The sequence below is a fragment of the Passer domesticus genome, chromosome 3, assembly GCF_036417665.1.
Source record: "Passer domesticus isolate bPasDom1 chromosome 3, bPasDom1.hap1, whole genome shotgun sequence".
Lineage (NCBI taxonomy): Eukaryota > Metazoa > Chordata > Aves > Passeriformes > Passeridae > Passer > Passer domesticus.
Genome location: NC_087476.1, coordinates 72765862 through 72910040, shown reverse-complemented (window position 1 = coordinate 72910040; position 144179 = coordinate 72765862). Strand labels below are relative to the sequence as shown.

General features: G+C 41.9%; 2 protein-coding genes and 1 long non-coding RNA gene across 13 annotated transcripts; 2 read left to right on the top strand and 1 right to left on the bottom strand.

Moving 5' to 3' along the window:
- The first annotated feature begins 59141 nt into the window (after positions 1 to 59141).
- LOC135296945 (uncharacterized) lies at positions 59142 to 72272 on the top strand. 5 transcript variants are annotated; one of them, XR_010358954.1, is made up of 6 exons: positions 59142 to 59540; positions 59975 to 60329; positions 63328 to 63428; positions 66073 to 66129; positions 66358 to 70146; positions 72153 to 72272. It is a non-coding gene; the product is annotated as an uncharacterized LOC135296945 (long non-coding RNA). The 5 variants fall into 5 exon arrangements; XR_010358956.1 differs by lacking the exon at positions 72153 to 72272 and having other exon boundaries at positions 59142 to 59443; positions 66358 to 70493; XR_010358957.1 differs by lacking the exon at positions 72153 to 72272 and having other exon boundaries at positions 60012 to 60329; positions 66358 to 70493.
- Positions 72273 to 77389: 5117 nt separating this feature from the next.
- DLL1 (delta like canonical Notch ligand 1) lies at positions 77390 to 92539 on the bottom strand. 4 transcript variants are annotated; one of them, XM_064413912.1, is made up of 12 exons: positions 90740 to 92539; positions 85469 to 88916; positions 84909 to 85220; positions 84642 to 84702; positions 84147 to 84404; positions 81643 to 81703; positions 81022 to 81152; positions 80707 to 80876; positions 80362 to 80578; positions 78608 to 79400; positions 78378 to 78492; positions 77390 to 78061 (listed from the first exon to the last, which is right to left on the bottom strand). In XM_064413912.1, the coding sequence occupies exons 2-12, from the start codon at positions 85526 to 85528 to the stop codon at positions 78056 to 78058; spliced, it is 2184 nt and encodes a 727-aa protein (XP_064269982.1). In that variant the 5' UTR covers positions 85529 to 88916; positions 90740 to 92539; the 3' UTR covers positions 77390 to 78055. The 4 variants fall into 4 exon arrangements, with proteins under 4 accessions (XP_064269982.1, XP_064269984.1, XP_064269985.1 ...); XM_064413914.1 differs by lacking the exon at positions 90740 to 92539 and adding an exon at positions 89898 to 89989; XM_064413915.1 differs by lacking the exon at positions 90740 to 92539 and adding an exon at positions 89880 to 89965.
- FAM120B (family with sequence similarity 120 member B) lies at positions 92238 to 141353 on the top strand. 4 transcript variants are annotated; one of them, XM_064413918.1, is made up of 10 exons: positions 92238 to 92259; positions 93800 to 94845; positions 99219 to 99399; positions 105638 to 105733; positions 111818 to 111990; positions 115769 to 115861; positions 131029 to 131235; positions 134962 to 135070; positions 136308 to 136448; positions 139809 to 141353. In XM_064413918.1, the coding sequence occupies exons 2-10, from the start codon at positions 93826 to 93828 to the stop codon at positions 139859 to 139861; spliced, it is 2073 nt and encodes a 690-aa protein (XP_064269988.1). In that variant the 5' UTR covers positions 92238 to 92259; positions 93800 to 93825; the 3' UTR covers positions 139862 to 141353. The 4 variants fall into 4 exon arrangements, with proteins under 4 accessions (XP_064269988.1, XP_064269989.1, XP_064269987.1 ...); XM_064413919.1 differs by lacking the exon at positions 92238 to 92259 and adding an exon at positions 92897 to 92984 and having other exon boundaries at positions 136335 to 136448; XM_064413917.1 differs by lacking the exon at positions 92238 to 92259 and adding an exon at positions 92897 to 92984.
- The last annotated feature ends 2826 nt before the right edge of the window (positions 141354 to 144179 follow it).

Sequence of the window (144179 nt, the reverse complement as noted above, 5' to 3'; positions counted from 1 at the left end):
CTGCGTTAATTCTTGATGATGGCTGCTGCTCTACAAGAAACAAAAGGCTGCTCTGCCTCCTTGCAGCACTTTGTGGTGTTTAGCTTTAAACCAGCATCTTAGCAAGGTTTTTTGGTGCAATAGGAAGCTTAGAAGCCAGAGGAATTCATAAGGCCTTGATTCATCCTGTATCCTAAAAATAAAGACCGATTCCTGCAGTGGTTATTTTAGTACCAGACAGCAAACTGCTTCCTTGAGATGAAAAGGCTCAAATACTGGCAGCCTCCTCATAAACAGGATCTTGAGGTATAGGGAGAGGAGTAGGACAATTTAGACTGCACAAGGCTTGCACAAATGCAGACACAAAAAGACACAAACATGCCAGCAAGGCAAGCTAATCTACACAGCTCTTCAGAGAAATTCCTGCCTGCCATTCCTTTTGAGACAAAATAAGTAAATAATAATAGTAATAATTTACCCAAAAAAAAAATCAATTAAGCTCTCCCTTTTGTTTCTGCTAGGCTCTTCCTGCACTCGAGAGTTACCAGTCTAAACATGCTCTCCCAGCCGTTCTACACCTGAAGGAATATGAGCTCATAAAAAGACTGTAAAGATCATGTAGTACTTTAATACAGCACCCAGTGTTCTCCTTGCCTCTCAACCTGGAGGTTGGCCCCAGTTTATATAAGAAGAGATTGAAGTGGGGGGGGGGGGGGGGGGGAGAAAACTAGAGAAAACTGTTTTCACAACACAGCATATTTTCTGTAGGATAGACCAAAGACACTCCAAGTGTGCGTGTTTGAATTGTAAAGAGTTGACGCTTTGCAGACAACCCTGTTGGTGGAGCTTCAGCAAGAAGGGACACATCTTTTGGGAGTTCTGAAGAGATTTTGTGTACAACCCTTTGTCATTGCTCTTGCTGATGTCTCGAATACACTCCCTTTCTTAAATGAAGTGTCTCCAGAAATATCTGCAAGTATTCCATGACAGGAAATTTCACTCTCCTTAGCAAATAAATAGCCAGATTCCAAAAGTAAAGTTTTCTGAAGTAAACTGCTCTCAAAGATTTGACTCTCTACTTATTTCCACCACTGGGATTTTAAGGGCAGCCTTCATGTGTAAGGATTAGCCCTGTGTGTCTGCAACCTGATGAATCACTATTCAAAAGAAAGTTTCAAGAGTCCAGCTACTATTTTGAGGTCTGACGGTAATATAGCTGTAATGCATATTTCATTAATGTAGCAGAGGGTAGTGAGAGTTTCCAGCTGAAAAAGTCCTTTCTCATCACTTTCAATATCCTTTTGCTTGTGCTTCACTGAAAAAGAGATGCAAATGAGTAAGTGAACTAGGAGGTATTGAACTTGAAACAATTTTCACAGAGAAGTGAGAAAAGACAGTAAGAACAGGGGTATGATCACCACTGTAACACCACTGGAGTCACTAGAGGTGCTCCAAAGAGGAACTCTAGTAGAATTCTCTATGACAAGGATGCTATTTCAGGTGGGGATAGCTATGGTTTTGATGTTGGGCAGAATGATGCTCTTCATAGAGCATAGCCCCTTTACCTCTGGAGTGCAGAAAGAGCAGTACAGTTTGCACAAGCACACATGACTTGGGGACTCTCATACCTCTCAGTCTCCAATGTTGAGTCAGAAATCTCACAGGCCAGTTTTCATTTATTTATTCACCTACATTCACCTTTCCTTCTGAGATACACTGTCATGACAAGAGAAATTACCTTTCTTCACAACTTAGAAAGGGTTCATCGCAAGTTTGTTTTGCTGTCATGTTTGGGTAGGGCAGATGCAAGGGTGTTGATTTTATCCCAGCTGGTTTATTCCTGCTTTTGCTTTTGTGTGCCTGTTGTCTTCAGGAGAGCATTCCCTGCAGGAATAAGGTGGCATCTCCCCAGACTACCTCCAAGCTATCACTGACATTCATGCTGCAACCCGTCCACCGTCAGAAGGTGAGCAATCAATTACACATAGTCAACAGCTCCTCAGAGCAGATTTTCTAATAGCCAGTGAAAAATAAGAAAAACACTAATAACTCTATCCCATGCTTCTTAGAAGAAAGATAAAGAGCCTAGTGCCTCAGCAGATAGCTTCTCTCACACAGCAGCCAATAGCCACTTTCCATGTGCCCCCACTGCTGGGAGACAGCTCCAGATAGGGGGCAGGAGAGTGAGGGAGACTGTCTTGGTTGTTTTCAAGAATGGATGGTGAAATGAAGCTTTTCCTGTTAAATCCTTTGCTGATATTAGGGACAGGTGCAAACACTCTCGTGCTGATATGCCACCAGAGTCAGAAGTTGCTTCTTACCACTCTCCTGCTCCCCACACCCCACACCTCTGGCAAGGAGACCAGTGTCCCTCTTCCTAAAATTCAGTGGTGGGAGCAAGGGGCCACCCAGACTTGTCAGTGGTAGCAGGTCAATGAGCAAGCCTACATATGAGCATCACATTCATGAACACCATTCATGATACATACACAACAGGGGCTGAATTTTATTGGTACAGACTCCCTCTGCTTTGGCTCTTCTTGGCATGTGAGTACTTTTCCTTTGCAATCTGCACACTGCTCAATCTGCGTAATTTTCAGCACAAGCACACGGCATTTTCTGTGCCTGCTGCTTCTCAGAACACTTTGAACAGGCTCAATGAAAACACATTTATGCCAATACTGGCTTCTTTTGTCAGAGCAGAAATAGTCCAGCTCCATCCCACAGACCTCCTACTGCCCTGCATGTGTTAGAGCCAGTTCAAGTGCCCCTCCTCCTGCCCTGCCAACAAGCAGACTCTGCCCTTTCACCCTCCTGCTTTCCTTACCACCCCCTTCCATCTTAGAAAATAATTAGCAAAGAAGAATTAATAAAGCAGTATGGAATGCACTCCTGAGACTTCCGACAGCTGTTGGCAGCTGCTCTCGTACTCCTGGTGCTGCTCCACTTCCCTAGAGAACCACGTAAGCCTTCCCTTTCAGGTGTCCCCAGCCTCTGCACACCTGGGCTGAGGTCAGAGGAAGTGTGACACCAGCCTCTTGCAACACATGGAAATTCCAGGATGGGGACTGTGCATTTCCCTGGGGGCAGAAAAAGCAAGCCTTTGCAGAGTCGCAGTGTCCCATTGCATCCCACCCTGCCATAATGGATAGGTAGGCTGTAGGTACAAGCTATTAATAGGCCCTACAAAGTGCTACTAAAGCAGCATACACATCTGTGGTGTTGCTTGCCTCAGCCGAAATTGTCACAAATTATGAGCACAACAGCAGAAAAGGATATCACAGCCTGATGAGCACTTGTGAGTGATTCTGCGCTCTAAGAGATAATGGAGCAACAAGTCTGCAGGCTGCAGAGCTCCCCAGCACCAGGACAGGCACCAAGGGGATATCCCTTCACTTCCTGCTTCTCAGGAGAGATGGCCAAAGGGGAAGACACAGCTTATTTGCTATCTCCTCTCAGGCCTCAGCTGCTCTACCAAGAGCCACTACAAAGGTGTCAGTAAATAGCAATGATGAAATTTCCTCCATAATTGTCCAAGTAAGTGTCAAGTACCCCACCACAGAAGTACGGCCAGGGAGCAAAGTGATACATTATTCTTGCACAAGGCCAGACATAAACAAGCACTCCTAATGGGGCTGGGGCAAGGGCTTTGCTGTCCATTAGCTACCTGCGGAGCATAATTGTCTTTGGCTGCATGGATGTACTGACATGGGCATGTTCATATGCTCTTCCTCTAAATAATGAGAATAGACAAAAATATGGACTGTAGTAAAAGCCATGAGAGAGACCTGTAGCTGCAGTCCTGCAAGAAAGAGGATTTCTGCTTCTGGGCAGCTTAGAAGCAGTGGGAATAGCTGTTCACTATAATTTCGTCTAATATCTGATCCCGCCTATGGATGTCTGCACCAGGGAGATCAGGATTTTCTGACATTCCAGGAATCTCTGTGCCACCTTGTGTAGCCTGAAACCTTCCTTCCATCTTGCCATATACATATGTTCACTGGTTTTCACTGATGTCATATGATTGCAATATCCTTATCTGATTAGCAAGTTCAGGCATGCTTGGCTCATGTTTTATCTCAATTAACTTTACCAACAAACATTGATGTACTAAATCCTGAAACAATGCCTACATAATTCCTCAGGGCATTGTTTTGATTCCACCCTGGAACAAGGTCATTCTCCTCTTGATGGATGGTTTTTCGTTCTTTATCTTTTCCTAACAGTTGTTTCTTAAACAAGATTTTCGCTGGCAATAAACAGAGTAATCTTCACAAACTGTTTCAAAATTTAATGTCTCCTGCCAGCTGTTGTTCAGAAGTTTATAGTACATATTTTAATTTTACTGCTTGTTGAATCCAATAGCCAAATACAGATTTGATGTCAAGGCTTTCCTCTAAAAACCTGAGTACTCTGCAAAACAGAGATGCAGAGGTAGCAAGCACACGGTCTCCAAAGTAAGCCTGATTGCACTTGCAGAATGTCAAATGTACTGACCTGAAATTTTCTGACTGCTGTCTGTGCCCAGGCTGCACCTCTCCAGAGCACTGCATTGCTCACCCTACACACCTCTGTGGCCAGATGGCCACACCAGGTACTGGCAGGCACCTCTCACCATGGACAGCTGGGAGAATCTCTTGAGGAAGATGTCCTTTTACTGTTGCTTAACCTACTTTCTCATACCTCCCACCTGGATGGGAGGACCACAGATCCTTTCCGGAATGCTTTTTTTACTTTCTGCCTTATCAGCTCTGCTGAAAAGAGTTCTGAACTATTCCAGGATCCTGGCATACTGCCTCACCCATCCTGCCTGCTGCTCACAGCACCACCCATCCCACCAATATATTATCCTCCAGTGACTATTACAAGCCATTTGTCTGGAGACCATGATTCTCCAGGCACTTGCACTTTTTAAAGCTTTTCTCAGCATCCAGAGCACCTGAGTATTTCCCCCACATGCTGGGTGGGTGTTGGGAGACTGTGAGCCTCTGCCAAGGGGTTCAGCTCCAGACTTCACTTCCAGCAAATGACCTGCAAGCGAAATGTAGGAAAAGTAGTATCCAGATCATCATCTGGTATAAATCAACAAAGCCCCACTAAAGACATTAAAGCTCTACTGGTTTACACCATCTGGGAATTTGGCCACAGGGGAGGACTTAATGTTTTTAGCCTTTATCACAGATATACATGGGAGGAAGGCTAGTGCCCTATCTGCTTTCAGCTAGCATTACCAACCCCTACAGAGATCAATAGGAGCTCCCTGCTCACATCAAGAGCAGAATGATGCCCTAAAATTAGCATGTGTTTGAATCAGTGCATTGTATCTTGTTTGCAGATTAGTAGCATTGAGCAGATATTGAGAGCATCACAAAGCTAGCCAGTTTAAAGAAAATAAGAATTGACCTAAATTTCTGCTAAGCTGAAACTGATCTTTTTGGAAGAGAGCGAGAGAAAAAGGCATCCGGAAATACTCATGTTTTGGTTCATTTCATTAATTCATGCACCTATCTTCAGCAGACAAGAAACAGTAAAATTTCACAACTTGAACTTGAACCAGGAAATGCTGGGCTCCTGTCCTCAGAATGGAAGACTTCAATTCTAATTTATAGACCAAACAGATAATGACAAATAGGCTTTGGGAGGTAGGCACCAAAGCTGTGCCCATCAACTAGCTATAAGCTTGGGCAACAACTTGGTTAGTCCAGATTGTCTTGCAAAGACAATTCATATTTGCTGTGTAGTGTATCACATATTTCTGCACGCTGTCTCACAATCATATTCTAAATAGCAAAATTGGAGGAAATCTGGAGTGAAATGAAAGTAACATGTTTATTCTTTATATTACGGTAGCAATAAATTTCCTTAAGGTGTTGTCTTTTCCATTTAATGCAGTGAGTACCAAATATGGGCTGGGTAATGGATATTTTATGAATACAGCCTTGCCTTGAGCAATTAATTGCTTAATTAAAAAGATTAAAGATTGAAGCAGGCAAAAATAAGAAAGAAAAAAAAACCTACCATGAACAGGCTATGATTATATATTGATTTCAGCAAGCTAGCAGGCAAATTACAGTTATAATAGAAGATTTAATATTATTAAATATTCAATAAACAGCCTCTTCCTTTAAGAACACTTTTGTAATATTTTACAACTTCTGTACTTTACTGAAAGAAACAAGTCCCACACTCTGATTTGTACTTTATATTTCTTTAAACTGGACAAGATTTTTTTTCCTTTTTTTTTTTTTGTCATTGCGTATTTCTTTTTCTGGGGATAATATTTTTCCTGATGGAAGAATGTAGAGGGTGTATGCAGAGAACTGTTTCCTCTAGGTCCTAGTGCACTTCCTCTCTCTGCATCTAAGCCAGAAGCCTAAAAAGACCTGAGTGAGTTGCTATTTCACAATGCAGAAGTGCAAGCACTTGTTTTCTTTCTGTTGCTTTTTTTTTTTCATCTAGCTGTGTCTTTTTCTTGTTTGTTGTGGAGATATATCTCTTTTTTTTCATCTAATATAGCCCATGGGCAAATGATTAGAGATTCAGTGAAAAGTAAAATTACTGAGATGGTCTGGTTACTGATGTGAGGTGGTTTTGCTAGTGTATTTATCCACTGATTCCACTGTTATGAATAATACACATATTCATCACACCACTGCTTCCAGGGACAATGTTCTCATCCAGGCCCTCTGTGCATTTTAAGTAGCTGGGGCATCCCCTGAGGTCTGGGACTAAAGGACTAAACTTATCTTTGGTGTAAACTCTACAGAGATCAGTGAAACCACTGAGACCTAGGATGAATCTGACCCAGGGAGAGAGACTCTCAAGGGCTCCATTTAATCTCTGTCACAGCATGATTTTCCCCAGGAATCACCATAGCCATCCATCTCTCTAACACCCATAATAAATAATTTACTCACAGATATAAGGAAGCACTTTGCCTCAATCTACTAAAGCTTTTAGCTCTGAAAAGGGCTCTGCCATGCTTAAACCCTCTTTACATTGCCTGAGAGATTCAAAGAGCCATTATAGTAAAATGAGATAACAAGAAATGAATAGGAGACAGTACAGTACAGTAGTTATCAGCATTTCCACTGCAGTTTTCAAATGGATCTTCAGCTATTTAAATATCCAAGTGACATTCATCTGAAGTCACCTTAGCTGTCCAGTCAACAGAGACCAACACTTCTGGAGGGATCTTTTTGTATTACAGATGGAGCCTACGTGATGCGTAAAGGTTTTGACAGCTAAAGCCAAGTGAGATGAATCTCATTCCTAAATATTTGTTTGAACTCAGTCTCTTCGCATCAAGCTTGGTGTTCCCCCTGACATGTGCCTTGCATACTCTCTTAAGCCACAGCGAAGGGACAATGGGGATTTGGCTTCAGCCATTTGCAAACACCACAGCTGGAAGCAGGATAGAGTTGCAAATGTCAGGATAGCCCTCTTCTCCAGAGGCCAGCTTCCAGTCTTGCTTATATCCTGGCCTGAGACCTGCTAAGTGCGGCAAGTGTAGCAGCAATCCTCAGAGGTGATGTCTTTGTAGCAGAGAAATGTACTTGCTGCAATCCTTTCCTCACTTGCACAGGGTCTGTCCTCTATTTGACTGACCCCCATGTTATGTATATTTGAGGACCCTCCTCTCTAGGTAAAAATTACCTGGATGTGGCTTTTCCTATCAACTGCTGTTCCAGTCTAGAAGCTTCCAATATAAGTCTTTCATGATAGCTTTAATATCTCTGGTTAATTTCCTCCTTGATCTGCCTTTTTTTTATTGCCCTAAGTAATTCATTTCCATCCCTGGCACTGTACCTTTTAAGAATTGATTTAAAATTAATACATTAATAAAACATTATAAATAATGTATGGTTGCTGTATTTAATATTAATAGCCATTAAGTGAGGAGAAAAAATTGCATACCAGATGATTTACAAAAGGATTGTGGGGCCATAATATTATATTTCAAAGAGAGACATTGAGGCTGCCCAATGCTTCCCATCAAAAAAGATTTTTATTTCAGCTGCCTACAAATTTGCTAGACTTCTCTCCTGCAGAGATTCTTTTGAAAACAGACTTTTGCCTTATTCACTGCTATTCACATTGTGGAAAATATCTCCCAAATAGCTCAGACATTTCTGTAAATGGAACAAGGCAGAAAAGTGTGTTGTCTGCTGACATAAGACAAGCTCAGTGTACAGAGCTAGTAGCACCATGCTGTGGAGCAGGAACCAGGCAGAGACATAGCCAGTCTGTCTTGCAATGTCCTCGTGAAAATTCATCTCCTCCCTCAAATCTGACCTTGTGGAATTGTTTGAAACTACCAAGCACTGACTTGCTGGAACACCTCTGTACACATTTGCTTGCAGAGGGCATGAACCAGCCTGATACCAAGGAGTTTGTCCTCTTTTCTGTGCATCACAGCAAGCCTGAGCTCCTAGAGCAGTGGTTCTGACCTTGATCTGAACTCAATGGGCGAAAGAATCACATCAAGGAGAACCAGGATGGGGGATGCCATGGAGACATGGCATAAAATAAGACTGCAGGCTGGTAGGCAAGGACCAGAAAGGTAAACTAGCAATTAGAGCAGAGTCCTAATGTGGTGAGGAGACCAGGACTTAGTGAAACTGGGAATTAAGGAGTGTAAGATAAAGAAGAAAACACTGGGAGGGGCAGTGCCATTCACAGAGATGCTGAATTTCCTATCCCTGGGCACTTAAATGTGCCTTTGTAGCCGTCTCCTATAGCTAGTGCACACTACAGTGTACCCAGAACCTCTACAGAGCCATGAACGCCCCCACTGCCCTGCCACGAGCCCAGCAAGCAGAAACCTGTTTGGCTTTCAAACATACCTCTCTCTTTCATATGCTGTTTTATTCTGGGAGGAGAAGAACAGGAAGGCTCAGGCATTTAGGAAACAGCTCCCCTCCAGAAGAACTGCCCTCCCTCATCCTGACCATACATGGGGATCACACGTCACTGGCCTTGCTCACTGTGTGGCTCTGCCATCACACAGGTCACATGAGCTGAGCTTGGTTACTAAGGGGAGGGAAAAGGCTCCCAAGGAGACCAACATCTACAGGATATGTTTGGTATCCAGTAAGCAAGGGGTTAATGCTAGTTGTAGTCCTCACACAGGTGTCAGGGGCAGAACTGATGGCTGTCAAGGAGGGAATACAGGAAACTTTCACTCTTTAGGAAGGAAGACAGAAAGGATTGTTTTCACTCTTGATGAACACAGGGGTTTGTCCTTCAGTGCAGGGATTTCACCTCATTTTTTAATGACTCAGTCAAAGGCTCGTTTTTCTCCACACACTTTTCCATGGTGCAGACACAGCCCTGAAAGCTTTTCCTTACCTGCTTGTGCAGTTGTCATCCCACCATGACCTCATGACTCCCTTGTAAGGTTCCATGGGGAGAGAAGGATCTTTGTGTTGTTTTCACATCACAGAGACCCTGATCAAACTTCAGCTGCAACAGCTGGGATGCTAGAAGCAAAAAGAAGGTTGTTACAAAGATGTTTTATATGCCTGTTTTCAGGTTCTGTGAATTTGTTATTAATTTTTCTATTTGCGTGTGTGATTATTTGTGAGGCTTAGACAGGAAGGAGCAAGTAGTGAGATGAGGGTTGTAGAGCTCAGAGGAGCTCCTTCCACGATGAACCCCTGCAGTGCCTCATCCGTGGGTGATAAGGCCTCCTGCATTTTGCCTTGTCTGGAGCCCTTTTCTGCTCTGGTCCCAGCTGTTTCCATAGTCTCCGTAAGAGGAGAGGTTGCTTATTTATTCTTGGGTAACCTTCTCAGAAATAGGCAATGAGGATTTCCAAACCATCCTAGTGATGACAGTACATTTCCAAACTCCCTGGATGTGTTTTGTATACTGTTCACTTGTGATAGCAGCCTGACTTTAGAGGAATACAACTTCTGTCATTGAACAGCAATACTTCATCAAGACATATTTTAGCTACAGGGGTGTCCCATGCCACAACTCAATTCCATCACTCAGCTAAAGAGGGAAAACTCAGCATCTCCAGGTGAAGTAACGCTCTAGCACCAGGAAATGAATGACCATAGACTACAAAATATGCCTGATTTATTTAAAATATTAAAATGTTTAAAATATTTATATAATATTAAATAATAACTGTGCTCAGAGATAATTTCATAGGGCAGAGAAAGGTAGTTGAGTAGACCCTTCTCAGCCCATGCCTACACTGTATCTGATATCCAAGTCCAAACCCCCAGCAGCCAGGTGGGAACAGGCTTGTCTGGAGCAGCCCAACGAGGATGAAGTGATCATGCCCTGCAGAACAGCAGTTCAAATTCAGCAAAGGTCTGATTTTTGCTACCAGAGGAAAACACAGAGTGTTTCTGCACAGAGTGACCATCACCAGTTCCACTACACATCTGCCTGCCTGGGGCATGAGGAAAGGAGATGATCCACAAGGGCTGCGTGCCCAGAGGCCACTGTGGAGCCATGGCTTGTCCTGTGTGTCCAGAGAGTAGCAAACTGTGCAGTCAGACAGAAGGGCTGAGAGCCTTCACCCACCCCTGCCACAGCACAGCCCTCCCCATGCAGCTGAGGCTTCAGGGCTGGGGCCATATGTGGGGCAGGGAGCAAACATGGAGAGCGTGACTGTTTAAATGCCTGAAGCCTGAATCGCCACCACTTTCTTGGAAGTTACGTGCTGCACTTCCCGGGTGAGTGGCACACTAACAAACAGTGTGCTTGTCAGTTCTGAGAAACAAAAAAGAATGAAACCGTAAGTTGTCGAGTTGCTCAACCTTTGCTGTGGTTTGGCAACAAAACCATGTGTAGGAATTTCTTACTACTTACTGCAAAATGATGGACAAGTCAACTTGGGAGTGAGGTATATTGGGAACGCCTTAACATGTGAAGGAAAAGGGGAGCACGGGAGCCAGGTTTTAGCCAGAGGTGAGAAATATTGCACATCCAAAAGGTCAAGACAATTTGCAGGGATGGGGACTGCAAGGTCTCAGCTTCCTGACAGCCTCTAAAAGTCACCCTCCTGGTCCTCTTCTGCTCCCACAGTTTGCCTGACTTCATCTGCCCCTCAGTGATGGATCCCTGGTCCTTTCCAACGACCTCCCAGTCTCCTTCAAATCGCTGAAATGTTGTGGAAGCTGCAAGAGTTAGATCTTCCCCCGCTCAGTGAAATGTAAGAAGTTTGTGATGAAGGACCACAAGGCAGAGTTACAGCAGCCAGTGGAGATTGAGCAGATGTGTGGCTGAGAGCAGTCATGTCTGCCAGCATTGAGGGAAGCATGGAAGTATGAGGCACCCTCTAGTCCTTCCAAACAAGTGAACTTGAAGTGCTCCATAGAGGAAACAACTGACCACATTATCAATGACAGCTGAAGTCAGAGAAATGATTGCTGAAGTGGACTCCATGCTGGAGTGCTACCAAAGGAATTGTATGTTCCAGAGTTGTCCATGGCATTTTTTGCCTGAGATCTCTCTCAGAGTCATCTCTACATTCACCAAATTATCTGGATCAGTTGAAAATCTGTCATGCCATAGCTGGAAACTATATTCAGACCCCAAAATGTGAGACTCTCGGAGTCATGCCCTACTCCAAGTATGAATGTCAAAGCACACACACAGCTGTGGAGACCTTCCTGCCTCAGGGAGGTTTTCTTCCTCTTGTTGTCACAGAAGAAAAGAGGCTCCTTTCCCCAAACAGCTGTCAGTGTCTCACATTTTAGCCAGCTACTTTACAATAAAAAACACCTTTCCAAGCCTACCCTCATGTGTGCAGTGCCAGCTGTCAGAGCAAAACAAGTAGGTTTTTTCCTGTGCCCTGTGGGCTATGCATGCTGAGTCTGGTCCTTCCAGCCTTTTCTAACTCCAGAAGACACAAGCCTTGGCACTGAGGCCGAGAAGCTGTCTTGTTCTAGAGCCACGGGAGCCTCTGCCTCAACATGCAGAGCTAACAAGTGTGTCCTGTTGAGTCCCTTCCCCAGCAGCCTTGAGGCTATGTTCTTGACTTTGACATGACCTAGTCATGCCTCTTGCCTGACTCCTGCATTGTTTCAAAGGCAGAATCCAAGCATTTGCTGCCACTTCAAAACATTCATCATCCTCTACCGCTCAGTCATTCTGCCACAGGGCTCGGGAGCAGCTTGAGCATGATGCAGCAGTTCATCTGCTACAGGGCAGCAGATGCAATCTTTCCTCGGCACATTCAGGTCTTGTTTGCGGTCAAACCTTTGCTCGTGCTGCATGCAGATGGTGGCATGCACCCACAGGAATCTGCCTAACAAACACACACCTTGCCAGCTGAGAAGGAAAGGGATTTTGGGGTGGAAAGGTGCTGAGCAGAAGCCATCAAGCTTCTTACTTCCTGTTCAACAAGCTGTGCAGCTCTACAGCCAATCTCAAAGGCTGCGGGCAGAGCCAGGCAGACACTGCCTGCAGAAAACAAATCCCACTTCTCCAAACATGGCTGTTGGTGCTCAGCAGAGATGCTGAAATTCACCTGGACCCCAGGTGGCTGCAGACAGCAGGGCTGCAAATGCGCAGATGCAACCTTGCCGGTACTGCCTCCATGCTGGGGTTGGGCTGGCAGAGCTGCCAAGGCCAGCTCTCCGTCCTCGCCATGAAGCAGCCTCACACCCAGTGGCCTATCCCTTCCTCCCTGAAGGCCGCTCTGGCTGTTTCTGAACTGCTGCCCGAGCAGCATGAGGCAGAACCGTGGCAGAGAAGGAGGCACAACAGCCCAGTGTTACTGACTCCAGCCAGCGAGCGGGCAGTGTAATCTGTCTGCTTTTGTTCCGTTCGCTTGGTGGTGTGCTCTCATTAGCCCCCCACCAACAGTCAACCTGTCAGCAGGTCTGCACTCCAACTGCCTGACCTCTGACTTCCACTCATTCTTCCACAAATTAATTTTCCAAATTGACAAATTAAAGTGCACAGTATGCCCAAGGTCACTAAATCACACTGGGTTCTGGTAAATGTCAACTAGCGTCGAGGGGAGAAAAGACAAAAAAAGGAAAAAATAGGGGGAGGGAAGGGATGGAGGGTAAAAAAGGATAAAGGAAAAAAATACCATATTTGTTTGCAAGAAATGGACAAAAACTCTGAAATGTAGCTTCCAATTTGCAGAGGATGATGTTGTGTGAGACCAATAAAAATGGAAGCAGACAGCTCACCCGGCACACAAGAAGGGCTGAAACATGGCTGGATAGATCACTGTGCTCGATCAGGTCACCCTGACAGCTTCCCAAAATGACCTTGGCTGGCCCACAAAAATGGTGAAACTGTGAAGCCCAGGCTGAGTCTCATCTCCCTTGCAGTGCCACCACACTGACACATTGCGGTTGAATTTTTCCTGATTCTTGTCAGTCAAATGAGAAAGCCAGCCAGAGTTTGGGCACAGATGTTAGGAATGCCAGTGCACACAGATACCCAGGGAGAGGGCAGAAGGGCAGGCTGAGATTGGGAAGCTCCAGGGAGTGAAGAGCATTTACTATTGCACCAAGCCCCATTGAGCCTCAGGTACCAGCCAGCAAGACACGGCCGCAAGGAACCTGCAGGGACATAGCCCCATGACCCTGCTGCCACTGTCACCATGTTCACAATCTCCCCCAAAGACCAAATTAATGCCTTTCTGCCAAACCCTGCCCATGAGTGACCATAAACCCTGCAATCCTCAATGTATCCATGAGTTTGTTTATTTGCCAGCTTTGTCTCTGAACTCAGGCTTTCCTCTCTACTGCATTTACCCACTGCTTATTTAGAGAAAGCCGCTGTGTCACCTCGCAGCTGCCACTCACTGGGTGATGGAGACCAGAGCTGATATGATCCTCTGATGCTCCTAATAGCCTGTCTCTGCACCTGCGCTGCCAGAGCTTCATCTTTCTTTACCACAGGAGACAGCAGTGCTCCAGGGGAGATCTCACCCCTCTCCAGTGGCATTAATACTTCCCTGCCTCTTGGGAATGCTGTGACTCATATACCCTACACTCACATTTGTCTTTTTTGTGGTGGCATGATATCTCTGCTTCTTAGTTATCCCATCAACTAATACACCCAGGTCTTTCTCTTCTACTCTTGTTTTGAGCTGATAAGCTTTCAGCTTATAGTGGAAATTCATGTTATTACTTCCTAAGTGCATGACCTTGCACTCTGTAATATTGAATTTCATCCCATTTCTATTAGTCCAGCCCTCAAGGTCAGTCAGTGCTTCCTGTATCATACCCCGATCTCGCATAATAATTATGATTCCAAACTTGCTGTCATCTATGCATTTTATCCACACACTCCTACATTCCATCATGAGACCATACTGAAAATATTAAAGTAGAATCAGCCCCAAAATTATTCCTTGAGCAACTGCACAAGCAGTCCCCTCCTCCAACTCGATCATTCCCATACCATTATCACTTGTATTCATCCCTTCCTTAGCCAGCCCTCCACATACTCTTCTTCTGCTTCACGCCATCATCCCCTATTGAATTAAGAATTTCCCATGTGACATCATATCAAATGCTTTGCTGATAGTCAGATCAGCTATGTTTCCTTTACAAGGAAAATCAATTAACTTTCTTTGGTAAGATATCAGATTCTTCTGGCACCTATGACAAAACCAGGCACCGTACAATCTCGCTTTTTATTTGCATCCTTTTTTCTGTTCTGTACAGACCCCAAAGATGTTTGTCTTGCACAGAGTGCTGATGAAAGCACACTTGCTGTGCAGACACAAGCAGTGATTGATGTTACACTAATGGTGGTTTCATCTAGGAGAACACAAGAAAGAAAGTGCCGTGGTTGCAGTGATCCTTCCTCTGTCCTGCTTTCTGTAGCCCTTCCACTTCTCCAGTGGGGACATAGCAGCATTTGGTGTAACCCCTGCCCAAATCAAAGTATTGTACATAGTGAAGAATTTGCCTACACAACCAAAAATTGGTGTTCATTAAAAACACTAAAGAGCAGACTAAGACTAGATACTCCTGTTCCATTCTCCCTGCACATGGCACTTTGTGGTCCTGTTGAAATCCCTAGGACTGTTCATGGAGTAAACTCTATTACTCTATAAACTGGGTTCAGTGGATACCATCTGGAAAAATTTTATGGCTTGCCTGAGTTGTTTCTATGATCACTACGGACAGAAGTCAGTAAATATGAGCACTCAGCCTACATTTGTTATCTTCATTGTTTTTGTTGCTTATCAGAGCACACTCCCAAGGAGTTATGGTTTTTATAGGCTCCACTGTAGGGCTGTCCCTTAACAGACATATAGTCAATGCCATCCTACCATTCAGGAAGTCATTGAGAAGTGGAGCACTGAGGTTTTACTCTTGATGCATCAAGACAAAACTACCAGTCAGGAATTACTTGAAACAATTTTGTGATTCTGTAGGGCTAAGTTCTGCACAGCCCTGTAGTTCCTGTATTGGGAAAGAAGCACAAGACAAGGCTTAGGGCACTGACTCCGTAGGCAGGATATGAAATGTTGTAACCCTGGTGAGCACAGGTTATTCCCTGGTTGCATCGTGGTTGTGTGAAAGGGATCCCTGCATCTTTCACTCTATAAGCAAAGGACAAGGAGAAATGACAGCTCTCATCCCTTCCCATATTCTCATTCTCAGGCATCAGTCCTGACAGCACAAGAGAAATGTTTGGTCTTTCCCCTCCAAAGTGAAGCAATGCTTCTTGAAGGAATGCATGGCAATACATTCTCTTAAGTCTTAGAGGGCAGCACTATGGTTTTGAACAGAAATTCTGGGTTCCCCCTGCCCACCAAGTCTCTCCTCTAACTTGCAAGGAGGGTAGGCATCTACTGCTTCTCTCTGTCACGGGCAGTTGGAGCTACGTAGTGGGGGACAAAGACTCCACCTGTCAATGCTCAACATTTGCTGAAGCAAAAAAACGAATCAGTCAAATAGTCCTGTATATTTTTATGTGTTCGGATAAAAGATGGAATCTTCCTCTGAGGGTAATTCTTATGCACCTTGACTCCCTTGCACTGGCACATAATCTGGGTTAAAGATCAGCAGAATAAACTCCTAGTCCTAAATCCCCTGAGCATGGTCAGACAGTTACGAATCTGTGCATTCCTCATGGAAACACCTTTCTTCTTCCCCACTCCCACATGGTAAAACACAGAGTAAAGGCAAAACAGCATCTGAAGAATTTTGTTGGTCTTGGGAGGGGAATTTTATAATGGTTTAGCTGCTTCCCTGTAGTAATGACAATGCACCTCTCCAGCTAGCAGTTCAGCTCATAAAATATGCTCATCTCAGTAAAAAATTAGTGACATACAGAAGTTTAAGCATTACATTTAAGACCACTAATTGAATCTACTGATCTGATATCCTCTTGCAAGGAATTCCAGAGCCTAGAAACAGGCAAATACTCTGGCACCAGCTGTCTTAAGCCTAAATCTACTCTCCACCAAAAGTCTGACATTAGATGTCTTCTCATTTTACATGTTTGCATTTTTAAAACAACATTCCACAGTTTTGAGGCTACTGTAGGCTGGCTGAAGAATCAATTTGGTGGCCTACAATCTGAGTCTTACCAGGACTCAGGTGGAGATGAAAAGCAATGACCACAATAGCAAAGAAAGCTGTAAGTTATTCTTTGCATCAGCTCTGGATAGCGTGCACCTCCCAGGGCATGGATATAAACTAGTGTGACCATGTCATTTATTCTTCTGGGTCCAGAGACCTGTCCAATAGAAGTAAAGAGGTGTGGTTTGTTTCCATATTGGTTGAAACACACGAAAATTCTACCATCTCCTTTTAATACTGCATGCTGCTGCATTTATCCTGCTGCTGCTGATGACAACAATGTCCTCCTGCATGCTGCCTTTCCACAAACCACACTGTGCAATCAGGAAAAGCAGATACAAGTGGACAAGTCTTTTACAGCAGCTACTTAGCTAACACAGCTTGAAGTCCCATGGCACTAACCAGAATCACCTCTCCCATCTTGTAACATGTAGTGATTTTAATTTAAAAGAGATCAAACCTCGCTCCTTAGTCCTCGTGTCCCTTTTCACAAAACACGGGAAGTGAAAACCACAAACCACAGAGCATGTAACAAACTTCAACCAGGCTACCAGTTTAAACCTCTAGCTTGGAGCTGGCAGGCACACTCTAGATTTACCCTGCTGCATATGAAATCTCCATTTCAACCTGTTTCTTTCACAGCTAGCTGTGATTAGAGTCTGCACCTGGGATTTGCTGCTTTCAGTGAGTTAAAATAAAGCACAAAAACTGCAAACACATAAGTGAAACACAGGCACAGGAAAGAAAGGCAAGAGCATTTATTACAACCAAAACTTTGCACTTCACCAAGTGGACTTGTCAATCTCACATGCATAGCCAAGGAAATCAACCCTAGACCCCAGAAATTACGCTACATATCATATAACCTGCTGGCATATTAATACCCTTTCCTTTTAAAATCTTTGCTCTCCCTTTGGAGCCTGCCCTCTCGCTAGGGATCAGACTGACACATTATAGGCTCAGTTTTCTTTCTGAGCTGACACCTCGTCCTGGAAGAGCTGGCTAGGATGTCAGTCTTTGGAGGGTACATAGAAAATTCCAATGTGCAATTTGCATATCATCACTTTACTGGAAGGTATCGTAAGAAGAAACAAATACTTTTCTCTTTTAGGGCAATACCTTCAGCTTTTAGCCAGCATATCACACTTTAATTAAAAAAAAAAAAAATTGCATTGAGTTTCACTAGATGACCGTCCTCTCAATAATTTTGAGCTGAGAAAAAGCCAGTGAAGAAACAACCACTTAGTGCATCTCCCTTTTTCCTTCTCCCCATATCTATTTATGGAAATATGTGGAAATTGAAATATAGTCCTTATTTTAGGTGACTCCAGTTGTTACCTTTTGAAACCTTCCTGAAAAGTTGCCTATAAAAAAAGAACTCTGTATAAAATGAAGTCTAGAATGATAAAATAGGAAAGAGAAAACTTGAGAAATGGATTAGTTGCTTACATCATCTTCCCAACACATAGACTTTGGTCACAGGAAAAACACTACTGAAAATGATAAATTGTGGGTTTTTCAAGCAGATGATTACACAATTATGGCAATATAACATCACCTCACATACTAGAGTGACCATCTTGTAAGTATTTTTGCCATGCAACAGAGGCTTCATGTCTCCCATCATATTGTGAGTATACACTTGTATGGACATGGAATTAAATAAATTCAGAGTAAAAGCTACACCTGGACACCAGAAGCCACGCACTCATAGCAGTGACCTTTCAAGGAAGACCTCTTGTAGGAGCTCAGACTGACTGGAGTCTGGAAAACATGGTGGGTCCTCTTAACCCAGAAATGTTAGAGCAATGTAAAGCTCCACATACAAGTCAGCTACTACTGGTGTCTAATTTACAAAGCAGCCTTTGGATGATGTCTGTGGTCAAGAGAGGGATGAGCCTCAGCTTGCTCCCAGGACCTGAGCAGATCTAGCAGGCAGCCCAGTAGCACGTGGAGGTAGGAAAAACACAACCAGCAGCCATGAAGGGAACATGCTCTGACACAGAAATTTTGACATCTTCCACAATTCCCTATCTCATATCCCTCTAGAAAGATAGAATTCTCTTGCCTGCTGAAGAAGAGATGTGAAAAATTGAGTTATTTGGACCTTCTCAAACATCAACTTGTTCCCCCATAAAGCCTATCAGAATACAGCCCTCAGAGACAGAGGAATTTACAAAGGGGGCAGCACATAAAAATTTTTAAAAGTGAAGAATTTGAGAAACTAACTACATTCTGTTTATTCTATGATCTGTTTGTACATGTTTTGGATCTTCTTGCACAGGAAAGGTATTATCCCACAGAGACTTGACACAGGAAAGCAAGCATTAAAATTAACTCAAACTTGTACTATCAGGACAGATGAAGGATCAGAAATGTATGAGCTCTTTTCTTCCAACTTTTGTTGAGCAAATTCATTTCTCCTTAGAGTTACTTGCAGAAGTGGTACTGGGTGACTGTTTCCAGGGGTCTTTCTATTTTTGCCCATATGACCACAGGGTGCTTAAAAAAACAGCATGACTTACACCAAGGAGGCATAGTTGTGTGCCCAAGAAGAGTTTATTGCATTTTGCATCTTAAAAATTGTGTCTGTTCCAAGTTAAATCCTTTTGTCTGCATTCTTCTCTCCACAAAGCAGAAAGGAACAAGGCTGTGGCTCCCAAAAGTAGCTTTACATATATAGAGAGTCCTCCACGTCTGAGACCAGGACTTTCAGCCCTGCAGCTCTGAATACACCTCTCTCAATGGCTTGGTCCCTACTGATTTTGAGATGTTTTGCTGCAGTCCTTTCGTTCTTTTCCTACTGGCCAGGCCTTTAATGTCTGACTTGTGTCAGACAGAAGCATTTTAAAACCTCATTCCATATCTCTGCAGCTAACACTGTACATGGTTAGCACAGTTAGGTGAACAAGGACACAGCTGCAAGCTGATGGTAGAACCTCTCCTCTCACTCACTGAATACCAGGAAAGTCCATGTGTCTTCAGCTAGTTAACTTCTTCTGTAAGAAGACTTTTTTCCTCAACAATTAAATAAAAATGACCCCTAAGTCAATTTACTGACTGGTAATGACTGTACCTTCCTTCCAGTTTCTCTCCTGTAATTATTTGTGGCCAGGAGTGGCCAAGCAGATTTAATTAGTGGAAATAAAATGTTTTGGGAAGTTCTGTATCCATGACATTGCTGTTGTCCTCCAAGGATTGCTTTCAGAGGTTCTCCAAATGTTACGAAATTGCATCCTTCAGATTTAGGGGCTGGAATATCAGGAGCACAACTTTTTTCTGAAGTACTTCCTTCCTCTGCCTTAAACTGATCTTGAGGTTGACTAAAGTTCATACAGGGACCGAGATGCCAAGGGAACATCAGTCCATATTGTGCTGTTTAAATGAACTCCAACAGCAGGATAAGTTGAATTCTCTCAGCACAGTACCAACTGAAGAGAGAGCTCAGAGAAGCTCTGAGGAGCAAGCCATCTATCTTGCTTTTCTTTTTACCAGGGAGCATGAGAAATGCCTGCCCTTTCCTAGGTGCTTTTCACTCTCTCTTTGGGGGTTACTCTATCTCACCACACGTTGCTGATCTGGGGAATTCCAGAACAGCCTGGTGTGCCCAACGTCAGAAAGGCAGTGCATGAGCTGCTGATCTGCAGGTGAGAGCCCCCAGGTGTGTGTGCTGGTCAGTCCTACTGCCCAGCAAACTCAATGAGAGTGGGACCACATTCCTGCTGCACAAGTTCAGTGAGGAACCACCTCAAACTGAAGGCTATCAGATTGCCACTAGCATACAGTGCTCCATCTCCAACACTGTGTAGCCAGCCTGCATTTTGTGGGTTTATTTTTTCCTGGGGGCATAATCTGGTCCATGGTGTTTTCCCTGTACAATAAACTCACACCATCCTTGAGGAAGAGCTGGGATTTCAGTCAGGAAATCTCTGAACAGTATCTAAGTACTTTTCAGCATCAGCTATGGTTGGCTGTGTAGTTTCATCTGCAGATGAATCATCCACAAGAATAAACACCCTGGGTGGGGCATGGATGGGTCTCCCTCCTTACTCCACCCCCAGTGCTTTGAATACTGCAGTGTTTTGATTTTTAAAACATATGTCTAACAAATGTATCAGTGATAATGAGGAACATGTCTATCTGCCATGTTTCCTGTTCAAATTTCCCTTTTCATTTCTAAAGTTCAAGTACATCTTGATGCTGAAAAGATAAACATGAAACAAGCAAGTACAACAGAAGTGTGAAGAGGTGAGAGCCCAGAGCTGCAATGAAACCCAGAACCACTGCAAAACATAGCCAGGTTCTGCTGGGGGTTAAGATTGGCCCAGCAGCCCCACACCACCCTGGTGAACCAGTTAGGTTTTAAGACCTGATCCCCAGTTTTGGCAGGGCCTGTGCACTGCTCCAGTGAGCCTTGTTGTGTTCAGTGCCTAATAGATTTGCTTTCTGCTACCAAAGAGACAGTGAAAGTTTCTGTGGTCAAAATCTCCACTTCCCTCTCACACCCCAATTGCATCTAAAAATTTTTAAACTTACCCGAGCACCAAGGGCCACATAAGCTGACATTTTAAGTGCCTGAAGTGCCATGTGCTGTGTCCTTGTTGCCCAGAGTCCTGCCTGTCTCAGTGGCTGATGCTGAGACTTCACAATCGGCAAAGGGCACTACCACACATAACACAAGCACAGGCGCCATCCTTCCATGCAGGTGGGGTGATGTTTCAGGAAAGAGATGGCAGAGAGACAGTTTACTCTCTTTCAAATACAATATGCATGCAGAAACTCCTCTATCACCAGACACACAGCTAAAATTTTGCCAACATGAAAATACTATCCACATCTCTTAGAATACTCTTCAGCTTTTTTAGTAAAAAGAGAACACTTTGAGTCATCCTTTCAACCACAGGCCAATTCTGAGAGTTTGTGAGCCAATTAGATCAGTCCATCCTGACACACTTCTCTATGGTTTTGATTCTGAGAACATCTTCACTAAGCTTAAGATTAGAGATTATAAGAAATGGAAAAATCTTGGGGGGAAGGGAAAGGAGAGAAGATGACTATCTAGGTTTATGAGAGGTATATTCAGAGATTTCAGAAGAAATGGCAAACAGCTATAGAAAAGTTGACTGATCTTGCCAAAAGCCCTAATGAAAAAATATGGTCTAGATATCATGGAAGTAAAGGCAAGGAGATAACATATGAAATTGCTATCAAGAGATTACTTCTGAGATTATATCTGCTTGCCACAATCATGAGGAGTTAAATTAAGTAACCAAATTCTGTCTATCACCAATGGGTTGGAATAGATAAGGGCAGTCCACTTAAGCTATTGTTCATCTGTTCATGGCAACCTTTGAGACCAACCAACCTTCTGAGAAGCAGCATTATCTATCACCACAAGTTCCTCCTTGTCCTTCTCCCAGTCATGCATTTCAGGAGGAGAAGGAAGTGCCACAGTGCCAGCCAGCACCTGGAGTTGTCTCTTTCTCCAAAGGAAACTCAGCCATACTCCTGTTTTGACTACCCTCCCATGTGCATGCAATTAGAGAAGGTTTCCACTGTCCTCAACTGTTCTTATGCAGTCTAATATGGCCAAATAACCAGCCTAAAAAATGGGTTAAACACATTTTTCTCCTATCCCAGCTTCACCAGTGCTGGGATTTTTTCACATCTCTTAACATTAAGTCAAACATATAGGTGTCCACTGTCATTTGGGATTTCTCTGGGCATCCAACACACCTAGGGAACAGCTGCACCTTTTAGGAGTGGGAGTTACATGCCAGGTGGGTGTGGGGAATTGCACCGCGTGCCTCTGTGTAGGTACTACATTTATTCCTCCCTCTGGGCTGAGCTACCTGCCTCTAAGTAAACACATTTGTTTCTCCTACTCTAAAAATGCTAATGATGTCTTTTAAAAAACTTCTGTACTTCAGAATAATCTTGTCGTATAGCTTCTGACAAGCCCTGATATAGCGCTTTCTCAGTTGTTTCCGCAGAAAACAGTAAATATCAGTAGAGCAAGTATCAAGATAAAACTGCAGAATCTGGCAGTGGAGCACCCAAAATCCCCATCCATTTAAGACAACAGCCCTTTATTATTAACAATGAACTTTCCTCTCTCAGGTCTTTAAAGTTCACTATACTCATAATGTTGCCACTTATTTATTAGCAATGCACTAGGAACCAGGGATTGATTGTTGCATTATAATTTATCAACAGTAACTTCTGCTAGGGAGAGGGAAGAATTACTTATGGAGCTGGACACTGTGACATTTGGGCTGGCAGGGGACAGCCTGGCTGCCTCTTGCTTAAGGTTGAGCTGACTGATCAAGTGTCACACCCAAGGTGACCCTGCAAACCCATGGCTTAGGAGGGATTACAGGACAGCAAGATCCTTAGCGACACTTGCTCTTGCCCTCTGAACCCTAGACCTTATGGCTCCTCATCAAAATGTGACCTGCTTAGATAAAAATATCCAGTATTTTTTCACTCTGGAGCAACTGGTTTAAAAAATGACTAGAAGCGGGTCTTGCTCTGTTTTCAGTGAGCAGCACAGTTTTTCTGCTCTGCCTGCACTACTTTCAACATGCTGTTACTGTTAAAACTAAATAGTTAAGCAAAGATCACTGGAAATGAGAATATGCCCAATCAGCACATATTGATATAAACACACATCATCATATTATCAGTGCGTTTGGTAAAACCAGGCCAGTCAATCCAGAAAAATCACCCTCTCCCTGAGAGCATAGGAGGAGCAGGCAGCACACCGGGCTCACCAGAGGTAGTGTCTCCCAAAAATACTGCCTGTGCATCACAACCCACATGCATTTGTGGTAAACAACCCAAGATTTGTGAGCAAGCAGCTCAAGGGTTCAGACACACAGCCTGTGTGCGGGGCTTATGGAGTTACTACATGTCAGTCAAACCTCTGCAATTGTCCGTGTCTGTGTTTTTAATCTGTTTCAGTTTAAGCTCCTTTCAGCAAGTTTTCAGCCAAATGGCATCACCTCACATCTAAGACAGACCAAAGGCATGCATAGCAAACAGCTGCCAAGGCTGCCACAGCTCAGCCGACCATGGCTTGTGTACAAGGGCACTACGTAGAGGAGGCTCACACAAACAGGTGAAAGCAAAGAATGTGCTGGGTGAAGACTACCCCAATCCTTTAACCTTTTCTTTCTGAAATCCAGAAGGGTCAGGAGGTTGGATTCTTCACCTGATACCATTGAGATATATTTTCAATATGCAGTCTTTGACTGGACATTTTGCTGCCTGGAACTAGAGAAACCCAGGAGATGAGCATGGAGTAGTGAAGCATTCCCTTCAAAGCAAAGCACTCTTTGCAGAGTCTTTAATGTTGTAGTAGGCAATCCTTACAACGAAATCATAAACCTGAAGTCACTGAATGTTGGGACTGGACAGAAACTGAGTTCTCAACATGCACCCATGGCTGATTACAAAAAGGAGATGATGTCATAACACTTCCAAATGTCTAAATAAGATGTTGAATATGCTCAGTTTTGACTAAGGCTGTAATACAGCCTATGCATCATCAGTGACTTCCTGCATATGAGGAATATTCATGGCAATCCAAAGCTAAAAAAAAAGCCCATCACTCTGCCAAGAGGAATTGCATGGAAAAATGCTGTTGTCTGAGGACAAGGGATCTGAGAGATCCCATTTAAGCTGGAAGGAGATTGGCCACATTTCCACCATGAAATGCCTAGGATACTCAGACTTGGTAGTCTGTTTCAGTTTCATTTCCCATCAGGGCTCACTGCAATGACAGATCTTGTCACAACTTCAAGCATTTGATTTTCAATCTGTATCTTGACATCCTTTCTCTAAAGAAAAGAAGTAAATCTAGAATTCCTCACTGGAGGTCTCTGAGATTTGTTTCATGCTTGCTCAGCAACATAAGGCCCTCAGAAGGAAGGTGAAAAGGAATGCAAGGGAGGGTTATTGTTAACAAGTATTATCTGTGGGGTGAGAATACCCTTTGATACCAAAAAAAAAAAAATCTCTGCACTTTCCAACTGCTGTTAATTGAACTTGTGATGTAGAGTGGAGCTGCTGGCTTTCTCAGCAATTTAAGCTCAGCTGTTATTGAGGATGTTTCCCAACACATTTCCACAAAGGAAAAGCAAATACAAATACCCAGTGTCTTACCAGCAGCAGAGGAAACATTTGCAAGCAAAGCTCAGCAAAGCACACCAGGCTGAAAGTCTACTTGATTATATATATAATACATGGTGGTGTGATAAAGGCAGTCCTGTGCTGGTTCAGTAATTGAAACAAAAGGGGTTTTTCTCCATCTCATTCAGACCTGCCAATTCCAGCGACAATGAAGTCATCTGGGATGAAAAGTGTCATAATTGGGCCTTCATTAGCTTTGAGTTGCTGACAGAACTTCCCTCTTTCATGTTCTATCTCTCTGTCTCTTCGCTAAGAGAGCAGTGGGGAACCAGCACAGACAAAAAGCAATCCTTTATCAAAGCACCTAGTTAGTGGACAGGTGAACCACTTTAATTCCTCAAAAAGAGCTCTTGAACACTGACTCAAGTTATCCCAGTGTAGGTTTCTGGCTGGAAATGAGGTCACAGTTTCTTTATATCTCACCAAAAAACTGGCCTCGTTCCACCAACATTGTCAACCACCCCTATTATTTTGACCAGGATGGGCTAAAGTATGCAAGGAACCTCTGTTCAATTACTGTCTCTGCCTCTCTCTGCAGTGGTCACCCACCTTTTCAGGCATTTCAGGAACACATTAAGTCATTCTAGACAAGCTTTGCTATGCAGCTAAACAAATGACTCTTTCTGAGCATCAAGCAAAATAAGAGCTTGGGAACAATTGGAGGAAGTGAACCAAGCAGACTCTCCTGCAGTAATAATCATCATTCACTTAGGGAAGAGGGGGAGCAGGGGAGCACCCTAGCTAGGACCACCCTCTCCTCTGAGGCTAGGGTCTCCTCCCATTGTTCTCACCAGGAGCCATACCACTGCCTCCAGCGGGAGCAGGACCAGGTCTTTTAATCCCCATTTCCTCTTGGCCGAATGAACCACAGTGTGTGCCAGTGACAGCTAAATGAAGGATTCCTTTTTCCAGAGGACCGGCAACAGCTCTTAACTCATAAACTCAAGGTAATTGACATTACAAACAAGGCTTACCCAGAGGGACCCCAAACCAGTCAACAATTGTGCTTTAATGAGTAGGAAGGGAGAAGGGGGGAAGTCTTTATATGCTGCAGTAGGACATTCTAAGAAAAGCTCTTTCCCTTTTCCAGGCAAGGCAATGATTAAAGTCTGTGCATGAAACCCAGCAAGGAGGGAGGCCTTGCTCAGAATGCCTTTCTTCCTGGCTTTCCTGTGGAAAAACAAGGGGGTTGAAAAATGGTTATTGGGACTTGAGAAGGACAACAGAAGCCAGTAAACAAACCCAAACAATAAAAGAGGAAGCCAAGCTCAGATGAAAAAATATGAAAATCCCAGCACTCTGGAGTTTTGCACACAATCAGAATTCAAATACTATATGAACTGCCATAGAAGGACAGGGAGTGGGGTGGAAGTAGCTAAGGCTGATGTAACAGCACTACCTTGCTGGCATTGTGCTTTAAATACAGTAAATCTGCACAAGGCAAATCAGGGGCAAATTTACAGCATACAGACTGTTGTACTGACCTTGAATTGCCCAGACCTGTAATATCATTTTGCTTGAGACCTCAAACTGAACCCAAACCACGTTCCAAACTTTGAAAGGCCAGTGCATTATCTGCTAAGCCATCCATCCTACTGGAAAATCTTCTCCATGTTCATACAAAAGAAAAATAAAATCCAGACTGCTCTGGGCTGTAAGCCAAGTCTGAACACAACATACAACTCCCCAACAGGCAGGGGAAGTGTTATACCAGGGTTTGGCAATTATGAACAGGCACCAATAGTTGCAAACTAGGTTTTTCCACAAAAGTCTTTATGTCGACTGCCTTGACTATGCTCTACCAGTTGTTTGTGAGCTGCAGGTATATTTCCTTTCTAGTGCTATTGCATTCCTCCTGGAAGGGAAGGCAAAGCTGGAGTATGCTAGCCCTCAGTAGAGGAGAGCTATTTACAAAGACACTCCTGAAATGCAGGGCATCACCTTGTTTGTTCTTTTCTTCTCTGCCCTTCTGGACTGTAAGCACCTGTGTTTTACCAGGACAGGTGCAGAGGTACTCAGAACAAGGTTTTCTCCTATCTTATTCTTTGCTTTGAAATCCCTTGTCACTGCAGTCTCCTGTGAAATCTGTGTCCTACATTCCATGATGGAAGCTTTCACCCAGCTAATGCACAGTTATTCTTCAAGAACATAACCATGTGAGGCTCCATCACAGTGTAGATCTGTTGCTACTTACACTTTAACAATTTATTGGCTTGTTCCATACCAAAGCAAGGCACCATTTATTACCCTTTATCTACATGCCAAACTCCCCTTGAGGTGACTGAAAATGTGCCCATATTTAGCTGTTATATTGCAAATAAGCTGCAGCACCCATGTTTTTGTTATTGGTTAATAGTGCTCGGCTGACACTCATGGTTTCCACAAGGATGGTGACACTTTGCCAGCAGATGTGACACACTGAAAGCCCATTTCCAGGGGATACTACTGTATATTAGTAAGTGACTTCCCCAACTTCTGCTTCAGAAAAACCAGCCCCATTGCCCTTTCTAGTGTTATGTTCAAGGAAAACAGCCACAGTGCTGAGGGGTGGCAACACTCCTGCAGGGTGCTGCCGTTCATGGCACTAGGCTGAAGACAGAGCTCTGCAAATGAACTTCTCCACTGGCACTAGGGGATACCCTCTTCAAGGTCACACAACTACTTCTGATGGGATATTTTTATTGTGGAAAGACTTTTCCAAAAAAGTAAATGAGATGTATACACAGTGTTGGAAGGGACCTGACAGCATTACAAAAGACAGGACAGAGGGGTTATTTTTTAGATGCATCAATAAAGACCAATAGCAACAGGGAAAGAGCAGGAGATATCTACGTCTTTGAAAAAAGTGTAAGGCTATTTTGAATTAATTATATTTATATTTATAGAGCACAGGCATCCTGTGAGGCTTGAAAATTCATATACACCATTGCACATTGCATGTCAAGAAAGTTAAGGAGCTGAAGTGCATGCAGCTGACAAGCCTGATTCAGAGAAAAGGAAATTTATTCAGAGTCCTTCTGAGTAAACCCCTAATTTTATAAGAAACACCATGAACTGCATGGCTTAGCCATTTCTGCATAGCAAACTGCTCAGTTTATCAGTTTCAAAGTGGCTTAAGACAGTATCAATTTTACCTAGATTTATATCTACAGTTCCAGAGTACAGAGATAAAATAAACTTGTGTTTAGACCACAAAGTCAATACCCCAACTCCCTCAGTAGGGTTCTTTTTATGGATTTTTTACTGCTTACTCATTGCATGAAAGAGATAAACAGACCCTAGTTCACAGAATCACAGAATGGGTCAGGTTGGAAGGGACCACAGGAATTCATCTGGCCCAACCTCCTTGCTCAAGCAGGGTCATCCTAGAGCACATTGCACAGCACTGTGTCCAGGCAGCTCTTGAATATCTCCAATGAAAGACTCTCCACAACCACAGTGGTTCAGAAACCATTAAAACGCACATTAGTAAACATCGGTGAGCATTATCACTGAGGCCATAATTGTGGACTCCTTGGTGATACCCCAGGAGCAATGTGGTGCTTTAAAACTTGCCAGGTGATGTGAGGTGCTTCCTTGCCACGAGTGCTTGGAAGGGGCATTTGGTAGAGTGAAAACCTTCCTAAGCCTTGGCATTTGGAAAGACTGACCCCCAACCAGATTTTTGCCATCCCCTGAGAAATCATTCCTAGCCATGGGAATTGCCACAAACTACTCCCCTGACACTCTGTTACCATTGGGAGTGACTTCAAGTACTACATTATTTGAATTTCTTGCCTCCTTGCAGACAAAGTTTCATACCTTATGCATGAAACTCACCCAGCCTTCTTCTAGCCACCAAATCTCCTTGGGCATGGGTCCAACATGGATGCCCCTGGGGTTTGAAAGAGCCTATAGCCCTCTGGCCTTGCCAAATCCCCGGTCAGTGCCTCCCTCAGCCAGGCCAAGCTTTCCTCCTGGTCCTGCAGGAAACAGCAAGTGCTGCAAGCCGCTATGCCACTTGCATGTGCCTCCAGCCAGGCTTGAAAGAAGTCCCAGTCCTACTGTGGTGCAGCAACAGATTGCTTTAGATGGACATGCCTGCAAGAGAGGGCTCCCTTCCTTCTCCAAAATATGGCTTGTTCTATGAGACCACAGGCAGGTTCACAAGACCACACATGAGACCACAAAGCAAGTTCCTCATCCTTCTAAGAGGTCCTGTGGCTTCAGTTTCTCAGACCCGCTGAATAGGTCCAGTGTTTTCTCCGAGTAATGGGAGCTGTAGGCACTCAGCATCCGAAACACGTGGATTTCAGAGCCTTTATTCCCCATGATCAATAATTTTAACCCCTCCACGGCGTTCGGAGACTTAGCTGGAGGGGCATATAGCAACCAGGGATCAGACTTCTGTGGACTGTAGCCACGTAAAGGTCTCAATCAGCAACGCAGCTGTATAAAACTGGTACAGGCACCTGGAGACAAAGAGAGCTGCTTGGAAAAAGCCTCTTCCGCCTGCCCAGCGCAGCCCCAGTGCGCAGCCCAGCAGCCACGAGACGCACACGCCGCCTGCAGCAGCAACTGCTATTCACAGAGATGGAAGGAGCCATTTTTTTGTCATTAACAAAAGGCAGTGTCTATTAAAAAAATAAAAGGCGTCACAAAACAAACAAAATGATTCATTGGGATTTTAGAACTCACCTCCAGACACAGCGGGAGGGGAAGAGCTTGCCATTACCCATTCTGGCTACAGAATGGGATCAGCCCAAGTAAAAGCATGTTCCCACAGTAGACAGTTTGAGCTTGTTTTGTCAGACACTGAGGTTCAAATGACCTTTCTTTTTTGGCACATGGATTTTGGCAGCCTGGAGAATGCTGGTGCTAAATAACAGTAACACCAGCTTTTTCCTGGTACCACATGGAGTAAACAATGCAAACAGTGTTTCAGGGACTTTGTGGGGCTGAGCTCCCGATTCAGATGCAGAGATGGATCAAACTTTAGTTAGAGAATGAATAGCTCTTATTTACTTGTAATCTCCACCTTGGTGGGAGGCACAGACATGCATGGAGAGAAACTCCTTCAAAAAGATTTTTCACCTTTCTTGTCTTTGTGCTCTTCTTCTTCAAGTATCTTTTTAGACATCTTGTCAGCTAATGTGTCATGCAGAAAAGGTACCCAGTCACATTAACAGTATTGAGAAGCAATTGTACAGTATTAACAGCTATAGAAAAAAGCAAACATAATCCTGCACTGCAAGTTTTCTACCTCAAGTTACTTTTTACTTCAGCTAGTTGTGACTTTATGTCTATTTTTTCTTTAAAAACTTTTGAATTCATAGGAAAATTTCAATGAATTTTGTCAGAGGAATAGGGATATTTTGTACTTCAACTTCTCACAAGGTTTGTGAAAGGCTTTGTGAGGAAAGAGTCCCTCTTATGTTTTGATACAGAAGGACCCTGCTCTCTGGGATCTCTCAATCATTATTAGACATCAAAGAATCCAAGCAGAGGCCAGATTCCTTCTCCAGACCTGTCTGGTCTGCATCTTACTAAATTGCACTCCACTCCAAAATTGAGCGTGCAGGTATCTACATCTCCCTCCAGCTTCCTACTGGGAGCAGACTTCTCAGAAGGCCAATAAAAGGCATTCCAGTTAGGGGAAAAAAAAAAAAAAGGCAATCCAAAAAGCTAAGTGTCATTATATTTTGATCAGCTTAGCTTTAGATTCACTCAAGGCAGCAAGGCAGAAGGCTTACTTGGAACTTTCAAAGACACAAGACAGATATTGCATGGCTCAGTACTACCTGGAAGTGTTTGATTTATTTCCTGAAGATACTGACCCACTCAAATGCTCCAACAGTTTTATTTTCTGTCTGGCTGGTTTTCCCACTGTTGACCTCACTGCTAAAAAATGTCTTCCAAATTAAGGTGTTTTACACATTATTACAGCATTGAAATGAAATCAGGTGGTAGTTTTCAAAGGAGCTGAAGGTAGAAAGCCAGCACCTCGCATCCTTTTAGAACCTTTGACAATCCCATCTTCAATCCCAACTCCCTGCAGCAGTGGGCACAGCAGTTCACGCAGGAAGCACGGGGAGGGAGGATACAGTCAGCCACCAGCTCAAAAAAAGGGTTGAGTGGTACCCACTTGGCAGGGAGCAAAATCCTCTGCAGTCACTGGAAGAGATGCAGTGCTGCAGACTAAGCTCCCACAAAAACATAAAGCTGTCCAGGTCTCAGGCTGCAGGGAGTGCCAGAGTCTGGCACTGGAACTGGATGACAGCAGAGACAACAGCTGTGTGAAATGCAGCCAGGCAGATGATGTGCTCATCACGGTGGCAGCGCTAGGAGAGGAGGTGGAAAGGTTAAAGACGCATCAGGAACCCTGAGGAGGAGACTGGCTGGTGGAGCCACTCTACACCATCCCTGTGGCAAATGCACCAGCTGGCTGCATCACAAGGAACAGAGGATCCCCTACCGTCTCACCATGTCAGGCAGAAGAAGGGGACCTCAGATACGGGGTGGCGGGGGGAATGGAAATAGGTCTCTGCTAGAGGCAGCAGGTGAATCACCTTCCACAAGGAAATCTGGTGTACAAGTTCTTTCAAAGTGAAACTTCTTTTTGTATTGACCGGAAATATACTTAAAAACATCAGAAGGTATATGTCATCCTGTGAAAACTGATGATACTAGTTTCTTCACCGAAAGAATGTAAATGTGATATTGCTTTTGCTCTGTTCAAGTATAACAAATACTTCCCTAACCTCATGGCAGCAAAAAAGGTAGGATTGAATAAAGAAAACCTTGAACAGAATCAAACCCTACTACATGCCAATTAACATCTACTCCTCAGGAAGGTACTTATCTTGCAATATTAAACCATTGTTCCTTTACATAACAAAAATTTATTTTTATGAAAATAGTGGGTTTGTGGTACTTCTTTCTAATCTGACCATAGATTATTCTTCTGTATATCTTACTCTCTGTCCATCTACTTCTGTTCTCCCCGCACAGATACCCGTAACACCTCAAAAGTAAATAAGTTCAAACCCCTCAGAAAGGTGAGAGCAACTTGTTCTTTTGGTGAGAAATACCACTTTCTCATCAAGGAGATGAGGTGGAACCTGAACAGAAGCATCCAGGGGTCCCACTGTCAGTGGGAATCAGAGGAGAGCTACATTAAAGAAAATAATTATGTATTTTCCTATTTGTCCAAAAGAACACAGAAAAAGGAAAGGCCAGAGGCTATCTACAGGAGCAGCATAGATCAACACAGCTGACAACAGGCATTTGACCACCTTAAGTAGAAATAAGTCGTTCATATTTAGAAACATAAGCAAAAGTATAATCTGTTCAGAAAATAGCTTATCTAACTTTTGAGCAGACAGTGAGTCCACATAGATGTCAGTGGCACAAATTCAGTTTGCTTGTGTCTGGTCAGATGTGTCAGGAGTATGAACAGCAGATTTTCAGGACCAAAGGTAGCTTGAAGGTGTCTTGATCAGCTGCCTGGGTATTAAGCCACAGCCTGTCCAAATGCCAAGAGAACTGTTAAATATTTCTTCCTTTAAACTCAACTAACGCTACCTCTGCTTTCCCCATGGGCAGATGGCCATACAACCCAAACCCAGCCTGATCCCTCCTGTAGCCCTTATACCCAGCCCTGACTTCAGATCCCAGGCCTTTCCTTCCCTCCAAAACTAGAGTTCTGTCTCTGCTTCAGCCTCTGCCTGAGGCACACTGCCTGACTGCTGCCAATGAAGCTCTGAGACTGGAGTGGATGGTGACCAGAGTTCCTTTCTGCTTCTGCACTCCTGGGGTGAAATGCCCCATTTTCAAACTCAGTCAATGAAGTTCAGCACCCTGACCCTGCAACACATTCCTCAAGTCTCTTTTAAATTAGTAAAACAGGTATTTAGGGAACAGTGCACTCATTTGAATGTTCAGACACAGTAATTTGGCACCTGGTCCTGATTTGAAAACTGGGTCAACTGTTATTTTCTCCTCAGATCTGCCTCCCTTTCACTGGTGACAGTCAGCAAAAACTAATTTTCTAATCCAAGTCAGTCTTGCAGATTAATATGGCAGGACATCAGCACCTATATCAGAGAATTACTATCCATGGGGTTGCAAAACTATGTGGTTCATCCTATTTAAAAAGTAGGATCTCAGCAGCCTTTTCAGAATTACATCCTGAAACATACGACAATTCTCCCAACAAACAGATGTGTCCAGCGTGAGAGTGCTTTAATATGTCCCCGAAAAACTTTCATAGGTTGATGTTGTGAACTTGGTCAACAGGTATAATTTTCAGTGTCCCTGGAGCAGATGCTCAGGTAGAACACTATATGGAGGGCAGCAGGAAAGACTGAAAAGAGGATTGATTGTGAAAAACATATTCTACAGGCTGAGTGCATGTAGAGTTTATATCAGTTTCATTTTTGGTCACCTGTGTGCTGACATACTAATGGGGGCTTGCTGTCTACTTCTCAGTTTTATTATATTTTGTGTCAATCCTGTATGCAGAACTGCTCACAACCAGAAAGCCTGGGGTGCTACCCATTTTGATTTAGAAACTGTCAAACTGAGAGCAGTTGACCTCAAGCTTTCTGTTCACTAGAGAAAAACCAAAAGTCTGGAAGTCCATGTTAACTCACTTTGATCAACTACACAGAAAAACCATAATCAGGCTGGGCTCATTCTTTTATTAGGTTGTGCCAATCTCAAACACCAGCCCACTCCGTGGAGCCTGTGAGAAGGGACAACTGAGGCAGGAAAGCAAATCACAGAATCAGAGCCTTGATGCCTTTGCATGGTACCCCCAACCCAGCTTGTCTCGCCTGAAGGTGCCACAGTCCTGGGTAAGCACATAAGCACCAAGCCCAAGTGGGGTCTTCAACACAGAGGCTACTTGGGAACTCAAGCCTAGTATCCAGTGACACCTTTTTAGCCTGATTCATAAATCACACCTTCCTATACATAACTGGTGACAGTGATATAATTGTATCCAGCCCTTCTGGATACAATTACAGGTTGTTGTCTGTAGCTAAATCATTCCCTCTGTGTCATCTTGTGTGAACTCCTGCCAGTAAACCTTCATCCCAGCCCAAACCTTCTGTATATATGAGATCATCTTGTCCACCACACCAGCAACACCAACTGAAGTGAAAACACCCCACTAGGTTTAGCCCCATGCTGCAGACACCACGTGTGGTGTTTGCTGGTTCACCCTCAGGGACTGGACACTTGAAGCCTCTGGGATCTCCCAAAGGAAAGTGATGGAGGTGACCAGTGCTTGATTGGCTTGACTGTAGCTTTGGGTGTTGCCATGATCTACTTGCAGTACCCTTGCCCTGGCCTCTGTTATTCTCAGCATGCTGGACACACTTTAATTCGCATTCTCATTTATACTTGGTGTTTTGGTATGACCCTGCAAAATTCAAATTCCTGTTTTGAGCAGCACAGTGCATGTTTATGGTGATAAGTCCCAAGACACTCATCAACAGATGCTTGTTGCTCAAGCTGAAAAATGTCCTATGCCTCTCTTATGCCTGAGATCATATACTGCATTTTGGCTATGAGTCTTTTAAGTCTCAATTCAAGACAATTTTTTGCTAGTTTCAAAGCACAGCTGAACTACTAGAGGGACTCATGCTTAACTTGGATGTATTTACTATCAAGTGTATTATTACAGCTCACCTTTTTTCTAAATTAACTGACCTTGTGCATTTCCCTTGCAACTACTTTGGAAGGAGATGCTTGGGGGAACAGAATCTTCTCAGTGTTCTAGTGAAACCGATCCATCTCCAAGCTCTCTTTAAGAAAAGTTACCCTGAAGACTCTTATGGTGTTGGCAGAGGCTGGCTCCAGCAGTGTGTCCCCCCAACTATCCTCTCCCAATGACAGGGACAAAGTAGGGAGCTGTGTGGGCCAGCTGCATGGCCAAGGACTTTCAGCTAGTCACATCAGGATTTCTCCAGCCAGAACTGGAAAAGTAACAAAACACTGTGTCAGCATAGAGAATGTTTAAGTCTTCCAGAGAGCTGGTTTAATTTTATGATTCTTCTAATACAGCATAGGGGGTTGACCTATTTCACATTGTTTCTTCTTTTCCTTACTGCTTCTCCTATATTTTTCTTATCAGCTGTTCTTCCCATAAACACTTGCTGAAGCAGTGAATTTTTTCATTTAAAAAAATTCACTATCATTTCTACAGCCTGACCATGCTTCTCTGTTTGTTACACCGTGCCCCACTAGGAACTGGGAGGATGAGCTCCATGGCAGGACCCCCACTTCGGGATGCACAAGTGCTCACGCATGTGCATGTGTGCAGAAAGGGAATGCGAGAGGGAGAGAATGTGTGTGTCCCCAGTTTAATTAGAAAATTTAATTGGATGGAGTTTGGGTCATTTTTCCCCCCCTTTAGAGCTGGCTGCAATAAACAGACTTTTCTCTTTCCCTTTCATCCTTCAGTGGTTTGTAGTTCTGCATCTGCTCTGCTGGCATTGTCTCTGCTAACGGCCATACCGATCAGGAAGCCAGAGCCAGGAGGCAAATGAAGGGACTGCATTGATACCGCTGATCACTGAGCCCCACATAACTGGCAACTGTTTCTGTCTTCTACCTCTGGAGATGAGTCGAACAGATTGTGTAAAATTTGGTGGCTTCCAAAAAAGAAAGGGGGATGGGGGAAGACGGAGGGACAACTTACTGCCTCGGCCCTCTTACTACCTGGTACCCAGGAGTCTGTTCAAACAACATCCTCAGCACAGGAAGCAAAAGTGAAAAATTCATGGAAGTGAGCAAATCCGCTGATTTCAGGGAATGTTTGTTCAAAAGAGAGAGAGACTAAACACACTGCTCCTTTTTCTCTGGGGGCAGATGCTACAGGCTTAAGCCCTGCCACAGTACCCTTCACCTCTCAGCTTTGGCTCTGCTGTGGCAAGAGAGCAGGCAAAGCCTTGCACCACATGCTTGGGAAAGTGCTCAGCTCGGACACAGAGGAACCAGTGCCAGGAACAGTGGCTAACATTCGAGAGAGCCTGAGCATGTGGGACACTTCTCACAGATGCTGTTTTCCATTGCTCAGCAGCATCTCATCACACAGGATATAGGCCACAGTCATAACGTAAGATGGATATTTGTCATCTCTACCCAGAAAAAATGGCATGGGCAAACCAAGTGGTGGCTTTCTTGTTCTCCTCAGTTTGACTTTCAAGCAAGATAGTAAAGATCTTCTTCCTCACCATGTTCTGCCACCTTTCTGCAGGTTAGCAGCTCTTCTGATGTTTGCTGTGGGTTGAGAACACAGAGGATTTACATGGAAGATGTTTACCCATCCTTTTCTAACACGGACAAGGATTATGACAAAATAAACTTCTAACAGAGAACAAATTTTGATGCAAACAGTTCCTTTCCCTGAATTTTAAGACAAAAGGAACAAGGTGGGCCCCTACCATATCATCCTGCTGGTTCCTCAGGTGGATCAAGTTCAAACACAGCATTATATGGTCCACACGCCCCATAATCTCTCTCTCTTTTTTTTTCTTGCTTTCCCTACCCCCCCCCCAACCACATTACACAGTCAGGCTGGGATCAAATTCAGCTTACTTGAATGTATATAATTTCCAAGTTGAACTCTAATCTGCAGCCTTGTCCCCAGTGAGATACTCAATTTACCACTCCTGTAACTAATGCTCATTGTTACGGCTATAATAATGAAATGTATCACTTTTCTAAAGGATACTTATGGTCAACATTTTGCATTTTTAGAAGGTTCTCTAACAAACTCTTCTCTTTGTTATGTCACACGCAGTCTTCCTGCTCCATTCAACCTTTCTTTTTCCTTCTGTGTCCTATTCATTACACCAATCTAGAGGCAAATATATATATATATATATATTTCCCTTGGAAGAATCAAAACTGCTAGTGTCTATGAAAGAATAACAGCATGACCAGGGGACTACAAATCAATGTTATCCAGATCAGCACTTAAATGGAAATCACTCTGCATGAAAAATTCACGATGCCCTCTATCCTTCACATGGATAATGGGGACATCTGGTTATCGCAGACAGAATCATTTTACATACATAGATATATATATATATATGTGATATACAGAATTGTGGGCTTTCAGTGTAATCCAGACAATGACTGACATTGCCAGAATTAGTTATTTTGTAACTATTTTGAGATTAATACACCTTCCTCTAATGAAAACAAGTTCCAAATAGTAGCATTAGCAAGACAGGACAATGGGCTAGATAAGATCACTGATGAGAACCCATGATACCTGCAGGTTTTACCTACTTCTATTTTTTAATTGAAATTTTTCATATTGATAAAAGGAATGGTGGCCAATCTTCTTGTCCATTCATTTTTCTTTGAGAAAGGGCCCCACTGAGGTCTCTGCAGCCCTTGGACTCTTGGCAACACCTGCATTAAGGAGGAAGTGCAGAGCCTCCCCACAACCCAGGCACTTCGCACACTTTTTGCCCACAGGTGTCCAAAGCAGTTTATGCCATGATGAACTCATACAGCAGCTAGGGAAAAACCATGTCTTAAATCTCTGACCATGCTACTGAGGATTGTACAAACCACACGCTTATCTACCACCCTCAATGCCCTTCTAAAGGCTAATTCCTCAATGCTTTATATCCCAGGACTGAATATTTCCTTCTTACCCTTTAAACACAGCTGAAGGACAAATGTCAGCAGCTCCTCTGGCCTTCTGATGTGGTGTATTTGGGTTAGGAACAACCCTCAAGAAAGTGGAAAACCCAGCTTGTTCCCTTCACCACTCCCACAGGACTTGATTCCATGCTGTCACCAGTCAGCATGGGGAGGGAAAGCCTTGAGGAAGAGGCTGATTGGAGAGGCAATGCCTCCTTCCACAAGAGGCCACTGCATGAAGGCTTCAAGGGCTAGAAGGAGAAGCAGTGTCAAACAAAGCCCTGTGCTGCAGTCTTTACATTTAAAGGCATACATAAGTCTCAATTTCTCAGCCTTACCCCTTGGTGGATTTATATTTAACATGATCCGGTCTTTGGACAGAAGTTGCTCGTTTTGATTTGTAATGGGGATATCCCTGTCTTTAGTTAGGCTTTTGAAAAGAACATTAGGCCTATATTGTATTTCTTCTCATAGAACTCTCACAGCTGCTTCAGTTTTGCCTGAAAACACATCAGAAGTTTAAAGAGATCAGTAAGCTTCCCTCCTCCTTCTCAGGAAAGTCAAGAGTCATTGTGCAGTGCTGCACAACACCCCAGAATCCACAGGGTGCATCTCCTGACTGTCCCCACTGGCAGCCAAGAACAGAGGACAGGAGGGCAAGTCCAGGAAGGGACACAGCAGCACCTCATCAGTGTGCAGTAACATGAAGGAATGAAAAGTGGGCAGCAGTTGTGCTTTTAACTGTTGAGCAGGAAATGTAAAGGCAGAGGCCAGCATGGAGGGAAGACCAACCCAAATGGCTTCAGGATACGCATATACGAAGGTGCGCATATGTTAGAATTTGAGAATAATACTTGCAGATTAATACCCTGTCTTAAACCTCAGAAAAGACATGAACAAAAGGTACAGAAGCTCAGCAATCCAGAGAGAGAAATTATAACAGATGAATCAAGATTATCTCCCACCACAGAGGAAAATCAAATAGCATATTTGTCATTGAAGTTAATGATATATCAGCATGTGCTTTTATTATCTATATATATTTAGCTGTCTTGGACAATATAATCAGATTAGATCAGCAGAAGAGGATCCCATACTACACATTTATGTCCTAATAAATATGCACGAGAACTACTTCACACGCTACTCAGGCCAGAAGCTGCTCTCTCCACTGCCATTAATATTGATTGGTATTTAAGTGGAAGTCACTGTCAGTCCATTGCAACAGCTCTAATGTGATGGCCATGGTTAGTGCAATTTCTCTTTCTAACAGAGACCTTAACCTTCCTGCACTTTCTGATTCCTTCAATACCCGCTGTGTCCTCAGGTGCTGCCTCAATCAAACAAAGGCCCTAGATGTGGTTTGCATAGAGGAGACTTTTTCATATATTAAGAGCATAAATTTTTTCCCATCACTTACACAATTTTAGACATTCAAATGAGGAAATTAGTGTTGAGTGGTACAGACTAGATCTAATCTCATTAATCCAACAATAATTGAAATACAGGACTTCCCCTGAGGCCATGGATTAATGACCAGCTAGGTGGAGCTGCTGACATGAAGCACAGCCAAGTGCCATTAACCCCAGCCAGGCATTTAATCCCAGAGGAAATGTCCTGTGCAAAATTTGTTAGCTCTTGGGTGAGAGGAAGAGGGAGGAGAAAAGTGCACGTGGTCTGGGTGCATGGAGGGCGTCCTTCCGGCTGTTGCGCACGGGGCATCCCTGCAGACTCCCACATGTCTCCCACATCTGCCCCAAACCATGCTGACCAGTGGACACATAATTTAAATGAATTAATGATCTGAAGCAGAAACTGTGTTTAATGAAGCCCCACTCAGACTTGTGTGCTAATGCTAGCCCTGTTTGCAGACAAATATTTACTAACCTTCTGTGCATAAAGTGATAGGCCACCTGTTCTCCCCTCTCATTATGTCTCCCTAAGTCTAAAGGTAACACTGCCTGGTTAGATCTACAACATTCAAGCCATTTCAGAGACTCATAAACATCTTCAACAAAGCTGAGCCAGATCTGCCAAGCTCTATTTGTTTCAGCCTCCGTCTTTTTTAACTCCAGCTACTGTACACCCCCTAGATGCAAACTCCACTAAATGCTGTTGCCTCTTCTAGCATAGGAGGTAATTTCCTGTCTAGATTCTCACCAAATAATTTCTGTCTTCTCAATCAGAAATCCTTTAAGGTGCATAGGTTGCTCCCAACTTTGACAAAGAGCTCCAAAGAGAAAAGCAATAGGCAATGCCATATTATTAGTTGCAATAACAACACTGGCAATACTAATAGTTATAAAAGACATCACAGTCATAGCAGTTGCATTTAGCATCATTGTAATGTAATTAATAACAGTATTGGTTTAAGAGTCTACTCTTATTTTCATTTAAATAGATGGGAGTTTTGGGATTTAGGTCAGGGGGAACAGGGTCAGAATCCTAAACAAGCAAGGATTATCCTAAAAAAAAAAAAAAAAGAAAAAAAGGAAGCGGTATAGGATTAAGTCTCCCTCCCCTTTCCACTCCAAGCAAAAGAAAACCAGGAAAGATTAGAAAGCTGTCACGGAGATAGACAAGCAAGAGACAAGCAGAGGTTAAAAAGCAAGCAGAGCTGCATGCATAGCACTGGGTGGTGCCCCTATTCACACCAGCAGGGGAATGTCCACCTGAGCAGTCCCTTACCAACGGGAATGAGGGACTCCATGCACAACTCTTTTGGAGGAATTAAAATGTGCCTCACATTTCACCTTTCTGCTCAGTGGTATATGCTTTCATGCTGTACTGAGGTGTTAGGTGCTCCTACGTGCTTGGGCTGCCCACCCATCCCAACACTTCTGGGATCCATGGGAGGAAACAATGTTCCCACACAGGCAGGTAACTCTCCTGTGTGCCTGTGGCAGGATGGAGGCTGCTGCACACAGACAGGCCTACACACTGGGGTGAGCAACTGCAGCTTGGACACTCAAGTGACACCAAACATGAGTTTCTTTACAGCAGGCCAAGTCTGAGATCACAAGAACCAAAGCTGAACCAAAACATGCCCTGACAAAGGCCCAGGAAAAAGAGCCCTACAGGCAGCCCTGCTCACACTGCACCATGTTCAGCACAGGTTTTGGGGATTTTTTCAGCACAGGGTAAGCTAGACCCAGAGGGGCAGCTCTGGCCCTGGAGGTAGGCTGACTCATACACTCCTCGTAGCATAAGGAAGAGTGGTTGTGAGCGCACATGAAGTCAACAGCTTTTTTCTACCTCTGCCTCCTCTGATCTGCCATCAGTGACAAAACTTTCTGTTTCACATCCGTATTTTCCTGGGAATGGCATGACACAAAGCAAAGCCCCACAGTATCACAAAGTCATGAAAAAAAGGCAACCCAAAAAAAAAAAAAAGGTACTGCCTGCTTGCTTGTTCCTCCAATCTCACCACAGCCAAACATTAACAACTGACTGTTCCTTTGTAGATAGTTGACTGCTTCCAGCCCTGACATGTGCAATCACTTTCTGATGTCCCACCCGACAAAGCACAGTGTGAAAGGATGTACACATGAAAGCTAGGGTAAATTCAAAAACATCAGTCCCGGGCTGCAAGGGAGCTGAATTCAATATCAGCAAAACATACAGGAAAGGACAATGTATAATGGAAGTGGAGGGGGGACAGAAGGAAGGGTGTGCAGGGGGAGGGGATAACGTAAACATTCACACATGAAAATATTAGATGGTTCTTGTTGCACAGTGACTTGAATTCAAAGTATTTATGTGGTCATTTCCATTTCTTTTCCCAAGAGGGTGCTGGGACTGGCATGGCTGTCAGAGTAGTGTGAGAAGATGCCAGCACAGGCAAGCAGTTTCCAGGGCAGAACTACAGCAATGCCTGATATTGTATTAATGTGAGTGCTGGCCATCTGGCCATTAGGGACAAGCTGCTGCCAGGGTGTCTCTCTTTTTCCATCTCATTTCAGAAGCTCTGGAGCCTGGGACTGAGACCCCTAGGGAGATTCTGGCTAAAGATCATTCCAGCATCCACTCAGATGTTGTAGAGAAAGGGCCAGAGAGCTGATAAGGCAGGAGAATGTGCTCACACCCACACAGGAAAAAAAAAAAAAAAAAAAAAAAAAAAAAAAAAAAAAAAAAAAAAAAAAAAAAAAAAACAGAGAATAACACTGAATGAGGGGGTTAAAGGCAGAAAGAAAATGAGAGCAGATGAACAAGGGAATGGTTTAAACAAATAAGAGGGAGGAAGCAGGAAAAGGAAAAGAAAAATAAGAGGCACAGCATTTACTCAAAGGAGCCTTTAAAGGAGGAGCGAGGAACAGAGAAGAAAAGGAGTAGAAAGGGTTCAATAAGGAGAAATGGCTATCATTAAAGGCACAGGGGCTATGAAAGGACTACTAGCACAATGCACCTTTTTGGATTTTAACTACTCAGTACTAAAGTAAGGGCTTTCAGTCTGCCCTGTTGAATAGTACCTTATCCCAGAGCCTGCCGTAGCCAGTGCTTGGGTTAATGGATTAGAGAGTGTGGGTAAAGGTGCCAAAACTTTGTCCTGACAAAATAAACGCTCTTCCTTATGCTTGTTTATCTACTTTTTAGCAATCATTGGAGGTGCTTAGACTGGGAATTTTTCAGTGTATAGAAAGACAAGTATAAAGGTGATAGTCACTATTTATATCAGCATGGCAGATTGCATTCCTGGAAATGTCAGTGGCTTTACTTTTTGCTGATAAGTCAGACAGAGAGTCAGAGAAAGAAAGAGATAGAGAAAGAAAAGAAGGAAAGAAGGAAAGAAGGAAAGAAGGAAAGAAGGAAAGAAGGAAAGAAAAAGAAAGAAAGAAAGAAAGAAAGAAAGAAAGAAAGAAAGAAAGAAAGAAAGAAAGAAAGAAAGAAAGAAAGAAAGAAAGAAAGAAAGAAAGAAAGAAAGAAAGAAAGAAAGAAAGAAAGAAAGAAAGAAAGAAAGAAAGAAAGAAGAAAGAAAAGAAAGAAAGAAAAAGAGAAAGAAAGAGTCTGACAACAGGATCCCTTCTGAGATTTCCCTTCTGAGATTTCCCATGCTTCCTCATTTTATCTAACATCTGCCTGATCTGTCTCTGGCATTTAAAGGATCTTCTTCAAAAAGATGCTTCTGGCATGAAAACTGGGGCATTAACTCCACAGAGAGGAGCCTAAGTCCACCTCTGGATCATGCCAGCCTAGGAGGGGCAATCTGAACTCCACTGTGACACAAAGGACATTCAAGTCTCGGTGTTGAGTCTGGTATGGGTCTCACAGTTTGGGGTTATCAGTAGTTCCAGAGGACATGGATTACAAGAGAGGGGAGCCGCAAGGAGAAGGCTTTTCATTGACATGGGTCTCCCTCATCACGAGAGCCACTGAAGGAGTGGTCAAAGAGGATACCAGTGTTCTCTGGGGCCTCTGGGTTAATCTGGTTGGACAAAGCAACCCAGAGCCCAAGTATCTGTTGCCCAGTGGAGTTAAAGAGAAATCAAGGTGCTCCCTTCTCTCTGCAGATCATGTGGAGAAGTACAATTTTCCCCCACTTCTGAGAAGCCTGCGACCATTAGTGATTCCCCAGAGAGGTGATGTGGGGCACAGCCTGTCCTGGACTAGGAGAATAGGGGATCCCCACAATGTTCAGAAAGGTAACACTCAGCAGAAGGTTTTCTTGGGCACCACCTGCACAGGTGCAGTCCTGGTACTTCTGTTCTTTCTGAGGCCAGGAGGCAGCCACTACTGCTCTGTGGCAGGAGTCACGCAGCTGGGGCACAAATACAGCTACTGGTTTTGCCAGAAGCACATGTTCTTGCAGCTGTGGAGATGTCTTGCCTCATCTGCTTGAGACAGGGGAGAGTAGCACAGGAATGAGAAGTGAGATGGAGACAAAACTCCGGGAAATCCAAGCAGGATACCACCAGCACCTGCCAAAACAGAAGTTTGCAATGGCCATTTCACAGAGCAACCTCAGAAATCATCGCAAAACTGTTGTCAGTGTGGTTCTGTGATCTTGGCTGGACAGAGAAGCAATGACACAGAAATAAATTACAAAGTTTCCCACAGTGTCAGTTACATGAGGTTCACAGCACAGGAGAAAGCTGAAGATCATCCTGCAGGAATGCACAAACCTTTACATCACAAGTAGTGTTGAGCCCAGCTTTACAATATTTACACCCTGTGATTATGATACTCCCTGGTTAGGAGAACAACTACCTAGCAATAATGGATTACACACACTGTTTAGGATTTGATTTTGTCCTGTCCTGTGAAGGCAGAAAAGCTATCAATTACTTAATATTCAGAAATAATATAATTCATACTCCAGAAAAATCAAATCCTAATGCAAACATCTAAAAATAAATATGACCTTTTTCATAATATGCACTTTAACACTGGAACCTAACCTTGGCATGTCCTGAAAGACCAAGTTCTTCCAAAACTAAAGGTTCTTGTTACCTTTCAGGACAAGTCCTCAGTCTCTTCTTAATGTTCATATGGGACTTTCTTCCCTTTTTAGGCTTATTTTTGTTTTTAACCAAGAGCCAATTAGACAGATTTTGAATAAGGTTGGAGGACTTTTTGTTCAAATGAGAAATTTTTAGTCCCTTGAAGTGTAATGGGTTTTCAATAGAAATCCTCTCCTGCTGTGCATTGATCAGCTATTGATTGGTGAGGGTTTAAACTAAATTATCACTGCCAAATAAAAGACTTTCAGGACGAAGGAACTGAGCTGAGCACATTGTTATATGAAAAGTAAGCCAATCCTTTGTGATGGAATCGAAAGGCCCTGGTCACTCTTGAAGAAAAAAAATGTTAATTGAAAAATTCCTTAAATAGGTAACAGCTCTGAAAGTCTGCTTTACATAAAAGATATGAAATCACAATCAGCCGCCAGAGAGAAAAGGATCCTGCAGTTCAAGTGGTTTTTCTCTCTAAATGGTGCTGATTACTTTCCCATTCATGGATGACATGCAGTGATGGAAATTAGTCATTTCAGAAGAAAGGACTAATGACAGCTGAACTTGTGGGCATTGGGGGAAGTTTGATGATTGGCTCCTCGAGACAGAAAGTTAAAACAAAAGAACTTCCTATTGGGTGGAAAGATTTGTCCCAAAACTAGCAGGAAAACAAATACACAAGCTTGGTCAGGTTTCAAAATATTGGGGTTTTAATTTTTGCTTTCACATGCAATTACGGGAGTTTCAAACTTTGTGGAAAGAGCAAGGGAAAAGAATTGTGTTGACTACACACAATTGGCTATTAAAAAAAAGTTCTCAAACAAGTCATTTTCTTTCCATTTTGAAATTAGAACAATGGATCTTGCTGATTGTCTGAGACAGGTGTGGGAGGTCAGAGCTTCATCCAGCTGTTAGAACTTCAATCAAAGACATGATCTACGGAGGCACTAAAAAGATTTTGGTAACCTCCACATAAGTTAAAAAGGGAGATCAATATTCTTAAAGACAGGCCAGATCTTTGAGGAGGTAACTCTAGATACCTGTATCTCAACATGGATTGCACTCTGCCAGAGTCACAGAGCTTTGCAGTCACTCCAAAGTCTCCAAAGCCACATCGCCATATTCCCGATGGAGCATGGACATGTCTTGTCTTGCCCACATCCTTGACTACATTCATCTCTGTCTCTATGCTGAAAAGCCCACCAGCACCACCCTGAACACAGCTCTGCCATATCTGCTGGGAAATGTCTTTATTGCCAGCCCCCAGTATGTCTTTTTATGGGCCAGGTGGCATGTACATAATACTGAACATCTTTCTTATCCTATCAAAAGGTGATATGGAATAGGATCATTTAGCCAACACACTTAAACATGTAATTTTATTACAAGCAAAGTTATTTCAGGAGAAAAAATCTATAATCCTGTTTGCAAGATTTCAGTACTTCAAAGTCCAAGATTCAGGACAATCTTTTTCCCATTTCTGAACAGCTGGCTCCACAACTCAATGTGGATACCAAAACACCATCATGCAAATTCATATTTACAGGGCTCTGTAGTGTCTGGTTTAGGGATTACTTTAGTATGTTATTCATACCTCTGGAAAAGAAAGATCTGGTTTAGACTCCACAAAAATTCACTTTCAGCCTGGAACTTTGTACAAAAAAATCACATGCATTTCAAAATTTCAAAGGTATCAGAGCCAAGATGGCTCCTTGGTTTCTTTCAGTCAGGAGAACCATATCTACCTAGTAAAAGCAGTCTCCATAGGCATGTAGGTTATGCTACTCTGTAGATATTTAGCTGCTGCTAGTTGTAAACTCATTGCTTGCCCAGATTGTGATACAAATATTTCCTCCAGTAAGATCCAGTAGAAGCCTGCCATATAGCAGGATATCACAGCAATAACAGAATAAGTACTCCTCTCACATAAATACTCCTTTGCCAGTATCAGAAATATATTGGTCAATGCCAGAACCTTCAAAAGAATAATAAAATGCATCATAAACCCCTCAATATTGTAGTGTAGATACTTTGAATGTTAATGTCCCAGAAGAGCCTTATCATTCATAATAAAAGACTGGACAACATTCATGTAGGTAATCTTTCTTATGCACACAGGTATCTGCTGCTTTTTTATTTATTTTATTTATTCATATGCCAAAGCTGTGAATTTCATTAGACAATCACCTGTGCATCAGGAGAGCACAAGCTGTGCTTTAGGCAAGCATGCATTCAACCAGGCTTGACAGAAAAGTAACTGGAAAAATGCAATCTTTTTTTATAAACATGAGGTCAAACTAAATTTTTTAGTTGTCCCATCTGGCCCACAGCTCTGTGAAATGATTTAGCATAAAAAAGCATTCCCTTCTGCTAATTTTACACCCTCTGCCTCTTAATGGAGACAATTCATTTTTCATGTACTCTGTGTACTAGAGTAAGTAGGAAATAACATCTATCTCCAGTGCAATCTCCCATTGAAAACACAGATCTCCTCCATTTTTGGTTAAGTAATTACAACAGAAGAGTATGTTGGATAATGAAAGCTCAGGTTTTTTACCCTTTCAGTAGTGATGAGTCACCTGGCCTTAGTAGGAGTAGACCCTGAGGCAAATGAATTTTGATGATGCCAAAGATAGCAGTCTGGGAGAAGGAAAACATATGAAAAGGAGACTGCAAATATTTTCTTCCCCTGCTGGGCACAAAATATCTCCTTCATTCTTGCTCATCTCAGCATATTTATGCAACAGACAGATTAATAAATTAAATAGTAGCTCCCTAATCTCCAATCCATCCCCAGCATGGATAGGATTAATTTTAGAATTAGAATTAAAAGAAAAACCTCTAATGAGGATGCAGAAGTTTATCATCCATATAGCAAATATCGACCAAATCATGTCAAGTTAAATCTGATGGTTTTATTGGAGGACCTGATTTGACCCAGAACTCATTGCCAGATACCCTGTTATGTCTCTAGGGAATCAATGCTTTGGGTGGCCAGGAAGGTCCACTGGCCTGGAAAGTCAGGGTGCTGGAGCAATGCTGGGTGTCTTCCCAGAACACTCTGCACAAGCCTGGGGCCAGAGTTTGAAAAAAGAAATTCAATAAAAGGAAGCCAAGTCTCACCTCTCCTGCACCTTGAATTTCAGAACCTACATTTTATGTGTCAAAGTTTCAGATTACAAGCGCCTTGCTGTCAGACTTTGGCATCTGACACAACATGTCTACTGGGCATGTTTTTCAGACTCCAGAAACTCACTGGGCAAATGAAGAATAATTTGTTTAACCATCCACACTACTCCTTTGATGCGGGTATAATGAAAATGTCAATTTCACAATAGAGAAAATGGAGGAATGGAAAAAATATCACCTACCTAAGGTGAGGAAACCAGCATCACAGACAATGCTAGAATGCAGATCCTCTAATTACTGGACTGTGTTCTTCTAATTGCCAAATAAACCCACAACCCTAGCACTGGAATGATTATACCATCATCACCATCCTGTTTAATCAACAGTCCAGTAATAGAGCAATGACTGGGAGAAAATACACTTTGGTTTTGTAAAATTATCTCAAGGTTTGACAAGTCCTCACACAGAGGCCCGTAACAAGTTCAAACCACTCTTAAAACTAAAATCTGAAACAAGCTTCTGAAAAGGAATCTGTGTCACTTTCTGAAATGAACTGTTCATTTACATTCCTTTAATGATCTGACTGTATTGAACTGAACGCACTGAGCAACCCATGCAAGAAAGCTCATTTACACTTCCAACTTTGTTTTTCCAAGGGAGCTGTATTATTTACCTCCTCATTTCCTTTGGAGCATTTACAACAGGAGCTATAAGCTAAATGTTTCGAGCAATACATAGAAGATGAAAGGTGACCAAATATATTCAAGCGGGTAATAAACAGAGAGCATTTGTAGGTGAAAACAACCAGCTTGGCATGAGAGAGAGGGAGAGAGGAATAGAGGGAGAGAGGGGGAGGGGGACAAAGAGAGAGAAAAAGAGAGAGAGAGAGAGAGAGGGAGATAATGCAGTGGGTTTAATAGGAGGCTTTTAACGTTTCCTGTTCTGGATTGGCTGGCTTATTAATGATTTAAGCACAAATTGAATTAACCAAATATTGAACATATGTTCTTTTAAACTCTCTTAAATCTACCAGAGCCTTGCACGAGAGAGCTATGCGGCCATGCTGTTCAAGAGGGGGGAGGATGACAAGGGGGTATTGAGGGTGACTGGGTAAGTAAAACATAACCTGAAGGTGGTCAATTTAATGCTGTGTTAGTGGCCTGAACTTTCAGTTCCCAAAGGGAAAGGATGATTAATGCCACTACCAAATGTATACCCATACCTGACCCTGATCTCATCAAATCCTGCTGCCACCATCTGCTGTTTTTAATTCCTCTGCAATATTTGTATTTGCTACCTCCCTCCTACAAAGAGAGGGAGAAAAAAAAAAATGTTCCCTGCTTATGAATGGTGTGATCTGGTTGTACTGGCTGAACGCTGGCCAGGAGGCATCTGTTGCTTACAGTCCTGACAGCATCTGCTACTATTTCTCACTTTTCCCAGCATGCTGTGAGATATGGTTTCTCCCAAAGGTGGCCTTTGTATGCACCATTGTCAATTCCATCATTGTCTGCCACAGCCTGTTCCCACGATGCAATGGTAGTTATTACCATGCTGCAAAACCTTTTCTTGCAGGCTATCTGTAATCTAAGATATTGTGTGATTGAGTTATGCAGTTAACCCTTCTTCTATGCATCAAACCACTAAAATAAAAAGAAACAGGCTGGACCATTTTTGGTACGAAAAGCTTCAGAGCTTGCAATGGATGGGAAAATGAAGCAGATTTTTTGTTGTTGTTGTTGGGGTTTTTTTGGTGGTGTTTTGTTGGGTTTTTTTGTTGTTGTTGTTTTGGTTTAGGTTTGGGGTTTTGGTTGTTTTTTTTTTTTCTTTTAAAGTAGTGACAGTTTGGCATTAAGTCAAGGTTTAAAAACAAACAAAGATACAAAAAGCAAAAAATGTCCCAACTAGCAGTTTTAATTCCTTTAAAAATACCATAAAGGATGCATTGTTTTTTCTCCTGATTCCTGATACGGCTATTAAGCATTGTAACCAAATGTGTGTGAATGCTATTATTTATGTGTCTGATCTTTAAATACCCTCTGCTAGTGGGATACAGACTGAGACTTCTGATGGACATAGGCGTCCCAAGCTGTCATCTTGCCTTGTCCTTCTGTCAAACAGTTAGTGTCAAGCACTTCTCCTGGGAACTTTTAGAGTATGAGACTGGAAGCACAGAATGGTCCCGTCTCCAGAGAGCCACTTTTAACTCACGACAATATCCTTGGTGTCAGCTCAGAATAGCCCACTATGGGGCAAGGAGAAAGAAAGCGCAACAGATGTTACTAGTAAAACCATGTTTACAATTCAGTAAAATTATTGCCCTTGTGTACCTTCTGACCAAAACCCACTTAAAAGACAGCCAGGTTCCTAGTGGTTGGATTTTTTAAGTCAATTCTGTTCACATAAATCTTCATGTAGAGACCCAGTGCTATTAAAAGAGACATCACACCTCTCATATGTATGTGCCTCTCCCATTCCCCCCGAATCATCTATAACACTGTGGACTTTCAACTCATATAGTTATCACTTACATCTGTATTTATGACAATTTCTCTACCCACATAAGCATTGTAAATATTTCTCCCTATAGTATGAAGATCACAAGTGATATTTTATCTCCTCAAATGTATTCATGCATCTCTTATCCTCTTTTTTTCCTCTTCAATTTTTCATTAATTTGGAGCTACTGACTACACATAAAATCATACTTAATCCCTTCAGAGGTACTTTTAAAATTTCACAGTAGTTAAAGTAACCAAGGTGGCTGACTCTGGAAGTAGTACTGACAATTAGCTAAATTTTTAAATCCATTTTAGTGCTGACCAAAATACTGGAGAGAGGGAGGGAAAACAACCAACTATGGAATTTGTGAAGAAGGCTTTTAAAACTAAGCCCCCCACTCCCCAAATTATCATCTCTCCTTCCGCCTAGTCTCAAGGAACTGTCAGGCAGTGCAATACAACACATGGTGACAAAACAAATATCAGAGAAGCATTTACAAGACTGCATTTGGCTACTGTTTATCTTAGTCTCATTTGTATTATATTTTGCATCATCTCTATAACATGGAAAAATACGGAGGTAATGAAAAAATTATAGCATTTAATATCTCTGTGATTCCTATTTTAAATGGGGACTCGTGCCATTTTAACAGTGTTTTTACACTGCCAGCTCAAATAAGGCTAAGTGCAGTAACAGCAGGGAAGGAACATGAACAAGTACTGTACAGACATATTACTCTCTTTAGCACCAGATCACCTTGCCTTCACACATTTGCAAGTTACTTAATGTCTATTTTCAGTTTTACCGTAAATTTAAATGAGGACTTCTGATTGAAAACTGGTTTGTGTTCTCTCTGAGCACATAACAAGTTTAGGGAGAATAAGGACACTTCACAGGCTAAGCCAGGTATGATACTAGACAACAGATCTACTGAGTTGCTGCTGGTTAAGACCATTTAAAATACATTGCTGAATCCATGATCAAGGTCCTCTCTGCAGTCTGAAATCCTTTTTCCACAGGCAACAGATAGCAGAAAAACATGTTTGGGCAACTCACTTGCAGCTTTTCTACCACTAAAATGAGATGAGCCTGGGGAAGCACAGACTATCTAGAGCTGGACCCTGGACCTGGACATAGTATCTAGTCTCCACAGTGGCTACAAAATCTGAGCAATGGAGAAATTCACTAGTTCTTTTTAAAAATAGAGGATGAAAAATTGTGCATGTGAAGGAATTCACATGAACAAACTGTGTATGATTCAATTTTATAAAACCTGATATCCATAGTCAGAAAGCAATAAAATTATCTTAGCAGGCAGAAAACACGACTTGTGACATTGAGCAGCGTTATAACATACAAATGCTCTGAATGATAGATTTGAAGCTACAGATTCTTCCCAGGTTAGCTGTGAGAGCTAAGTTGCTGAAAACCTACCACCCACCATTCCTGACTCTGTAGTTTCCTGAGGCACCACTGCATCCTTTGCTACTGCCATTAAGATACGGGATCCTTTACTGACAGCTTTTTTTTTGCAGAAGGACCTGTGTGTTTATTATTTCCTGTAACAGGGTGAATCAAGCTGAGACCTGCCATGAAGGGCACTATGACCTTGTCGAGATCTTCAGTAAAACACAGCAAACTCCAGATGAGATGCAAGGAGGCACATAAGTGCTGCTTTCAACAGAAAGAGATTTGTACCTTATTGGCACAATACGGCTTCAACGAGTCTCACTGGGTATTTTTTCCAGCTTCAGGCCAACCATACAGACTCAGAAGCTTTTAATTTTCACCGTTCTCTGCTGGCGGCCTGGCTGGAGCCAGCACATGGCTCCTGTGAGAGGTGCCAGCCAGGGGCACAAGCCCCACCTGAACCAGCGTCAGTCAGGCTGCCAGCAGCTGCCCTGAGTGAAGAGCAGCACTGGCACATTTACAGAAACGCCTGTGTATAAATGTTTTCGTGTGTCAGGAAATACTGCGGCAGTGATTTTCTTTTTTCCCTGTTGTTCCAGCAGCAGGAACAAGTATGGACAAAATTCCTTTTAGGATGGGTGTGCAGGGTATTTAGGTGAGGAGCTGTTGCCTCTCCCCCTCCCTGCAGCATTACTGCCAGCAGATCCGTTTGCAAACTAGGAAAGGGCCCCTGCTGTGTGCAGGCAGGTTTGGATGGCAAGCGAGCGCTGCTGGCTGCCCCTGCTCACCCACCCTCTGTTTGGCGTGGGTTTAGCCAAGCGGCTCCAGCTCCCGCCCCGCGAAACAGAGCTGGAAATACAGCGCAGTAGCAGCAGGAGAGGCCTGTCCTGGATCGGGAAGGGGTCACAAGGGGAGCAGATCACGGCTGATCGCGCCATCGGCAGCGGCCGCCAAGGCGCTCGCCTCAGATCTCCGGGCCACGCGTGACCTCCTTCCCATCGCCCATGTGGCAGCAGCCAGCGGCCTCCGCCCGCCACTGCAGCCGCGCCCAGCAGCGGGGCCGGCTGCGATCCTTCCTCCAGCCTCCTCTGGCCTTTCCCGGCCTTCTCTGGCCTCTCGCCGGCCTTCCTACCCCGGCAACAGCGGGGCGGCAGCCAATGGGGCCGTGGCGGGTCAGGGCGGCACGGTGGGGCCGCGGCGGTGGCGGCGGCGCGGGCCTTTGTGCGGGGTGGCAGGTGACCACGGCGGGGTAACAAAGCGGGGTCAGGGCGGGAGCCGGGTCCCTTTTCTCAGGCCCATGTTCTCCACTCCTCACAATCTGTCTGAATTTAACTTGCCATTGAGGGCCCTGGCTGTAGAAAACAGCTTTATGTCGACTAATCCAGGCAGAAGTAAGGGTAGACACAGAGACAGGTTTGAAGGCGGGGACGTGGCTATTCTGCTGCCTCTTTTTTTTTTCTTTTTTTTTTTTAAACTCCCCCTCCCTTCCCGATTGCCTCCAGTGAAAAGTTTTCTGAACCAAAAAACAAAAAAATGGTGACAAGATTAATCAGCCCGTGGAGCTGAAACACATGCTTGACTTAAACAACCTCTTTGCTGTTATTAACAACTGCTCCAGCATTTCTCTTGTTATGCTAATGGTACAGATTAGAGTAAAATCTATTCCTTCTTTGCTGAACAGGCCAATTGATAGAGGCTGATCTATTTTCTTCCCCGTTTTAATTCTTTTTTTTCGCCAGGCACAAGTGTTTGCAGTAGAAAGAACAACAGAACATTAAAAAAAACCCTAAAAAACAAAACTGCACACAAGAGTGACTAGACCTCACATTTGCTGAAATCATTAATAAATACAAATCTATATCATTCTCCACTACAGCCTGGAAGTAATTTCTGATATTGGAAATATGTCTGTTGTAAGATACTGACCATAAAAGACAGAAAATTCAATATTGTGTCTGATGTCCTGCCTTTAACTCATTCATTTTTTTAACTTGCAGACAAGTGCCTGCTAAAGGAGATGGCTTTGATTAGTTTTAATACCTTCCTTGGATGTAATATGAAGGAGAAGGGAGTGTTGCTGGCTAGTCCTGGAGAGGGCAGCTTGACTCAACACCACACCACGTGCTGGAGCATCATTTGGATGGAAGGAGACAGTCCTGTTGCCACCATAGGTTGTAAGGCCATTTGCTCTGTGGCATCAGGGAGGGGCCTGCCTATCAGCCTGAGCTTGGTGGTTGTTGCCTCCTGCTAGCTTGGGCCTGACCCTAAGTGCTCTTTAGTTTTGCAGTGTTTTCCCCCCACAGCTTTTTTGTAATCAAAGCCTGGGCTCTGTGTCACAGGTAACTGCAAAGATGACATTGCAATCTATGAGTCTACACTATGGTAAATATTTAAAAGTCTAGTATGTCTGAACTGTCAGAGATGACCATTCAGCACATAATAGCTGCTGAATTAGAATGACTGCACCATCAACTTCCATTAGCAGCACGTGTATGGTATTTATATTGAACCCTTTAACATTTCGTCTGGATTTGAATTGATCCTATCTAAATAAGTGGAAATATCATCACCCAGGTTTGGCATAATCCTAAATCAACTTAAATCAGTGAGAATCCTTCCACTGATCTTGCTGATTTTCTAGATTTGGCCTACCACTGTATACAATGTATCTGTATACAGTCACTGCCAAAAGGTTAACATCTGCTGCTGCCTACCTCCTTCTTCAACCCAGCCAGACCCAGTCACAGCTGGTAGATACTGTAAACTTGCTCAGTTTCAACATTCCGTTGCTTCAGTGAGTCCATCCACTTGTGATGCCTAAGGTAACACCAGGCTGATCTGCTTCGATCCAAAGACCTTGAAGACAGTCCTAGGCCAAGCCTAGATTTGGAGGTCTGCACTTGGCTAGCACTAAATTTTATCAGACAGATTTCATATTTGCACAGAGTCAAAACCACAGGGATTTTTTAGATCATCTGCTGTGACTTTCTGCATACCATATGCCATCATATTTTTTCCCAGTTATTCCCATATTGAGTCTAATTACCTGTACTTGATTAAAACAGATCACCCATCCTGCTTTAATGAGTATAAATTAAAAAAAAAAAAAAAAAGGAAACTGCTACCTCCTGTGGTAGTTTGTGCCAGTATTTTAATGACTTTAATTCTGAAAATCATGTATCTAATTTATTATTTGAGTGTGCCTTGCTTTCATGTCCATTTTTGCCTGATTTGGCCTTCCTGAACCTGACTTTTTCATCTTGTAAATATATTTCTTCACAAACTTGTGTCTATATTTAATTTTTTTTACAATATAAACTAGTTGAACTCCTTAAGGTGTTCAGTGAAAGCTGCTTCCTTGATCTTTCTTGGCTATTAAGTGAGGATTGACTGCTGTCACTTGCAAATGCTGTGCAGGCACCCAAGGACTGCTTTGACTCCTTTGCCATAGCTCAAGCAGCTTGCCACCCGTTTCCAAAATTGTCTTATTTCAAGAAGCAAACCCACTTTTTCCAGGAGTGGCTCACCTATTTTGCTTGCAAGTATGCACTATTTTGGAGTTTTAAAGATGTTTTGTTTGTCTGCGACATGATCACATTACTCCATATGAAATGCTGTGTCCTCAAGCATTCCACTAATCTTTTTATGTAAATTTGTATTTAGAAAGGCAATTTTTTACTCCAAGATAAGCAGGATGAGGCTTGCATCTGGCTGTTGTCAAGCACACTAGGAACAATCTCATTGAAAGATAATTAAGCAGGGACACCTTCTTTTCCATATGTGTCATATCTAGCTCTTGATCTGTTTATAATATGATCTATTGTGATATTTTAAAGGATTTCAGTCTTACTTTGTGTCCCATAGCATTAATGCTGTATGAAGTATATTTTATTTCCATAGTTATCTTTAAAAGTGGAACTTTGAATCTCATTAAAGAAGTTAGCAGTTATCTGGCAAGTTGAACTTTCTTTGGTGTCATTAATCAAAAAAATATTTCCATCACCTAATTCCTTACTGATTAAAATCTTTACTAGTCTAAGCATTATTTGCCTCAGGTAAATGCTAGGCTAATTGGGTCACTGTTTCTTGAATCATCCTACTTGCCCTCTTTGAATGTTTTGCACCCTTTACAGCTGGAGTATCCGGCTCTGAGGTGGATTTAAACTGAATGTCAACAAACTGAGGATTTCATCAGTCAGTGGTTTCCTAATTTCTGTGTATAAATTACCGATCCCTGATGTTTCATGAATGACTATCACTGAAAGATGTTGCCTTGTTTTTCTTCCAGTAACTCAGTGTCTGAAAGATACTTCTATGAAAATAGGACCACATCAAGAAAAGGAAAAAAAAGCTGTGAAATATCTATTTTTCCACATCTGAGTAATCAATTTGTGTAATCTTCATCTCTTAATATTTATCATATCAACAGGATTTCTTTTGTTCCTACTGTGGTTTAAAAATTTGTGTTCATTGTCTTTAGCAACTCCAAATACCAATTTAGTGAACTTTAGCCTTCCCTTACCAATTTTCTGAAGTTTGTCCCTTATTATATCCTATAGAGGAAGCTATTGGGTTTTAAGAAGAATCACCACATTGTTCAGCACTAATGCCTCTTACAGCAAAAAACTGCAACCCAACATAGTATTATAAAAAGGGATGAAGACAATATTCCTGCAAATCAATAAGGAAAGAGCAAAAGTGGCTATGGTTGTATATTCTAGTTATATAATAATATTTGATGTTATTGTTATTATTATTATTATTACTATTATTATTATTATTATTATTATTATTATTATTATTATTATTATTATTATTATTATTATAAATCATTTTTATTCCTAATGCTTCAGCCAGAGACAGTGAACTTCCTGTCACAGCAAATAGTCAGGAAAGCTGAACAAAACTACAGTTTCCATTTACCAGCATTCACACAACTTGCTTTGGTCAACATACCATGCAATCCCTGGTTTACCCAAAAATAGCTTGTAGACAGAATCTGTGTCTAAAAATAAGTCAGCAAGGGAACTAAACACGGTAATAAAGAGATTTTGGTGCTATTTTTCAAAAACTTGCACAATATCTAGCAATAAACACTTTTTCAAACCTGAACTACTCTATGATTAGTTGTGTTGTGCACTGCCTCCTGTGTTGTTTATGTTTCTGTAGCATTACAGAGTTCTATTTGTGGACCCATTATATTTAGGCATCAGCACTTTGTTGAACAATACCAGATTTTGTGGTCTTGCAAACCAGTTACTGGTTAGAGAAGAAGTAATGCAGAATTGGGAGATTTTCTCAGTGTGGAAGTTATCAGGCTTTCTGGATCAGAGACTTGTGACAGCCACTCACAGTTCTGTCTATTATGAGGTAACCTTAAACATTCACCTTTTAGCTCAGTGCACTCCAATGGGAATATTGTTTCATAAACTAGCTCCTTGGACAGCTGTTGGTGTACTGCACTCAGGCTGGAAAACAACTGATTGGGCAGTATTTCATAAAAGCTCCAGGGGACAGAGTTTTTGAAATGAATCAGAACATAATAAAGAAATGCCTAGACTCTGCATCACTGTCTTAGGGTTTGGCTGCAAAAACCTTTGTAGGCTGACACAAGCTCGCTCTGCCCACACTCCAGGGAAGCACAAACTCCTTCCACCCTAGTCAAAACCAAGCAAATTTTGTTCTAGCAGCCATGCAGCTGTATTAGTGCTGCATGGATCCAAGGTGGTTTCTTCTGCATCTCTCAACAGGACTTCCTAGCAAAGGCTCAACATCCCCTTAGCCACAGATTTCAGTTTGGAGCTGCCATGGGTCCAGCTACCTCACTGAACAAGCAGATTATCACACAGCACCATACAGAAAGGTATTCTGTGTAGTCTTTTGTGCACAAGAGATGGGCAAAACCCACTCAAAAGTCCATTGCATAAGACCTCTTAGCAAAAAATATTGCTGTACAACTCATAAGAAAAAATCTTACTTCTAGAATGTGTTGAAGTTATACAAAAACAGGTCAAAATCTTCTAATCTGGAAGTGACTTCTCCAGGAAAGAGGCAAAAATATCTAGTCTAGCAGTTTTTCAAGGGCAAAATAGTGTTCTTCCCAAGAAAAACAACTGGTAAAGCCACAGGTACCAGCCCCATGCCAGGACTGTGTCAGACTGCAGTTGCTGTACACTCTGAATGAATAATGCCACTGCTGTATTGATTTGGCTTGTATAAGATGTTCTGTTTATTTTCATAAATATATGTAATTTTATAGTTTATCCTCTATGTTATACGTATATATTGACTTTACAGCAGGTGTTGTCAGTGTGTGACAGTCCTGAAGTTAGCTCACCACTGGTGCTCTGTGCAAATTTGAGTATAGCTGTTGAAGCAAAATGCACAGAAATTGGAGGAACCCCCAAGAAGATGAGAGAAGGTTGAATAATTTCAGCCTGTCATGTTCGGAAAAGTCTGATTGGCACTAGATTAGGAGTCTTCAAATATGCTAAGGTTTCCAATAAAGAAGAGAATAACCTTCTCTCCTTATCCACAAGTCAAGAGTTTAGACATTAGAAAACAGACAGACATGAGAAAATCTTTCTGACAGTCATGACAGTGAAGCACCCAACTGGATCACTAGGAGTTGTTGCAGGATCTATGTTACTAAAAATCTGAAAGAAGCAGATAGAAAATATTTCTCAGGAAGGGGGATGAATCTGCCTTGGTGCCGTGCTATGGACTTGAAGACCTCCCAGGGTACCTTCCAAGACTATTTTTCTGTGTTTTCAGTATAACAAACTGAATATAAAGGGCTCACTCTCCATAAAAAATGAAAGAATTCTCCCACTAAAGACCCAAAGACCAGCGTGTTAGCAAGCTCCAGCTTGTAAATGCTAAAAGCTTCAGAATAAGGGCTAGTGCCTGCAGATTTCTGTGTGTTAAATGAAAGTGTCTGGAGAAATTAACTCCTGCCCATTCCAGGTTCTCAACCATCACCCATGTGCTGGAAATGCAACTGCAGACATGACAAAGAAGCAATTATCCCAACAAAATCAGTTATTACCAGTGATTCATATGGTAATGATGGTGGTGAGGATGATGATGGTACTGCTGAACTGTAGCAAGGATGATAATAACCAGTGTTTTACGGGACGGATTACAGGTTTAATCAAAATAAGTCGTTTATCACAGATAATGAATTTTACTGGGGAATATAGTCCTAGAAAAATTACTTGTTCTGAATGCCTGAAAATTACATTGATTTAAGTAGTGGGCTACCATATTTGCACTATTAATTTAGAAGAAGAGAGAATGTAGCATTTTTATGTAGATATTTTTTGCCATCCTTAAAAAATTGGTATTAATGTCATGATCATGGCAAGGAGAACCACTGCAGAGTTCCACATCTTTACTGGCATCACTTGTATAAGACCTAAAATTTTACTTGGGTCTCATTATTTGTTTTGTCCCTGACATCAAAAGACAAAAAAAAAAAAAACAACTATGCATGTGCTAACATAAAACTAAGATTTGTGAGCATCTTGTGAATTTCATAAGCAACAATTCAAGAGACTATTTGGGCTCCTATTATTACAGTGGGGCTTAAGCATAGATGAGAGGGAAGGTCTCTGTAACAAAGAATAAATGGAGAAGCTCTGGAATAGTATATTATCACAAAAAAAAATTGGTTAGGCATATTCTTTTCCCAGTATATGTTATTTTTTCTAACAAAAAAAATGTTAGAAGCTTTGTTTATATGTTGTAGGGGGAGACTAAGAAACAAAAAATGAGAGAGAATGGGGTGATAAGATAAAATTAAAGAGTTATCCATATTTTAGAAATGGATAGGGACATTTCAGATCCAAGAGAACATTGCTTTATTCATTAAAAGAAGCAGGTCTGGGCTACTAGCCTACTAGGTCTCCTATCCCATTTGTTTTAATTTTTCCTTGTATAATTTGCATGTTGAAGTCTCTGTAAGACTGATTCTTGTTCATGCTTTTTTGCTACTGTTGTGATTTCAACCTATGCTCTAGTTTACTTCACCAAGTACCCTCCAAATTCAAACAAGCTGCAAAAATGCTGAAATCAATATGTGTCTCTTGAAGGATAGACCTTTTGTAACACAAAGGGAAGAATGACTAATAGATTACTGAAGCCTTAACAAAAACACAACAGATCCCCATATGGTGCATTGCAATTAAAAGAGTAGAGGATGGATTTCTAATTTTTTGGGTGGAGGAAAAAAAGAAAAAAAGAAAAGAAAGCATTTTGGACAAGAAAATGAGTGAGATGGAGACAGAAGTGATGTGTGACCATACACCATATAGAAACCCTTCTTTCTGAGCCTTTCATCTCTGGGTCACTGGTTCCAATCGAGCCCAGGTCGATAGCGAACAAAAATCATTTTAATCTGATGGCTGTTTGCTGACCTATGTGAAATGAACTGGTTGTGTCAGTCCACTTCCCAGCTGACAGCTCTCCCCATCATCAAGGCCATTGCTACAGGTGGCAGTAATTGGTGCTTTTTTGAGGCCAGCTCAGCTAAAAGGCTGAAGAATGGAAAAGCCAGTAGGGCTGAACCACCTCTTCCTCTTATTCAGGTGCTCCCTCCAGGTGAGTGCTGGGGGAAGCTGGCACTGCTGTTGCCTGCACTACATCTGCTCTTTGAGCCAACAAAAGACTTCAGGGCAAAGGCGACTCCTCTGAAATGGTAAAGACCTCTTGTCAACACAGATCTCAGGGAGGCTGAGGGGTAGTGGGGCCTCAGGCCTGCAGTGCCCTGCAGGTGGATACCATTGTTTGTTGGTGGCCCCAGGAGAGTGTTGGTGTGAGCATGGGGCTCTGAAAGGACCTATCAGGCTACCAAGCCCTCTCTCCGGGGCCTAAGGGTCTATAGTTAAAAATCTGTCTGCAAAGCAGGACCAAGGCCTCAGTGCAGCTTTCACTCATGTGCGTGAAGGGACATTGGGCCTCACATGCAGATGTGTCTGAAGAACTTTAATAAGCTTATGTGAGGGGGGACCTGACAAAGTGAGCTCAATCTAAGATGTTAAAATAATGTAGGAAGAAATAAAATATGATCTTTGGTAGCTTAACAAAAAATAACGCCCTGGAGAGGAGAGCTTTAATCTTTTATTTGATCAGTGTTTCTCTGAGCAGCTGATACCTCCCCTGTTGTGAGGAGATAAAGTATTCGGAAGAGGATATTATGAGGAGGACTTTCAATTACACTGTAAGCCACAGCCACCTACCTTGCATCCTTCAGACACCTCCTGGGAATGCTGATTTTGCCATGGGGCATCAGAGATGCCAGGATGGTCTGGCTAACTGGGGCACCAATAGGTTCTCCAAAGCCTGCTCACATGATGCTGGCCAGTGGTGTTTTCCACAAGGTAAATCTTGGCCTGCCCCACTGCAGACAAGAAGAAAAGCAGTGAAGGGTGTCAGAACTGCCAGCAACTCTGTCAAACCAAACCTTAAAAAGAGGAAAATACGCCTTGTAAGTATCTGTTTTCCCTTTCAGGGACACATACAGAAGTATTAAGAGGGTGAATTCCCATCAGGCAATCTCCAAGGGAAGGATCCATGCTGCTTGTAGGTTACCTGGCATCTGAATGAGCTACTCCCAACATTGCAGTTGATGAGAAGTTTGTGTGCTAGTACAGCTATGACACATAGCTGTACATAGCATGGGATATGGACAAGGAATGAAAGAGGCCTTAAAAATTAGGAGGAATCTGTCTTTTGCACATTGTACCTTGTGTAAGTCTGTACCATGTGTGCTCCTCTCACACATACACAAATGTCCTTTTCACCACCTACATCAAGCATCACTGTTCATTGGCAGACTAAGTACTAAGGAAAGCAGCAGCTCAATTCTCAAAGTAGATTTTAAAAAAGACATGGTTGTCCCTCATGTAGTGCCATTCTGACCTCCCACAGGTCCCCCATCCTGAGCTCCCACAGGTCCCTTTCCAGCATCAGATGGACTGTGACTAGAGGCAATCTATGTGGAAGGCTGGAAGTGGTCCTCACAGGCATAATATAATCTCTACTGCGTTTCTCTAGAGGTGAAAAGAAATAAGTGATACATCTGCATGAAAGATATTTGTTTTCAGTTCTCATTGGTGATCCCAATTTGATTTCTCTCAAGAAAAGAAAACTGGAAACTTTCAGCAGCTTTAGTCTGGACATTAATGAACATGGCCCACAAGTAAAGCTGTCTGTGCACACTGAATTCCCTTGTAGCTCACAGTCTGAAGTGTGGGAATTCTCAGGATATTTCCAAAATCTAAAAGAAAGCTGTTGCTTGCTTGCTAGCTAAAAGTATTCAGAAGGCCGTAGGAGGAAGTAATGGTTTAGTAGGCATTGGTCTCACCTGATCCTGAGTCCATCTCTAGGCAGGAGGATGAAGAGCAACCGCTTAGAGCACTGCAAGTCAGAGGTACATATGATGACAACTGAGCTATCTGGGCTTTGTCTGAAGCCTTTACTGTCTAGGATCTTTTCTCAGTTCAAATGAAGTTAGGCTTATTTTACTCAGAGGTTTACTAGTAGGGTAGGTGCAAGGTTAATTTTGCTACTGTGAATAAGGAGTTGGAATAAATGTCCTGCCATGGGCAAGAAAGTTAAATGGCAGAGCCAAGATGAAGAGTTTGTAGCATGAGCCCATCTCCACAGTATGCTGTGGGATACAAGGTCTGTGATTCATGAAAGGGTGAGGATTTATATTAAGAAGAATGTCATTCAGATATCATAAATGGGTAAGTTGAAATATGCATTGTTATGTTATATGCTAGTCTTCATCTCTTAGACTACAAAAGAAGAAATAGTTCAGGGACAGATAGAAACATCATCCAGAAGTGAATTGCATCTGTGAGGTTTCTGACCTTCCTCTGAATAATTTGATCTATTCTTAAATTAGATCAGTACTGGAATAAATAGACTGTGAATGGCAGAATGCTGTTTCAGTTGGAAACAAATTTTCACAGTGGCTCTGACTTCTGGTCCACTTAATCCAGTATCCCAGTGGAGTCACCACCACACGCTTCTTCAGAAGCAGTTACATGCCTGTAATAGACAGTTCTGTGAAGATACACCTGTTTTGAGCTGTTTATGTCTAAATATTGCCATATTGTCAGCTCTTCAGAATTTGGGTGAGCCTCAGTGAATATTCATAACTTGTAAGCTAGGGGGTTTAGTGCACTGGAGTTTTACGGTAATTGGGAATTACATGAGACCACCTACTTCATTAAAACAAAATGAAAGACAGAGTCAAAGCCAGGCTTGCAAAGGTAAACAGTGCATGAATTCACTGCTTCCATATTTAAAGCCTTCAAAGCCTTTCAGTTAAAATCCTTTTCCGCTCTGGATCTCAGCATGAGTCTGGCTGCAGGGAGGTTTTGTGTGGTGGCCTGTCAGCTTCCATCTCCAACACAGTGAAATTCAACTAATTGTAAGTGCACATTGCTTCAGGCGTACACTGCACACTGCCACTCAGGCCATGCTCACTCGCCGTGACCCCATCCACCTACTGCAGAATGTGGCATTCTCTCCCCAAATGCACACACTTTTCTTTTTTGTTACTTGCAATCACTGAAAAGATGACAGGCCAGAGCAAGGAGCAGAGATCCCTGTTGTGTTTCTGCAAAAACCAGTACGGAGGGATTTAGTCCCACAACTGCATATGTGCCAAGAGTTGCAGCAATCTTTGGATTGTGTCTCCATTAATGAAAATGGGTTGGCTGGAGATCACAGTGTGAAGCTGTGCCTGCCTGTGGGCTTTGATCTTACCTGCTGAAGCTGACCTCCCTGCCATGTCAGGCTCTGCAGTGTAGCTGAGGATCAGAAAGCATCAAGAGATGCTTTCAGAAAAATCAGAAATACATCACAGTTGAAAACTCTCTGTGACCCAACATAGCCTCCATTAGTTCTAATTCTGAGTTGCTTGTAAAGTTGTGCAAGGTTCATAGGAATAGTATAGTCACAGACTACTGGCAAACTGTCCCCAGCAGACTTTTTCAGCACATACTAATTCCTCAGATTTTTCCATCTGAAATTCACGAAAGTTATCTGCATTGGTTTCTCTTTCTAGTTTAGACTGGCCTAGTGGATAGACCAGACTTTAGTTCTGTCAAAGCAGGATTTCTTCTCTCACTCCTTAAATACAAATCTTTTTCAGCTATTTAATTTGGCTATCAGATTGACCATCACAGGTTATGAGTGATGAACTGCTTGCATGAATGCCATTATCTTCATCTGGACTCTCTTGTGGGAGGCAGAATGTAGGACTAGGTTTGACTTCCTCCCCACTAAATTTCCTAATTCTTCATCTGAGAGGATCATTTGCATAATTTCTGCTGCTGCCAGTTTATCAGCAAACTACGATGTCTGCAAACCATATATTTTATCCTTCTATGCTCCCACTTTGTCTTTCTCTTTGTGCTCAGTGAGTTATGCAAACACACACTCCACCCCACCTAGCCTCTTTTGTACAGGCCTCCATGTCTTGGGGTGCATTAGGATCCAGACACACTGCGAGGTCAACGTTGGGATTCTCAGGCAGAGCAGAGATGTCTCAAATGAGCTGGACCTGAAGGTAAGTGCCTGCCTCCAGAATCATAAAGCTACTGTAGCAATGGGGGAATTTTAGGGAACTATGTGATCTAAAGATCAGAATCTTAATGGTACTAAGCATGCTCCCAGCAATGGGGAACTGGGTTTCTAAATCAATCCCTTTTGCCTCAGTCTTGTTTAGCTCCTGTACAAGGTCCTAGAAGGGGTAATTTCATTCCCACCCTATGACTTTATTGTGTGTTAGTATCTGATCCTTCACTGCTGTCTCGAGATGCTCCAGTTCAATAAATCATGTAAATAAGATTAATATTTGGTTATTTGTTATCACAACCTTTAGACTGATCCTCATAAAGTTAAGCTCAGTTCTGAGTAACGTTCCTGATGTGACTAGCCTTTGTTTTTTCTGTTATTCTACTACAGAAATGTTTCTTATCAAATCATCTGATAGTTCTGCTCTCATATTCGACCTGTGACACTCTGTAATTCAATGCTGCTTCAGTGACAAAAACATTGAAAATCAACCACACAAGATCAACAATTTAAATAAATAGTTCTGACTGCTCTAAAAGAACTCCTAATCCAAAAGGCTTTCACTGCCACTCACCACTGAACCTCACCACTTCTGCTCACCTAATTATACAACAATTTTCTTCCCAAGTCATTGCACCTGAAGTGCTGATTGTACTGTACTCGGAGTGCTGTATGCTCTCTGAAGGGCTGTTTGCCATCTCTGTGAGGCTGCTGCTTACTTCCTGACAGAAGTGATCCCACTGCTATTTCTACTTTGTTTTGGAGGGAATAACTGGAGTAATAATATTCAGAGGTGCTTCTAAAATACTACAAGTGCAACATTTCACTTTTTGGAGATAGGAAATTGGAGCCCAGCAGTTAGCCCATTGTCTTGTCATCAACTCAGTGTGAGAACTATGATCCAGAAGTACTAGACCCCTCTCCTGACTGTGAGAACACCTTTGTCCAAAAATATATTCTAGTCATGGGAGTTCTGAGGAAGATAATGGCTGCCACTAGCTCTGCCAGAAATTCACTGAAGACAAATATAAAAATATTTGAAGGAACAATTCAATTTCATTAAATAAATTTTAAAATGTCTGAGGAGTTAATAGAAAGAAACAATATGGTGATATGTGTGGTGTACCTGTGCATGTATGTCAGAGATATGGATACAGATAGGGATACACATGTGTAGGAAAAAAAAAAATATAGTCACTCCCTAACTATTCTCACTAGTTTTATTGCTTCACTTCTTTGTTTCTGTTTGATAAATAAATTTAAAATACATAAGTGATTCTATGTACTAGAGTCAAGAATGACTTTTCTTGAACCTTTTGATGTTGATATGGAATATACTGGATTTTTCTTATAGAGCAAAGACAGCCTCTGAACATATGGACAGAAGGAACTAGTGTACCATAGAATTCTTATTTTGAGACCTTAAATGCTAGGGACCTATATAGCTTTTTACTGATATCCTGCAAGACATGAGTTCCATGCACAAGGCTTCACAAGGTAAAAAGTGGCACCACAGCAAACTGGAGACACAAGTATTCCTCTTCTCACTTGGCCTAAAATGTCTCACTAATTTGAACTCATGCTTCCAAGAAGAGATTACAATTAGGAAGAAGCAGATTAGATAGAATTGAGTGGCTCAGCTGATCTTCACATGTGTTCTGATAGGTTTTGTCTTTCTGGAAGTAGCTATTCAAGAATTAGGCCTTCTTCCTTTAAAGGAGACTCCAGGTCTCTCATACCAAATGGGTTCTCTCAGAACACCTCACCCACCTTGTGGGCTGAGAGCCAGTGTCTAACACCAAAGTGCAGAGGGAAATATGGGAAGCAGAGCTCCAAAGAATGACAAAGATAAATTACGTGTCCTCACATGCCCTTTTTTACACAGGTTCTCAAGAAGAGCCAGGCCCACCATTTCCACAGATTTCTCAGACCCTGACTTGTCTCCTGCCTTAAAACTGTTTTCTGCAAAAGGCTAAATTTTTCCAACCGGGAAACTCTCAAAGGCTGTCTTCTGACAGCTGAGCCATTAAATTTACAGATCATCTGCCTATTGTCAAATCTGATTTTGACTTGAGCATTCTGGAGCTAAAGGCAAAGTATTTTCTCACTTTCTCACGGGGTGAATTCACTTGCCTTTTCTCCCCTACAATTGCCCTATGGTTTCTCTGAGAAGTCAGAAATTACTGGCATTATTTCTAATATGGGTGATTTTTGCCATATTAATAGTAAATCGTAGTCATTAGCAAGCAAATACTGAATTGCCCCTGTTGTATCTTTTTCTTGCAGCTAAAGACATTTTTCATGTCTTTCTTGTCATGCTTCTTCTAAGATATCTGTAGGGTACAAAACTCATTATTAGTCTTCCACTATTCTAATCTTGATAAGCAATATATTTAAAGAGTTACTGAGAAGTCAGGAGGAGCTGTTGGTTTGAGGTGCAGCAGAAAATTGTTAACCTTCAGCTAGTTAATAATCCCCAGGAAATGTCCACCCTGCAGACATTACTGCTCTGATGATGAAAAGTGTTTTATAAAAACAGACTATAATTATGAGGTGGGAAGCAGGGGAAAGAGTTGTTTTTCTGAGAGTAAGTACCCTCCAAATTTTATTTGGTTTTGATTTCCTTTTCCTAACAGTATTAAACATAAGCAGAATGAGCAGTGGGTTGCTTTAAACCATTGCTTCCCTCATAGGTAAGTCAGTTTGTACAGACGCGGGGGGGGGAGGTTTGGGCATTTGTTGGGGGGAGGGGTTGGTATTTTTTGGTTTGGGAGTTTTTGGTGAGTTTTTGGGGTTTGGGGGGTTTTTTTGTTGTTGTGGGGTTTTTGTTTTGTTTTTTGGTGGTTTGGGGTTTTTTGTTTCTCTGAATACTGTTTATTTAAGTGATTGTTGGCTCTTTTCCTGTCCTTTGTTGACCCCAGGAAACAACTTTTTTTTATGCGTTTCCATTCTGGGATTTCTATTATCTACTGCCTTGTGCTGGGTGTACCTCAGTGAGCAGGCCCAAAAGAGAAGGAGAGAGCTGAAGTTCCTATTGAACTAAAGCCAGCTTGTCCTCCAGTTTGAGGCCCGAGAAAACCATCACTTGAATCAAAGCACTTTAGAAGGTAGTTTACAAGTCTACTTCCCAAGAAGAAACCAGGATGCAGTGTTATCACCTTCATGAAATTAAAGGAGGTGGTTTTACGATTTGGTGGAGAGAAGCCATGCTGTTAATTAGTCACATTTATTTGACAAAAAAGTGGGGGAGGGTGAAAAGGGGAAAGGAAGTTGGGAAAGAAAAACAGAACAGAAGGGAAAAAATCTTTATGATGAGGTGCTTGGCAGGATGAAGGAACAAAAGGAAGGTTTTCTGCCTGTCTCCTGATATTTTCCAACTCAGCAAAAAAATCCATTGTGTAGCTTAAGGGGGAAAAAAAGTTAAAGTTGAAAGCTTAGTGTGTGAAAGCAACTGCTCAACCATTGTGTAATACGGGCTAATGTAATGTCACTGTTTCCCCATGATGTAAGTTGCGATTTTTGTTCCAGTTGCTGTGGTCAATGTTATCGCTTTCAGTTTTCAAAAAGGGGGCAAGGAGGTGCATGGAGATGGTATTTCTCTTTATCCCCACCACCCCTTCCCCTCTCCCAACAAATACTTCTGTTAGGACATATCAGTGCTGACCAGATGTCACTGATTTTTTTTCTTTTTTTGCATGTGTCCCTTAACAGCTGGCAAGAATATCAGCTCAAATTATTCACCACAAGCACACTCTTTCTGTTTGTCTCCAGATAAAGGGATTTGAAATCCTGGTTGTCAGAGAGGGATGCTGAAAACTGTGGAATGGATTTCTTTGGGGAGAGGGAATACTTCTTGAAGAACTTTAAACCAGTTGGAGATGGTCATGACTAGGATGCACATCCAAAGACATCCCTTAGGGGTGGTACTTCATGTTTTTGGAAACTGTTTTAAGCCCAGGATGTTTTCTTGGAACCACTGTGAAGTGTTCATAGGAATCAGTAATTCTAAATGTAGAGACTGTTTTTGTTTTGCTCATGTCAGCTAAAATAATCTTAGATGTGGTTACAGGTGAGAAATACAATGGGTGGATGGCAAATACACAGCACTGTGCAGGATGTTCTAGAATTGCTTGGGACCATATCCATGTGTCTTTGCTCCATCAGCCTTCAATCTCTACATTTTGCAAATGGGTTGAGGGCAGTGCTGGGTTTGCAGTGGGACACCACACAGCCCTGGTGTCACAGCACTTGGGAGATGGCAGTGAGGACGTAGCAAATGGCATTACACCTGGAACCACATTCGGTGGGTGCTATGATGCACAGCACACAGGAGGGGCTGGTTTATCCTCATAAATCATGAGCTACTGGCCCTTGTCATCCATGTCATTGCCTTCTGCCTAGCCATAATCTTCTCCTCCTCCCCTCATATTTACAGTTGTATCTACTTTTCTCTTCAAAACTGTCACAACTAACCAGTGTTGTATAGAATAGTGCAGTGTTCTCCCCAGCTAAGGCTCTGTTGCAAAATAAGTGTTTTTTCCTTGTGTGAGAAAAGATAATTGTGTCAGTATATGGAAGTCATGGCTTGACAGCATTTCTAACATTATCTTCAGATGAGTGAAAAACACAAGATCACATGAAGATAACTGAGTTTCTGCATGCTCATAGTTGGGATGCAAATCAAGACTTCAGCTCTGTCTCTAAACTGGAAAAAAATCTTTGTGTTTATTACATACTGCATTTAGTCTTTGGTGATGTTTTTAAATAACCACTTTAAAAGAAAGAGAAAATTAATTTTAATGAACAGTAAGCACAGAAACTCACCTAGGAAGAGTATGTAACACATGACATGCCCTAGGTAGGGTAAAGTTATGCTTCACTTTATTAAGGCTTGTATTCTATTACTTATTGTCTTTACTGTTGCCTCATGGTTGATAGGAACAAGAATGCTTTTCTAAAGCATGCTAAGCTCTTGAAATTATTCTTATTGTTCATATTTACCTACTCTTTAGTGAGGAAACTCTAATATTTTATTATGATATGAAAGCCTTTCCATATGCCCCACCACCTCCTCCAGTTCCTGAAATCCCTTCAGTTACGAGACCACCTGCTTTGAAGTGCAGAGATGGGAATTGACTGTAGATTCTGTCCATTTTAGGATACAGGGAGATGGGGCTCTACACTACTGGAAAGGCCGTCTTGAGTGACCTAGATTTTGGTAAGAAATTCTGTCTCCATCTGACATAGTACTAGCCTTGCCATTGACTTCAAAGGAGCCAGGATAGAAGCCCCTGTGCCGTTTTTGCTAAAATTGAGGTATTTTGGTACTTGCCATTATTTCTGAAGTGGTTTTACATGCATATAAAATTATTAAATAAGAATTAATTCTAAATATTACTATATTTTCCATATTATTTTCCATCACACTGTTTTGTTTGTTTCCCTGATGGCCCCAAGGCACAGAGCAGATGTTTTCACTGAGCTGTCCTCAGTGACTTTTAAATTACTTCATCATTGAGAAATGGCAACAGTGGCAGTCTTTCTTGTGACATTCAATCTCATCATCCTTTATATGCTTATTAAAAACTAACTTCAGGGCCAAATATAACCAGTATTGGAAGCACCATCTCCAGATATCTCAAGTAAAAAGGAAAAGGGGTGTGGAGAGGGAGGAGAGAGAGGGGAACAAAAACAGTGAGAGAAAACAAGAAGGAAATTGGCAGAAAAAAATAAAGAAAGCAAGTAATTTATGTAATTGAAAAGTATTATAGTTTGAACCCTCCTCAATAATTGATGGCCTGAAATTCAAATATTAATTTAGATTAAATCTTGAATCTGTTTAGCCTTAGAAATAATGGAGCACATTATTAGAAAAAGGAAAAAACACTCCTCTAATGTCTTACAATGGAGTATAACTTCTGATTCCCCCAACAGAAAACCTATTTAAAAAAAGACAAGTCATTAATCAGTAACAGCTGCTCCCAGCACCTGTTATTTATTCCAGTCATTAACACTTCCTTTAGCATTTCTGACAGAAATGGGTATCTTTTCTAACTGATAGAAAAGTGATCTTTGGAACATCCCCAGAACTTGATGGCTACATTTGATCTACAACGTGTGTTTACATCTTATCGCAGCTTTTCTTTTTCACTTGTGGGCTCCTTCTTTTTTTAAAGCATAGATTCTAAAAGCACTGAACATACCATTTCTTTTGTTGAACATTTGTGCAGCCTCTAATTTTTGGTGTGTCCTCGTTAGTTGGTCACAGAGGTGGGGGCACAGAGTGTCTGTGGGGTGTGTACAGGTGTCAAAGGATTCCCAACCAGTGTGGCCCCCCTGATGCCTAATTCTCATTGAGGTAAATGGAAATGCAGAGAGCATTCAAACTGGGGTTTCTGTGCTACAGGTGTTGCAACGTTTCTGTGTCAGTTTTGCCTTCTGTCAAAGCCTCCTTGCTCAGATCAAGCATAGCCAGAGTTCTCCACAGAGCTGCAGAGAAGGTTCCTCGCCTGCCTTTCCCCACCTTGACACTGTCTAGAGGAGCAGGGTTTCCCAGGCAAAATCATGTCCTGCCTTACCTCTTCCTACAACAACCCTTGGCTGCCTCTTGCCCTTTCTCTTCCCAATGCAGGAGACTCTAAGCCTGGTGAATCAGGAGATAACAGAAAATCAAACAGCAACAAGCGTATTTCAGAGGCACTTTCCTTCAGGTGTGTTACCTGTAGACTTCCAGCAGCAAAGCTAGTTTGGCACAGCTGCTTTCCACAATCATCTGAAACCCTCCTGTGCATGTGCAGAAGTAAGGCCTGAAAGGCTAGCCTGGTTTAAAATCCTTATGCTAAACAATAATATATAGTATAAAATAACATATAAAAGGTGCGTAGATGTGGCATTTGGGGACATGGTTTAGTGGTGGATTTGGCAGTGCTAGGTTAACAGTTGGACTTGGTATTAAGGATCTTTTCCAACCTAAATGACTCTGATTCTTTATTTCTGTGTGTAGCTAAACACAGCACTAGTGAAGAAATGTAAGCATACATGTAATACTGCTGCTCTTTGTCACCATTTTCTTTTTCTTCTCTCTTTTTGCTTAATAAATATCTGTGAAATCTGTTTGATGCTTATTCACAGTTAAAACATTGAGATTTGTAGTGGTTTCCTACCACCTTTAGATAATGCTTTTCATGTGAAAGCCACTGTTTTCATTTAAGACTGTTGACGTTGTGACAACATTTCTGTTAGTCTTGGGGTTTATAATGTTGTTTTAGTAAAAAGTATGCATGGGGTTGGATTTAGGAGAACATTGTTTCTTTAATACAGATAGATAAAGAAAGCAGTGTATTGTATTTATCAAAAGGAAATGTCAGCAGAACATTTATAGTCTGGTAATTAGATAACGCAGATAAGTCTGCTGAGTTTGTGTGCTCACGACTGCCATTCCAGATAACACTTCCTGAAGTCAATTAGAAGAACTTACACAACATCATACATTTTTCACAATTCCTTTCTTTAAGTGGATACAGAAAGAAAGAAAGAAAATTAAGATACAGGCTACAACAAGCAGGATATGTGGTAGTTCCATGTTAGTTTTTGCTCTGAACAATCCTGCTTGCTTTGAGTGAGAGTAACGGGCATCTGACTTTTCCAAAGACATCCACAGTCACAGAAGCAGCAGCTGTGCCAAACCATCACCACTGCAGGGCAATGGAGAATTCCATGGGCCTTTTGATTCACACTAAGGTAAAACCAGACTGAACTGAGAGGCTTACATTTTTCAGACAGGTGGCCTTGGTAAACACCCCCATTTGCATGTATGGAAAACCTTGTAAAGGAAAATCCCTTAGTGCCTTAAAAAGGAAAGCACACAATTAATAGCCAAATTATCTTGGTTGCAGAGCTTGGATCCTGCAGAAGGCCTGGTTCTCCTCCATACAATGTTTATTTTAAATGTAGATGAGTGTTGTGGTTTGACATAGCTTGGTTTTTAGTTAAGGTATAGTTAAGGTATTTTCATTGAAAACTTCCTGAATTATTTAGACTAATGGTAAAGTTCGTACCTCATAATACATTTTGCCTCATGTAATTAGGTATCCTTGAGAATACCAGTTTTTCCTTATCCAGGCCAAAAAGTATTTTCTGATATCTGGCCAAAAATGCAGTTTACTTATACTCAGTACAACCCTCCTCAGGACACTGTAGTGCTACTTAGGGTCAGAAAATGGGATGAGGGGGGAGAACTTATCTTTAAAAATGCTTGTGTTCTAAAGCAAAATCAAAAGTAAAATATACAACTTTTTAATGATACAAGATTCCCAGATCAGTTCTATTTTTGGGAAAATAAAAAAAAATTTAAAAAAAGAGAGAGAGAGAAAAAGGAAGTTTCCAGATAATTTGTTGTTTGCTGGGAAACACTTGTCATTTTGCTATCTTGCTTCATGAAGAAAATGAAACTCATAAGAGGTTTTCAAGAGGGTATTTCAGTTTACCATTGCTGAAAAACAGTTTCCCCACTAAAAATCTCTTTTGTAAAAGCATTGACTTGTAAGTGTCATAAAACATAGTTTTCAGGAATGTAAAATTTCTAATTAGAAATTACCGTCAGCTGCCTCCAGCATGAATGTCTTGGCATTGGTGGGAGCAGAAATGACTCTGCAGCACATCTTTGCTGCAATAAGGGCTGGTCAGATTTGTCTATCTGCTGTGTTCTTTCCCACAGAAAAGTGCTGTCCCCACAAAGTTCCAGTTTCACGTTATGAAAAGGAACACAGGTCAGCCCAGTTCTTATCCTTTCTCCTGCTCAGCCTCCAGCACCCTGGGAAATTACCCTGTGAAGATACACTAACTTGCTGTAAGCATTCAAACCTTGTCTGAACAGCCATGTACTTTTGAATGATGCTTGCTTCTTTATAGTTGCACAGCCATGCTCTGGAGAACACAATGGTACAAACTTGCCTTTACTGGCACACTTTAGATAAATAAACAAGGGAAATAAACTGATAAGCAATCAATGCAGATACGTATATCTGCACTGATGTATGTGACTTTTTTTGATATATCTTCATCCACACTGGCCGTTCAGATGCTATAGTTGTATACCATTAGAAAAAACTGCCCTGTTCATATGTAACACATGCATAAGGCAGGCTGTAAAGTAAGCAGTGCCAGTTTATGTAGTTGCCCTAGCTGATGAAATGGATCTGCACTGACCCTCAGAGTTACTCCCACAGCTGACACACACCATTCCTCATCTGTGCCAAGGAGTAAGGCATTCCTGAACATGTCACTGAGATACTCTGGATACACCTGTCCTGTAAAACTAAACAGATTCTGATTTCTAAAATGCAATCATTTGTAGGGTTGCACTGCTATGGTGGTCATCCCCCTGCCAAGCTTTTGCCCCCACAGTTATCAGAGTCCCAGGCTGTTCCTTGGCACAAAGCATGAGCCATCCCTCACAGGCAGGGTGGATGTAAGCAGCTGATTTGATGGAGTAAGGCAGTTTAACACTGTGGGTGCAGATTGATCCATACTGACTGGCAGCAGGGCCAGAGAGCAGCCCCAGTAGTGTTGAATTTATTGGTGCAGCAGCAGGAGAAAAGACTGAGGATGTTTCTTCCTAAGGAAAAAAGCCAACCTGCCACAAGGATGCCATGACTTCCAGCCCCACCTCCCATATGGCCCTGGCCCACTGACTAGGCAGCAAGCTCCCACATGGCAGTGGGTCTGTCATCCACCTCTGCTTCACCGAGATCAGCAGCATCAGCTGTCCTGTTGTCACAACAGTAGGCTCCAGATTTCATCTGAAAAGCTGCCTCTCAGTACCTGTTGGTGCTGAGTCTTGGGTCTTTTCCATCCAGGCTCTTGATTTCTCTGATTTGCATAGCAGGTAACACAGACACAGGCAGAAAGCCAGGTTTTAACAGCTAGGTGAAAAATGTACCTCCCAAGGAGGGAAGGGAACAGAGAGGCTCCTCATTCTTCTGACACAAGCAGATCTCAGCTGTCAGAAGAGACTGCTTCTCAGGTTGGAATTTGGCCTAGCAATAGTTCTCAGGTAATTTTATTTGGAGTACATGACTTTGGATTTTAGGCTGTAACAACAGGAAAGTTTTCCAGGCTCTGTCAGTAAAAAATTCCCATCTGTATAATTTCTGTGGCTTTCCTCCTTGACCCTCTTAGTTGCAAGCTGAGATTCCAATCTGTATCTCTACCTGCAAAATTGTTTTGCTGTGAGAGAACCTACCTACAGCAGAGATGACTGCAGACCTTGATTGCAGATGCTGATCTGCAGGAGGAGGCTGATGGCACTGTGGCCATCCAGTGGTGTGTGACATCCTTTCTGGGCTATGGACACACAGCTGTATCACATTCCCCCGGCACACACTGTGCACACACCACCACATCTGCCTGCCTCCCCTTTCCAGTTTGTCTCCTTGCTGCCATTGCAGGGTTTGCATTCCTCTCTGCGATGATGGATGTTTCAATTGTGAGAGGGGGCTGTATTCCATGCAAGCATCTGAAAGTGCTTTGCAAAAATAGCTCACACCTCACAGACAAGCGGTCTGATGCACAGAAATAGGAAATAGCCTTACTTGCCTCAAAGGGTCTTTTGACATTCCCCACCACCACAGTATCCTCTCACAAGCACAAATGACCTTCTCCCTATGAGAGCAACCAGGAGGCCCCCATTTTCCTAAGGTCCTGGAAAGATTAAGTGACACAGGTCCAAGGTTGCACAGGAAGTCTGGAGGGTGTGCTGGAAATAGAAGGGGGCCCTTCTGAGTCCCTCTGCAGTGCCTTGACCACAAGACCATCCTTCCTTTCCCAAGGTTATGTATCAGGTCTATGGCGGAGCCAGGAATAGCACCCAAGTTTCCTGACACACAAACTGTCCTGCACTGTGTACAAAATAAGCACAAATATAAATTTTAATTCATTTATAAAGCTGTGTCTTGCAATTAAACCTAAGACTGCTATCTGAACCTTAAGTTTTCTATGTATTGAAAGATGTGGCACTCTTAAGAAATCTCTGTCTACCACCAAGGCAGCTAATAACTCCCAGAAGCCAATCTCTTCTGCTTCTTCAGTACTTCTAATTTCTTGACATGTTTTGTCTGTGCCAACAATGCAAATGCCACCTGCCACAGAGACACAGGCTGGCAGAGGCATGGGCTGAGGGGTGCCCTCTCTGGCCACCCTGTTGAGAACTGGCCCCAAACAAGGAGGACAAGTCCTCCAGGGCTGCTGTGGGACAGAGAAAAGGAAACATTGCAGGTTGAGGTATGCACATGAATTAACAGTGCCACAGTGACAGCCTGAGGAGGAACCCCAGGTCCCCAAAGTCCTGGCTCTAGGGGGATGAGTGCCCAGGGCACAGACCTGCCTGAACCAGCTGCAGGCTTTCATATCCACCACCTGGAGGGCCACACGCTGCATCAGTGCCTGCACCTTCCCTGGGGAGAGACGGAGATGTGCTGTGTCAGAAGGGGCACGGTGCCATGTGTCCCTGCAGCTTGCTGGAACCTTTCCATTAATTTAATGGGCTTTGGATTGGGCCCTGAATTCTCAGCTGTCCCAGCTAAATGGACTCCCCAGGTGGGCTCTCTTCTCGTTTTAGAATGAGGATGCCATTCAGAGACCCTGCTGACCAGGAGGTTCCTGCCGTTCTTTGGCAGCAGAGTTCCCATCTTGGAGTGAGCACTGCCCCCGTCACTGCCCCGTCACTGCCCCTTGGCCACAGTGTGTACCACCTGCACACATGGCTCCACACCTGCATCTGTCATCCTCTCTCTCAAGCAAGACACACTCCACTTCCATCCCTCTGCCCAGATCACCCATTTTTTTATCCCAGTAAAGTCGGACTACTACGGTTTGGGAGAACGGAACCAATGCTCCACACTGCCTACCTCAACCCACTCTGGTCACTGAGAGCCACTGTATACACACATACTCGGGGCTAGGGGATTTGGTAATCCTGTATGAGAAGTAAATCCTCTGTGTGACTGTAGCCCTGCTCAAGACAGAAATAGAAGAAGCCATTGGGCTGATCTGTGTAGCCATCATTTCAGGAGGTGTTTCAGAAGGACAGGACCATGCCTTTTGCCTATAGTTTTCTGTCATTCACCAAACTCAGCACTGCTGATAATTAGCACACTTGGACAAACTTATCTTTCCAAAGCTGTTGTATTTTTAAGCAAAGATAGGTAGATGCCAATGCTGCACATTTTCACAAGAGAAGGGAGCTGTGTGCTTTTCCAAACCTTTACCTGACAGTAAATTAAAGTAGATCTTGCTGTAGCACCAAAAACCTGGTGTTACAGAGGTACTGATGGCCTTCCTTTTGTTACTGCTGTTTCTACAGAAGCAGCATTAAGAAAGCCTAGCCACAACTATGGCACTGACTGCAAAGTGTAGTACATCATAAGAGACGAGCCTGCTCCATAAAGCTTGGGAAGAATAAATACAGAGAAATAAAGTGCTTTGGCCAAGGTTGAAAAACAAATGAGCAACAAAGATAGCAACAACACCTTCCAAAGCTCACTTTATTGTCCAATATGTGAGATTATGTTGCACTGAGCACCTGCTGCCATACGCACCATCATTCTTTATTTAATATATGGTGCATTGACTGATTTTTGGCAGGCTGTTATGTCATTGCTCATATTGAAACTGCTGTTCAGACCGTCACTGGCAGGCTGGTTTCCATAGCTCACATCACTCTCCTTATGAAAACTTACGTTAAAAGGACACTTTTTAGGATAGATGAAGATGCTAACTGCATCAGAACCCTTTGTAAGCAGGGAGCCTGTATGCCTTGTCTAAGGTTTCACTTAGCAAAAAGCTAAGCTTATAAACAGACAAGCCTCTGCACTTAAGTGTGAGTTTTCCACTGACCTCAGACAAAAGTGGAATTTCAGTGGTTCATGTACTTATGCACACTAAAATAAGGGGAATACATAAAGACCACCAGCCACAATAATTGCTTAATTATACCTGCTATCCTACTCGTTGTATTTAGGATATCATCACCCTCCCCTGAAGTGAATGGGGACAGAGGATTTGCACGATCTTTGCAAAGCTGAAGAAGGTGGCCCACAATGACTGGGGTTCAGATTTAATGGAGTAAAAATGAGATTATTCCCTAGATTTTCCTTTTTTTCCTGAAGTAGAAGAACCTTTTGCCTGTTTCTGAAGGGTCTCTGTAGATTAACATGCAGATTAACATGAAGGCAAGCTCATTAGAGCAAACTAAATTGGGGAAATTGCCTGAGCATTCAGAGCCAAGCCAGGGGATGGGATCACACTCTGTCCCACTATGAAGGCAGCAGGCACCAGGGGCAGAGCAGAAACCAAAGACACAACTGGTACTTCGGTAGGTGTTGTAGTCAGGGGATTTGGGGCCACCAGTCAGTTCACTGTTACCATTTCCTGGAGAGGGAAGTCTGGGGGAGCTCACAGCCTGTGGGAGCACATCAAGGACCTGAGGTATGGGTCCTTCCTCACTGGTGTGTCCCAAACTCCCCTGGACTGCAGGCAAGTGTTAGAACTTGCAAAAAATTAGGAGATGAGTCATGACATGCCCCAAGTCTGGATTGTAATGGAGTGCACTCAACTCTTGCTCTTCCTCAGGAAGTGACTCCATATGTGTTTACATAAACACACAGCCCAACATGACTGGGCAAATATTACTTAAGGTTTTGCCATTTGCCTTTGGGGTAAGACTGAGCACAACCATGGGGTCAAAAGGTCAGAGGTTAGGAGGGGAAAGATGGAGGGTCTACACACAACAAGTTGTTCCCCAGTCTTTGTAATAAGTCTCCATCCTACTCAATGCCCCCATGAGTCTACACAGGCCTGTCAGATGCCTGGTTGCAAAGTTCAGTTGGTTCATAATCAGATATGGAATAAACATGGCACTCTGGTTATCATTAATAATATTTATTTTGGAAAAATATTTTAAAAATGAATTTCTTCATTAACAAAACAGTAAAAAAATCAAATAACATTTGCACAATATTCCATAAATACATTTATATACAAAAAAATATAGTCACATAGACCCGAAGTGCCTTTGTACATATTTACCAAAAAAATTAAATTATAAAAAAATGAACATCACAAAATACTCAAGCTTTACAATTATCATGAAAATATTTTTACAGATTCAAAAAAATAACACACTTTTTCTCACCTAGTAAAAACACATTTTAGTATCAAAAAAGACAATAAAGGCAGTGTTTGTGTCTCTAATTCAAGAAAAGACTGGCTCATAATAATCCAAAATATACACTTCAGGCAGTGCATGCTTCTTATGTAGTAATTAAGTCCATTCATTTAAATATATATAGAAAAGCAACTGACCATAGTGCAATGATAAAATTCATAAAAGGCAGTGCAACAGTAATCCTTGAACACAGACCCTTGCCTGGTGTCCATCTTGTTTCTTTATTTTGCAGTCACTTTGCTAACTTCAGTAGAGAACCAGCTCAAGCCTGAATTTAGTTTCTCAGCAGCAGTCAGTGAAGGAATCTATCTCCCATTCCTCTTTCAGCAGCATTCATTGGGGCACGTCTCCTCTGAAATTGTTCTGAACAACCACCTTGCCATATGACCTCTGGTTTACACCTGGAAAGAGAAAACACAAGCAGAGATCAGGAGAGGTTCATGAAGCATATGAAGAGGGCTGTAAGCTACCAAGGGGTGGGTCAGCCCACCTCAACCACTGTACCCTAGTCTACAGAACTTGTCAAACACACAATATCCACAGCATCAAGTCACTGAGCTTGTCTTTACAACGTCCACAGCATCATAAACTTGAGCTGGCTGTATTGCAACAGGTACAAACCACTGTGGCATTATGGAAAGGAGTTTATCTTCCCAGGATTGTATTGGATGGGAGCTGCAGACCAAGACTTTTCTCTGCTGTTCCAACCCTACTAACCTCAGTTGCTATGATGCACTCATCTTTCTCTTCTGATATGACATACACCGACTGGTACTTTGTGTCCTTTGAAGTGGAATATACGGAATCTGGTCGTTTTCTTTCAGAAGTATCACTATTGAAGGCAAAAAGAGAAAAAACAAGTCAGATGACTGTTGTTTAATGCTACCTATAAGATATACACTCCCCCTTCAAAGCCAAGCTGCCCCCTGCACTCATATGTGAGATACCTCTTTAGTTGTACTGCCCTTTTCTCCTCTGCCTCTGAATCATACGTTTCACACTTGGCTTCGCATTTGCTGTGCTCCTCCTTAACTGAGTCCTCATTCTTGAGTTCATGCACCAAATTGTAATCCACTGATGGGTATCTGACTTTGTAGCCATTTTTATCAGAGTTATCGCTGTGAAAGTCTACTTTCTTATTTGTGTTTTTAATCTGAGTGGCACCAATGACACTTATGGAAATGTCCTTCTCGCGCTGGCAGTTTGCCAGGTTATTCATAGTCTCAGTCTCACTCCTGCAGGCATCAGGCTGGTGGTGCCTCTTCTGCACTCTGAGCCTGACGCAGACGACTACAGCAGCACACCCCAGCAGCAGCATGAGGACCAGAATAATCCCAGCGCAGACGGCAATCCAGGGGAACTGGGAGTTCTGGCCTTCTGTGTACTTTTCAGTGAAGTCAACAATGACGGGTCCCTGAGGTGGCTCAGGGAGCAGAAACTGGCAGTTGAGCCCGCCGTAGCCCCGGGCACACTCGCAGACATAGCGGTTGTTTCTTTCATGGCAGGTGGCCCCATTGTGGCAAGGGTTGTGTTCGCATCTGCTCACCGGGGTGCTGCAGTTCTTCCCGTTGTATCCTGGGGGGCAGGTGCAGGAATAGTCATTGATGCCATCCTGGCAGGTCCCTCCATTGACACAGGGGAAGGAGGCACAGTCGTCCACGTTGTCATCGCAGTGCCTCCCAGTGAAGCCAGCCTGGCACTGGCAGATATAGGAGTTCCCCAGATCGACACACTGGGCTCCTGCAAGACAGGAAGGGGGAAGAGCTGAGTGGTGGGCAGCCAGACACAACAGCCCCCCACTCGCTGTTCTTGGGGCCAAAGGTACAACCAGCAGCTGAGGAAGGGTTTCTTTTTGAGAGGTCAGCTTGACCTTATGACAAGTCTAATCCAACATAGAAAGCACATGTTTTTAAGAAAGATTTTTGTTAAGCAGATTTATTTTTCAGTCTCAATCCCATTCCTTTTTAAACATTTCACTCAGCTCAAACTAGAACATTAGTCCAGGTCAGATTAACACCACATCTCATGTTACAGAGTTTGAGTGGCAATGAATAAGGAGAATTACAGTACAGAAAGTCTTCACTAGTTTAATCAAAACTGGAAAATTACTGTTACCAGATTACAAGTAATAATGTTTAGCACTTGTGTGGCATTTGCATCCACAGACCTCTAAGACTCTTTGTAAAGGATTTGAAAGTATAATCTTCCACATTTGCATGAATGAAGATTCAGACCAAGTTACTTGGCCACAGCCAACCCATCAGAAAACACAATCTGCAGTAATGGCCCAAGCCACACCATTGCTTTCGTAGTACAGATCCTCCTCCACCAAGTCAACTACTGACATGACAAGGACTTTTTTACAAGAGGATGTAGTGGTAGGGCAAGGCAGAATGGCTTAAATTGAAAGGGAGCAGTTTTAGATAAGATACTACAAAAAAAATTCTTTACTGTGAGAGAACAAGTTGCCCAGAGAAGTGGTGGATGTTCCATCCCTGGCAGTGTTCAAGGCCAGATTCGATGGGGCTTTCTACAACCTTGTCTAGTAAAAGGTGTCCTTGCCCATGGCAGGGGCTTGAAACTAGATGACCTTTAAGGTCCCTTCCAACCCAGACCATTCTATGATTCTGTGATTGATCAATGTGCCTTGTTATGAACTCCAGACCAGACCCCAAAGTAAGTGTATGCTGTTTGGCCTTACCATTAGCACAAGGGCTGGAACTGCAGTAATCAATTTTCTTTTCACAGTTGAACCCAGAATAACCCAGTGGGCAGCGGCAGCTGTAGCCCCCGTCAGGGTTGTCGGTGCAGCGCCCACCATTGAAGCATGGTCCATCTGCACAAGTCATCGCACTCAGCTCACAATTCTTCCCATAGAAGCCTGGGGGGCAGGTACAGGAATAGCTGTTCTCCAGGTCCTGGGGGGAAGAAATGAGAAACTATCAAAACATTGGTCTGAACTTGCTCTGAAATCCAAAAATGGATTTTAAAAATTAGTAAAACTGACATTAACTCTTCCCTTGGAGGAGTTTAACAAACAACTTACAGTGCAGCTTCCACCATTCTTGCAAGGGTTGGCATCACATTCATTGATTTCAATCTCACAGTTGGAGCCTGTATATCCAGGTCGGCATGAGCAAGTGTAGCTCCCCTGACCAGTATTGGTGCACGTGGCACCATTCTTGCAGGGCTTGTGGTGGGTGCAGTAGTTCAGGTCTGTAAAAGATATATTTTCTTTTTTTAAAGAGAGAAGCCAAGGTGCTTGCTACTTTGCAAGACTAGCAGACAATGGGTGAGCTGAAAATAGTTGCCTGCTTTCTGCATTTTGAAATAGATGCTCAGGCAAGGATTGAGAACTCACCCTGGTTGCAGAAAAGGCCACCCCAGCCTTCCTGGCAGTTGCACTGCCACGGCTGCTGACAGGTACCATGAAGGCAGCCTGGGTATCGGATGCACTCATCACAATATCGCCCCTGCCAGCCCACTCTGCATCTGAAAAAAAAGATAACAAAAAAGTCTCTTCAGATTTAGACTTCTCACAGTTGGAAACCCTATCACAAAACCTGCAAGCACACTGATGCCGGAGATCAAGTTTCCTAAAAGCCCTCGATGATCTTTCATGTGAGAAAGTCATCAAGTCCAACCATAGCATCAGCTTTCATCAGTCCTAGCTATTCCTTCCACTTCCTCAGATAGATCCATGGCTCTGATAGTTAATTTGTTTACTCTAATAACAAAGAGCCAAACTTTACACACAGCACTGTAAACCCATTAGGTTAATATTAATGGCACTGATGTTTGACTTATGGAATAATACTTCAATCTGGCATCAACCAGGTATTCCAATCTAATATGAAGAAACTTCATCTAATATGAAGAAAGGCCTTTAAACCAACCCTTCAAATGTCCAATGGCTTATTTAACACCAGAGCATCAACACTGAAAGACAAAGAAGGAAGCAGGAAGGGAGTGGAAAACTTACTTGCATTCCCCTGGCTTGTCGCAAAAGCCGTGTTGCTCGTCACATCCAGGCAAACAAATCGCTGTAAACAAACCGAGCAGGGAAAGACATCAGCACTGGTGCCAAAACAACTCTCTTTTACAAGTCTGAGTCTGAGTCTTGTGGGTGGGGACTGAGTCCCTTTTACTAGGTTGGGGCAGTTAAGCACAGCTGAATTAATCTCTGGAGTCTGAAGGAGTATTGATCTTGCCCCGTAACTGGGCACTTTACTTATCACCAGGGATGAGCATTCTTCTTAATACAGTTGCACACAGACAAAAGAGGGCTCACAATTGCTCCCTTCCCCACAGCCCCTCACCCCCCTTTCCTTCCCTTCCCAGTGAGGGTCAGAAGTCCTTTTTTCCAATTCTATGCACACAGCTCCACCTCTTAATATCCCCCGAAAGTGTGTGTGCAGATAAGAGTGGACAGCTGGTGTGCAGGGTGCCAGTGCAAGACAGCTGCTCTATTGTCTATTCTCTCCCAGCAGCTGCCCCACTGCAACAATACCCCAGCCCCGGAGCCAATGGGACCGGCGGCCAGCGACCGGGCAGCCTATCCCTGCCCACAGCTAATCTATGGCACGCGCGTGATTTCGCTGCAAAAAAACTTTTTTTTCTTATTCAAATAAATAAGTCTAAAGTTCTTCCTCCCTCCTTCCCCCCTCCTCCCTGCTCCGAAAAGGGGCGGGCGGGTTGGTGCAGCCCTGGTAAAAGAGGTAAGCGGGCCAGCGGGAGGGAGGATGAGAGAAGGGAAAAAAGGGACTTCTGCTCATTACTTCGCCTGGTTATGGAACTCATTAAGCAGGCACTGCAAAGTTTTAATTCAACAAAGCCAGGCGGAGACAATGGCATGCGAGGGGAAGGAGGGGGGAAGAAAAAGAAAGAAAGAATCAGTGCTGATAATCAGATCGCCTCCAAGTTGGAAAGAATGGAGCTGGGGGCAAGGCAACGGGAATCAATCTGCAACTGGCAGCTCCACTCACTAACGGCAAAACATTCTTTTTGCATGCACACATAAACACATCTCCCCTGCCTAGTAGGTTTGTGTCAGTGCTATAAGCTGTTTTTTTTCTGAGAGGGAAAACACAGCAAAGAACGTACATAATGAGTCAAGAAAGATGGACAGCCTTCTGCTTCGCTCTGGGAATAGCAGAGATGTACAGGCATTCAAAAGTGCTGACAGCCCCAAAAGAGCTCATTATCAAAATGCTTCCTTTTTCTCCACCCCTTGACACAACTGGGCTAGGCACTTTTAATCATAGGAAAGGTTGTAGCTCTCATTTAAAACACTATCAAAGAATATGTGAGCCCCTTTGCCTGCTGTTTATTGTGCAACATCGTACCATGAACTGCTAAAAGCATCCTAGCAGTCACTAACAGTGTGAATAATCAATCAGGAATGGTTTGATAGCAGCTCAGCTGACACCACAGTGTAGGTGGGTTTAAAGAGAAACAAAAACACAAGAAGAAAGCTGAGAGGCTGCTTTACAGCCAGGAACTGTTTTCTTCCTGCCTGCTCGGCCCTCTGATGACTGCAGAGGAGCACTGGCCCAGTACGTCATCTGCCAGCATATTTCAGATCCGTGTATACACACAAACAGAGAATGCCATCACAGGCTGCAGCAGGGGCTCTGTGTGCACGTTTGGGTGTACACTGCTATGGATCTACAAAGGGTGGAATCTCATACAACCGGAAAGTATCTGACACCTTGCACTATCCTGTCTGTGATCTGCTTACTGTCCCAGTTTTTCCTGCTGTATCAACACACCACATTCCTCAAAAACTTCAAGCTCTGGGGTATGTTTCATGTTGCTCACTACTTTATTGGTATTAATTATGATGGCAATGGGACAGAAGAGAACTGGGGAATAAGTTGAATGTTCTCGTGGCCCCATGTGCAGAAATTTCTGTTAGTGGCAGTATATGAGTACCCCAAATCAGAAATGTACAGTCTAGAAGCCATAGAGAATGTCATGGACTTCCTGGTATTTTTCTTAATACAAGGCCACAGAGGATCAGACCATAACAAGCCTACCCATAAGGCTATCACATGGGGATGTTGCCAAAGCCTAGCTCCCTCCCCTGAAGCTATGTGCTCTGTAGGTGATGGTCAAAGTTGCGTGGTTGGAGGGTGTAGGTATAAAAAATAGTCCTGATATATTTTAATAAATTCTCAAGCAACTGCTGAACATTTTGCTACCAGACTAAATGGTTTAAAGCAAATGAGCAAGAGTGTAGTGTTGGCACTGACATTTTGCTGTCTTGAGAAGGGGCTGTCTGCATTAACTTTCTGTGGCAATGCTGAGATCTCTCATCCCTCACACTGGTAAGGCTTGGGCATGGAACCAGAGATCCATCCACCATTGCTTGGTTCTCCCTCCCCATGGGGCCTGATGTCAGAGAAACACCCCTCCGCCAACCCCAAGAGCTCAGGAGAGACTGCTGCAAGGGGCACCCAAGGAGACAAGGAGGTGGATACTTACGCTCAGTGCAGTACTGGCCTTTCCAGCCCGGGTTGCAGACTTTCTCGCCACGCTCCCCACAGGTGAAGTGACCAAAGGCATCGTCCCTGGGGCGGCAGAAGACAGAGCAGCCTTCTCCATAGTAGTGCTCATCACACACAAAGCGATAGGAGTACTTGAGGTCAGTGCGGCCACTGCTGTGCAGGTCCTGGGACCACTCTTCACCCACTGCCAAGTGTCTCTGGGTGGCCAGGCGGCTGATGAGGCGCTCAGGGTTTTCTGTGTGAAAGTGGAGAGGAGAGTGGTTAGAGAGCGCAAAGCAGGCAGGGCATAGGGGGGTCTCTGGTGGGAGGGGAACTGCAGAGGCAGGATGACATGGCTGCATGCCAACAGGTTGGCCTCTGTTGCCACAGGTCTACTGTAGAGGAGAATGTGCTACATAGTGCAGAGAAAGAGGCCAAATAGGGCTGCGGGACTGGGATTATTACAGGGAAAAGTGTGTTTCAGGACACTTACCAGTGGTGAGGTCATCAGGTGAATCTGTATGCAGAGCCTCAATGATGAGCGAGAAGGTGCCCTGTGGAAAGAAGGAGCAGAGACAACCCACCAGGAGTTCATGAGAGCAGGTAGGCCCAAGGGACAGTGCCACCAGTCCCCAGAAGTTATAAAGTCATTGTCCCCCTCCCACCTTGACACTTCAAGGGGATTGGTGGCCTCTTGGAATGGCACGGGACGGGACGGGATGGATATGCGCCGCCCCCTCCAGCATCGCCCCCCACTTACGGGCCAGGTGAAGCCGAAGGGAAAGCGGATGGGATTGCTGAAGGCGGGGTCGGCACCGCCCGCGCCGTCGGGGACGCTGAAGGAGTTGGCGCCGAGGACGGGGGTGATGGCGCTGCCGTAGGTGCAGGGCGGCTCGGGGGACACGCTGGCTTGGTAGTGCTTGAGGCAGACGCGGAAGAAGGTCTTGCAGTCGCACTGCTGGAGCCCGCCGGCGCCGGGGCCGCCCCCGCGGCAGCAATTGCGGTTGCTGAGCAGACCCTTCTTATTGACAAACTCCTGCAGCTTCAGCTCGAAGACCCCGGAGGAGCCGACCTGCGGGGCGGGGACAGCGGCCGTCAGCCACCGAGCAGCCCGCTCCCCAGCCCGACCCCGGCCCCGGCCCCGGCCCCGGCCCCGGCCCCGGCCCCGGCCCCGGCCCCGGCCCCGGCCCCGGCGGGCACCCCCTCCCCGCTCCTCACGGCTGCGACCGGCAGCGACAGTCCCCGGCATCCCCCGCGGGACTCCCCGGTGCGGGACCCCCCGGTGCAGGCATTCCTGTCCCCTACCCCGCGGGCACTTACCTGGCAGCGGCTCAGCAGCACCGAGAGGACGGCGAGCGTCAGCAGGAACCGACCTCCCATTTTGGAGGTGCAGCTCTGGTGCCCTCGCTTTCCTCCCGCTTATCTTCTCGTCAGAGGGAAAGGGGGAAAGTGTCTTTCGGGGTAAGGGAAAAAACACAGCGGCCAAAGCCGCTCGTCCCAGCAGAGCTGGAAGAGTTAGTGTCACGGTCTCCTTCTTTCAGGAGTGTCTCTGACTTTTTTTTCCCTTTTGCCGACACGTCTAGATGTAGCCTGTCGGCAACTGACAGCTCTTTCGGATGGCAAAAGAAAAAGAGATGAAAAGAAGACGAGGGGGAAAAAATAATATTTATCTGTTAAACTCTTTTTCTTTCGCAATCCACGATGCTCCTCCTTTTCTCCAGGAAGAAAAAAATAAAAATAAAAAAATAAAAGCAACTTAATTCCCAACAGAGGCAGAGAAAAGGCTTCCCAAGGAAGATTAAAAATTGGCGATCTGGAAATCCCTGCAGAGGCAGCGGCGGAGGCAGCGGCGATAATTCCCGGGGCGGTGCGTTTCGGGAGCGGCTCTGCGCGGCTGCGCTCGCCCTGCGCACGTCGGGGCTGGTGGGTGTCAAACAGCAGCGGTGGCGGGCAGGTCACGTCGGAGCCTTGATCCCCTTTTTTTTTTTTCTCTTTTCCTTTTTTTTTTTTTTTTTTCAAAGGAAGCGAAGCTCTCTTTCCTTGTTGTGGGTTTACTTTTGTTTTTAGAGGAATCCCAGCCAACAAAAATAAGCTCGTGTCTCAACAGCAGCGAACAGAGCGTGTCCGGGTGTGCTCCTACGGGGGAGGGGGTGCCTGCTCTGCGCTGCTCCGCTCCGCTCCGTGCCGCGGCTCGGCTCGGCTCGGCTCGGCGGCTCTCTCCGAGGGTGAAGCGCTAAGGATCTGCCTCTCCTTGGGCGCCTGCCGCCCTTATATCCCGCCGGCCGACTGCATGCCTAATGAGATGCAAATGAGCAGCCCCCCAATCTGGCTAGAGCTGTCACAAAGGAGCCACTTTTCCAAACCCTCCTCTCAATGGATCGCCAAATGGTCAGTGAGCTGTAAAATGTGCAACCCTCCTCCCCCTCCCCTTCGCACTCACAAAACGTGTTCATTTACATTCCTGCAAATTTGGTAACCGCAAGAATCCCCCTTCTGCTCCGGCGAGAGGGTAACACCCCCTCTGCACCGGGGAGAGACAGTGCAACACGCTCCGGCCGGAGAGCAGCCCCGGGGACGGCGGGCTGTAATTGCTTCTTGGAACGTGCAGAGCAGCCGCCGTGACCCCAAAAAGTGACTCGGTGATCGTGACTACTCCAAGGGGCTTCTCCGGCGTTAAAGGGACGAGGGAGGTGGGAGCCATCGAGCCACATCGAGGGGAGTCCCATCCCGTGAAATTCACACTGCATTTACCCTGGCATAACCGGGGTAACTGGGGAGGGGGACAACGAACGTGGACGAAGTGACCCGGGGTTCACTCTTCCCGTGGCTCCGCTCATGGCGCGCATCCCGCCGGCAGAGGCACCCGGGATGCCCGAGGGTCCGGCGGCGAGGGAGGACGCGGGCGGGCTCGCGGCGGGCACTCGTGGCGGGACCGGTTTGCGGGGCTCCGCGGGTCCCGTCCCCGCCACCACCGCTGCCGGAGAGAGCCACTCGCTGCGCCCGGGTCCCGCACCCCTCTTTGATTATTATCATCATCACCAGCAATCTCTCCCTCGCTCTCTCCGTCTCTCTCTCTCTCCCTCCCTCTTTTTTCGTCCTTCAGCTTAGTAAAAAGTGAGTTTGGTGTGTGTCGTTCGCGTGGCTGTCATTAAGGCCGTTTGTTATTGTGTGAGGGCTGAATCAGTTAGCTCTTTGTGCTCTCAGCTGTATGGTAATGTAGACAGCACCTGCTCCCTGCACAATGCGAGGGAGAGAAAGAGCTCCCCTCGGCGCACGCTACTGCCTCTACAACAATGTCCGCACATTTTTTAAAGAAATCCCTTCCAGCACTTCCCCCCTCCGCAACACACATTCACACACACTCACATACACACACATACGAGCACAAAATAAACTAGCCCAAATTTACACCAGTCGTCACCTTTACAAAAATTTTTACGTACCCATTAGACAGTACAACTTTTGTTTTGATCTTTAAAATGCAGAAAGGAGTTTACTGGTGCAGTGAAAAAGGGATAGAGACTATTACCATTTGAGCAGTTTCTTAATGATGTATGGAAGCAGGGGATAAAAGTTGGAGGGCGACTCTGGCATGTCACTCGAAGCAGGGTTTTCCACTTTGTTTAGGCCCCCTGTTTAAACACCTTTGGTAGGCGCAGGCGGATTCATTAGGATGCAAGGTGTAACTGTCTCTGTAAATGTCATTTTAATTGTAACAGATCATTTCAGCACAGATTAAGCTTGTGTGCGAAAGGAGAGGATTTGGCTACAATAACCTCACTGTAGGTATGCCGTGCTAAAAGCCTTATTATGGCGACTTTATTGGGTTGAAACGTGCATTTGCATGGCAAAATGTGGCTTCCATTGAAGCAGATGTCTTAATCACAAATTATCTTACAATGTGCTAGGAAAAAAAAATCTTAAAGACTTCTTAAAGTAAAAGCATTGAGTAATACCAATTAAAAGAAAATCACTAATGAGTTCATTCAGCCCAGCTCTTCTTGACTGTTCCAGGACTGTAGCTGCCCACATTCATTTACGAGGGGTTTGTGGCACCTGCCCCAAACCCAGGCCACCTACTCCAACCCTTGGTACAAGCATCTTGGTGCAAGTCCAGATCTTTGCAACGTTTTGCCACTCAACGTGCGTCCTTTACATCTAATTGTAGTCGAACGAGCCATCTACATCCAGGCGCTCTTCCTCTCTCCTCTTCCCGCCCCTCGACGCATTAGCAAAAGTTTAAAATGTACAGGAATGTTTGTGTTTGGTTTTTTGTTGTTGTTGTTTTTAGGTTTTGGTTTTTGTGGGGGTTTTTTTGTTTGTTTGTTTGTTTTTTTTACCCGGGAGCTGTGTCTGGGCAGAGAAGGGACCAGCAATCCCGCAGGCATAGTGCGAGGACGTAGGGAAGGCGGCCCAGGAGGGAGCGAGCGGCGGATCCCCGGAGGCCCGGCCGCCCGCCCCCGCCGTGCCCAGCCTCAGCACGGGGAGCGGGGGCGCGCATCCCGCAGCAGCGCCTGTTTTCACTGCACATTACTTTTGCCACCTAGCGTCAACATCTTTTCAAGTGGCTTGTCGCTGCTTCGCAAACTTTGCTGCGGCGTTATCCCCGGGAAAAAGAGAGAGAGGGGGAAAACATCACTTCGTATGAGGTTTACTAAGCGAGTGGGGCGGGGGGGGGGCGGGGGTGAGCGGCAATATCTTTCTTGAAATTGGGGTGGTGGCCCGTCGGTGGAGGCGAGAAGTGATATATCAACGCGGATCTTTTAATCTACGAGAGATAGAAAGTTGGTCCATTAGCATCTCCTTGCTTAAAAAACTGGAAATAAAAAGTTACACGCGCGAGGGCTTTAACCTAGCGATAGAAAAAAAAAAAAAAAAAAACGAAAAAACTTGCCCCCAAATCCTTAACAACCCCCCTTCGGTACCGGGTATTTGTTAAATTGACGTGGCACAGATTTCTCGATTACCGCTGCTGAGCGTGACTGAAAGGCGCCGTGAGAGCCGGCAGGATCCTGCCCACGGCGCTCATTCTTCTCTGGCTTAATTTATGCCACGCGATTCTGTATTGGGGAAATCAAGCAGAAAGCTCCTTTTTCTGCTTTTTTCCCCCCGCTCCCTCTCTCTTTCAGATGCTGGACTAACGGGGAGACTGTTTAACTTAAGTGTTTCTATAGGAGGCTGTTGTAGTTTAACTCCTGCCCACCAGTAGCTGAGGCGAACAAAGGAGGGACTCGAGGTCTAACTATTCATCCATTCTCTGCACTTTAATTTTCATTGATTTCGAAGACAAGGGGAGCCCTTAGGGATTCTCGCTGAAGGGGGATGACACGCCTTTAGACGCGATCAGCCCCCCAGCCAGCCATCTGCTCCCAACCAAATGGCGCTTTTTCGCTCCCAACCGCGTGTCTCCGCACCGCGCTCGCCCGCCGCCCCCCGCCGCCCCCGCGCTGTTCGCCGTGCCCGCGCACCGCTGCCGGCCCCCGCTGCCGGGCACGGCCGCCCGCCCGGTCCCTTCCCGTCTCGTCCCGTCCCGCCCGACGTCCTGCGTGGCCGCACCCGCCCCGCCGAGTGAGCTGGCGGCGGGACCCCCGGGGGCGGGCGCGGGAAGCGGGGCCCCGCCAGGGCGCGGTGACCCCGCACGGCCGGGACGCGGCGGGCCCGGCCCCGCCTGCCAGCGGCTCGCTGGGGCCGGTGGGGTATTGTGCTCTCCCTCCCTGCCCCTAATTGATACCCTTCCCGCAACGCCGACCCCCCTCTTCTGCTCCGGCCAGTATTTACGGTCGCGCCGCGGACGAGCGCGGCCAAGAACTCCCCACATCAGCCGCAGCTTTTATTTCTAAGCGAGCCAGATTATGGGAAAAGTCACTTAAAAAGGGGGGTGGGTGGGATATGTGCGTGTATTAATTAGGGCGACGCGCTGCCATCGCTGGCGTGCAACACTGATTTTTCCCGGGACGGAGGGCTCCGGGCATATGGCGAACGGTGCGTCGGCGGAGGGACGTGAACGTGTGGAGCTATGTGTAGCCGACTGTGCATAATATTTTAATTAGATCTATAGTCCCTACGGAGGTATGTGTGCACGGCTGCCCCACCGCCGCACGCCCCCTTCACCTGTTCCTCCGGGCCGGGCCGGGCCGGGCCAGGAGGGGCGGGAGGGGATGGGCAGCGGGGGGAGGGCAGGCAGGGTGTCGCTGGGCCGGGGCTCTGGCTCCCCCGCTTGCCCCAGGCTCGGCGACGTGACCGGGGGTGCTGGCGCTGCCCCGGGCCCCGCCGCCGGGCGCCCCGACCCGAGGCGGGTGCGTGACGAGCGCCGAGGGTCCGCGGTGCCGCAGGGGCGCTCCGCCGCCCTTGCCGTGTGCGGGGAGGAGCATTAAGAAGTTTAGCGTGTAGGTTAGCCCAAAGTTGCAAAGGCATGTGCTGATTAGAATAAGAAAGGGCAGTCGCGTGGCTCAGCTGGCACACAGCGAGGCCAGATGATAGATAAGCAGCTCCGGGTCCTCCCTTCCCCCCAGCCCCCTTTTTGAAATCGCAAATCATCTGCTCCGGCCCTATCCTAGCCCCTCATTTTCATTACAATGGTTGTGTGTTTACCTGTGATCCTGGGACGGGGCATTCCTTTGTCTCCCGAGGAGATTACCGCAGCCAGCTGCTCTCCAACCCTTCCCTGGGCAAATCCCGAAGTGGCCCCTATATGTGTTTTACTGATTGCACACGAGGAGAAAGCCAGATACCCCCTCCCCCCGCCCCGGCCCCGTTTCTCTGCGCTACTTGTTTGTTTGGGTTTGCTCCCTGGCTTGCTTCCGACGGGATTTAGCTTGTGGGAAACTAAGAGGGATAAAATTAATCACTCGTGTGCGTGAGCTGTCATTGCTCCCAAAGTCGGAAGGATGAAGGGCTGCTTACCTCCGCCCAGAGGGCCAGAACCACGGGACCCCCCAGGAAACAACAGGAGAAAAGGGGTTCGGGGAAATAAGGTTTCCCCCCACCTTGCCCTCCCTTAGCCCTCGGGTTCCCCCCACCCCGGTCTGGATCATAACTTTTCCCGAAACCTCCTGTGGGTGCCCTGAGCTGGGCAGGTCCCATTCCTTCCCCTGCCCCTGCTCTGGAACACGCAGTTTCAAATGCTCTTCCTGCCCGTACCCCCTTGGGAGCACCTCGGTCTTGCATTTGGAGTCCTGGCATCTTTGCCAGTAGGATATTCAAGGTCTTCACCACACCAGAAGCTACAGAACACATTTGAACTAGAAAACCTTAAGTGCCTTACCACATTAAATATCCCTTGATCCTGATATTTATCCTGCGCCTCAGCACCCCATTTGTCCTGTCAAGCAAGGCCATGCAGTGCTGAGGCCTGGCTTGTCTTGGCAGCAGTGTCACAAAGGGAGGGTGAGCACTAGGACTCAGATCATGTACAGGTGATAAAAAATGTGATGGCACACCTCAAAAAATATTCTGCATTGCAGCTGCAAGATTCTGCTGGATGGCTGGAAAGATGCTGTTCTGCTACTAACTTCAGTAGCAATATTCACCATCTCTGCCAGTTCTTGCAGGAAAACTCCCTCTTTTGCCCAGCATTATTAATCATCATCTCAAGCCATAACTATAAATAGTAGCTGCAAACCACCACTCCAGCGCATGTCACTCTCTAGAGCCCTGTGACAGCACAGAGTGCTGCTGTACTGTGTTGCATTTCATGCTTGAAGGGTTTTTGTGTTCCCCCCCCTTTGCACAGTGTGTGCATCTTGTGCACTGTATGCTGGCTGCAGCACAAAACTTGTTGCTACTAAACTCTGGGGGAGGAGAGGGGGCAGCAGTTTGATTACGTGCTTCCAGAGCTTTCCAAGCCACTTCCAATTTGTGCAGGTTTTATTTATTTCTTCATTTTTCTGCGTTCAGGGTAGGCAGGGGGTAAGAGAAGGTGCAGGCAAAAACTACTCTGCAGAAGGTGATTAGAGAAAGAGGATGGGTATGGATGGGGCGGGCCTGAGCTTTTGGAAATGCTCCCCCCTTTTCTGAGAGCATCTGCCTGGAGACGAACAGATGTGGGCACCTGCGGTGACAGGCCACATATGCTCCATCCTATTCACAGGCATTCAGACACAGCCACAATGGTGAGGCTTTGTGCACTCGGAGTCACCAAATATATTAATCTGCACTCCCCAGAGCACCGCTCTCTTTAATTTTTCACCGGCAATAACATCTGATCTAATCTTCCCATGGGCTCTCCTGTGTCCCTCTTCCCCCTCCGGGAAAGGGAGTGAAGTTATTCAGGTCCCACCTGTTGCCGGCGGGCTGCGAGCGGGTCTCGCTCCCGGCCCGCACCCAGGGCGTTATCCCAGGATGTGCGGCCCGGGGACAACGGGGGTTCTCCTCCGCTGGCAAGCGTCGGGCACGACAAAGCGAACCCGCCCCCCGCCAAAGGTCGCGCTGCCCGGGGGAACATAAATCTCTCAAGGGCGACTCGGGGGGGTTTGAAGCGATTTCGGTGCGCGACGCTTTCGTGTCCCCCGCCCCGTCCCTCCGTGCCGGCCGGGTTTGTTCGGGGCCACAATGGCCCCTCCGGCCCCGTTGCGGCCGTACAAAGCCGAGCGAGCGCAGCCCGCGGGCGGGGACAGCCGCCGCTGCCAGCGGCCCGAGCGCTCCCTCACGGGCCCGGCCCGGCCCCTCACGGGCACGGCCCGAGCGCTCCCTCACGGGCCCGGCCCGGCCCCTCACGGGCACGGCCCGAGCGCTCCCTCACGGGCCCGGCCCGGCCCCTCACGGGCACGGCCCGCCCCGCTGCCGGGCGCAGGCGCGGGGCCGGTCCTGCCCGGCGGGAAGCGGAAGCGGCGCTCGGGTCAGTGCCGGGCGGTGGGGCCGGGGCCCGCGGGCTCCCCGGGGCGGGACTGGGCCGGGCCGGGCCGGGCGGGGCGGCCCCGGCTCCGGGGTGCGCGGGCAGCGCGGCTCGGGAGCCGCACGGACCCCGGGGCTCGGGGCTCGGCCCTGCCGGGGCTGCGCGCAGCGCCCGCCGCATCCTGAGAGGTCCTAAAGACCCCTTCGGAACCAAACTGTGGTTAAAGAGGGTGGTATTCAGAACTGTCTTTAACTGATAGATTTCGGGAATGCTTTTAAAATTCACAATACTCTGTAAACTCACCGTCCTTTCTTTACCTTTTGAATACCATCAGCATGTATATTTCTTAATAAAAAACCAAAATCTATCCTTTATTTTCTAGTATTGTGTATTTCTCTACATGCTATTAACCTGAAATCTCCCTCACTGGAGATACTCAAGAGCTGTCTGAACTCAATCATGTGCTGTGTGCTCTAGCATGGTCCTGCTGGAGCAGAGAGGTTGGACTTGTGGCTCCTTCCAGCCTTACTCATTAATGATTTCTGTGAATTTTGTTCCGTCATACTTAGGAGAATCTCTTGATACTTTTATTTTTCACTGATACAAAAACCAGAGGTAGAAGGGAAAATGAATGAGTACTTATGTTCGGTTTGCAGAGGGGAAGCAAACTGTTTCAAATTGTTAAAAGTGGGATACGGCAATGAACTATCAGCAAAAGCAAAGTTTGTTTCCAAGCACCTTTAAAAAATGTCATTGTAGAATTTCATTGTTTTCCAGTATTGCATCTTAGAACGTTGTTTTTATTTTTCTTCTTTCAGACTGCTGTGAGTTTTGGACATCAGCCATGGGTGTTAGAGGCTTGCAGGGATTTGTGGCAAGAGTTTGCCCTGAGGCATGCCAAACAGTAGATCTGAGAGAAATGGCAGAAAAGCATCGCATTGATCATCCTGGTTGCCCACCTGTTATCGTGGTAGATGCCATGAGTTGCGTTAGACGCTGGTACACACCAGAATCCTGGGTGTGCGGTGGCCAGTGGCGGGAGTACCTTGCCATTTTAGAGGATTTTATCAATGCTTTTATGGCAGCTGGTATCAAGTTGGTGTTTTACTTCGACGGGGTGGTAGAAGAGAAAAAGAGAGATGAGTGGATCAAACGGAGGATGAAGAATACTGAGGAAATAGCCAGATTATTTCAGTTTATCAAGACTCACAGGAAACAGCCAGGGAGAGAAATGTTTGTTCTTCCTTCAGCTCTGCCTACTTTTACACGTTATGCCCTGAAATCACTCGGACAAAAAACAGTTTGCACATTACAAGAGGCAGACTTTGAGGTGGCTGCATATGGTTTGCAGCACAGCTGTATAGGAATTCTGGGGCAAGATAGTGACTATCTCATCTATAACACATGTCCCTACTTTTCCATTGAGAACCTCTGTTTGGACAGACTGGTCACTGTTATGTACTCTCGAGAAGTTCTTTGCCATGTGCTGGGTATTAGTTTGGCACACCTTCCTCTCTTTGCGTGCTTGCTTGGAAATGATGTTGTTCCAGAAAGCATGTTGGAAGGCTTTTGGCACAAATGTTTAACCACCAGTCCCCACAGGAATAATAGCTACAACAGAAGAACAAACATACTGCTGTCTGTAGCAAATTACATCTCAAAAATTCCATGCTCGTACAGCAGCCTGAAACACTTGGAAGAGATTCTACCTCTGGGATCAGACAAGACATTGCTTTGCAGAGGAGTGAACTCCTATCTTTTGCCTGGGCAGCAGTCTCCATGGGTTCCTCCCAATGAAACAAATTGTCAAATGTTGTCCCTTCAACAACAATCAGCTCTCTGTCAAGATAAAGAAGTCTTTCAGGTAACTTGTTTTTTAAAGCTTAATGATCACTTTATGGTCATGTCTAGTTAGTGGAAGTTACATCAATCCTATTGATTTAAATTTGCTTGTGCAAAAATCTTTTGTCTGTTAAGTAGAGCCCCAGTTACGACTATTGCATGCATTAATATGAACACAGATGCAGCATATTTAATGAAAAGAGGTTTCTCTCTTTTTGTAATGTCAGGTAGGTCATATAATAGGGAGCAGCTCCTGTATAGGCCAGCAGCTGGGCACAGAAATGTACTTCCCATGTACTATATGATTTCCCATGTTAATATGATTTGTGTATTGACTTGGTTTTTACTTTGAGAACCCACAGGTCAACCATAAGCTGGTCAGTGATCTGCTTGACTGTGGTTTGCAATGGAGGTATCAAAGGTAGCTGTGCTAAGAATGCAGAAGTTGAAATTGCTTGTGGTGGAGACGTGGAAACTCCTACAGAATCATGTCATGGAGTCATAGAATAGTGGGGGTTGGGACTAAAGATAACCTAGTTCCAAACTCCTGCCCTGAGCAGGGAGACTTTCACTAGACCAGGTTACTTAGAGCCCCATCCAGCCAGGCCTTGAATACTTCCAGGGATGATCCAACTTCTCTCTTGTCAACCTAAGCCAGTGCCTCACCACCTTCACTGCAAAGGGCTTCTTCCTATACCTAATCTAAACCTACTTTGTGTTGGTTTAAATCCATTTCCCCTCATCCTGTCACTGCACACCCTTTTGAAAAGTCCCTCTCCAGCTCTTTTGCAGCCCCCTTTAGGTGTTTGAAGGCTGCTCTAAGGTGTCTCCAGAGCCTTCTCTTCTCCAGTTACGCAATCCCAGCTCTCTCAGCCTGTCTTCATAGCAGAGGTGATCATAGCCCTCTGATCATCTTTGCAGTCCTCTGGACTCACTCCAACAGGTCAAAGTCCTTCCTGTGCTGGGGATGTCAGAGCTGGACACAACACTCCAGGTAGGGTGTCACCAGAGCAGAGTAGACAGGAAGAATCCCCTTCCTTGCCCTGCTGGTCACACTGTCTTGGATGCAGCACAGAGTTCAGCTGGCTTTCTGGGTTGGGAGCGCACATTGCTGGTCAAGCTCATAGGTCAAGCAGCTTATTCAGCAACACCCTAAAGCCCTTCTTAGAGCTGCTCTCAATCCATTCTCCATCCAGCCTGTATTTGTGGTCAGGATTGCTCCAACCCAAGTGCAGGACCTTGTACTCAGTCCTGTTGAAATTGATGAGGTTTGCACAGGCCCACCTGTCTGCATTCCTCTGGATGGATCCTTTTCCCTCCATGCTGATGGCACCACATAGCCTGGTGTCACCAGCAGCCTTGCTGAGGGAGCACTCGATCCCGCTGTCCATGTTCCTGACACAGATGTTGAACTCTGCTGGTCCCAGTACTGACTCCCGAGGACCCCTCTTTCACTGGCCTTCCCTTGCACATCGAGCCATTGATCACAGCTCTTTCAGTGCAGCCATCTGTGAAATCCATGCTTCTCCAGTTCAGGGACAAGGATATTATACAGGACAGTGTCAAATGCAATACGTCTGTATTTTGTCTTTTTGGTTCAAGATAAATTACCCTTATTTTCATTCTCCCTGAATGACCCAAAAAAACTTCAATGGGTTTATTAATTCCCAAAGGGCAGGGCTGCAGTAGCAAGTTTTAGTTATGGCATCCCACATGGACAGGGATGCACTGGTGTTGGGGTGAGATATGGTATGTCAGATTGAGTCACTCTGGGAAATTGGATATATTAGCTTAGGGTGGTGTACCTGGCTAATAGAAAATGTGCTACCTTGCATCAGAGTTTATGGTATAGTAGTAAGTCTAGAGTACAATTCTGTCAATTCGTGGCAATTAAGATAACATATTGAGATTTTTTTAAAAAATCTATACAAGGAAGTGTATTTTAGACCCTATATTAGCCATCTGTTACTCCCTATTTTATTAGGTCCTTATAGACTTCAAACACCAAAGTTTTTTTTTTCTTTCTCTTGCTTATCTTGAGCATTTTTTTTAAAACTATTTTTCTGTTTCCTCATATTACTCTAAAGTAACAATATAATTTACATTTTTCTTTCTAAAAATACTATAAAACATTTCATAACTGCATTGTAACCTATGCAATGCTCATTTCAGCTAAACTGTAGATGTATTTTGGTTTTTATATTCACCACACATAGATACAGTACATATCACTTTTGACTGTTGTAGTTAAATAGAAGGTATTTTTAAAAATCAGCAGTCGTACATCATAATAAGGTGTTGAAAAATCTCTTTCTGCTTGAAGTGCAAGGGAAAAACAGCCAGAATGCAATTATCTAGGTTGGATTATGGCCAGGACAATAGTGGCAATATCCTTATTCCTAAAGAGAATGTACTATGTGGTCTTTATGACAAATGGTCATTATTTTTTGGCTTGGTCTTTAATTTGAAGGACTGAAGTTCTGAAGCATCATGCTGAGCTACTGCTCTAATAAAATAATAATGTTTAGAAACTCCATTGAAGAATGCTTCCCTGTTGCTGCAAGAATCCTACATGAAGCCAGTCCCTGGGCCAAGGAAATTACAGTCAAAATGTTAGACATGTTAACTTCTCTTTTGTTTTTGTTACAAGTGTTCAAATATTTGTATATGTAATGTGTGTGCTTTGCTTCATATTTGAAATCCATATGTATTTCTGCTTACCTTGCACATCGTCTGAACTTCATGTAAATGGCACACAAAGCTCAATTCCCACCATGAGGGCATAGTTTCATGTTACTGTTTCTCTCAGAAGAGCATCATTTTCTAGCTGATTGTAGGTATGAATCAGAAATATTTTTCAAGATACAGATGTTGAATACATTGAATACAGTGAATACATTGAATGCAGCAACACTTTTGAAATCAGCTTATAGTTTTTTCAGTACATAAGGGAGTGTAGATTATTGACAAATTGCAATAAACTAGCATTGTTGATGGTCTCATCTGTGGCTGGTTTCTGTGCAATAGTTCAGGGCTTCATTAAAATCATGCTTAGAAATATTTGATGCTCTGTTCTTATTTTTTACAAAAGTATACTTGGGGGATTACATTGTTTACACATATTAGGAATATTGAAGTATTTCTTGCAGGGAAACCTTTAATATATTGTATAAGTGCTCTGTTGATTTGCACTGTGCATAGAAAGTATGACATTTTAGTAGAATTAGTTTTGATCACTAATTACCTAGTGAATGACTGCAGCTTTGACATGCTGCTGAGTTCCTGAGTTTGCATATACTGGAATGCTGCAGAAATAGTGAATTTGTTTCTGGCCAGTGGTCCAGTAACTCCTGGTGAAAGAATCTGTGGTAGCTGCAGGAGGATGGCACAACCCAAACAGTACAACTAGCATGACACATGCAGGGAATGCAGAGCAGAGAAATGTCAGTGCCTACTCACCATATGGCACAGGTTCTGGAGAATTTGTTAGTGGCACCCCGTGGAAGTGTTCACTCTGCTCAGCTGTTTGAACACCCTGAGTTTTGGTCTGGGGTTGTGAAGTAGAAAGTCTGTCTGTCTGTGCACTTGGCCAATACAGATGGCCAGTGTTACTGGTGGGAATTCTGTGCTGATGAGCACAGAATGATGCTGAGAGCATCCTTGTTGCTTTCTCACCTAGGCTGTTCCAGACCAGCAGACCCTGCTGGTACTGAGGTTGCTTGTAGCCAGCTGCTGTAGCCAGATGTGTCTGCATCCAGTGCGTGATTAATGTCCAGCCTGGGTGATGCTGTTAATTCTGCTTTTCAGCAACATGCCTGCAGGCCTGGTTTTCCTCACTAGAGTAGATGGCATTTCTTTTCATGGTGGAGAACTATTGCAAAGTAAAAGTGTGGTGAAATTAAGTATTCTAATTTTACCAGAATGTAAGCTTACACCAAGTCAGGTCAGGAAAGAAATACAGCTGTCTTATATAGTTCATCTTGCAATAGAATTGAAAGTTTGCATTTTGTTGTGCCTTCACTCACTGTGTAAAGAAAGAAGATGCTTTTTCAGGTGACCAAAGGAGGGCAGCTATGCTGGAATTCAGAATTAATTTTAAGAATAATTACTTTCTAGAAAAATTTTGTTGTTCAAGGTCTTAAATTTTAAGAATTGAAGGAGGGACTAAGAAAGGTAATGATGATTTTCCAGTGGATTCCTGTCCACAGAAAGATGGATGTCTGAAAATGTACTATACTGGTATTATTTGAAAAAGCACTTGTTCCCTCCCTGGATATTACCTCCATTTCTACTGATGGAGAAATATCTATTTCCTCAAACAGTAAATACATTTTGTTACTTTTTGATTCTTCTTAATTTTGGAGATAATGCCTTCTTCCTTCTTTGAACGAACAGCTAGCTAAAGAACAGCATATCCAATCTGAAAATTATTCGATCTTCAATATCCTAAGTCATGGAGAGATTGAGTGCAGCAACTCCTTGGAAGATGACTATGATACAGAGATTCCTGGACAAGCACTTATCTACCGCCCTGCTCGTCAGCATATTTATTCTATCTTGTTGGAATCTGGAAAAGGTAAGGATTAAACTACTTACACCATTATACTTTCAATTTTGAAATATGAAATCTTGAATTCATTGCTTCAGTGGCTCTATCATAATTTAGGATATAAAATGCATTTAGGATAAAAACTCTGAGCAGCTGAAATGTAATTCTTATGGTAGTAAGAGAAAATGTGTGAGTGAAATTGTGGGGCTTTTTCTACATGCTGTTCTATGTCAGTGCTTTTAAAGTGATTTTTAAAAATTTGAGCTTTTTTCCTTGCTAAATGGGAAGTTGTGAAAGTTGTTAATGATCAAAAGATTGAGCAATCTCTACAAGATTCTTGAAAGTTTGAAGGTATATGAAACCTAATGTTGCTTGGACAAGCGTGGCTCTGGATGAATTAGTGAGTTGTAATGCACTTTTACAGAACAATAATGCACTGTTAAAGTTTTACCTTCTGTTGATTTTAAGTCTGCAATTTTCAGAGCAGTCAAATACAATTACTGTAATAATACAAATGCAAGTAGTCCTGCCAGCTATTATTAGTTCTTTCATCCAAGTGCTAGAAAATATGATTTCCTTATCCAGCGGTATAAACAGATTCGGTAGCAGGTACTTATATCTGTGCTTGCATTCATCTCCTTGAAGACAGAGAGTTCTTTATTCACATCATTGGACCAATTTCATGTTCTTCAGACTTCCATTAGTTAAGTGTTATCTTTACAGTGTCTTTCAGCCAGTGAGTTGAAAATTAAAAGTGTACTGAACTTTATTCTTTTGAATGTGTTGATTTCTCCATGGTAATTGCTTTAAATTTTATTGATGAAAGTCCACCGCCATCAAACCTAATATTCAAACTATTTGCTTAGAAAGGCGCAAAAAGGTAATTAAGTACATGATTTCCCTCGGCAGCCAGAGGCTGAAGTTGTGCCATAATAGGAAAACTGAATCAGAGTTTACATAGCGATTTGGAGAGACTAACAAAAATCTCAGCAGTAATCATGCACATCTGTCATTTTTCATTTTTTGGTGTACTGCCTCCAAATTTTGTAGATGATTATAACTTGGTTGAGTTTTACTTATTCATCTAAACAGCAGGATATTCATTGATGTTTTCAGAAACACCCAGAACAAAATTCCTAATTAACAGCTGTTGCTGCAAGATGGCAGGGTAGTAGGCAGGTTAACATTTGTGTTACATTGGGTTTAGTACTCAGAGAAGATTAGAACTGAAATACAGAAACGTTTATTTAGAGTCATATTGAAAATGAAATTTTAATGTGAAAGTTGTCTTCTTTTAAGGAAGTGATTTTAGAATAAAACCACAGATAGCATGGGTTATTTATTCTCAGTTCAGGCTTCCAATTCTAAAGATAATTTTCTAAACTAAGTCATAGTTTAGAAAACCAGTCCTTAACCCCCCCAGAAAGGTAGGTAGATTGTGTCTGCATGGGTGCCTCTATTAAATCTGCATTTTCAATGCATGTGTCTACCTCTAACTGCTTTAACCATGTCACTTCCTAGTAGTTCATGAGTTATTTTTTTATTCCAGTGTATAGTTGCTTCTAAGTCAAGAGTGTAGATCATTAGTCACAGTCTGTATTGGAATGCATAGGTATGTGTAAGCATTAGTTTTTATGGATTCACTGCTAGAACTACAAAGAAGCTTTGTTCTTTACAAAGTAGAATTTGCCAGTTTCCCTCAAGATGAGGTCAAGTTGACTGCTTTTTGTAATTTGATAAGGGATAGGATGGGAAGAAGTCTACACTGTCTGTAGGTTGTAGTATAATGTAGAATGACATTGGAGTAGCATTATAAAAGAGTTTACTGGAACAAGACAACAAATTAAATTAGTCCATGTGGAGTCTGCCACCATTATATAGCTGCTGATGTAGCACATTTGAAGCTAACTCGACTAACTCTACACAATGTTTGTTCCAGTTTGCAGTGGTCGGGCATGTGTTCGTGATCCTCTTTTTTACTCCTTAATATCGTCAATTAAAATATGGTGGAAACTGACCTCTTTGCAGTTTGCAGGTCTGCTTACTTACTGTTAATTGGCAATGCAGGCAAAATTTAGTAAAAGCAGTGGTTACGGTTTTAGTAAGAACAGGTTAAAGCTAATGTAAACTGGTTGCCCTCCTCTGAAACAAGAGACTGTTAGTTCTGAATGTCTAGATTGTGATTTCCAAGGGTGCTTAAGAGACCAACAAATCTATATGAGCAGAATGTCATATCCTTTGAAGCTATCGGCCCATACCATGCCACTTTGCCTGAAGCCATAGTGGGATGTGTTGCTTTTGCTATCAGTGCCACTTTAAATCGTTGTCTTGCACAGCCACTCATTTCAATCCTTGCACATCGTCTCACTTGTGCTGTTGCAGCTGTTTGTGCAGCTGTGTGGTGGCCTAGTTTGAGAAACTGAAAATAGCCAGTGTCTCTTTTCCCTGCCTTTTTTGTAGTCAGGTTACTAACCTGGTCTGTTTCCCTATCTGGCTCGGTGTAGCCACAAGCAGCTGTGCTGAAACACCCCGAGGGAATGGCAGGCAGTGGGAATGAGCAAATCAGTGCCTGCCTGTAAAAGGTAGCAGAGCTGCTGAAAGAATTGCTTATATAACACTGCCTTTGGTATAGTTTGGTGTGTGGTGTGTGTACCTTTACTCATGGAAATGCTGGAGAATCACAGCCTTATTTTGGACCCTACAGAAATAAATAGGGGGCTGATGGTGATTCTGACAACACGGCATTTGTTGTCTCTGTATTTCAAAAGTGCATTTATAGTTAATTGAGCCATTCTGATCAATCTGTGAAATATTGCATACAGTGATAGAAATTGTCAACACTTTAGCATCTTTCTGAGAAAAAGTACTTCTGGAAAAATTCAAGTGGGAGGGGAAAATAACAGTAAATAATACACCCTGATAGGCTAGCCAAGCTTGCTTACGTGTGCAAAGGGTTCAGAACAAAGCCAGAAGGTTTTGGCACTAACACAGTCCATGAAAATACCTGCACCTGCATGTCCACTGCCAATTAGGAGGTTATGTAATGTAGCCTGAACCCATGGCCAGCTCCTCGAAGTCCTGGCATCACTCCCAGTTCTAACATTAGCAGGCCAGACTGATCCTTGCTTTGACACTGTCAAAAACAGTCCCTTAGCAGAACTTTTGCCAGTTATCACCAGTGACCACTCTGGGGAGTTGGGGTTGTTGCAGGTATAGAGGAACAGACATAGCAACATTTTCCAGCTCTCTCGTGGTTTGCACATAGTTGAAGCTTTCCTTAGGCTGCCTAAGCAGTGCTTTCACAGGTCATTCAGAATTTATTTAAACAAATGAACTGCTATTTTTTTTTTTTTCATTTCATTGGTGATACTCTTTATGTGCATTGTGGGGAAAAGAAGTTTAAAAACTTAGTGTGTTTTTTTCCCCAAGATATTTCCATGGAGAGAGGGTTGACTTTTAGAAATCATATCTCCACTTTGTTCTTTGTATGTTAATGGGCTGTCAGTTTGCAGGACCTTGCTTTCAGCTATATTTATTTGGTTGTTTATGTGAACAGTGATATATGTCTGTTACTAATGGGCTATAGTAATGAAAAGCACTCAGTTGATGTGGTGCTGTGTCCTATACCTACATTCACAAACATTAAAAGAATGAAACTGTAGACTTCCTGTCAAATTCCCTTTTTACTGTGCATGAGTTCAATGGTTGATGTCAAAAATAATCTCTCACTGGTATTTAGAGTCAAGACATATTTTGATATGTTTTTCTGTGAGTTGTGGAACTCATAAAGAGCAATGCTCCTCACCAGCAAAGTTTTTCTATTTCCATGCTTTTTTAGTCCATCTTCACTTCTCCTCATGTCCTTGACAACTCCCTCCTGCAGTATATGGTGTTCCTAAGCATGTTCCCTATTGCTTCCTGCCCTTCCCAAATCCCATCTACCTTTTCTCTCATCTCTAGCTCTTCTATGGCTATTTGTGTATTGATTTGCCATTCAGTCTGTTTGGATACAAGAGGTAAGTTGACTTTCCTGCCTTTCTTTCAGTTGGTGCCCTAATAGGATCCCTCTGTCAGCTGAGTCTTCAGTTTCACAAAATGTTTTGGACTTTAATCTATTTGAAATCACTTCTCCTTTGGCAGATTTAGTTGAAGCAGAGCAGTGCATCCATGAATTAATTACAAGACAGATGTCCTAATTGTATTAGGTTTGCCTCCTTAAGAAACCAGGCTAAAATTTAGGAGTCTGAGTGAGCTGAATAAATTGAAAAAAGCAGAGTAATCCACACACTAAATCTTAAAACTGAATGTTAAAACATCAGAATGTTTCTGAAAGCGACTTTGGGTTATTTGATGGAAGGGTTTTGTTCATGAAATAACATTATCATGGACAATCATTTATAATCAAGATGTGAGATTATTCACCTATTGGAATGTACAGTTTAAGTCTTTCCCCACCTCTAGTGTAAGCATTTAAAATTTTGTTTTTAATGTCATTGGTTTTTGAACATATAAGCATGGCAAGTCATGTGTAACACGGTCCCTCATACTCCATGTGTTGTTTCTTCAGTCCCTCACCTTTATTGGGAGTTTGTGCTGCAGACCCATTGGGAAGGAAGGAAGGGAAGGAAGGAGAGGAAGAAAGTGGCGGAAGGAAGGAAGTGGTGGAAGGAAGTGGCGGAAGTGGCGGAAGTGGCGGAAGTGGCGGAAGGAAGGAAGGAAGGAAGGAAGGAAGGAAGGAAGGAAGGAAGGAAGGAAGGAAGGAAGGAAGGAAGGAAGGAAGGAAGGAAGGAAGGAAGGAAGGAAGGAAGGAAGGAAGGAAGGAAGGAAGGAAGGAAGGAAATTGTAAAACAGATTTTGTAGTGTTCTTTTTCCCTTCTCTTACCCCTGACTTTAGAAATACATCTGAGGAATTTCTGCCCTTTCACCATAGCACACTTCTTTTTCATTCGTGTCAACAGTTGTTTCCAGCACGGAGCTATGAGTGAGATCAGGAAATTATGTGGCAAAACCTTTTTGCCTGGACAAGGAAAGGACAGTGTTGGAAAGACTTGTTTGGTTTGTTTTAATCTAGGGCAAGTTTTTGATTCGGGTTCACAACATGGCATCAAAAATACTTGTGCAGTAAATTTCAGGGAGATTGGAATTGGTGATAAAAGGCAGGAATTTTTAAGGATAGTGGCTTCAGTATTGGTTGAGAGCTGGAAGAAATTAGAGATGCAATCCTGTAAATCCTGAAAGGGACAAGGAAAGGAAAAAAAATTGAAAACACTATTCCAAGTGCTCAGGACTAGCTAAACCTTTTTAATTCACACTGTTTAACAAACTATGGAGAGGAAATTTAGAGCACTATGACATGGGTACCATAAGCAAAAATCTGGATAGAATGCAAAGCCCCATCAATAGTAGCACTGATTCTATGTTTGTTTGTTTTTCTTTTTAATGAAGACTTGCATTGGAAGGATTTTGAGCTGACTATTGTGAATTGTATAGTCTGCATTTCAAAAATTCTTAAATGCGTGATTTCTTTTCTGAGGATTGGTTTGTTTAGGTTTTTTTTAAGCATCAAGTAGTTAGATACACAATCCTGTAGTGAAATTTTTTATTTAAGGGCATCTTTAGGGGAACTGAGCGGGGTTGAGGTTAGGGACTAGGAAAGCCACTTGAAGTATTATGTATAAACAATTCCTTTATGCTTGATAAAACGTCTGGAACAATGGGCTGTAAAAGCTCTGCATCTGATGGTGGGATGACTCCATTGCTGTCAGCTTTTACATAGCCATCAAGGCCTCCCTATTAAGATTTTGGCTCAAACCCTGACACAGGAAATGTCAGGGCAAGTTGGGAGGTGAATCATATTAAGCTCTGCCTGGATATGTGGCAGCATGACAGTGCTGAGAGACTTGAGGTAGCTCATGCAGGTCCCTGAGCTATGCCACATGCCTCCAGAGCTTCCTGAGCTGCCTTGGGGTGGGAAGGCCTAAACCTGTTTCAGAACGTTTTCCACAGACTCTTGTATTTACAGTTTTGGTTGCAGTTCCCCAGTCCAAACTCATGTTTATAGTACATAATTGAAACTCTTTTTATTCATTCTGATGATTTGTCATAAAGATACTGAAACAATTTTTTCTTGTTTTTTTTCTAAAGCTGAGCAAACAAATCATCAAGAAGTACCTTCTATTTAGAATCCTGATCGCAGCTTATTCCAGCTGTTACAGTAGTGTCAATACTTGCATTTGACTTACTGCTCCAATTCTGTCTTTTTTAGGTGGAACCTGTCCTTTGGTAAAAGAGTGGTTTGTCTATTTTGGAAATCCTCTCAAGCAGCCGGACCTGATACAACCTGTACAACCTTCTGTTACAGGTAGATTAAAAATGTGTATTAATTTAAGCTGAAAGAACCACTTCACTGAAATGAGTTTGGACAATCCATCATATGTTTGATATGGAATTCCAGCATGACTTTGGAGAACAAGGAGCTAAAGAGCTGCATGTTTGTAGTTGCTTTTAATTGCCCTTTGTAATTATAATAGGATTCAACTTTGAGATACATGTTTTTGCTGCGTCTTGTTAAACCCAGTGCTAATTCAAACATCAGTTCTAAAATGCAGACAATTTCTTAGAAGTTCTAAATACTGCTCTGAGGCCAGGATAAGTGGTGTGTGGGTCTGTATTAAAACTTGTCCTTTAAGCTGTTTGACAGATTGTGTTAATGAGAACAGTGGAGAATGTAAAAGGAGTAATTTTTATATAATCTCTGACAACCCTGAGAGAGATTCCAGCTTTTAATTAAAAAAAAGGCTATTTCTGTGAAGCTGTTTCTGCTCTCTTAAGCCTTAAGTATATTGTGTGGTTTTATCTTCTTCCCTTTAGTAAAAAAACCACATTAATGAGCACTCTTAGTGAAACTGGAGTTATGAGAAATGTGCTACATTTATGAGGAAGTATCATACATTTCAGTGAAAAGATTGAACACTGTATATATATAATTATGTGTATATATATATATATACAATTGTATCATGCAGCATAAGTTTAGGATGGGGAGTAAACAATTTTATTATGTCAAGGGGAAAATCATTCTAAGTGTTCATTTGTCCATTCAGTTGTAGTTATCCTTGATCTCACAGCTCTCTCTCTCTCTGTCATCTGTTAGCAAATAGATCAGCAGCTCAGTGATTTTTCTAGTCTTTGACATAAAATGTATTTGTTCCACTGATATACAATAGCATTGATATCTTGTTAAGAAAAGTTACTATCTATCCAGCTTTTGGAGAGTAATTACCAGTGCATCTTCCCTCAGCATCCAGAGCCTTCTGTAGCAGTCCTTGTGCTGATCTGGTCTAAATCCAAATTCAGAAGCTGAAATGCAGGCACTTCTTTGTAAATACATAGTAAACTTTTTTTTTTGATATCCAAAGATTACACATATATCTTCATATTTGAAACTCATATATTTAATGAGAGTCTTTGAAATCAAAGATGAAGGAACACCAGTTGCTTTTTAGATATCAGCCTTTTCAAAATCCTTTTTAAAGGATTGTTCAGGAAGAAATAGGTTATATCGACAAAGAGTTTTTATTTTATATGCAGTACTTTCACTCCCCAGTACCCCGACACAATATTAGGAGAGTGTTTATCTCCTAATAAATTTGCTTTATGATGGCAAGAAATTGCTGTGAAATTTTCCAAATGGAATATGAATAAGAAGAGTGAAAATTGATCAATCTGTCCTGTGCAACTGTTTTATTTCGGCGTACAGTGGTCTGGGAACATGCTGCAAAACAAGGAAACAAAACTCAACAAAGTACAAACTGTACCTATGTTGTTACATTTCAAATTGTCTGACAAATATACTGTATTTATTGTTGTGAAATTTTCCATCCCAGATGGTAAACTTCCTTCCTCCCTTCCTGGAGAACCCACTTAATCTCATGTACTCTGGTCCTATAGCTCTGCAGACATACAACACAGAGAACGCACCTTCATGTTGACAATAAACAGGATTTTAAGTGTGTTTGTTTATAGCAACCACATAAGTGGAGTTTATAAAAACAGAATCTTCTCAGATACAATCTTTACTAACTCAGTAATGAAAGGCTGTTCAAGCAGACTATTAAAAAACGGGAGGAGGACTTTTAGTGTTTATTTTTAGTGCTCTGTTGTCATTCCTTCAGCAGACAAATATTTTTCTAAAATTTTTGCAGTCCATATTTGTATGCCTTACATTCGCTCATGCATCTTTGATTTTCCACAGCATGACTTTCTAATTCACCAAATAAGGTTCTCAACAGCACATCACATTTTTCAGACAGGGATCATATTTAGAGCTAAATTTAAAGTTGTTTTAGGAAGTTAGAGTTCAAGGCTGCCAATCAAGATCAGGTTACTCAAAAAGACAAAAAAGAATAAAAGAATGTTACCAAAAACCTGTTTGAAACACTGAAAGTGCAATTAACTTGGGAAGGCTCTTTTTTTTTTTTTTTTTTTTTGGAAAAAGATGATAACCTGATCATCAAAACTACCTTAGAACTGTACTGAGAATATATGGAAAATCCTGTCTCTCTTCCAGTTTGATTTAGATCAAAAAGTCTAAAGAAACTGTGAACTTTAAACTATAGTGTACATAATGATAAATACTTTAAATTTTGCATTGATCATAAAAAAAAAAGTATAATTCCTACTAACTTTGTGTGTGTATAAAACAGCAGAAGTACCTTGCATCTGGAAAGGTTGCAGGTTATAGATTGAATGTTATCTTTTTTAAAAAATGAAATATCGAATCCTAAAGGCAGGATGGTAAGTAAGATGATAACTTAAAATATATTTATAATATAGTATGTATTAACTATATTTTTTATTTTTGAGAAACAGTCTTCTGAATTAGCATCTGTGCTTGCATGCATTGTCTGTGTCTCTTCCTTCTAGAATGTTTCTTTTCACTTAAATGAATATGATCATGATTTACACACATTGACAGAGCAGCACTTATATTGATAAAAAATGTCACTGGCAAATCAATTTTCTTAGAAGATCCATGATCTAGGAAAATACTGTTTGACATCCATATCTTGTGAACATAGCAGCTATATTTGGTATGTCTGCAGTTTATGTGGAACGGAAAAAGTTCTAAAGTCTTTGCTGAAAATGTATAGATTCTGCTGTTCATTTTATTTCTGACAGTGCGTAGGATATTGTAGCTTCATACCAGAGTTTGGATGTACGTTCAGTATTCTAATCATTGCATCCTTCATTAATGTGTCATGAATATGTTTAAGTTCAAAATGCTGTCTCTGTCTTTAACGGTCAGATTTAATTGGCATTTGAGTTTTTTGGCCACAGTTGTTGAGAAGTTACTGTTGAATGTTCCTAGCAAGTACATTTTTATAAACTTATTTATATTGCTTGGCATTGCTTGGTATTTTACATGAGCATGTAAAAATGAAGAAGTATTGAAGTTCTATTACTGGTGTTATAAAATAAAATTTCAATAGTCATTACTTCAAATATACATTAACATTTACTATTATACATCTATATACACAGTAATTGTATGTTTAAAGTTGCTACAAATGTGAGGATCATCTTTGTTTAAGTGTTGAGTTAGATGATATAATAGAATTAATGTATTCCACAACTTTTGCATGTATTACATATCTATAAATTGATTATTGAAATTCAGACAGATGAAATAAATGTTTACATAGTCCCTTGAAGTGCTTTTGTTTTTCATGCTGCTTTCTATATGATAATGGTATTAAATGTGTGAGTATAAAGGAAAAAGGTAAAAAGTGATTTGTCCATGCTTTTTTTTTTAACTTGTGTGTTGTCTGGTTTTGTGTTTAGGCAAGTAATATCTCACTTCCATGGAGGTCTTTTTAAAGCTCCTCTTCTTGAGGTACCTGAGGACTGCAGTTGACATAGTGCTGAATATGGTTTTCACACAATTTTGTGCGTGTTGAGAGTAATTATGTTTGCATATGTTTGTGTAATTCATGGGAGATTGTGGTTCCTACAACCCCAACAGATAGTTTTATCATTACTAATCTTTATAGTAAAGATGTTTCAATTAGGTACATATAAATATGTTTTGGTGTGTTTTCCTTTTGTTACTCAGTTTTCGTTGTTTTTCAGATTAATTTACTAAATGTATAGACATGTTCAGAAAATATAATATTTCTCCTGCCTATCCAAGTAAATTTCTATTTCAGAAATGTTTTCTAATTACTGTAAATAATGTAGTGAGGATGTATGTAAAGCAGAGAACATTTTGAGGGTCTACCGTAGATGAATCTTAGATCTGCTGTGGACTACATGTATGATGGGACAGTCATTAAACTTTAGGATATTTGTTTCTTTGTTTTACTTATCTTTCATTTGATTTAATAGATTAGTCTTAGGTATTACATGGAATTTTATTACTTGAAGAAGAGAACCCTTCAGAAAAAAGTGCCTTTTGTTGGTGTGTTCCAAAAGGAGAGAGCATCAGGTTTTCTTTCCCAGAGTAAATAACTCATAATTTATCTGTACCTTTTTATTCCCAGGCACAAGTAGATGTTTCTGAAAGTATAAGAAACTGTTTATGGAAGAGATGTCTTGAATTTTTTGTTGAGTTCTCTCAATATAGATCTGTAATCTTGAATATTGACAAAGTTAATGGTTTTACTATGAAGAAGGAAGGATTTCTGTTATTAAGTATGCCCCTGGATGCAAAACAGAACTTTTCTTTTGACTCATTCTTGGCATATCTCTTCTTTTCATCTCTTCATTGTATCATCTCTTTTGATGGTGCAGAAACCGTCAAAACTATTTCAGTTTACCATGGGTACATGGGTAAACTCAAATAGTTTAAACTTACCTATGTACAGCAGTCAGGGTTGCTTAGGCTTGGTAGCAAAAGTTGTCTTTTGTTTTGTTTTGTTTTGTGTGTGTTATATTTCATTTTCTTCCTAGAAGTCAGTCTCTACTGTTCTTTTTTTTACTTAAGGCAGCAATTTCCAATATCAAAATCAGTAATGTGAGTCTTGCTGTGCTGTCTGTACTACCCCACTCACTGCCACTATTTATTTTATCTCTTTTCTGCATTTCTACCTTCAAGCAAGCAACTGTTTTTGGGGTTTTTTTCTTAATAATGCATTTAACTTAGAAATAAGGTTAGAAACTTAGGGATTTTATGATAGTAGTTCTTTTTATGGTTAAAACTTCTGTCAGGAGAGTTAGCCTTGAAAACAGTAAAGGAAACATCCATCAGGGAGATAAAGAAAGAAAATACTAACTTTTCTTCTAGTTTCCCCCTCTCCAAAGGATTAGTACCATTTGGTTAATGGGCTTTCCTGGCTAAATAAACATCATCTATGTAGATTTCAGCACCTTGTCACTTTAACCATTTATTATCACCAAGTGTTCCTAACTGGTCTGCAGCTGCTGCGTGTCACATAATAAAGGAAGAGGTGTTACCAAATGTAGCTTAATTAGTCCACATTTAAAATTCACACCTCATTTTATTTAACTACAGAAGCAGCCGTACTTTATGGTACGATTCTGTCTTTTATTGACATTCTCAGGCATAACCAGTTCTCTGTTCTGTTATTTCACGTGCCTTAGAGTTTATTTTGATAACAGATTAAATGTAATTTAAATGAGGAGCAAATTTTGCATTAGCCCACATGTGTCACAAGCTGGGAGATGGCAGCATGGGGTAAATATTAAGGATTTAGAGACAAGTATAAATGATACTAGAGAGAGTCTGGAAAGATCCATTATTCATAACTGATGACAGTTCTTTTGTGTGTGTTTGCAACAGTGTTTCATACAGTAGCCTAGGAAATGAAAAATACCAGATCGCCTTGGTTTTTGTTCCCAAACTGGAACATGCTGCAGAGGAGCCAAACCCACACAGGGCCTAGTGGAGAATGCCTGCTCTCCACCGAGTGGCATAGGTGTTCATTGAAACAGGTGATCATGAGGGAGACAGTGTGAGCATCCTTTGGGGACCCCGGTACGTTAACACCAGCAGAGAAAGAGAAAAACAGAGCTGGTGGTTCTCTGCTGAATCACTGTTTTACGATGAAGTGAGCCTCATTTAATGCTGTGCATTCCCAAGGGAAAGAACATACTTGCAGGCAAACTTCGCCCTTGCGTAGGTTAAATGCTTGCTGTCTCAAGGTTGAGTCTGTTATTGTAAGTGCTGAATGCAGTCCACTCTGCTTTAACATGCCTGTATTCAATAAATTTGGTTTAAATTACAGGCCTTTTTTTTTTGTTGGGTTTTTTTTTTCAATCACAAGTTTTGTCAAATACATTTTATTTTTGACTCTGTGGTCCTGGCAAGTGCCAAGAGCATTTCATTTCCTTTCCTGCCAGAGCAGTCATTTCCTTTCAGATTGTAATGAGGTAGACATGTTTCATCTTGTTGCTGCCAAAATAAAATAATGGATTTCTTTTGTAGGTGGAACACCTAATTTGAAAACACTGTGGCTTGCAAAAGGGCCTGACGTGGAGAAGCAGCGCTATAGTACATTTCTGGCATGCTTTCACCTTCAAGATGGGATGGAAGAACTCCAGGCTCTGGAAGCACCTGTTGCAGGATTCTGCTGCTTGCTGGCCTATCTTATGATGCAGGTAAGAGGGACAGTTGCTTTTTCCTCAGTCAGGGCTGTCAGTCCTGGTAAGTGTGAAGGAAAGTGGTTTTTGCTAGCCTGTGCTGGGCATTCCTCTTAATCCTTACTGTAGGCATAGCTGATCAAATATAATAGTACTGCATTACAGTATTTTTAATTATTCCACTTAGCGTGCACCATCCTGTTCAAGAAATACTTGGGGTTTTTAGGAGCTAATCATAACTCTCACGTGCCCATGACACAACCCCTTGGGCAGTCTAGCAGAGAGAGTATAAACTGAGGGATTTCCCCTGCTCTTTGGGACCTGTTTGCAAATTAAAGTAGCTCCTTTTGTCTTTCCTTTGTGTCATCAAAAGGAGACATTCTCTCAGGTGACTAGGCAGACTGTGCAAACAGACAATATAAATATTTAGTCAGCTCTCACTACTTTTTCATGCCTTCTTGTCAGTCTACTAATTTTCAAGCCAGAATTGAGGATATGGCTCTTCTCATTAAATTCTAAATAATAGGGGATCATTAGGTAGCACTTCTGTTATAATTCCAAATACTTGGCATTCTGCAGACTACCTTAATTGCAATAAAAAGGGACACAAGATTAAATACAATATTGCTTCATTATTTACTTTTCTCTTAGGTATTTAATATATTGTCTCTACTTGCCACATTTCAATGGTGATCTCAGAAGCAGATTTTCCTCTCTGAGGATGAGCAAATGATGCATTTATCTAATCTGATAAGCTCAGTTTCACTTGTGCTTAAACTGAACTGCATTTTGTCTTTTGTTTTGCTTTTTTAGACTTCAGTTTCCTCAGTAACAGATTTGTACTGGTGTGTGATACATGAAAACAAGTTCTCCCTGAATTTTCCTTTAATTTCCCTTCATATGTTTACTCAAACTTAGATGACATATTGAGGAAGTACATATGGGAATTACACAAATCTGTATGGGTCTTTTTTTTTTCTTTAATATTTGTATAACAGAATACAAATTGATTTTTTTTTGCAGATAATACTTATTAAACATCATTTCATGCTTTGCAGTTTCAAGTCAGCAATACCTTTTAACATACTTGAAGTGTTTTTCCTATTGGAATATAAAAATGCAGTTTAATTTATCAATATTTCATTTATTTATTGACTTATTCTGTGCATCCTTTCATAGCATTTCATGAATTATTTGAGAAGGGTTTCTTTAATGGGATTAAGAAGAGGACTAACAGGATGAAACACCTACAGAGATGTGGATTTACTGAACCTTGATCACAGGATATTAATAAAATAGAAAAAAAATACTTGTCAGGAAAATGGTTTTCAGAACTTATTATCCAATGGCCACTTGTAAACAGAGACAAAATCAGATTTACAGCTCTTGCTTTCAACAGGAGTAAGAGCAGAGAGATCACACAAAGGGCTCAGTTTGATGGAAGGTTTTTCATGGCAGTGCCAGTTTCTCAAGAACTGCCCCATTTTCCTGATTCTCTTCTGTCCTCGGAGTTGCAGTGATACAGTCTACCCTGGGAACCACACTGGGGAATTGATTTGGGGTAAAATGTTTTTCATTGCTGAGTTATTTTAAACTTTGGTTATTTCTCTGATATTGTCTGTTTGTTCTCTTGGGATGTTTGAGAGGAAAACATGAGGGCAAGAGTGTCAGTAGCCATGCTTTGAGCTGGCCATATTGCTTCCATTTGTTTTATAGCTGAGAAAACAAGGCTTGTCTAGCTGTGTTCTGACTCTTGTCTTTACACTTTGGTCTTAAACTTTTATTAGAGAAGGAAGGTGAATTGTTTCCTCAGAAATTATTTAAGCTGAGAAAATTATAGGTTGCCTTGAAGCAGGCCTGAATTCCTTCAGCTCATATGAGGGAAAATAAAATTCTTAAAAATTTCATTACTTATAACTGAATCTAAGCTAAAAATGAGGGTGTTGCAGGAACCAGCATACTAACCAACCCATCTGGCTTCCTCAGAATGTATGTGCAAGTATGTAATGAAAACTTCAGATGCATTTTTTTAAAGTAAGAAAAAAATTCCAATTAACAAACCTTAACTATGTAAAAAAAGTGTTGATATGTAAAATGTTTTTTTCAAGGGTACCTTTTAAATGTTCTCTAAATTAAGAACAAAAATAGTGAAAAAATTACAAAATATTAGAGTTGGCAAAACAGTGAATGAGTTCAAATCACACAGACAAAGGGGAATTTTCTCTTTCAATCTCCAGCAGTTTTGGATTTAATGTGACAGTGGAACTGTGATAACTCACCAAGTTTGATCACTGAATAAAATATTTCTCTGAAGAAGTGTTTTGACATTCATAAGCATTTTTGGGTGATCTGCTCTGTTAGGGAAATTTTCTTGCTGTTGTCCTTGCAAGCAATCTTTGATTTCCTTTTCTTAGGACAAAATTGTGCAGGTATTAAGAACTGTTTATAGATAAAAGTAACTTTTTCTGTTACTTCAATGTATGAAATGTACAGGTTTAGTAAACCCCTCCTGTTGCCATCTACACAAAGGTGACACCTGACTTGAATTACAGGGTAAAGTAGGGCCATTATCAGATCTTGGCAGACAGATGGAGATAATGAATACCAAGGAGCATTTTGAAAGCTTAAAATGTTTCTGATATCTCCCACATTCTTGCGCCTTATGCAAGATTTAACAGCATCATATTGGAGAAAGTATTTTACAGTGGGACAAGCAGTGAGCCTTGATTTACCAAAAAAAAAAAAAAATCTGAATCGACATTGAATGATTTTTATCCTATGAAAAGAAAGGCAATGCAGAGTTTTTGGCAGCCTCTTAAGTGTTCTGTACACCCACAATGCACATTTCCACATTTTGCAAGAGAAACCTTCCTCAAGTTCCAATTGCTAAGGAATTGTAATGCTCTGTGGATCTCACCTTGGAGCTCTCTGTATATCTTCGAGTGCTGTTACAGATGTGGTCTTGGTGCACTTGTGTAATATACAGTGTTTTCTAAGAGGAAGGAAAGGAGTAGAACTCGACTGGTACTGTCATGGAGTCATGCCAGCTGCTCTCAAGGTGCTGTTTTTCTTCTAAGCTGATCATGTGCCTCTGCAACATCTCAACACTTTTTCACAGTAGAAGTGTCCATTCCCCCTTTACTGATAGAAGTGAACTCTTACGTCAATATAGACTTGTCATTTCCTTTTCCCCACTTGAACATTTTAGGTTTTAGTTTTCCCTGCTTCCATATGTAGCCTTAAAACTGGAAAGAAATTAAATATGTTTTGATAAATCCTGAAATTTAGGTTAAAATAGGTAACTGAAATATTTTAGAATATTTTGACATTTCTAACAGAAAAATGTGTAAGCAATTTTTAAAATTCCTGATGGTCATCATATGTGTGGCTCATTGAGGTGGTTTTTGTCCTATGTCTTGATTATAAAGAAATTTTTTTTAAAGTCTTCTTTTTTTTTTTTTAAACTATGCTTGATGTAACAGAGAAGGAGAAATTTCCTGTTATTAATAAACTCCAAGGGAAGGGGAGAAAGGAAAAATGAAGGGTGGGCATTTTGTTTGGTGTGTGGAAATCCACGTGTATACACTATACACAAGCATTGGGGTATGCATGTCATTCAAGCTGTGAAAGAAAGTATTTTGTTCCCTGTGAGCTTTCCTACATGATGCATTCGTTGTGGTCATCATTATGTGAGGTCACTGTTCCAAGTTTGATGTGCTTGAGCAAGACGATTCAATTTTCAGAAAGGTCCTCTTCAGAGCCTTCAGATAATGTGTCATTTTTTCATCTGTTTTAGGTCAGTAGCCTCTCTCTGGAGGACTTAAATGCATTTCTGGCACTCATTCTCTGCCTCAAAGGGAAATCAGCAGCTCAACTGACAGGCCTGCAGGTATGGACTGGAATAATTGTGTAGCATGAAATACTCATGGAAACATTGTGATGAATGTTTTGGGGGTAAATCATTCTACATTAGGTTTTTTACAGATACAGGAGCTAAGGGTCAAGGTAAATATGTAGGCTTTTCATGTGCTGCATTTTGTGTGAATACTTATATTTGTTAATCATACAAAAAAATAAAATGGAAGGGACATTTTGTAGTGGTTGCAGTCCTAGAGTGAGCAAATTATTCTCAGATTTCTTCATTCCTTAGCTTCCAGACTTCCATGTGATGAAAAATCGGTAACGTGAATCCTGACATACAACATTGCTTCAATTTTTTTAACTGAGGAGGATTTTGGTTTTGGACGTGAGTTGTATGAAAATCTCTAGATTAAATGAAATTTTGGTATTACTGCTTGAGGGAGAATATAAACAATATAAACCTAACCAGAAAAAAGTTACCTAATGTGACTCACTTCAGTGAAAACCATTTGAATCACACTGTTCTGTAACTATTTGGAAGATCTTTTAAATATTTTATATATACTCCACACAAATCTGTTTTTTTCCTTTCTCATCTTCTGCCTTTCCATGTGCGGATTGAAGGTTCCTAGATGGTTGTTGCAGAAGAACCATTTAAAAAGGTCTCCCTGCATATGAAATTATGCCAGAGTATTTTTGATTTCATAGCCTGAAATTGCAATCAAAGTATTAGCAATGTCTGTGTAGCACAGACTCCACATGTCAATTCCTATTTGAGTTGTGGGTTTACATAAAAGTAAGTAGGAAAGGGTTAGAAATGGTTAGAACCTTAACATATCTTTATTCTGTAAATCTTGCTTGTATTTCCAATAAATTCCCTATGTTTCTTTGTACAGTCCATGAGAGAATTTTGACGGTACTTTTTTGTTGATCTCAAGGTAATGCTCCTATTACTAACCACTTGTTTCTAGTGCACAAGTACCAAAATAACAAAACCAGTGTGATTCCAGTTCCATTATTTGATTCCTTATACCAGATGAAGTCCAGGCTCCTACAAGTTTCTTCAAGGTTATCACGAATTTGATTTGTAGCTGACTGTGTAACAAAAAAGAAGCAATGAAATGAAGGCAATATGGAACACAGCAGAAATGTAGGATTTATTTCTGTCAGATACATTACTGCACATAGTGTTGCACTCAGCATTGGGAGGATCAGTACTCAAGTCTGCATGGCAGTCATTCAGCAACAGCATAAAAGAAATCAAGCCCAAGCAGGAAGTGTTGAAACAACTTGTTTATAGATGCATTTACAGGGATTGTTACATAAGTTTCTAAAGTGCCTTAGAGTTTATTCAGCTTGAATTAGAGGTCTTTGTTTGATTCGTTTGTGTTGTGGCTCTTTGGAAATACAAATCTGCATCCAAACGTATAACGTTTATCAACATATGCTACTTATCAGCATTGTGCTGATTGAAAGTTGTTCATAAGATTTTGTAATTTACTCACAAAGCTTATGGCAGATCAGCTGTGCACACAGAAGTGCAGGAAGTGTGAAGCTGGTCGTACACAGTCATGTATCACTTTATGAAATGGACAGAATGTTGTTGGAATTGACTTCTGCCATTGGCAACTCCTTTCCAAAGTTATGTCATTCTGCTGCTTATATAAGCACTTCATGCACTGTCCCAAAATGCCTTCTGCTGTGCTAGAAACCAACACAATGGTTGGTTTCTATCCATGTAACACAGCTGAAATTTTTTGTATCAGGCCACTTTGTAGATCATCTCCTTGTCTTATTCTATCAAAATTCACGGTGGTGCCTTTGGTAATAGTTTGAGCCAGAATAAATCCTTCTGAAGGGAATAGCGAGGAAAGATTTTGGTCTCTTTCTCTTCTGAGGTTGTGAATACGTAAATAAGAGTTTAAAAACTCTTTCCCTCATTGCCTTCAAATGAACCTCTTTTCTTGTGTTTTCATGACCTGAATTTCCCTGTGGAAAAAAAGTTGCTGTTTCTCAGTGGTATGTGTATCTGTGTCCTGTCAAGCTGTATCAAGAATAGAGAACTTAATGATGTCCTGGGAATTCTCTCTTGAAAGGGCAGGGGACTAAATAAATAGAATATATTATCCAAATATTATAAGAATAATGATCAGTAAAGCAAGATTTCTGAGAATTACCATTCATGCATCTAATTTTCAAGATCCTTTCTCAGAATAGCTTAAACAGTTTTTATTCATTACTGTGTTTATTTAGGCATTTTACAAACTTGAGTTATGCTCAATAGTTATTGAGTTATTGTAATAGTTAGTGAATAAGGTATCAATAGGTATTTAACAGCTTAATTTTCTATATATTTGTGTTTAAAATCAAAGGATCCAAGTGCAATGACTTACACTAACATGTGGTTGAATAATAAATGGAGTTTACAGTAAGAAATCAGGAATAGAGTTTAATCTGTTTACCATAGTTTTTGTTCTCCATTGAAAAGTTAAAAGCAATCCCTAGAAACAGCTAAATCACAGAGCTTCCAAAGAAAATGGTAAAATTAGTCAGTATCTGCAAAATTTTATGAAGATATTTTCTTATTTGCAATATTGGACTTACCATTATAGTATTATTTAAATGTAGAAAAAAATGTTTATTTATTGTAAATATTTCTTTGAAGAACACTAATTTGTTTTTAAAAAAAAGTCAATTAGCAAATATGTTCTAGCAGAATACTTAACTTCCACTATGAAATATGAGAGGAAATATAAATGGAGCCCATTCTGATGGAATTAAGAGAGCGCTTCAGCCTTCCCTTTCAAATCTACTTTCTAATATGCTGTCCATATTTCAGAGTTAATAAGATCCATAAATCCACAAGTCTGTGAAACAGAAAAGTCTACTTTGAATAAAGTGGGTTAAAGCCATAAAAAATATAGTTTATCTCATGCTGAAAGAAAGTGGGCTGTGAACATGTAACAACACTGTACATTAAATATTACTTTCTGAGAATAACATAATGTTTATACATGAAGATTTGATTATTTTTCAAGATCAATGGTTTCAAAATGCCAAAATGTGCACACGATAAAAAAGACATTTTTCTGGTTAGATTTTTTTCTAGTTTTCTTGTGGTGCCCCCCCTTATATGGTAGATTAGCATTCTACTTTGCCCAAGCCTCCCATAGAGCTTAGACATAAGGTCAGAATTAAATTTTGGACCCCAGGTTGTCTAGTTCCCTTCTTTCTATTTTAATCTGGTGTGTGGTGTTGGCAAAAAGCCCAGAGAGTCATCAGTCTAACTTTTGGCCATTGCAGAGAAAAAGAGGCACCAGCAGTTGTGCTTCCAGACTTGTTTCTTATATTGTGCTGGGCCTGGTTTACAAGTGCAATTACAATAATGCATGTCAAATATAGCCCAAACAGGAAAAACCATAATGACTTATAAACACAATTACATTTTTCTAAGATTTCTCTAAATATGTGACAATATTAAAAAATTGTATTGGAGGTGTAAAGCTGTGAATCACATCTTTTCTGAAAGTCGTGACCAAAGATGAAATGGAAAAATTTGGTTAAAAAGGAAATAAAAACTGGAAATCAGTAGATTAATTTTGGGTCCTGATAAATTATTTTAGAAGTGAAATGTATGTCAGCAAATGGGAAATCAAAGTTAATAGCAGGTGTGTGGGTGGACATACACATCACGGCTGGAATTTAGGGCATTTGCAAACCCTTGATAGCTTGCTTTAAAATGTCCCATTTTGCCAGAATATCTGCTTAAGAGTAATAACATCTTTTGTCCTGCTTGTAAAAGGAGCAGTTTGGCTGCGTATATATGAGATATAAGACAGTCTAGCACGGAAATATATTCCTTCAATTTTTAAAGAGCTATTTGGTATTTAAAATTGTTATTGATGTGAAATTAGTGCAATCATTTTAGATGAAATTATAAGATTCAGAGACTCTTCGCAGCTTGGTTGCAAATGAACTTTCACACAATATGTATTAGGTATTATTTAATTAGCTTTTGGAATAATAATAATAAGAAGTACTCAGCAAACTCAGCAAACTAGCTTGAAAGCTGGAAATAGCTTTAGAAAGAATTTTAGTTGCACAGAATTTTTGACTATTTTTCATTGTGCAGTGTCATGGAAGCTAAATTACTTTGGTTTTCCTTGGTATTGTACCAATATTACACAAGGAACTTTTCTCTGAATATTTTCCTGAGGGATACTTGGCCACATCCATGTAAAATATCACTATGTTTTAGAGTCATAAGTAGTAGTGTAGATGTCTTGGTTGGGATCCCTCAGATTTAAAAGATCTTGCTACCTCTATTCTGTGTTTTTTCTTCTGTGCCATGCCGACAGAAAGACATAAATAATACCCGTATTCTGAAGACTCAATAATTTCAGTCTCCTGATGTGTTGGCAAGCCAAGCTATGTTTGTCAACACCATTATGTGTGATATTTTCCAAACAGACCCCAAACACCCTTTGTGAGCTATCTGTCTTTTTCAAAATATGATTATTGAAAAAAATCCTTTTTTCCTCCAGGGAGTGTATGTTTGTGTCTGTGTGACTGTTTTCTAATTAATATTTGCTTGAAGTCTAATTGAATTGAGTGAAACATAAAATGCAAGTAAGAATATTGTAAAGGTCTTAGGGATAAACCCTTCTTATATACAAAGGACCCACTTCTGTAATGTACATTAGTATTAACTAAAATGGAATTCGAGTGCATTCCCAGATGCTTTACTGAATCAGGGTTCATATTCCCTCAAAATTTGCATCTGTCAAAAGTATTTTAAAAATTATAGGCGGGATTGTAACTGGCAGGTGGTGTAGAGCAGGGGGAATTGAGGTGATTTGCTGATCTTGGCATTGCTTCCCAGCCCATTTTCTCATCTGCAGTCTTTAGGTTTCCTCAGTGTTCTGGGCTAATCTGGAACTAAAGTGCAGCAGTATGGAATGTGATTTCAAGTTGGAATTGGTTCAGTCCCTGTTCAAAATTAGAAATATTCTTCTCATATACTCAAGATCTTAAATGAACCAGTCAAAATACAGCAATTCCACTGCACTTACATGGGTCAAGCGTTAGTGCAAATATAATTATGTTTCAGGAGCTGTAGTTATGCTCTGCTTATAGCACTTTTCAAAGGCCCATCTCTAAATTTGTGGCTATTTTCATAAGCATCTTTTGAAGTTCTGAATAAAGTTTTAGTAGTCTATTGACAACTAGCTCTACCTTTTTTTGGCTGCTGTTGGTTCATAACCGTATTAAAAAGAAATCTTGGGCATAACTAACCCACTGAACTTGCTGACATGGTTGGTGTTCTGCCTCACTCTTCCCATTTTCTTCTTGACAAAATTTGTGATATTTATTAGTATTATTAGAGTCTATTTTCCTGAACATTTTTTGCAGTTGATGTGAGCCCCAATGCCAGAATTCACATAGCTGTGTAAATTTTATTATATGAAACTGGCACAAATACAAACCACAGCATAACTAGATCACAGAACTGTCAAGGTTGGAAAAGGCCTCCAAGATCATGTAGCCCAACCATCAGCCCAGCACCACCATATTTACCCCTAAACAACGTCCCCAAGTGCCATCATCAGATGCTTCTTGAACACTTCCAGAGGTGGCGACTTCACCACCTTCCTGGGCAAATTACTCCAGTGTCTAACCACTCTTACAGTGAAAAAAAATTTCCTATTATCTAGCCTGTATCTCTACTGTGCAGTTTAGGGCCATTTGCCTCTCATCCTTTCACTTTGAAGCATGGCAGAAGTGACCAATCCCCACCTCACTACAGACTCCTTTCAGGTAGCCGTAAAGAGCTGAGTTGTAGGTCATCTCTTCTACTTTGTGAAAAAAATTAATTTGTTTAGATGGATTCAGTTTGTCCAGGGAGAAAATCTTGCTCAAGGTTTTGAGCAAGGGTCTTAAAAAGAGGATTTTTATGATTTTATTCCTTTGCGGAAGATAGTCTTGCATTTTTCTGCATAATTGTATAAAGTTTGCTGTGCGTTTCTGTGAGTTTTCCCCTTTACTGTCCTGTAGCTCATAATTAGCAGTTTCAGCAACATGGAAAGAGCAGCAATGTTTCAGTTATAAATTGCTTTTAGACTGTATATAGGGTAAAGAATATTTCAGGATGCTTGAGGTAAAAGACACTCTGGAATTTCAGATAACAAAATTGCTGTTAATTTTTAATCCATGGCAAATAATGTTGCAGGAAGTGAAACATGTTTGTCAGTAGTGAGGGTAATAAAGCTCTCCCAAAATATCAAGCAAACTGACAGCTTTGAAAAAGTCAGAGATAACTTATTATAGAGAGGGGAAAATAAATATTTCTGGTATCAATTGGCATTTTCCTGCCAAGTTTGTGTTGGTCAAAGTGTACGTTTACTTCTGAGTTCAATAGTTAGCACTTGCTTGCATATTGTATGCTGGAAGGAGCCAGCAGCCCATGAAGGCTGGAGGTGGTGTTTGCATGGCGTAGGTGGGGTTGCTTCCCGCTGCCTTTGAGGGTGACCTGTGTCCCCCAGGGCAGGTGACATCCAGGGGCTGGAGCAGGGAGGGAATGGAGCTGTCGGGAAGCGGTGGCACACGCGCACCTGCCCATCATCTGTTTGGGGCCGCCTGCACCTGCCCAAACCAGAGGCACCTGCCTCTGTCACACCCAAACAGGAATGCGAGCTGCACATCTGTCCGGGCTTTCCCTGGAAACAGAAGCAGATGGCTGTGTGCAGCTTCAGAGAAGCCAAGTGTGAGCTGAAATGAGCTGCTTGGAGGTGGATGCATTTATAGGCGTGTGGTTGCAGTGCTTTGCTGGACGTACTGGAGGTTTTCAAATTACTGTAGTAGAAATGTTCATCTGAAAGGTATCAGAAACGGCAAGAACTGATTTGTTCCCTTTCTTTTCAAGTGTATTCTTGATTGACAGTGGCCACTGTCCAGGGGTTAAAAGTCAAGACAGTGTCCAGTTCCTATCTGTTGCTTCTTTTATGACTTTGGTCAAATTGTTCAGTTCTTTCTTGTATTTTAGTTCTTGCTTGTAACAATAGTCTCAGGAATATAAGTTTTTTAGCCAAAATTGCTGTGTGAAAGTGAACTTTTAATATGTTAACATTAATATTGATGCATGCATATATTCTCCCCTTCATCTTTGTTTTGGGGTTATTTCACTTGATGTTCACTGAGAAACAGCTGAGATGTGGTTGAAGGAACTTTTTATAAAGAAATGGAGCTGTGTTAAGAGAAAAGTGATAAAAATACATTATAATATCCCTTACCAGCATTATTTTTTAGCATCCAAAGACATCACCACTTGTTAAGACATTCTAATCCCAGTGTTACGTGTGAGGCAGGAACAAACAGGGACGATAAACACCAAATGTGTAAAGGTAGTTGTGTATTACCTCCAAAGAAAATTAGTGATGTATGCAGAGATTTAGTTAATTGCTTATAATCTCATCAGCATGTTTAACTTTCTAGCAAAATCATAAATTTTATGTTGTATTTGTACCCTGAGGCTCCAGTACAATAGAGGAATAGTTCAGGCTAGGAGCAATGGTTAGTAGTATTTTTCAATTACAAGAGGCTGAAAGCATAGTGGTGTTCTGCAGGAAGTTTATTTTGGCACAGCACCTTCTGCATTAAAAAAAAAAAGGTACCCTTTGTTTTAAAATGGCTGCAGATCAGTTCCTGAGGCTGAAATGTTATCAGCAAAGTGCCTGCAGAGTCCAGTGCTGGCTGAAGGGCTGCAATGCCAAAGTTTGGCTTATTACAGAGCATGCATTTTCTTTAAAACAGCATTCTTCTCTGTATTCAATAAGTCTTTAACAATGGCCAAGTTACTCTCACATAAACTCTTTCTCTGTTTATTTTTAATTTGCTCTGACATAGTGCTAATACAAGAAAATGTAGAATACTACCTGTAAATCATTTTATTTTCTTTAAAACCTATATTTTAAAGAAAATTTAGTAGTCAGTTCTTCAATAGCTCAGAACACCATCTTTATGCAACAGGTGTGTGCACCAAACAAGGATTCTCTAATTTCTCTGTATGTATTCATCTAAACCACAGCACAGGGTTGGCATTCTTGTGCCAAATGCAGCAGCTTTCAAGCTGTGTATGGCAATATTCCATTTTGAAATGAATAGGTGTTCTGGAAGTGGATACTCTACTGTAGCTTAGTTTCAAATGAAATCCTGATCTCTTGAAACATCCCTGATCACAAGTTACAGTTTGTCAGTTTCCTTCACAGGTCATCTGAAATGCTGCTGCGTGACTCATTTGATTTGTCTTGGAGCTCAGGATTGTCATGAAATAGAAGTAGACAAGTTCTTCTTTTCCTCCTCAACCTATGGACTTAACACCTAGAAAATTCCTTAGCCAGAACTGTTTGCTGTGACCCATATCACTTCAAAGGGTGAACCGCAGTATCAACAATCTTACTGCGCAGCTGCTTTGCAATACAAAGAAAGTCAAGGGGAAAAAAAAAACAACCTACAAAACGTATATTGCACTGGCAAACAATATTGCTCTACTGGAATTCTCTACACAAGGTATCTTGGTTTAATGACAGTTTTATTTGAAGAGCTTATGCACATTATATGGCATGAATAACAGCTGTGATAATGTTTCTGGAAGCTGCAGTGCTGCAGACGTGCTAAATTTTGCCAGATCTAATTCTTCTGAAATTCACTGATCTTTCTGTTGGTTGCAGTGCGAAATAAAACAGACCCTTAAGAAACATAAACTCAAACATCTTAAGAGAGGGGGTGGTCCTACGTTAGGACAATTGAATAAATCTTGAACTTCCACTCTGAATCTTGGGATAAAATAAAGAATATGATTTTTAAGGTTGGCTAATTAAGCCTGGGACAATTGTAGCAGCGAACTGAGCAGTTGCAGGCCTAAGCAGCTGTCATTTGCCAGTGGAGTCTGAGGCTGTGGAAGGACAGCCTAGATCAGCACAGGCAACCAAGCACACTGCCCAGTAGTTCTGTTGGTGGCAGAATTATTACACCTAAAACTATGTTCCGTTGACTAGTCCTCTGATTAAACAAAGGGATAGTGCTGGATTAAGGCGGGGATAAGGACTTCAGATCAGGAGTATGGTCAGGATGAGACAGCAGCAAATGAAGACCCTCATTTTGAAGATTTTGGTAATGGAGCTAGACAGTGTAGAGTAGAATACAGAAATACATAGTGTCAGAAAGTAAAAAAGTGGAAAAACTTTGGTGTTTGAAGGCTTACAATGGAAAGTTACTGGGAGAGAAGGGACCTTTTGCATGCTTTCTAAATGTTTTCTCTGTGTCCCCTAATAACGTTTGAATGTGTTGGCCAATATCAGCTGCATTTGACAGAAATGTAGGAGTCTGGGACAGCAATACTTACTGCTGGCTTTTTTAAATAGGCAGCAGGGAAGATGGAGAAGGCACTCTAAGTTGCACAACAGGATGAAACTTTATTATGGCATCACTTTTATTAGGGCATCCATGCAAGAGGGAGACATCATTACAGAGGGCTACAAGAATTTTCAGAGTCCCTAAGAATTAAATTGTGTTTCCCTACCAACTAAATTCAACACTGTCCATGTGATGGAAAGGTGAGGAGGTTCGAAGATAAGTATGTATCCAAAAACATGAACAAATATTTAAGACACTAAAAATTCAAATCTGTTCACATTTGTAGAAGGGTTATGGCTTCTGGCTGGAGACAGTCAGATGGTTAGCTTAGTGATTATAATTCAAAATTGATATCAACATTCTGTAGATGTCACAGGCATTATGGACTGTCACTAGCACTTTAGATCAGAGTGAGCAGTTGTGGCTAAAATACGGGAAGTAATGTTTCAGTCATCTCAAGAAATGATATGTAATCTTTTGGGAACTGAAGGAAATTTTTTTCTAGTTGTAAATTGGTTAGCAGTAGTATTTTTGTATTATTATTTGTAGAGTGCTTAATGGTAAAAGCAATTTTTAATTTTTGTTTCTAAGTTTACTTCAGTGGTGGTTTTGGCTTAATGTAAATATGAGTGTTGATCCACAGAGAGGTATCATTTTACATCAAAGTCCTGATAAAATCCAGCAAATAAACTTTCCTGAACATATAAATACTAAACAATTGGGTTGTTTACAGCTAAATATTTACTTCAAAGTCTTAAAAGTGTTTCAAAACTGGTTTTTCTAGTTTCTGTTGCAACCGATGCCCTCATAGGATCTCTTTTCAATCCCCTTTTTCCTTTGCACACACCTTGTTTAAGCAGGAAGAGCTTAATTTAAGCTGTAATCTTTCATCAGAATAAACCTTAGACTGTTTTCAAAACACTGGTGCTCCTCTCCCTCCTCAGTTTGACAGAGCCTAGCAGCTTATTGCTTAAAGCTGACTGATGCCTAGTAAATGTGCTATTTCACCAGCCCACCTCAGCAGGGTGACACTCCTGTAATTTCCCAACATTGCACCAGTTTAGGTCATCTTTTTCTCAAGAACAGAGAGTAGAGCTCCCATGTGCAGGGGCTTTAGCATCCTTTGCCAACTCCCACTGGGAACTTATAGTAATGGCTGAAGGCAGGACAGTCTGGGCTCTGTCTTTGAGTTGAGGTTGTTTAGTGATGCTTTCTATTGCAAAGGCTTGCCGTCAGCTGAGCGTTCATCTCTCTGCATTTAGAACACGGTGTGCCTTAGAGTTCTCAGGCAAAGCTAAGCCTTACTGCTCTAGTGACAAGTTCCTGAGATAGGATCTACCTGCTGCCTTTATTGCCCAAGCACAAATTGCCTGTGGTTAAATATTTGATAATTTAAGATGCAGGTGGCTGCTAGGGGAGTTAATGTAAGAAGCAGCAATACTGATGATATACCAACTGAGTTCAAAGGGATCTAAAAGGAGCTGGTTAAACTAGACAAGTACACAGATTTTGATCACTACCACTTGAATTCCAGCAGTTTATTTTGTGGGACAAATTACATTGATTTGTATCTATTGTTGTTGAATTGATTAATTTTAAGTAGGAATCACCAAATACTAACCTGTCCTTGAGTGTTATGTTTTCCCTTTTATCACAAAAACAGGTATGTTCTTTTGTAGGTGGGTGGGGAAGGTGGGGAAGGGAGGAGTGGAGAAATGCATTATGTAATTTTGAAGCTTTTTCTTTTTAAATTTCTATGCCAAAAGGTTAGCCATAGTCATGTCTTCTGTATTCAACTTCACCACAGGAAGAAGGCAACAGAAAGGAAAAAAGTAAACTCTAACCTAAGTCACAATTATTAATACAGATTTTTTACATTGAAAAAGACCATGCCCAGAATGTTGTTAAAAATCCTACTAAAGGAACACATTTTTAAACGAAATGTTGTTTTTAGTATATTGAGATACGGAGGACATGTAAAGCAGCACAAGTAAAGAACTGTGAAATTGACATGATATATTTTCTCCTTGGTTTCAAGAAATTCTGCTAGTGAGATGGCTTTGCTGTATCTGCAGATATCCGGCATGTTCAGATACTCACCCTCACACTTCAACTGTCATAGAACCTATTTATCATTTCGACAGAATTTGAAGCTTTTAAACTCCAATCAGTTGAGGGGCAAATGATTTTTTTAGTATGCTCCTGGAAATAGTTTGTGTGGCTTTCAAAATGCATAGAATAAGGTTTACACCTCTATCAAAAAATCCCTTCTGAGTCTACAAAGAAGAGTCAGAGGACTACTAGTATTTCCTTAAAACATGAAGGTATTTTTACATCCTGATTATTTTTTTAAATTATTATTTTATTAGATAAAATTTGAACTGGAAATTTGCATTTCATGTACAAGATCCATGTATTTTCTCTTCCTGTAAGTTAAAACTATTCAGCAGGATGTGCAGTCTCCGTCTAGTCTTGCAAAGTGCTGCTGTGAGCAAACACTTTCCACCCTGCCAAGCCTTTCTGTCACCAATGCACGTGCACACAGCCACAGAGATTGGCCTGAACTCAGTGATATAAGTCTTCTAGCAAAGAGATTTCTGAAATTGTTAGGAAAAAACTTCATGCATAGTGTTGTGGATGCTGTAGCACTTCTCTTGCTCTTTTGAAGCAGCTTACCCCGTTCAGATCAAGCCTCAGATATCAGTAACCTCTGCTGCAGTGATGCTAGAGGACTGGGAACTTTTGAGTTCTGAGTCTTCAAACAGGAAAAAGTTCTCTTTTTCCCCAAGTGCTGGGAGGGTGGGGAGCTGCCATTGGTAGGCTCAGCAGCAGGGCCGCAGCAGAGGCAGCTGGTGCAGGAGGAGCAGTTCTCACACATTTCCTGTGTCCCTCACACAAATGTCATCAGCCTGTGGTAGGAGAAGCAGCAGTGAGATCACAGGGCTGCATCTCACGTGGTTCACGGGGGTCCTGAGTTTATTGAAATGGTAAAAAGAGCAGACACAATTTACAAAAGGAAGTAATCTCTAGGGTGTAATGCCCTGCAAGACAAGATTTCTTTTCTTTTGGAATTTTCCACTTCTCATCATGATGTCTTAACACTCCAGACACCAAGCAGTTGTGAGCATTCCCATGGCAAGGCCACTCTGTGGTTTGCCATGTGCCCAGCCTCATTGTTACAAACTCACTGTGCTTTCATTTTCTTTAGTTTTCATTGCCAGACATGGAAAATAGAAACTACCCTTTAGTCAATGTATTTCCTATCCTATTAAAATAAAGAAATCACTGTTGATAGCTCTTGCATTGGTCTTGCTCATACTAATTTCCATTAAAACACCAAGCCTTACCTGATCTCCCTCACACACACGCACAAACCTTCCACCTCCCAATATTAACGTGCTTTAGGAAAGTCCTGGACTGATATCCCAAGACAATGAAGTCTTCTAACCATAGAGCTTGTCACCAGCAACATCATTCTATCTTTTTGGTCACTGTGTCTCAAGTTTAACTGAAAAGAGCACAGATAGGGTTGTAAATGATGTGGACACACTTCCTTAGTGGATCTTCAGGTTTGATCTGGTGATCAGAAGTCACCAGGTTTGATCTGGTGATCAGAAATCTAGTAAATGCAAAGTAAGAATCTCAGCTGCAACATGATAAGTGACTGTGTGCACTCTAGCTTAGTACAAATACTGGTTCACTTAAACCACATTCCTCTTTCAAGTACCCTTCAGCATCGTTAAACAGTTTGCAAACCCCTGCTTTACTTGCCAGAGCAAGAGAATTATGAGTGTGCATGTATTTAGTAGTCTCAGCTGGCAAAATGGTAGCTAACATCTGGAGGCAATAAATTCCTGAAACTCAGTGGCCTGATCCCCTACTGAAAATACATTTGTTTTACAGGAAGGGCAGGAGAGAGTCTCCTTACTCTAATATGAAGTGTCACGATCAGAAAAATATGGACCTTTCATTTTCTAAATGACTGCTCAAATTCTAGTGGGAGGTGCCCCTGCCTATGGCAGGAGCCTTGAAACTTTAAAGGTTAACTTTAAAGTTAGATGAACTTTAAGGTCCCTTTCAACCCGAACCATCGTACAGTTCTGCAAAATTAGCTTGTGTTGTCTGCGTTTGTCTGGATGTCAGTGGTTGTCTCCAGCTGTCTGCACTGGATGAATTTCAGCTACTGACTGTCATGTTGGGTCAGTGCCCTGGTGGCCAGCTTGATGCCTTTCCAGGAATCACTAGAGACAGAAGAAGTTCTTCCCAGAGGGCTCTGAACCTCCCTGCCTGGCATCTCCCTGACTGTATCTTCATATCTGAGTCCTCTTTTGCTTTTACATTTTACAGAAAGCAGCCCATGGAGATGCACCTCATATCTTCAACCCTACTGCCCCTTGTCTGTGGTCAGGGAGAACCCCATCACAGAAGTCAGCTCACCTAGTCAAATTTTGCAACAGAATTCAGCTTATTGCATAATAGTGCAGAAAACCTAATTTCTTCACCAAGCTCTGGCTCTATTCTCCAAATGATTTATGATTTTCATTTTTGTAAGAAGTTTTGTAGCCCTTTATTGCTAGCAAAGGTTTCCTTATTTTGTTATGTGGACCTTAGAAAGGAAAAATTCTGATTCATTAGTACTACATTTCACATATTTTGCTACTACTTGTCATTTTTTAAAACATAAGGCACTGATGCTGTACATTCATACCTTTAAGTCTTCTGGAGATCTTTCAAGGTGCAAGATGCAGTAATAATGGCCAACCCTTTCCATTGCATTTCAGACAAATAGTTCACAGCTCTGCAGGAGCTAGAGCTAAGACAATTTGAGTCACTTTTTGCCCTTTCTGTTCTGGACTGTTTTAGATACTATTCTATTTCTGGTATAATTTATACCCTAAGGGTACACCAGCTACAAGGGATTACAGTATTGATGGCCACACTGTTATGAATCTCTCCCGATCCTAACGGACTGCTGTGGAACAGACTGGAAAAGGCATTGCCCACTGAGAGCTTTGTACTGTTTAAACAATACTTAAAATCAGAGTTTTCCCCATACTGGATTCAAGATTTTTATCTTTTACTGTCCTCTGCCACAACAGGATATTAAATTCATGCATGGAGTTTATCTTGGCTGTGAATTTTAATTGTCTTGTTGAGTTTCTCATTTTTCATTTTCAAAATGTTGTCACACGATTCCAGTATTTCTTCTGGAGACATCCAGGTTGAAGTGAAATAATTTGACTTTCAGATTACAGTCAAAGGAAATTCTGGAGTGCTTAATATAAAAGCCAGGATTTTGTTCTGTCAAATGCTGCAATTTAAATGATCTCTAAATGCTGTAACATTTCCGGGGTAAGCAAACTCTGGAAGGTCAGTGGATCACTGTACACATCAATTTGTACTCCCAGTTCATGTTTTGCATTCCACTAACAGAACTTTTTTCCTGCAGAGCTGCTAATGCTTGAAAAATACTATGGAGCCATTTATTTTGTCTTTCCACTTACATTTTGAATGTATTTGTCTTAAAAACTTTAATGAGATGCTGTGTTTGTTAAACTTCACTTCTTCCACTTTATTGAATAAAACTAGATACAGAACCCTCAGATGAATTCTGCTGTGGAGTAGAGGTTCGTCATTGTCACAACATCAGGACAGCTGACAATTTTCTTTGCTGCTTGTGTGTTTATATGTGATGGTAAGATGGCTTATATTTACTGACTTGTGAGACCTGACTTTTTATGTGTGTTTGTGTGTGTGTCTGTGTGTCTGTGTGTGTGTTCACAGCTCACACAGGTAGACTCCAGGGCTGTACATCTGGGTGCTGTCCTTATCCGTGGCCTTACGACTTTGCTCATGGCCAACAGTGCCTGCGGCTTTCCATTCAGGATGGATGATCTGATGCCTTGGGCAGTGTTTGATGGAAAACTTTTTCAAGAAAAATACCAGAAGGCACACCGCGGTTGCTCTGTGGAAGAACTTTTGGAAGGCAATGTAAGTGATCACTTCTTTTTAGTTCTGCATTCTTTGTAAAAATGTACCTGTCCACTTTGTTGTTTTTGTATTCGTGTTTACACTTTTCCCCTTTCTGTTTTTCTTCTCTTTCTTATTACTTTTTCATTCTCTCCACAAAAAAAAAATAAATTTAAAAAGAATAGAAAAACAGCTTATAAAGGAAGCTGCAATTTTACCTTTATTTTTGTTCCCACTCCTCAGAAAATAATAGAAGGAAAATAGTTGTCAGTTTCAAAAATGAAAATGCCCACAATAGTTTTCTAGTACTGAGATATTAATGAAACCTTTCTCCCATAAGATTTTAAGCAACATATTAAGAACACCTTTAAAAAAAGGTGTTTAAGACTGATATTTTTAAAGGAACCTAAATTTTGAGATGAAGGTTTGGCAAATTTGAAGAGGAGCTGCAAATCAGAAGAAGGTATATTCTTTTAGAATAGGTAAATATGGGTATTTATTTTAGAATCTCACCAAGTACCTTCCTGTGCTCTAGGTACTTATTTAGTTCTCAGTCCCACTTCATTTTACAAATCTGGGGATTTATAAGCTGTGCATGTGTTACCAAAAGAGCAGTGAGATTTCAGACATGTCTGGGCAGGGAGGTCCTGCTGGGCACTCTGCATTGCTCAGGGCAGCGTGTCCAGGCTCAGAGGTCTGCTGGACTTGGTGCCGGACTGTGCTGCTGCACTGCTGAAGCCTCAAACCTGCCTCGTGCCCCACCAGAGAGATTGGGTAGATCTGTATCCATCTGGGAAGGTAGTTCTAAAGACCTTCAATTAATGTGTCTTTCTCAATTAATGTATCTGAAAAGCCTGTATCATTTAATTAATTTTGAAAATCTTACCTTTGAAATGCCTTTACCTGCTACTGAATGTATCACTTGAGGTTAAAGTAATTACAGAGCAAAAAGGTTTCAGTTTTGATTTATGTTAATCTTATGCATCAATGCCAGTTGTTTTTGTATAACTGGTTTTCTTTTGTGATTTTGTGTCCAGCTGCATACCATGCTGGTCTGAAGTGAGGAGTGCAGCTCTTGTGGGTGGGTGGAATGAGCATGTTTTTAGCATGAAGGAGGAGAATAATCCTTTCCATATGCATTCAATCCTATGATTAGGATCATAACCTCTATCCAAATCCTGTGGTTCCTATTAATTGGTCTGTTGATTTCAGTAGATTTTGGATTGGGCTAATGGTTCATTCAGGAATTTCATGCAGGACTTCTACAAAACAATAGAGGGTTTAAAGAATAAATGGGAAAATGTTAAAGTATCCAAAATGAAAATGATACTTGTTTTCCTCTTGGGTAGAATTCAGGTTAGTGGGTAACTTTAACAATAAAAATTTAAATTTGTACAACTTTTATATTAATCTATAGGTATTTTAAAATTTATTGTGTAGTATGTTTTAGCTCACATTTTAAAATCTTGTGTTAGTGTTGGAGTTCTATTTTATTCTGTTTTATAATGAAGATGAAGAAAGATCTTACTTTCTTAGAACAGAGTTAGAAATATGCTTGATCAACTGAAATATCTAGGCTAGGGTTTTTAAAAGCCTGATGCTCTGTTTTAAACAAACCCCAGATAAACTGTTCTGTTGTGAGGAAAAATGCTCTGGCTATGTGAACTTTCTGAGTAGTTTAAATACCTTTTACTTTTTTAGGTACAATTTTATGGTACATATATGGCAGAGATATGTACCCAGACTAATAAAATAGCTTTCCAGCTTATCAGTTTGAGGCAAGAATCTGTTTTGGGGAGAATTGCCAAGAGATGCCAGTTTAGTTGGGAACACTGGCAAGGCACAAGTATATGTGATTGGTTTTTCTTCTTATTATAAGTTCAACTTTAATAAATAAAAATGGTACTTAGTTCCTGGCAGAGCTTAATGTTCTGCTGGAAGCCAATATCTTTCAGCACTCATTTGTTAACAATCTAAACTTGAGCACCACAAATCTAATCTGGTGATAGTGACAGTATTGTAGTCAGAAAAGAAGTTATTCTACATTGTATGTTTTGTTATGGAAAAGAAAAATAATAGGAAAAAGTAATTCCTTTGGTTGTTCAGTGCTTGTTTCCTAACTTCTGGGGTAATTTCTCTATTATCTGGACAGTTACATTACTTCAGGACTTGAGGCAATCTCAGAATCAGTATTGTTTTGAATATGATAGGCTTAAATACAGTTAATAGGTTTCTGACAATTACAGTGGAAATACAATCCTGGTTAAATATTTACATGTATATAAAAAATTTTGAACATCTTAGGGTTTGCTTCCTACAGATTCTTATACCAAAAGAAGAAAATGTGTACATTAAATACAATTGATATTTTTGTGGGCAAGTTTTTGTGTAGCTCAGCTCTTTGTAGCCTAGCAGCTGTTAAAGATAAAAAAATGGACAGCTTCTGATAAGAATAAAAATAGAGCCATCTTGGTTTTTTACAAAATTATACTAAGCTCTTATTATGCTAGTTCTATTTTTCAAAACTGTAATCATATTAGTTTGTTTATCCACACAGAAAATTGGCTATAATAGTCTCATAAAGAAGTGAGGCAATGATATTATCACTTTATTAGCCTTTTTATTGTGCTTCTCACTAATGAGTATGTTCATGGTCAATTTTTTTAAATTAAAACCAAATTACATCATGGGTTCAGCATAATTGATATGTTTTGTTCTTTTCTGATCTCACTTTTCATCCAACCTCCACACATTCTGAATTTATTCTCCCAGGAATAAAATGAAAGGTTTTTCTCTGTGTTCTTCATGGGCTGGACCCAGTTTGTGTGGTAAAACAAAATTTAAAAAAAATCTGTGTGTTTTAGTTAAGTCTCTCTGAAGATGTTTGTTAACTTAAGAAATGTATTAGGGAAGTTCTCAGCAGGATTCATTCAGGGAGTCAGACTCTACCTTTAATTTAAGAAACCTCTCTAGTTACTGCAGTCTTGCTGCCTATTAGATCTTTTTAGCTTATCCTGTCATCTTCAAAAGGAAATGTCATCCTGTAAAAATCAGTTCAATTTTATGAAAATAACAAATTGTGCTATTGTTCTAAAATCTCTCTTCTCCTGATTCTCTTCATTGTGTAGTAAATCCCACATGCCCAGTACCAATCAGGAAAAAAAGAAATACATTCTAAGATCTGTCACTTTTTCAAAGCTCACAGAAATCAGAGAAAGTTAAAGGATGTATCATCATCATCACATCTCTCAGTATTGCATCCTTAAATAGCTTCAGCTTGTCCTTTTGACAAGTAGATTTTTTCATCACACCACAAGGTAAACATTTGAATTTAATTCCCCCATTTCTTTTTAGAGTTAGTTATGCTTTATCAGTCAGGAGTTGGGCAAGTTCTGTTTGTAATGTTTGAGATTAAGAGACTGATTCTAACTGGTGTATTTTCCATGAGTTCATCAGACCTTATCTGGAGGTTTTAACCATCTCTGCCTGTGGTATTGCAGATGGAAGTCTAGTTAAGTGAGAAAGGGGAAAGCATTTCTTCTGCACCCCTGCTCATCTCTCCAGGTATCCACATTTAATATTAAATGTTCAAACTTTATTTCCTGTAAAAGCGTGAACCAGCTATCAGCTTCATGCATGCACAAGTGTGGCTAAGACAAGTCTTATAGTTGTGTATGTGTTTAATTTGTGCTGCACCTGAAGAAAGAAGAGCAGAAGAGTAATTGATTTTAACTGTGTTTTCTGCAGGAGTCTTTGTACACACCCTTCCAGAATCTGAAATCTCTCATTTGCAAGTTTTGCATGGCAAAGAACAGAACAATACAGAGCAGACCAAGAGGAAATGGATTTAACACAGGTTGGCATTGTGTGAATTTTATCAATAAAGTTCATATATAGATGAGCTAAATTGTCCTTCAACAGCAGCAGCAATTACATAGGCAGCCCATCAAGCTAAGTAAATTTTAAGTTCTTTCTCCAAGAAGCAATTAACAGATCTAAGAAAATATTAGATCTATTGCTCTTTTTAGCGATTTATGTGAATTTGATTACCCAAGTTTATATAGAATAATATTCCCATCTAGGTACATAGCTAGTGAGGTATATGCAATAAGTATCATTAATTGACAGAAACACCACTATTTATTCAGTGACTAAAGATATTTTTGTAGGAGAAATTAAATAGCCCAGCTTTTTCTTTCAATCCCTCAGGGGAGCTATTTAACATTGATAGTTAAAGGTTGGAATGAGGCATTGAAGATTAAATACTTCTTATTTCATTTGCTGATATATTTCAAAATAGAAGAGAGCTTTTGGGCAATTTGAAAAACTTGCTTAAGATCTTGCTCTTTCCTCCCAACTTTATGGCTCAGTTTGCAAAATTGTTTTCCCTACCTGAGCTGCCTGACTTTTGGGGTAAAAAACATCTAAACATATAAAAAACATCTAAAAGGTTTTTAACATCAAGATCAGCTTGAATGTTGAGGCTTCGAGACTTTGAAATAATTTACACTGAATCTCAGTGTTTATGCTCATATTATATTTATTATCTGCTTAATATGTGATCAGTTATAATGTCTGTGAGGATAAAAAATTACCCCTTTGGAATTCCATGAGCAAATTACAACAGACAGAATGATTTTCTGCTGGTTCAGTACATTGCATTATGTGGCAGCAATACTTCTGATGTGGGTCTACAACAAACTCATGCTGGACACTCAAAATTGAGGATATCTGTTGGTGATTTATAATACCAGACCTTGGTAGCATCTGCTTTTCCTTGAGAGCTATATTTAACCATTTTAATTATGATTTGTGATTCCAATTTGGAGAGAGAATTCTGTTTGTTTTAATGACTGCAGTCTCCAAATCTGTGTCATAAAATCTTGATCTGGTTTCTAAATGCACTTGTTAGCAGCTTGTAATCATGATGTGCATAGATGGAAATGAGGACAAGAACCATTCTTGTTAGGCTGACTTTAACTTGGAAAGATCGTAATTGTGCTTGAGTATTTTGGCACAAAACTAAGAAATACTGTTTCCTGAAAAAGAATAACTGTCTCTCTTTTTCTCCATTTAAACTTGCATATTGTCAGAGTTGCTTAGTGAATACTGTTTTTCAGGAAGAGAACAAAGAGATTTTAATCCCAGGTTACAACAGCCACACAGAAGTCATTTTGTTTCTCCATATCATAACCAGATGAGGGAGTTCACACAAAGACATCTGCAATCCCAAGGTAAAAAATGGGTTTGGAATTGTCCCTATCACCAGTATAACAGCTCTGTGTCTACCTGCAGTTCATGTTTATGTGTGCAGTAACCCTGCAGCAGTCAGCAATAAAACTTGCACTGATGCTTTAGGTTTTAGCTTTTATATTTTTCAGATTCTGTGCTGCTTTAGTGTGCTGCTTTAGTCCTGAGCTTCATCTTAAGACTTGATAAGCTCTCTTCACAGAATAGGTAGACAGAACAAGTCCTTTTCTAGCTTGGGACCAAGGACAATCCATACTAGTTTTGGGCCCAAGACCATAAACAATGGTGGACTGAAGAGAGAAAACAAGAAGGATGGGACTTCATAACCTAAAGCTGTTAACTAAATTGTCCTAAAGCTGGGCAATTAACTCCAATATGCTAACGGATCAAAACTTATAAAAGTGTGAGACCCTGTGACTGGTCGTCCATTTTGGGTTCATCTTGGGTGTAGCCCTTGGGCTCTTGTGCTTCCCAAGGTGTATCTATTGAGACTTTTTAATAAATACCTACTTCATTCTTTAACTCTGTCTAGCCTCTGTTCTAGGTCAGCCTTCACAAGGCATCAGTATCAGTTACACAGTTGTGTATTGTCCCTTGCGAAAACCAACCCTGCAGGGTGAGGTGGAGTGTAGTATCGTAATCTGCAGTCATCTTCTACTCACAGTGTTCTGGGAAATAAGCTTTCATGTGGTATTTGTAATTTTCATGCTTGGTCTCAGTTGAACTGTGTTTAAAATTGTAACAGTTCTAAAACAAATTGGCACAGCTGCACAGAACTGTGTCTGAAGTCTTTAGCTGCAGATCTTCATTCATACTTCAACAAAACCCTAAAGCATATGAATAAAGTTAAACACATTCTTAGGTGGTTTTCTAGATCAGCGTCCCTGCTTCCAGGTCACTGCCTAAGTGATACAAATGCAAGTTTTGTCTTGCCTTGACATTTATCTTAAGTCATTCACCAGCCTCACTTCTTGAAAAGAACAGACATTTCAGTGAAACACCACAGTGGATAGCACTGTTGAGCTGACTTAATTCAGTTGTACTTCCTCATTACTGTGAGTTGAAGCATATACACATAGATTAAAGAAAATAAGCAAAGGAAGAGAGGTGTCTAAGAAACATAAATTATTTTATTAAGTCTGCAGAGCCTGAATTACTTTTATGTTTCCAGGTGAGGTTTTCAAATAAGATCGCTGATATGATTAGGAAAGATAAATAATAAATAGATACAGTGAATATTTTAATGTGTTTCAGCTGCCACTGTTGAATGCTTCAGACTAAGATAATATCATTTGATTCACAAATAATATTCTTTGATCCTCTATGTAAAATATAAAGCTAAAATATAGAGTATGTAGGCTGACCATAAGCAAAACCCAAACTGGTCATTGTTACCAGTTCTTGACCATGGGAAGAAACCTGATTATTCAGGGGTCAGAAAATCTCTGACCAGCTCCAGAGATCTTATGGCTAGGTGTATTCCACAAAGTATGTTCCACAGTAACTGTGCTGCTGTGTTATAAATGTCTTTCAGTAGCGTTAATTAAACATCTTGGCTTCTTTTACACTATCCCTATTTTTTACCCTCAGGACACTCTTAAAACATGATCCCATAACTGCTGTTAAATTGCCTGTGTTATAAGTAAAACAGGTTTATTGGAAAAATACATCTGTCCTTATAAAAGAACCCTGCAATGTTTTAGAGCTCCTTTTAAAGTGATCTGCCAACATGACTCATTTTGGCAAAATTATTTTCCTAAGTTTGCTAATATTAGCACAGTTATTTGGGTTACTTCACTACGTAACTGTTGTCTGTTATATGTGTGTCTCAGCAAAGAGAAAGAAAAAAAGAACAAAAAAAGTAGCCATTTTCTGTTCATGGTAGCTTATGCGATAAAACTCCCTAGTAATAATACTCATATCTGTCTATCCCATCTTCTATGTACCTACCCACTGTTATGGCTCCTGCTGTTGCATATCATACATAAATCATTGGATTAAATGCAGTAAAAAGTAATGGAACAGTAACCATAGGATCCATATCTTCTGTATCAGGAGTGTATATAATGATTAGGCAGCCTTTGCTCTCTCTTATCAGTTAATGTTTAAGAATTCTGTGACAATGTCTCAGCTTCACCAGTGGAGGAAAGAGTGCCTCCACCAAAAAGCATCAGCCTGAGAAGCAGTGGCATTTCTCTGAGAGGATGACATGAATCCCCTCAGGCAGAACAAGAACTGGACCCAGGCATCCTTCATGATATGGTCAATAGTAGCTACCCAGCTGCTGTAATAAGCAGCTCATTGTCTAACTGTATTTTGAGTGCAGGGAATTCAACTGTGGCTTTTTTTGGTGTTTTGGGAAGGTTGTGGGGTTTTTTGTTTGATTTTATTCATTTAACTTCTCTCCATAAATTTCTTGGCTGTGTGTTACAAATGGATAAAAGCACATCTGTGTTACTCAGAGCTGGACATCTAAGCCTCAGGAAGGTAGATTTTCCCTTAATATTTCTTGTTTGATAATTTATGGATTTTAGGTTTGTGGCTGCAACACCACACCACAGCCCATATACCCTATTGGTAGACAAACTTCATTAATTAGAAGTTAAGACCACAAATACATTGCTTTGCATCACAATGTTAACTCATTCTATAAGAACCTAAAAGTAAATTGAGCATTTAGAACTCTGGAAATCACTGTTATTATCCATTTCTTCACAGAATATAATTGCATCAAAAGGGTACATTCACTTCAGTCTTAGCACACAGTAAAACACATAACTGCTGATAATACAAGCAGCCCCTCCTTTGCAAGATATTTAGTCAAGTCTTCCACACTGGTGTTGCTTTAAAGCATGCTTCTGATTAATAGGATTTTGGTAGAACTGTTATGCAGATGGGACCTGAGAAAACATTTAATTTACATTGTGAGTACTGCTTTGCTAATAGGGCTCTCTAACTAAGCAGCATAGTGCACAGGCACACTTAAACCAGGATGAAAATATTTGTAAATATAACTTATGTCTGCTTCTAAACAGCATATTATCTTTACCTGAATTCATACAGTCAGATCTACCAGGCACAGATGAGATTCACTATCCCAACCCATTAACTGGACTAAGTTTAAAAGTTACTGTCACCCAAGAGTTTTAAAAAGAGCCACCATGCACTTTATCCTCCAAGATCTCAGAATACTAGATATAATTATACACCAACTGGACAGGGACATGTATTTTTTTTAAGATATGTATAATTGTTACTTTTCTTGCATGCTATCTTAATAAGCCCTTGTTTTTCCTCCTTTAATGTTCACTGAATGTATTTAATTCCTCTCTTACTCTCTCCAGGTAGAGGATCAGGACATCCACATGGAAGGAGATATCACCTTCCTCCTCGGTAAAGAATTCATGTCTACAAGTGGCAAATGGGATGGCGGAATAATTGCCACTGGAATAATTTTTGTTTATTCAGGCTTTCACCTGTTGTTATGAACTGTGCAGAGTAACTGGGCAGTGTGACTGTGGAGGAAATCACACAAAGCTGAGGCTGTTCAGCAAGTTAATCACTTACCATGTTAGGCCTAAGCTTGTTATGAGACTAGAATCACCAAAACTTAAGGTACAGCTACCTGAGGCACAGTAGCATCCCAGTATAGCTACACTGTTTTGTCCATTTAACAAGGGAAAGTCTGAATTGTTTTTTATAATATTGTGAGATATTACTGAGTGTGAATTTAAGATTTAAACTGTAATTTTTGCATATTTTTGTAATAGTTGTTTATATTACAATACTTTCCTCACTATGAATAATGTGTCATGTCTATGCTGTATTGTGGTTTGTATCTTGATTGTGGATTATATCTGTGTTTTAAGGGTTATACCGTTGTTTCTAAAAAAGTTTGAAACATGACCGTTGTTTCTGAAAAAGTTTGAAACATGACATCACTGATGTAAGCATCATCTGCCAGTGAAACAATGTCACTTTCTTGTAAAATGTAACACTTTTTTACAAAGGAAAAAATTGCTTTTACATTTGATACTTTTAGTTAAGCAATTTTTTGTAATTTTTTCAACTGAGGAAAGAATCTATCATGCTCTACTTCTATAATGAATAATACATATAAGAACTCAATATTTCTTTTCTGCCCAGAAGTCTAGAACACTGACCTTCAAAATGAAAAATTGCTGTGTTTCACTCTGTGATTCAGTTTTAGTAATGTATGTATTTGTTTAGTTCTAAAATCAAGGGGATGTCAAGAGAGGCTCTTCTTAGTGGTGCCAAGCAATAGGACAAGAGGCAATGGGCAGAAACTGATGCACAGGAAGTTCTACTTGAATATGAGGAAGAAATTCTTCACTGTGAGGGTGACTGAGCATAAGAACTGATTGTCCTGAGAGGCTGTGACGTTCAAGAACCACCTGGCCTCAATCCTCTTCCCTGTGCTCTGGGACCTCTCTGTGACTGAACGGGGAGGTTGGACCAGATGACCCCCTGTGGTTCCTTCCAGTCTGACCCATTCTGTGATTCTGTGATTTTTCAGTTAATGTTGTTCTTAGGCCTCATTTCACACAACACAGTGTCTTGATTTGCATTTCAGAAAATGCACTGTCATCATAGGGGTATTCCTGCTTCCTTTTTCAATCAATTTTCCACTGACTGTAATTGTACTATCATTTTTTTATTATCATTTTTATCCTTCCCCTCCAAACCTTTTGAAATAATGTGGTCTGATTTTTATGAAAACTTCTCTGGTTTCAAGGATCTCATGAGGTATAATCGTGTATTTTGAAAGAATGTGATCATGTGCCAGAATCTGTTGGTAATTCCCTCTTCAGGCTTTGATATGAGAAAAAATATCTGTTGTCCTCAATAAATAAAGTTAAATACAGTCAGAGTGGGAGTTTTGCTGTGCTAGCTGTGGTATGAATTGTTGGTAATAATTACCCTGATTACTGAAGAATTGATGGCATATCTGTGAGGTTGTTTTTCTTCCTAATGTTAGACCATAAGCAGAAGCTACTTATTATTATTATTTCCAAGCCAAAAGATTTTTTTTTCCCACCAGGAATAGTAGAGGGAAAGCAGAAGCATGAAGCTGAAACATAGAGGTGCTACTTTCCTGTCTCACTGGACTTAGAATTGTTCACAATTCACAATGCCACAAAGCTTATGGACTCTAGAAATAAATAATATCAGAGAACATGACTGTAAAGGTTCCAGTTTAACAGGGTTCCCTTAATTTGTGGACCACAGGGTTGTTTTGAATGGTTACAGAACAGAGGACAAACAGACGTGGATTTGAAGTGAAGGAATGTATGTTTGTGAAGAAAGCATTCTTGTTCAGCTGTACTGCTTAGTCTTCTCTAGCCTGGGTGCTGGGTAGCTGCCTTTCATCAAATATTCACTGAAACTGTGGATTGATTTATTAGCTTTATGTGTCCCCCTTCTGGAAGGGGATCCAGAGGACATTCTATTACATCCATAACTTAGTCAACAGTGACTCAGCAGAAATTGTGACATAGTAATTGTGAGAGCGTGACTGACAGGAGCACATCAATCAGCTTTCCTCTATATGTATCCTTCCTCTCAAATTACTTTGCTCATTTGTGACACCATCACACTGGGAATCTGAATCTGGACTGAAAAAAAAACCCCGAAACAATGAGTTAATCATATGATACTGTGGCGCTGCAATTATCAAAACATATAATTTGTGCCTCTTTTATAAAACAGGAGACTACAATTTTAATTGCTCTGCTATCTTAGCAAGTGCTGTGCTGAGATGGAGGGAAAAAGCAGTCCTAAAACTCTACAGAATTTTTTGTGCCATGCTGTCTGAGGAAAATTATAAGGATACCATATTATATTGCAAAAGTGATCTTTAAGTGCTGGGGAGGAAAATCAAAAGTTTACATGTTCACATTTAAACAGTAGCTCCCCATTGGCAGCTAAACTGGGAGACAGGCTAGTATATGCTCCTTCACTTGGAAGTTTGATAGGACAGTCCTCTGTAGTGCAGAGCCTCTTTCTCTTAGAGGGTGTCTTCTGGTTCTATGGAAGCATGGCCAGCCCAGTAAATACTCAGAAACCTTGGCATGTTTCTGCCATAAAGGCACATGGTCCTTGGGGGCATGGGAATGCCATGAGGTTCTGTGAGTCTGGTGAGGCTGCCCTCTTGGGGACACGCTGCTGGCCTGGCAAACTCCTCAGTGCAGCTCATTCAGGGTGGCTGAGGTTGCTCAGGACGGGGCTCAGTGATGGTGGCTATTACAAGCACCAGAGTTTCCTGGTGTTCCTGGTGCAGAGGTGACTGACAGCACCATGCCTGCATCCTGGAGGTACTGACAGGCTCTTCTCGTGGTCCTCAAAGGGGTTTGACTGCACTGCTGGGTGACCTTGGATCCAGCTGGTCAATGAGGAAGATCTGTGTGAGAGAGCTGTGGGAAGCCTCCTGGGAATCTCACGAGATTCTTGACTCAAAAGCAGTGTTTAAACCCAGGTCCTTGCCCTTGGTGCTTGCCTAATCTGCTTTGTAGGAATTCAGTCCCATGCCTGTCTGATTCTGCCTTTGCCTTGATGATTTGACTTCCTTGTGTGACATGGACATCCCTCATCCCCATGGGCTTGTCCAGTGATCACAGGACTGTTGTGTGATGCTGGTTACCACCATCAAACCTACTCTGCTGTTCTTCAGGTACTGTGGGACTGCACTCTCAGCACTGAGGTCACTGCCCTACATTGCCCCTCCACTGCTGGCTTGCCTTCCCTTGTGGAGCCAGCCCCCCTTGCTGCTCCATGACAGCTTTAAGACCCTGACAGCACAGGGGGTCAGGAAGTCAGGCTGAAACTACCATAGTACTTGGATAATGTCAAAACAATAGATATGGTGGGCTGAAAACAGCTGGAAAAACTGAAAATGCCTACAAAATAGCCAAGTGTCTTTGTGTATCCCTGCAGAATTAGGACCTTGCTTTCATTGCTTTCCAAAACCTTACAGCTGACGGCCAGACCTTTCTCACCCATAGCCAGGCAGATGGGTACACTGTGTTTCAGCTGTGCCCACCACAAATGTGAAGCTGGTTCAGAACAGAAGCTCATTTGATAAAGAGTATGTTCTTGAAGCTGATTCTTGTAGAGCTTTGTGGCTTGTTCTGTTTTTGGAGCCCTAGGCTGGTTATCAGGCATTAAGTTTAGCCTACAGTTTTACCTAGAAGTATGGCATTGAGAAAACACATGATGAGTTGAAAAGTTGTCTGTAACAGACAAGGGCAGCTGGCAGAGCATTCTGTCTGAGTCTCGCCAGCCTAAATTTATTTAGTGTTACTACAAAATTGGTTTTGCTTGTGCCAGCTGGGAAAATACATCTTTTTTGTATTAAAACCCTTTGACCTTAGAGTCTGGAATTTTTGTTCAGATAAGGAATCCAAACCAGTTACTGACTGTGATGCTGTACTGGGTGCTGCTCATTGTCTCGGTAGCAGCTATGGTAGTGCACAGCTTAAAACTCACTAACACACCTGAAATCAGAGTGCAGGCAGAACATCAGCTATAGCAATTGCAACTGCGATCTCCTACACCTCTAAAAACTACAAATGCAAATATACAGCACCAAGCCTGGCAGAGTTCAAGGAGAATTTGGACAATGCTCTCAGGCATGTGGTGTGACTTGGGGATGATGCTGGGCAGGGCTAGGGGTTGGACTCGATGATCCAACTGGG

Coding starts and splice junctions, on each gene's coding strand:
- DLL1 (XM_064413912.1), bottom strand. CDS start 85,528: ATGGGAGGTCGGTTCCTGCTGACGCTCGCCGTCCTCTCGGTGCTGCTG. Junction 85,221..85,468: donor TGCTGCTGAGCCGCTGCCAG/GTAAGTGCCCGC, acceptor CCCGCCCCGCAG/GTCGGCTCCTCCGGGGTCTT. Junction 84,703..84,908: donor CCTTCGGCTTCACCTGGCCC/GTAAGTGGGGGG, acceptor TTCTTTCCACAG/GGCACCTTCTCGCTCATCAT.
- FAM120B (XM_064413918.1), top strand. CDS start 93,826: ATGGGTGTTAGAGGCTTGCAGGGATTTGTGGCAAGAGTTTGCCCTGAG. Junction 105,734..111,817: donor TGTACAACCTTCTGTTACAG/GTAGATTAAAAA, acceptor TTTCTTTTGTAG/GTGGAACACCTAATTTGAAA. Junction 136,449..139,808: donor AAGACATCTGCAATCCCAAG/GTAAAAAATGGG, acceptor TACTCTCTCCAG/GTAGAGGATCAGGACATCCA.